At 38.8% G+C, this 123,431-nt stretch overlaps 3 protein-coding genes across 3 annotated transcripts; all 3 read right to left on the bottom strand.

The window, feature by feature from the left end:
* Positions 1-780: 780 nt before the first annotated feature.
* Positions 781-18,993, bottom strand: LOC139468807 (ionotropic receptor 25a-like). The gene is made up of 14 exons (XM_071250948.1): positions 18,918-18,993; positions 18,139-18,282; positions 16,690-16,932; positions 15,148-15,329; positions 14,399-14,554; positions 13,318-13,458; positions 12,298-12,399; positions 11,795-11,887; positions 8,945-9,136; positions 7,202-7,529; positions 5,659-5,796; positions 4,676-5,114; positions 3,444-3,657; positions 781-2,135 (listed from the first exon to the last, which is right to left on the bottom strand). The coding sequence occupies exons 1-14, from the start codon at positions 18,991-18,993 to the stop codon at positions 1,986-1,988; spliced, it is 2,598 nt and encodes an 865-aa protein (XP_071107049.1). The 3' UTR covers positions 781-1,985.
* Positions 18,994-30,557: 11,564 nt separating this feature from the next.
* On the bottom strand, positions 30,558-68,650 carry LOC139468770 (glutamate receptor-like). Its single transcript, XM_071250906.1, has 13 exons — positions 68,590-68,650; positions 53,239-53,385; positions 50,439-50,690; positions 45,942-46,132; positions 44,947-45,141; positions 40,696-40,869; positions 39,531-39,752; positions 38,489-38,589; positions 37,542-37,635; positions 36,464-36,806; positions 35,184-35,401; positions 33,744-33,994; positions 30,558-31,985 (listed from the first exon to the last, which is right to left on the bottom strand). Exons 1-13 carry the CDS (start codon positions 68,648-68,650, stop codon positions 31,691-31,693), a joined length of 2,544 nt encoding a protein of 847 aa, XP_071107007.1. The 3' UTR covers positions 30,558-31,690.
* Positions 68,651-83,972: 15,322 nt separating this feature from the next.
* Positions 83,973-115,980, bottom strand: LOC139469826 (uncharacterized). Its single transcript, XM_071252129.1, has 5 exons — positions 115,895-115,980; positions 100,662-101,729; positions 89,072-89,255; positions 86,649-86,715; positions 83,973-86,043 (listed from the first exon to the last, which is right to left on the bottom strand). The coding sequence occupies exons 2-4, from the start codon at positions 101,705-101,707 to the stop codon at positions 86,680-86,682; spliced, it is 1,266 nt and encodes a 421-aa protein (XP_071108230.1). The 5' UTR covers positions 101,708-101,729; positions 115,895-115,980; the 3' UTR covers positions 83,973-86,043; positions 86,649-86,679.
* Between the last annotated feature and the right edge of the window lie 7,451 nt (positions 115,981-123,431).

The raw sequence follows: 123,431 nt of genomic DNA, 5'->3' as shown, positions 1-123,431 counted from the left end.
AATGTCATATTCAAGGAAGCATACATAAAATATCAATATTGACACGTGTTTAAAATTGAGGTATGGTCAAAGGGAAGCAACTCTTATTCAATTTTAGAAGTTACAAATTGGAGTTATCGCCCTTTATTACGGAGCAGATCTCCCTTTATTACGGAGCAGACGACTTTTCCTGATATATGTCAGAAATGAGTGCAGAGGAGTAAAGAAGGTTGATTCTACATCTCCATGATAAAGGCATCACTGATGCTGCTACATTAGCAAAGAGCACAGATACTCCTCTTTCTACGGTGTTTAGAGTTAGGAAGAGTTTTAGTTTTTGGGGGGAAATTTTCATATTTACATTTTTAAAGATTTTTTTAATTCTCAATAATTATGACCCATACTGTATATGCATTGCATCAGTGCCACATTTCATCACATGATGTAATTCACTACAGCTATCACGGCTGCAAAGGGTAACACTGCCGACATTATTCGTATCAATTCCACTACATTACCATGAGATATCGTCCTCCCTGCACATATACAAGCACAACAAACATTTTTCAATACTCAAAGTGAACTTTATTAGATATAGTTATGTTTATTTACAGTGCGCAAAGTGTAGGTAAAATATACATTCTTCTTGGATTCCTGTAATGTATCACAAATGTGTGTAAGTGAGGGCATAAGCATCATAGCTTTACGTCGCTTTTAGCAATATTTCAGCAATATCGCGGCGGTGAACGCCAGAAATGGGCTTCACACATTGAACCCATGTTAGGAATCGAACCTGGGTCTTTGGCGTGACGTGCGAACGCTACTAGGCTACCATATCGCCCACAAATATGGACGACGATATAAAGGGAGCAAAGTGGTCACACATTTCTCCTTTCGTAATGTGGTAACAAATAGAATATTGCAATAGAAATAATGAAACAGCCTCAATGATTATGATTTGTTTGTTTGTTGTTGTTTAACGCCGCACTCAGCAATATTCCAGCTATATGACAGCTGTCTGTAAAATAATCGAATCTGGACCAGAAAACCCAGTGGTTGACATCATGAGCATCGATCCACGCAATTGGGATCGATGACATGTATCAACCAAGTAAGCGAGCCTGACCACCCGATCCCGTTAGTCGTCTCTCACGGCAAGTATGGGTTGCTGAAGACCTATTCTACCCCGGACTCTTCACGGGTCCAATGATTATGAAATTCTTGGATGTATATAAGCATAATACTAAGTAAATGGTGTCTGTTCAAGCACGTTTCTGTTATAAACCGCCACCTGAAGAAATGAAACTGCATGTACATAGTCTTTGAAAGGCATTTAGAAGTGATACACTTAAGGAAGAGAATTTATTTATGTCAACTACTTTATTATGAGGAACGCAACGTTTCGGAATATATACTTATACATTTCCCCCGATGAAGGCGTAAGCATATACTCCGAAACGTTGTTCCCCATAATAAAGAAGTTGACATTTCACCCGATGAAGGCGTAAGCATATACTCCGAAACGTTGGTCCTCATAATAAAGAAGTTGACATTTCACCCGATGAAGGAGTAAGCATATACTCCGAAACGTTGTGTTCCTCATTATAAAGAAGTTGACATTTCACCCGATGAAAGAATAAGCATATACTCCGAAACGTTGTGTTCCTCATTATAAAGAAGTTGACATTTCACCCGATGAAGGAATAAGCATATACTCCGAAACGTTGTTCCTCATAATAAAGAAGTTGACATTTCACCCGATGAAGGAGTAAGCATATATTCCAAAACGTTGTGTTCCTCATACTAAAAAAGTTGACATTTCACCCGATGAAGGTGTAAGCATATACCCCGAAACGTTGTGTTCCTCATTATAAAGAAGTTGACATTTCACCCGATGAAGGAGTAAGCATATATTCCGAAACGTTGTTCCTCATAATAAAGAAATTGACATCCATAAATTCTCTCTTTGGGCATTTACTTGGCTTGAAGTCATGGTGAAAATTCAACTAATACATTCGCGCCATCTCCAGTGTGATAGCGTCAATGTCGGCCGTGCCCTCCTCCTCACCGTAGAACTCCTTGGCAAGATAACTGATCCCCGGGTTGAAGTCAGCAGCAAGATTTGTTTGGCCATTCAGCGACGTGTTATGTTGCTCCTGTAATATATACGCAGCTTTAGACAAGGAACGAGAAGTGGTCATGATAAAGTGTCCTGTTACGTTCTTACTCACAACAGCTCTTAGACTGAATATAACTGCATTTACAGTTAGGTGGTAAATGGGGTTTAACGTCGCGTCCAAGATTATTGCACTTATATAGCGACGTGCATGCACGTGTATGTATGTGTGTGTGTGTGGCTGCTTGTACTAGTCCGGACTGATGCCGATTTATAGTGCTAGCCCACTGAGATACCATGTCGCAGTTTAACATGAATACCCCACTCAGACACAGTATACTGACTCCGAGCCCAACAGTCCTTGTTTTAGCCCCTTAATGCCGAGCGCCAGACAGGGTAACAACAAGAACCATCTTTTAACGTCTTTTGGTATGACACGGCTGGGGATCGAACCCCGGACCTTCCGCTCTCCGGGCGGACGCTCTACCATTAGACCACGGAGGCGGTCACTACATTTACAGTAGACATGCTTATGTAGAACATCATTGGTTATTACAAGAGTGGCTATCAACGTTTTACACCCGTGAAGATCCGGGTCCTCACACTAGCACTGTTTAGCACCTTGGTAATGTTCTTGAAAACACGTGACTGATAATGAATACTCAAATCAATAGTTTATGTAAGATAACTCAGCAAGACTTAACTGTAGGAAGATGAAACTTTGGAAATGTTATTGCAAGGGTAGGACATTGAAGTTGAAGTTTTGGGTGTCTTTCATTCTTGAAGTAGTTCTGAACCCATGAAGGTTAGAAAAGGTCTTCAGCAACCCGTACGTGTGGTGCGACAATGCTTGTCGTAAGAGGCGACTAACGGGATCGGGTGGTAAGACTCGCTGACTTGGTTAATGCATGTCATCGTGCCCAAATGCGTAGATCGATGCTCATGATGTCAATCACTGGATTGTCTGGTCCACACTCGATTATTTACAGACCTCAGTCATTTAGCTGGAATATTGCCGAGTGGAGCGTTAAACAACAAACAAACAATCAACGTTCTGGTTCAAAATTTGGCATTAACTGATTTATATGAGGGTGTGCTTTTGACAAACGCTAAACCAAGCGTAGCTGGAGTTTGCTGCGGTGTCACTGGAACGCATTACAAACAGAAATAATGTTGAAATCAGACCAATGTTGGATTAATAGACTCGGTGATGCTCTCTGAATATGTAAGTATACATTAAAATGCGCGAAGCCCATTTCTGCTGTACCCTGCCGTGATATGGCTGGAATATTGCTAAAACGGCGTAATACCATACTCACTCACTGATTATGCAAGTGACGCATCTTACTTTCGGCACCCTTGTCAATGATGCCCACAGACGCTCTAGACCAAGGGCAATTACTCCAAGTCCAATGCCGACACTAGCAACAACGAAGATGCCACCGACAGTGTGAAATGTGAGGCCGCCACTTTCATCAACCTGGGAACATGTCAAATTGCCGTTCTTCCACCATTTCGTCTTCATAGTTTCCAGAATAGTCTCGGACTGCAGTTGTAATATCCTGGAATGACAAGAGCTGATCAAGCTGGTTCGGTGGTTTTCCCGTCGTGTGCTTCATAAACGTGAAGATATATTTAGTGAACAGACTAACAATTTACTGATGTGTTGGTTGGTTGGTTGGTTTGTTGTTTGACGCCGCACTCAGCAATATTCCAGCTATATGACGGCGGTCTGTAAATAATCGAGTCTGGACCAGACAATCCAGTGATTGATATCACGAGCATCGATCCACGCAATTGGGATAAGATGACATGCATCAACCAAGTTAGCGAGCCTGACCACCCGATCCCGTTAGTCGCTTTTTACGACAAGCATAGTCACCTTTTACGGCAAGCATGGGTTGATGCAGACCTATTCTACATTTACTGATTGAAATGATGGTATATTAACATTGATATTAGCATAGAAATATCATATTTTCTTACTGTTACTCAACTTAGAACCAGCGGTTTTGTCAGTGAACTAACACGAGGCTGTGCTGCAGCGATGTAATAGCAGACATAAAATATATAAAAATGTTTTCAGCAACGCTGACATTTATGTATAGTCGATGTGCCATTTATGCATTGGCAATATATTTTATAATTAAACATTTCCTACTTATTCTAGATCATCATTTACAATACATTGAGTTTACCCTGAAATTAAATTATGAATCATCAGTGTTCACTCTCATACCGGTATACAGTTAAACCTAACTATACAAGTATTCATGACTGCTTTTAGACTAACATTTAGTCTCTGAAATGAAAATATTTCACAGCAAAAAAGACAGTTAGATTATGTTAATAAAATATGCCCCAGAGACTTGCACACAACTATAGACTTGGGTGGGCTCCATGTACAACATACTAGACTTGTTTCAAACTTCCATGGTTCTATATACACAATTTGATTACTGTGACATTGCCTGCTGTCACATTCATGCCAAATACTTAACAGAAGAGGTCGTCGATCTGGAAGTTAAATAATCACACGAATCAAAGTAAATAATTTTTTATAATGCTGCAAGTACTTACGTATATGAGATGATGCGGGTCAGTGGCGAGCCTTCTGCCAGAGCAAATGCGTACGATCTGCTGCTGAACTGTTTGCCAACAGCAAGCAAATCACAGTGTTTGGAGAGTTCGTATTGTATCATAGGCGATTCATGAATCAAGGCAAAATTACCTGCCAGTACTTTGGCAATGCCTTCACGAGTATTATTTATCAAGCCAGTCTTCTGGATGGATCTCCAGATCGTGAGGTACTTGTCCCCCAGTGGGTAGTCCCACACAGCATAGTTAGCGGGCACTGTACGAGAGGTGTCTATGTTCTTGGTGTAAAAACTCATGCTCTTCCATTCCTGGTAAAGATCTGATTCTATTTTCGCCATCCTTTGAAAGTATTCGTGTATAACCGTTCCTTGAACCACGGAATACTTGATTGTGTTCTGTTTTGCGAGGTCATCAAGCGACTCTGTGAAAATAGTGATCGTATCAAGAACGATATCCAGTGTAATAAATAAGTGAAAATTGTTCAATATCGACGATGTCATTTTTGATATACCAAGTGGTCAGAAAAGAAATCTATTGGTAAGTCATATCCGAAAATTGTCGACAAACCTTTTCTTATTAAATGAAATACATTATTGAATCAAAATATCAAAGAAACACCAGTCATTCGCTTAAAGAGGATGTTATTTTCTAAAACAAGTTCTTTGAGGTTTGGGGCGGTGGGGTAGCCTAGTGGTTAAAGCGTTAGCTCGTCACGCAAAAGATCGCGTTCGATTCCCCACATGGGTACAATGTGTAAAGCCGTCATATTGTTGAAACATTCTAAAAGTGGCGTAAACCCATACTCACTCACAAACCCATATACACTATTATGTTCACCACATGCACGATGCTGTAATTAGGTTAATATGTTCACAAAGGGATGTAATGTAACCAAATGGAACCTTTTTGTGATTAGACAGGATATTATTACTCGACCCTATCTCAGTCAGTGAATGGTGTTCTACCTATGGGCACGCTGAGCCTGGATGTGGTGAGGAAGGCTGCCAGGTTAGCCGTGTAGGTGGCCATCATGATGCTGCAGAAGAACCAGAATCCTCCAACCAGCATACGAGTCGAGAACGTTCGAGGAGTGCACTCCGGACCTGAGTCGCAAGTGAAAATGAATAGGTGAATAACCATCGCGGTTCGAGGAATTATCTGATCAGAATAAATGATTGTTTTCCCGAGCTTTGGTGCTTGTAAGGAGACATATAATATAAGACAATACAGCAATGTGACGTTATGCGGCTCTAACTGAACAATTGGCATTACGAAATTAAATCATGGCGAAACGCAAATATCGGTTATAAACCGTTATAAACCTCGATCTGTCTTGTCGTATGTGTAATTAAGATTGTTTTCTTGAAAACCAGCAAAGAGAGCAATATTCGATGTTCGTTGCAAAGTGTCAGAGGCAAAATACGCCGGACGGTCCTATATTATGACACATTTGTAAGTGGCATTCCTCACGCCTATTGCCTTTAGCCAAAACACGCAGAGGCGCGTTCGTGAAATATCATGGTTGATCATGATTATTGACAAGTCGTTCCCTTGCCATGCAATAGCAAGCTGGTCAAAGAACAACCAGTCGCTGTCATTGATAACCACAGACAAGGCGACTAATCACGGTCAGACAGAACAGGGCGTATAGCTAGTCGTGTTTATTACAGACAAACCAGTGAATGACATTGGAGCAACGGTTCACGCCATCGGGGTACGATGACACGCAACAAATCAAGTCACAGAGCCTGATCACCCGATTCATTAAGACCGGCATAGAATAATAATTCTAACCCGGAATCCCATGGGTAGACAAAACGTAGACCACACACAATATGCTGGACATTTTGTCAAATCCAGTTGCAAAATATTTCCAATGACATTGCTTAATGTGCAGTTGTTTATAGAACATATTTTGTTTTACAAAACCGATCGCTTTTAAGGTAGTCTGGGGTATCTTGATGCCGTGTTAATACCAAATGAGGGCACAAGAAAGCTAATGGGAAATGAAAACCATCTCAGGATCTAATTTTACCTGAAGTCCCCACCTGAAGACAAAAAACGTGAGGTAGGACATGAGTATTGAAATTACTTAACCTTAAGGGGTGGTAATGTAGCATAGTGGTTAAAGCGTTTGCTCGTCACGCCGAAGACCCGGGTTCGATTCCCGACATGGGTACAAAGTGTGAAGTCCATTTCGAGTGTATTGCTGGAATATTGCTAAAAGCGGCGTTACTTTGGTTTTCAGTGATCCATTCATAAAATATTCAACACCATTTACCAAGCCCATGTGAAGCCCATTTCCGGTGTCCGCCGCCGTGATATTGCTGGAATATTGCTAAAAGCGGCGTAAAACCATACTCACTCACTCACTTAACCTTGAAGTAATAGCTACACGTACATCTACCTTTAACAGTTATATTAAAACAATAACAGGTAAGAACTAATTATCGAAATGAGTTCACCTAATCCAAGTCAAGTGATATCCGTATTGATATAATCACCTACCTGCCATGGGAAAAGACGCCGTTACAAGCCACAGTCCCTCTTTCACAGTGAACTTCTTTCGTGCCTTGTGCTGATCCTTGTTGTAGGGACTGAAGGGACTCAAGCGTTCGAAGACACACACGAGGAGACCCGACAGGAGAAGGACGGACGCCCAACACGCCCACACCTCCCCGGAAAACACGTTAGCAAATGCCAGTAGAGATGTGCCCGGGTTATTGTTCTTGATGAGGATTTGAAAGCCCCCGAATTCGTAGTATGGAGTTGTGAAGTCGGCTACCATGTCTCTCTCAGTTGTCATGGACATGGACGCTACAGCTATGTCGGCATACTGGGTGGAGAAACGTTACATTTAGTCTGCAGACACCTGAGGGACGGTAGGTTGTATTGTCTTAAAGTAACCCAGGGCTATCGTCAGCAATATCTCATAATCTTCTGCCTGCATACACCTTACTTATTTTATATTATTCGAGGGCGACGTAACAATATGTATTTAACTTCTTACACAGACGTGATATGCATATTTTAGCGTCATCGAAACGATATACGTTTGTCCAAATAAATACCGGAAGACCACTTCAAAGTATCATTAAAGGCGTTCAGTGTAACATTTAAAATAATCTTAATTCAGTGGAAGCTGTTAAACCATTATTTTTTCAGCATTGGCCCAAGCCCACTCGACACGAAAACGCAAATATTTGGGTATCGATTAGACACAAGTATTAATTCTAATCGTAACACAGTTTGAACTAATTCTTTCCTATAGATTCATTGAAAACTTTTGTACATCTTTATTTGTCCGAGGTCGAAATAAAACTAAAACTACATTCTTATATCTTTTAACTATTAAATCAGTGTCTTCGACCGTATTTGGATTTTCTTTCTTTTTTTGGTAGTATTGTAAATCTGGCACTTTTTGTGACGGTAAAAATGTTTTAGCGTTCAGATGTAAACAAAGCCACACATTGTTTGGATATTTGGTGAAGCTTCAGCTTCTCGTCGTTACTGCATTTCGCCCTTCCGCCAAAGTAGATTCAGTATCAGAGATATCAGTAACGAATTATAATATTTGGCCTTTTTTTCAATTTCACCTCATGACTGTAAAGTCCGCGCGATCTGACACGCTTACAAGATCGACCGAAGTGTGATGTGTAGAATTCCGGATAAGTTGGTACCCATGACTCTGCCTCGTACACCGTCAGAGTGAGTGAGTACGGTTTTACGCCGCTTTTAGCAAAATTCCAGCAATATCACGGCGGGGGGACAACAGAAATGGGCTTCACACATTTTACCTATGTCGGGAATCGAACCCGGGTCTTCGGCGTGACGAGCAAACGCTTAAACTACTAGGCTACCCGACCGCCCCCGTACACCGACAGAAACCACAGTAAAACAATTTGGTGTTTCTCGCTATGAACATCGACACACATCTAAGGCTCTAGCTCAATAAACGTTACGAAACCGTACGAGTGGATGGACGGAAGGACGGACAAATGACGGACGATATACGCACATGCATGAATTGTTAAATTTAAAATGATCACGAAATGTCAACTGGGCTTTTCAAAACATATTCAATAATTTTATAGCATGTGTAAAAGGCCGGTGGACTTAAGACATGCTCATACATATATTGTTTAAAATATTGTTTCACAAAAAAAAATACCAACAAATCAACTTGGTAGTGCAAAACACATTCAGTTATGTCTGTGCACGTATAGAAGATGTATAATCAGAATGTTTTACCCCAGTCAGTATTTCACCCATCAGTCCTGTCCACGTTCCGTCAGGGTTCTGTTTGCCATACTGTCCATCCCTGGGTTCATACACCGTGAAGTCGAGGTCAAGGCGCCGTGAGATCTCCTTGAACACGTCCATGGAGAACCCCGTGTACTGTGTTCCGTTCTCGGTCTCTTCGCGTATCACAAACGGGGGTTCCTGGAATGGGATGCCCAGGATAATTATTTATTCCAGGCGTAAAGCTATGAAACGGGTTAGCGAGCAATGCATACACGTTTTCATGAAACCGAAATATGTCAATAGATGAGCAAGTGAGTAAGTGGGTGAGCTTTGAACAGAATTTCAGTCATGTCACGGCGTGTCAGCTTGACGTGAGAGGAAAGCCCGCTGTGACGCAGATCTTGGATGTTTCAAGGTTGATTAAACCAACAAGCACGGGAATGGTGCTGACAAATCTAAAAACGACATCAGAGCAAATCTGAGATTCCAACCAACGATCACAGCAAAGCTCAGTGTCGTAGACTTCTGGGGCACTCGAATCTCCGTCAGTACATAACCTATTCAGTTATCACCTGTGAAGATCCGGGTAAGAATTGGTCTTCAACTATCCTTGCGTGTGTGTATTTTTGTTTGTTGTTCAACGTCGCACTCAGCAATATTCAAGCTGTAAATTATCCAGTCTGGACCATACAACCTAGCAATTGACATCCTGAACATCGATCTACGGAATTTGCATATGATAACATGCATCAACCAAGTCAGCGCGATTGCCCCCCGATCTCGTGTGTCGCCTCTTACGTCAAGCATGGGTTGCTGTAGAACAACCCGGATCTTCATGGGCCATCAGGGGGCACGGGTGGCCCAGTCGTCTAAGGCGTCGCGATTCCATGTGCAGAGTTGCGTCCCTTGGACACGCCAGAAATCTATAATTGTGGGTTCGAATCCCGGTTCGCCCCGATTATGTTACTAGGTTTGTCAGCACCATACCCGTGCTCGTGGGTTTCACCGAAGTGGTAAACGTCTGAGACCTGCATCACTTCGGGCTTTCCTCCCACATCAAGCTGACACGCCGCGATATAACTGGAATACTGTTAAAAGCGGCGTTAAACCCAACTCACTCACTCACTCATGGGCCAGCATAATTATTTAAATGTATGATACGCTAGCCTAATACAATCACTTAATATAAAACAGTCTGGGCTGTAGGGTGAGTGATTTAACTGTACATCCCAGATTTAGCCCCCAGTCACTATTTCCTGTTCCGGCAAATGAAATCTGCCCTACGTGGAAGACGCTTCCAGGATGACGAGGACATAAAGGCTGCCACAGAGGCGTGGTCAGAGGGCCATCTATAAAAGTGGTATTAAAAGCATGAAGGACAAATGGAACAAGTGTATTGAGGTGAATGTAGATTATATTGAAAAATAAAAGTGAAAAAGATATTCTGCAACTTGGTCTTATAAGTTGTAAAACTTATTGAACGCTCCTCGTATAATGTGAATCGTGATTCACAACAGTTCACAACAGACAGTCTTCAAATACATTTATTCCTTGGTCCATACCGGTGTCCAATTGTAGTATCTCAAATTTACTATAAATGTGTTTCATGATATATTTTCCAATTTTCCAATATTCTTTGATTTGATTCATATGTATTTTGTCCAAAAGGAAAAGGATTGGGCAGAAGTTTACACAACTTAGGTAGCCCCCATTAGCGTTATATAATAACACAACTGAGGTATGAACAAAATACAGAGTACATACAAACAGAGAGAATGATCAGGAAACAGGGTTTTACATTTACATAAATCCATTAGCGTGAACCAACTGTACATTTGCGGTGTAGCTGAGACGTGAGCTCCCACTTGACAATATCGACAAATCAAGGACTAGGTTGTTTTTGCAATACAAAAACTTAAGTCGGTCCATTTCCTGTTGCATCCGGAGGGGTAACGTCTGTTTGCAATCACACAGCTGCCCTTTTTTCTCGCAGTGTGATAAGACCGGTGATAAACTTTTTTTTCATACGGAGGACTACAGAGACGGTTAGGACTGTCTAATAAACCAAGTATCTATTGGCGAGGTGAGGTGAGATGAAATGGTGTTTAACGTCGCGTTCAAGATTATTGCACATTATTTGTACTAGTCCAGACTAATTCGGATTTTATAGGGCATGTCCACTGAGATACCATGCTCTAGTGTAACATGAATACCCCACTCAGAGACAGTATACTAGCTCCAAGACGACCAGTACTTGTTTTACCTCCTTTGTGACGATCGCCAGGTAGGGTAACAACAAATAACTATTTTAACGTCGGCGGGGGATCGAACCCCTGACCTTCCGCTCTCTGGGCATTTGCTCTAACCACTAGGCCCTAGAGGCGGTTTCAATTCTGTATAAGTCATAAATGAACGGACTGGCTTTAAAAGAGCTTTAGAGTACTGGAGTCTCTAAATGACAGGGGTAAATAAGTTCCTAATTTTACAAAAGCCGGCATAAATGACTGACTTAACAGATGTGTCTTGCTTATGGTATTGATACGTTTCGTGCACTTATTGAACGTGTACACAGATATTGCATCAGCAGTATTTAGTTAAAGTGCACATAAGTATCAAGGGACTACAACATTGTTGATTTTGTTAAACTAGCAGAACTTACGACACGTTCTTCTTTCTGTTTGTGCATGCTTTGCTAATTAGCGTCTCATATATTGATTGACATTAAAGGATTGTGATGACGTACATAAGCGATCTATATGGTAAATGAGGGTTTACGTTAATGGTACTTATGATATGGATTGTACAAGGAACATTAAGTTTCATACAAAGAAAGCAGAGACCATGATTAATACTTACGTGTTTGGTTACGACAACTACATTGGGCCTCTTGTGACCTTGAGTTGAAGCATTATGGAGTTGTATACTGCTTTGTCTTGACCATGTCCCTATCTATGACAAAAACCAGACGAAGAGCGTGCAAGTGATTTTAATTCAAGTTATGCAGCCGTTGGACATACTTTTTTTTACCTGCAACCTGATCTTTCCGGAAGTCCATTGCTGGAGGACATCACTACAGTATAGTATTGGTTTGTACATTAGGACTCACAGTACAATAGGATATGTTTTATCATGATGTTCTCAGTTGTAGTGCAAATGCAATCATTCATACATCTCAGTAATGGAGGACGTTATCGCAATATGTAACCATAATCATTACCCACGGCGTTCGTAATACACAAGAAAATGTGCTTAATTCAGAGGTTCTCTTCATCAAGAAGGTAAGGCCTGCTAGTATAATTGTTATTCGAACTCAACAACATATCAGTCCATTTACTATAATGTGCCACATTAGTACTTACTTCTGTTGGTTTTGTCTTTAAATAATTGTGCTGTAATATTTCTAGCACCATAGTCTCAGTCCGCGAAGGAGTTGATGATATATTACCAATGACGCCGGGGTACTGAAATGTATAAGGATCAATGGATTTGTTACCAGCTATTGACACCTATGTACATGTACATGGAGGTTATAACGATAGTGTAGTGTGGGGTAGTTCTTATTTTGTAATAGTTATAAATTATTTATTTAGCAAGCCTTGGGGTGGTAAATACACAATGAATCGCATCGTGAAACAACAGATAGACTCGCTGGAGTTGATCGTGGATCAGATGGACACAATGACATTTGCCATCAAATCTAACTAAAGCTTGATGGTTACGTTTCCAGTTCCCTTCCACTGGTTAACCCACCAGAGAACAGTGAAACCGCCTTATCTGTTTCATTAGGTATATAATGCCTTAAGATTCAGAGTTACAAGGAAACATCCACAAGACTATATGACAAGAGGGGTATATTCAACTCTCCAGTCTACTTTCCCTTTACGTCGAGCAATATCCCAGCAGCCTTAATTATGGATGTCTACATTTTACAGCGTTTGAGGTATGATTTAACAAAGCGTCATAACAGTTTTTTGACTAGAATGTACACCATTCCAGGCCTCGGGAAAGCTTTCAGAAGCTTTATGTAGTCATTCTGAGAGAAATACATTTCCTAATATGACGCATCAATGACAAAAGTTATGTCTGATACAGTTCCTTATTTTGAGGCGTACCATATTTTTCCGAGTTTGTTCAGATGAACACTTGACTTGCATGTGTTGCTGACGGGTGCCACCTTTGGGGCAGGATACGCTTACCATTTATCTCACCTGGTATCTTCACTATTATATGATAATTCATAAACACATGCTTACTGTATAGTCGAAATCGTACACTGAACTCTGTTTTTATCAGAGACTTCTTGTGATTGTGGAAAGGGCTTGTTGCGTTTATTTCCACACATGTATACATGATGAGAAAATTAAGCCTTGTTATCTTACTTTGCCAGATTGCACTCCAGAAGTATTGTCTTCTTTTGAAAAGGATATCTCACTACATGGCTTAATCCAGTCATCGTCACCTTGGTTGCTTGCTAAAAGCATGGCTGTCGTCAAACCATCAATGAGAAATCCAGTATCTACCTGTAATCAACATATTCATTATAAACAATGCCTGTCCAGGTATTGATACAACAAATTCCATTACCTATTTTCCGCATCCGGAGAGGTAACGTCTGTTTGCAATCACACAGCTGCAGCAACTGTTTTTTTGTGCTCATATTCATAGCAAACATAATATAGCATTTTGTTATTAAGTGAGGTGAAATGGGGTTGAACGCTGCGTTCACATATATAGCGACGGACATGCAGTGTAGCTGTGACTGGACACCGGTTTTATAGTACTAGTCAACTGGAATAACATGCTGCTTTTTAACATTGATAGGTGAGGTGAGGTGAGGTGAGGTGAGATGAAATGGGGTTTAACGTCGCGTCCAAGATTATTGCACTTATATAGCGACGAGCAGTACGTGTGCGTGTGTGTGTGGCTGCTTGTACTAGTTCGGACTTATGCCGATTTATAGTGTTAGCTCACTGAGATACCATGCCGCAGATTAACATGAATACCCCACTCAGACACAGTATACTGACTCCGAGCCGACCAGTCCTTGTTTTAGTCCCTGAATGCCGAGCACCAGACAGGGTAACAACAAGTACCATCTTTTAACGTCTTTTGGTATGACGCGGCCGGGGTTCAAACCCGGACGCTCTACCACTTGACCACGGAGGCGGTCTTTAACATTGATACCCTACTCAGACACATAATACTGACTCCGAACCAGTGAGTCCTCAATTCATCCCTTAATACCATGGTACAGCAACAGCAAGTACCATCTTTAAACGTCGTTTAGTATGACGCAGCTAGCATATCGAACCACCGACCTTCCGCTTTTAATGCAGACATTCTACTCACTACAACACAGATTTGGTCATATATTTTTGTATTATTCAATAACATAAACATTTAGACTGGCATAATGATACATGTTAATGTGAATTATGTAATTCGGACGATTACACTTACGCTGCTATTGATCTCAACGCCTGGTACGTTGGTCCACGTGAGCCGGTGTCTAAAAATGACCAGGTGCTTGAAGGGACAGGCAGGCATGTTGAGCTGTAATGCGTCGGTAAGAACTACTACCCAGTGGAAGGTATCGGGGACACCATCTCTACAAGCCTGTAAACATTACACTCAGCTATGTCATAAAATTATGAACTTTGTTTGCATATGTCACCTATGTGGAGAGTATGATCTAGACTCTACTGGTTTGCCCAATAAGCTCAAGGGATAACGACGATGCGTTTACATGAATTAAACGATTGACGATTATAACGGATAACTTACCTTAGTATTATAGAGAATTTCAGAGCTACTACATATAATGTGGAAACTGGGACGATCCACAAGCTCCAAATGGGTGGCATCACTTGATCACCTTACCGCGGAATTTACGTCATGTTGCGCTGAGTTGCCGTCATATTACATTTGTTATTGTACATTTCTGCCACGCGATCATACGCTTTGCTGCATCATAGGTCTTAGCTCAACAGTAATGATGAATAATACTTGTAACAGTTGTTACAAGTTACATCTTAGAAGACAGTTTACATGGGAAAAGTTTGCAGTTTAATGCATTCGTTAACATATTTATAAACGTTAACAAAAGTAGTAACAAAAATAATAAATACAACTTCCTTCTGAAGAAATAAGTTATATTTTAACAAATCTCTAATCTATTCAGGTACACATTTAACTTCAGCAAATCCTACCATCTCGAACAGGGTTTGTAGAGATGACTTTGTTCCCACTGCCACAATATAACGCAATATTTTCTTGGATGCCAGCTGTGTTACCCATGCCTTCAAGCTTCTGGCCGATGTCATCACCATCATCTTTCGGATGAGGGCATTGGGTAGCTCATGATATAAAAGGTCCGGGATGCTGTCATTACCTGAACACAAGATTACCAACCGCGTTTATAATATATAATTTTATAACAATAATTTTAAGAATTTAATTGCTGAATTTCATTTTCAGTTTGTTTGACCAAATTACAACTATCTAAGAAATACAAATACAGAACTGTATTTTAATGTACATCCCACTCAACAACACGTTATATCGATTCTGTCAACAACTGATAATTCTACTCTGAACATATTATCAATGTTCATTTATCATGCTTGTGGTCTTGTGGAAAGAAACAATGAGTTATAAGGTGAGGTGAGGTGAAATGGGATTTAACGTCGCGTCCAAGATTATTACACTTATGTAGCGACGTGCATGTACGTGTGTTTGTTAGTGTGGCTGCTTGTACTAGACCGGACTTATGCCGATTTATAGTGCTAGCTCACTGAGATACCATGCCGCAATTTAACATGACTACCCCGCTCAGACACAGTATACTGACTCCGAGCCGACCAGTCCTTGTTTTGGCCCCTTAATGCCGATCGCCAGACAGGGTAACAACAAGTACCATCTTTTAACGTCTTTTGGTATGACGCGGCCGGGGATCGAACCCCGGACCTTCCGCTCTCCGGGCGGACGCTCTACCACTAGACCACGGAGGCGGTCCAGTGAGTTGTAAATGGTATTTGGCAGTTTGTAGATAGGTTCATGAATTCATGATGATGCAAACTGCGAATATATTCATTTGATGAAAGGGCAATAATTAGTCCCCACCTTGCGGAAAACAACTGAACATAAGGCATTAATATATTTTCATATTTTTCCAATTCCTTTTTGTGTTGACAAGTTTTCTGAGCCATCAGCTTGACATTTGTATATTGTTTTGTCACTGTCAAATGTCTTTATGGAAACACGCGTGTGAATTTGTTAAATATGTCGAAAACAAGTCACGAAATTATCATATTATTCATGATTGTTTTTGAAACTGTTATCAGCTTGGTTGGAGGAGCACACATATAAGTGGAGAGTAATGTTTCTTCTGAATAACGATATAGATATTAGCAATATAGACCTACATTGATACCCTCTTTTACACAAAACATGTAGCTATATTATTTATTCAAAATGTTTTCAGGCAAATATCGGCTGATGTTTTATATGAAAGTTTTACCGCACACAGTTCATCGAAACCTTTTTCGAAAGGGAAGTCGCGGTAGCCTGGTGGTTAAAGTTCTCTCGTCTCGCAAGTTTCGATTCCCCACATTGGTACAATATGTGAAGCCCATTTCTGTGTTCCCTGCCTCGATATTTCTGACATATTGCTTAAAACGGCGTGAAACACATATTCACTTATTCATATTTGAAGGGACAAAACATGTAGCATAATATAGGCTTTTACTCACCGAAGATGTCATCGTACAGGAAGACAGTCCTTGCTACAGTTGTTTTTCCTAGGTCAGTGAAACTTAATGCAGCCTCGCTGTAAAATGTCAAATCAGGACGTATGTTTATTACCTTCTGGCCGTTGCACTTTCTGTTGGATACCCGTACGTAATGTCTGAACAAGGTCGCAGCAACGTTGGCAAACGTGCACGAGGCAGTGGTGTCAAGTATTACAACAATATCCTCCCTGTATTTGCCACATACTGAAAAGAAAAATGTTATATCAATAAACATATTACTGAATTACAAAATATATAAACAGGCTCCGTCCGTCACGTTTCATAATCCATTTACCGTTCAATATGTCTGATTGAAACATTTGTATGCACATCAAACCTGTTCTGACCTTTTGCCTTTTGCTATTCAAGAATTTCTATTTCCTTTGCATTTCTACGCCAACAAGTTGGACTTCAAACGAAGGTAGGGTTTGAGTCCGTAGCATACTTCATAAATTGTTTAATAATTCTTCGTCAAACATTTTGTATAAACATCACGCAAGCACAGATCTGGTGCCTTCTTTTCTTTTACTATTCGGGAGCCTTTGAAAATGCGTTTTCAAGGCAATAATTTGGACTTGAGGTTAACTGAGGGTAGGGTTCGTTTCCGAAATAAAACTTGTAATGTTAGTGGGAATTCGGTGTTAGAACAAGACGTTCCCAACAACCTTTGTTTGTGAGAGGCGACTAAATGGATCGGGTTGTCAGGCGTGTTTGACTTCGTTCATCGCCAGCGGTGGACGTTGCTAATAATGTTATCATTAATACTGGTTTATCTGGTCCAAACCTTAATCTGTACAGGCCGCCTTCATATAGCTGGACTAGTGCTGAACGCGGTTTATTAACAAACAAAACACCATATACATGAGATTGTAGATTAGTTTAGTAATTGTTTAAATGTATTTTGTTGCGGAAATATCGTAATTTCGAGTTTGAATATATTATACAATGTGTCATAACTATCAAAAGCAAGATTCTGTCTGTTGGCAAGTAACATAACTACATGTAATTAATTTGATTGGCAGGTATAAAAGCATTTTAAGAATAGAAGGAATCATCTTAATAGCATTATCATTGTATTCTGCAAGGGTTCATCATAATATCATTGTATAAGCTTCAGGGCTAACCCCAGTTTTTAATGTTATAGGCAGATACTTGTACACGACATATCAATTAGTTTCATAAACATATTGAAAACATCAATGGCTTTGTCATATTGTTACTCATTGACTACAACTATCAAAGTAAGTTATTACCGCCAAACGACGTGGATTGAGATCCTTCTTAAGTAAGTTGTAGCAAGAGCAGTTCAATGAACAACTCCCTACTTTGCACATAAATTATTTACTCATAAGCTTAACAGTTTGCCTACAAACCAAAGACGATTTCGGTCCAGTAAACGATGATACTCACAGGAAGAGATATGAAGAGGAGTGTTTGTATTGTTCATCCGATAAGTCCGAATTTCTGATGACGATACATTGTATGCAACTGACAAAAGCGATGACAAATCGCGTGAGAAGAAGTCGGCATACAAGTCCCGGTCGACGAGGACGACTGTAAAATGAATTAAATGGATTACACCTAAAATTAAGATTTCATTTTAAAGAAATCGAATAGATGGGTGACCCTATCGACAGAGGCCTTGTGCGAGCCATGATGCGGAGATCCTGGATCGGAATAATAGATTCGCCCTGATTCTTAGTTTGCTTACCTGGTCAACGTATAGGTCCTGCATCAATTTAAGCTGTGTTAACTGAACAATATTCGAAAACACCACTTATTCACCCACATATTAAACAATAACATATAAACATAATATGAATATAATTAAATAACCAGAAATTGAATATGGAAATATATTATATCACTTCAGCCCTATATGAAACAAGACTTTATAAAAGTGTATTGTATTATCTTATTGACCATTTGGGTAGGAGGACAGTTATAACAAAATTTTAATACATAATATATATATGTTGTTTGTTTATACCAGCAAGCACATTATTGATCAAAGTTGATCAAATCAATTTTGAAGAATTATTACTGTTACCGACATGTGTTTGATCACCAATCTGTACTTTTCTCACATGGGTGTAGATGTAATATTGCCATGATGTACATTTCCCAAAGGCATAGATAAATACCAAATCCATAAGCGATGTAATAGGAATCCCATGACTCCCTCCTACCTATTTTCCTCGACAAAGCACGGCTTCCAGAATGCGCCAGTCCCACAAGTACGGTAGCAAGCAGTACCGAGAACATTCGGTCCAAATTCGTCTTCCAAAGTGTTTTTATTCCAGATCTGAATATTTGTTCTTGCCCGATATAAATCCGACATTTTCCTCCAAGCACCCGTGACCATTAGGGTGAGGAGGGAAGACTAGTTTTCAGTTGGCTTGTGTTTCCCCTCCACAGGTAGACAACACTCATCAACTGGCCTCGGGGGTTGATACTCGTAACTCGACCCAGTTCGAATAGGACTCGGGTAATCCTTTTCACAGGGATATTTCGTTCTTACAAGTTATTGAAACAGGGTTGGCGGGGGTGGGTAGGTGGTACGTTTATAGAAACAAAAACAGCAAACAAATAAGTAGTGTTGTTGACGTTGTTGATGACAGACATAAATGTAGATAACATTCCACCAAATGTCTAAAAATGCAATTTTGATTTTTAAAAATGTACCTTTAGGCAGGCTTTTGGAACTTTAATGTAGGTTATACGAATACATGGCGCTTATATTTAGTTATACATTTCTCACATTCGCACTGTACCCTTGTGGGAGCCGGACAGGAATAGGCCCCAAATCAACGCTGCTTGAGCCCGTACAGCGGCCTACAGGTCTGTCATGCTTTCTATTACTGGTTTATCTGGTCCAAACGGTTACAGACTGCCGTGAAAATAGTTGGAATATTGGCTTACTGATATTTGCTCACTCCGTCCACTGTCAATGACTACACCATGTACATTTTTATATACAGCTTACACGTTTAGGTACTTCATATCACAAAATAGTATGATATATACCCAAAACGTATATGTATTTTTTCCATGCAGTTTGCAGCTTTTAATATATTTCAGAGTGAGCAAATATTTTTAATATGCATTTATGATTTCGAAACTTAGAGGTAAATATGTGATTTCTTCGTTGCACAAGAAAGGTAACGCATTTGTAAAGGGGATAAATTTAAATAGTAGTAGAACTGATTTAATACTTCATTTAGTCAACTTGTAACTCAATAGGTATACATCATATATTAATTCATTCAAGAATTGTTTTCGAAATTCTACATTCCCGTGTTTCAATCAAACTGTGCCAAGAAGGCTGCGGTGTATTGATTGTCTCGACCGTGGATGGTTGTACAATGCTCAGTGCTCATAGCCGTCAACAGAGAGAACGAGAACACTGTCCACCTGTTCTATTAATATTGATAACAAGCGTTTGGTTTTGGACATCTCAACCATGACCACTTGGTCAGGATTCACATGATCTATCAGACTTGAAGTTCTCTTTTAATACACTTCAAAAGACGTAACAACAAATTTGTGCTTGCTGTTTGACAGTAATCACATCTGTCTCAATTTGGATCAAATATTAAATTTACGCGTTGACATCAATTGTGGAATGATATTTCATTTTTATTATGTAGTAATTTAATGGTTGGCAAGATAATATTAAACGTCAACGCCATTAGGCGTAAAATGAAAAATGGTGTTGAATATTTTATGAATGGATCACTGAAAACCAAAGCGAGTGAGTGAGGTTTTACGCCGCTTTTAGCAATATTCCTCTTTTGTGTACATGCCGCCGGCATAGCTGGCATATTGCTGAGTGCTGCGTTAAACAACAGACCAACAATCAAAACAACATCTATTATAAAGTATAAAGGAAAAGCATATTTGCACATCTGCGAAAAATATACAAGTATAAAACATATCATTAATAGCAGTCAGCATCCGCTTCTGTCCATGTACAAAACAATCTGCTTTGAACATATGGTGCCCTCCCGGAAACACACTATGTCAATGAGCTTTAAGCCTCCAAGGCAAAACAAACCCATATCGTTCTATATAACATTTAATTAACTCAAGAGGTTGTTACTCAATGAAAAGAAGCCCTTGATAATCCCAATGATATATATGTACTCAGACAGGAAGCAAACACTGCAACATATGCGTTCTAATATAAGCCTGCCAGTTCAATCTATAGAGACATGACAAGGAATTGGATATGATGAGAGTGTCTCCAATGGTCATCCTAATGTCTAAACCATCAAGACGTGTTTACTCTTATTGATTAGGAGAGTAATAATCATTGCAATATTTACCCACAACCTAATAATTGATGCGAATGCAGTGTCCACTTACTGTTCGTTTTATTGATTTGAAAGGGAGGTCTGTATTATCAGTGTTGAAATATGCAATTTAAACACTCGGAAAATATTCGTAAGATTTACCAAAGCGGTGTGTCCATTTACTATAGATTTCAACCAAATAATAAGGGCACTTAAAATACTTCATAGGCAGATGAGAACGGAAAACCAAATTGATATGGTTGATTTCACTGGGAATATTGCATCAATTAAACATACCTATGAATCACGAAACACAATCAGTTCACTTTCATTCGAATGGATCTAAATAGGGGGTGTCGAAATATATTACAATAATTAAAAAAAACCATGAAAACCGTTTGGCAATATATAAATGATATGAAACTGACAATGGAAGATATCCTCATGATTTACAAAGATACATGTAAATCGTTCACTGACCATGATGAATGTTCTGACCAATAACGTGTGCTGGGTCCCCAAGCAATTGTTCAGAGAAGGCTAATTGTAAAACTGACTGAAAATATACACTGTCTCAAACAAAACAAACAGGTCTGTCTCCCCTCTCATCAGACTATTATTATTTGGTCGATCCCTATCTGTGTCAGTACGAATAGGCAAGTCAGTACGTTGACTGTACTCCTTACTTTGAGAGCATTTGACTAATTTGCTTTCACATTTCTACATGTACATATTCATATAGTACTTGGGTTCGTTCCGTTCCTTCTTAAAGGAGATTTTGTCTGTTTGAAGTCTTTCTGCACCGACAAAGGTTAAACTGTAAAGAAGTACTTGGAAATCCAATCCCTTTGTATCTACTAACTAAAGATAAACCACAACAACCACATACAAAGCATGCACATATTCTTTTCCATAAGGTTAAAAAATATATGGTATAAAAATGGGTAAATGGAATACTTATTGTGAGAGAAAAACTACTTAACGGGTTCAAGGTGAGCACGACATAATAGGTCGAATACAAAAGTTCTGATCGAAGTCCTCAGCAGTAATTACTACATAACCAACCATGTGAGTCTCATCTGAAGATTGGAATAGGCAGTATCCGACTCCATCATCAACCAATATATATTTATCCTACTGAGCAGGTCATTAAATCTGCACTCATTGCACTATGCTTCATTTTCAAGCTCATTTAGTAACTCCCAATTACCCAGATGGCCGGAACCGCAGTCTACTCAAGGAGTCCATCTGATAGAGCATTTGATTGCAATATCTTTCATTACAAATGGGACAGCAGTTTAGGTGCGTGCTGCTGATCAGTGGGCAATTAACATACGCTTTAAGTACTAGTATCTTTCCTGTATATACATGCACATAATGAATAGCAGTTTTGGAAACTACTTTTCACCCAGATTACTTCGACATCGGTGCCACTGCAACTGGAACGATAACATTCAAGTGGTGTACACTTTGTTTCTAACGACAAAAAATGCTAGGTATGCATCGAGTTATGAATTACGCATGTATGCCCAATCCTCTATAATTATAACCAGTTAGTAAATTCAGTATTTCTTCACAATCCTTCTTACATATACATTTATCTGTCAGGCCAGATTTGAATTGGATTATTGTTTTCATTGTTGGTATCATGGCGTCTTTATAGAACTATTTGTAATTTGGAAATGTGTCTTAATTTCTATAGAAATACGTGGGACGATATTAGATTGAATTTAAGTCTGGATTAACATGTGCTTTGATTATCTCAAAACCGTACTATTTTGCAGGGAGCCTAGCATGCTGTTAACATAAATCATACATATTCATAAATGTTTTATATCGGTGTTAAGTTTTAAAGAAAGATTCGTAAACGGAGTTTTTGAAAGGCCTTTGGACAGCTAGCGTTAGTGCATGACATGCATGTTTCAAAGCACTTTCAAAGTATTGCATACTGCTGTGTACACAGTACTACATCATACATCACATACAACAAAATAGTTTCCAAAGCTGGTATATGGACACACATGATGTTCATTTTCAAACATGCTCTTCATTATTTTGCTCCAACATGGTAAATGAATTTGATTATTTTCATTTCATGTTATCCGTTGTAAATATTGACACTCATGACATTGTTTACCTCCCGCAGCTAAACAATATTCAAAGAAGTGAGATGTCTTGTTATTAAGCATTTAAAATCGAAATCAATTTGGTTCCCGTGTTATTCGATACTTCTTTCAATATATATTGTTGATTTAATTCGAGTCTAGTGGTGAGCACATATTTTCCTTTGTTTAAAGTTTTCAGTCGCTTCGGAAGAACTGTCATGGGTAATGAGCAGATTTCTTTGATAATATCCTCACCAAATACGTTCCTTCAAACACGTTTCTGTTGATAGTATATGTTTTAGAAAGAACTTATGATTTCCTAAAACATTCAATCATTTGTTGTTCTTTGAAGAAGATATGATTTCATATAAATGTTCTTATGAATTTGCTATGACTGTTAGCATCCAATGCAGCTTCATTAATAGGAATCCCCTAACAATACAAATATCTGTCATCAGCATCTTATTAAGAAACAATTATCTATAGTATGGCACTCGTTGCTCCTATAACAAAGAAGAGATACAAACAAAATGTCATTGAACACTCGCCGTTTTATTTGAATCTAAGAACATGAAGCTTTTCCTCATAATCACTACTGCTAGTAATGACAGTACTGAGAAAGGGTAATATTAATCAATTTCAGTAATAAAACATGACTGAAACATTTCCGTACGGATTGTTGTTGGGCAACTTTCATCTCACCATTCGAAACCCAACTTGAAACAGATTTGTGTGCAACATTACATTATTTGTCGTTTGTGGGTTGAATGAAGGTCTATGGACACATCCAAGAAACCATAACGGTCGGACCCATAACAAAATATTATTTAGACAAAGGCGTTTATACTAAGAAACGTAAAGTCCGTTACCTCAAATAGAAAATGTTTCAGAATTAGAATTGTATTTCCCATATAATCTCGTTCAATATATTTGGCCCAGCTTTGCGCCAGTTTTGATATCCCTGCCGTAGAAAAGTTTTCATCAAGGTGCCCCCAAAATACCTCGACGGCCGTAATTACATAGTCGTTACTGGCAATAAATTCAACCATGTAAAAATTATCTTCGTGCCTTTTCTGTGGTGACATGCCCGTTTTTGTACAGTTACGTAATAACAGATCATTTATCAGTTTTAACGTTTAATATTGCATTTTAGCAACTTTATATATTTTTATATTGGGTAATGCAATCTGTTTCGGCAGCTTATCGAGTCTGATTATTCTCTTGCGTTGACGTTTTATAGTTGTGAGGCCCATCCGGACAAAACACAGCCGTCGCAATGCAATATTATATTTCGCAAGGCAATGTGTTTTAAAGGTCGGCATATCTGACGTTCGTCAATCAGTCATGCTTTACGTGTTGGTCCTTCATATCTTTGACGAAATAGGATATTATTCATCGAGGATAAAGCAATAGACTTCCCAGGTCTTCCGGATAGTGTCACCTACAATGTACGCTCCACGTAGTTCGTGAACGTAATTTATTTGTGTTACCCTACGTGCTCATGATTCAGAGCAAAGCGTAAAAGCAAAACATACAATAAAACGAACATTTGCCATCTGGCTTAACCATTTATTATCAGGATGACTGCATGACGTCTCAGATTACTTCACAAATACGCATCTGAAACGCATTCATTGTTATTCCCCTTGATATTCTGTCGGGTTCAAAGCTTGTCATTGAGGTACGATTTCGCTTCAATGTCACGAATCCAAATAATATACATCAGCATTTTTTGCTATGGGCAAGTTAGTGATGGGTGAGTATGGTTTTACGCCGCTTTTGGCAATGTTCAACCAATATCACGGTGGAGGTCACCAGAAATGGGCTTCACTCATTGTACCCATGGATGGCACCCCGGCGTGACGAACGAACGCTTTGACCACTAGCGACCCCTTCCCACCTTGCAGTGGGTGAGTGAGTTGTGGTTTACACCGCTATAGGCTATATTCCAGCAATATGGGGCAGGTAGTTGCTGTGGGACAGGTTTCAGTGCGATGTTTTCTTATATATGCCAGTCTGTAAATGAACCGTCATATACGACCCTCGTGTGCGTGAGTGAGTTATGGTTTATTGTTGGAGACTAGTCTGAATCCATGCATGACAACTTGGACGTTAGTTACCACTTTGTTGAACCCAAGAATACGTGTCCGGTGCTGACAATCCAAGAACCTTAATTTGGAAGAATCGGTGATTCTAATTGACAATATTCACTTAAACCATATCTTGTCACATAAACACCGCTTGTACAGGAACAGCAATAAAACTTGCACAGAAACATCAAGGTCGGTATCGATCGTCAGCATTGTAGAGTTGTATTGTACCACAATAAGGGGTTGAAGTTTGTTATAAGCGTCATTTGATACAATCTAGTAATTGGAAATCAAACGAGATCCAGCAGAGCGAAATGTGCTCAAGCCAGAAGGTATTATATGTGCCTACAGTCCAACCTGTTGCTACCCATTGATGAACTACAAGGGGATTCTGTCAGCACTGTCAACTTCTGTAACCATATGTTAGAATATTGAACCAGTTACATAAGTGACGTTGTCGATGTGTAGTTATACATGCAGCGTACATGTTCAATGTGGTAGCAAGAGCAATGAGGAAACTGTACATGCATGCTAGCATGGTATGGCAAAGAAGGAGACGGGATTGAACTTGTTGATGTGCGTTGCCACTACTCTTTTCCGATCAACATGTCTCCAACTTGTCGCCATCGCAGTACTTTTTATCAAATTTGGAACAAGTTTGCTGCAGTGCATTAGCATGGGACGTTACGACTTCTATTCAGAACCACTTATAGACTTTATACGCCATAAAGTACGTCATGCAGCAAGCTATCTGCGTGGATGCCATGCTATAGCTAAAGTGAGTGAGTGAGTTTGGTTTAACGCCGCTTTAACATTATTCCAGTTATATCACGGCGTGTCAGCTTAATGTGGGAGGAAAGCCCGAAGTGATGCAGGTCTCAGACGTTTACCACTTCGGTGAAACCCACTAGCACGGGTATGGTGCTGACAAACCTAGAAACATAATTGGGGCGAACCGCGATTCGAACCCACAATCATAGGTTTCTGGCGTGCCCAAGGGACGCAACTCTGCACAGCGAATCGCGGCGCCTTAGACGAGTGGGCCACCCGTGCCCCCTATAGCTAAAACATTTGTCGTTTCCAAGTGCAACTGCAACCCCACAAGCAGTTTTCAGATACAGATTATGTCCAATGCCTCCACTTACGCCCCAGGGTTAAAGCGTTCTCTCGTCACGCCGACGACCAGGGTTCGATTCCCTTTGGGTACAATGTGTGAAACCCATTTCTGGCGTCCCCCGCTGTGATATTGCTGCAATATTGCTAAAAGCGGCGTAAAACCATACCCACTCTCTCACTCTACGTTCGCACTCTACTTACTTTACACTTTGAAAAATGTATTGCAGTCGGACTGTTCGAAACATGTTACAAATAAAAAAATACGTTTGATTTCCATAACTTTAACCGACCTAAAAACGAATAAATGACACTAAAATGTATCCGAAACGGAATCAGAAGAATTCAGGTAATTATTTTGGCGGAAACGTATTGGAAACCGACTGGAAATAGGTAACTGCAACCTTTTAACCTTAATGAGAAGAGTATATATTAATTCCTACCCAACAAAAATCTTGAACGCAACGTTAACCTCATTTCAACTCACCTTTGCCGAACAAATATTCCTAATTTTCTGTTTAGATTCAATTAGCTACATTACATGGTGGATTAATTCCGAAACCGCATATATCGAGGTCATAAAATAGTAGTCATAAAGAAGCAGGGTCGTGGTGACACAGTAGCGTCTGTGATATATGTATCAGGGCTGTTCATGACTATCATACTTAATTAGTCAAGATCAAACAGAGTGGATACCATCTATGACCTCCACCATCTGGCCAACCCCCTTTGTGGCCTAGTGGAGAAGGCCCGGGGTTCGATCCTCGGCCGTGTCATACCAAAAGCCTGACCACTGAGCTATGGCAGAAATACAGCGTTTAAAACACCGTCAAGCCTAAAATCACTCTCAGCGGCGTACCGTTTATAGCCTGTGAACACGTTGAACGTATACGTGTCGCGCATCCAAACCGATCCCTGCTTTTGGTCATACTTATACGTAACACCGCACCCCCCCCCCCCCCCCTCCCCCCACCCCCCCTCCTCCACCCCCCCAACACACACACACACACACGAAAAGGACCATTGTTTACTCAATGGTGAAGCAAAGGTCTCTGTCATCATATAAATTCACATTTTTGTGTTCGGTTGCACACAGACATTTAGAAGAGTTGCTGCTTAGAAGGCTACAAACCCATTTAAAAATAACTAGATATTTCCATTTCAGATTATCCTTAATTAGCTTTTAACATGTTGACAATTGCATTATGATTAACCGAAAGATACGACCCCATACTCATTTTCATACTTTTGTGAGCCACTGCATTGATTGGGTATAATTACACATGTCCAACTTCCACCGTGTAACACTTCTGGATTACGATCAAAGCAACAAGCCTCGCTACCTTGAACATGTTCCCACTAAACTTAGTGTTCGTAAACATTTTAATAACTGCCAATGTCAATCACATTGATCAAAAGACCATTTTTTCATGTGTATCTGTCGTGTTCTTGCAATAACATGATGTTCTGTACATGCTCTAATTACCCCTCATTGAAATTGTTGTGCAAGGTTGTTTGACTAGGACAAAAATATATACTAACCAAAGGACATGTTGTTGTGCAAAATTAACAGCACTGTTTCCGTAATGGCTGTTTGATTTTGATCACAAATAACCTTTTGACAGCATATTATCAAACATATTTTATTGTCCAAAAAGACAAAGGGATTAGGCACAAGTGCTACGCTTATTACCGCCTTCTCCCTATATACAGTTAAACATAATATTGCATAATGGAAATGAACAATTTACAACTGAAGCTTGACATTGTGGAAACATAGTGCGCAATATATATACAGTGCTCATATGAAGAATATGTACAATGTGCTGGAAAGTGAAGACAGTGTGCATCTCATACAAAAGCAAATATTATACATTTTGTGTTTATATATAAAACATTTAGGTTTGGGTCACCAAAAAGATTACTATGTAGAGTCTGTTGTCCTCCAAGATTAGCGATAGCTGTCAGTAATGTCTCCCTAAAATCATCATATAAGGTTTATTCGAAGAAGAAATGGAATGAAATTTGCTATTACTCAATCTATCTTGTTGAGAATTTTTTTAATGGGGTAATTAATGAGTTTATATATGAGCGGATAGTGGTATTAGTGGACAGTCGAGTTGTGATTCGTCATAATAACTTGTCATCGAATATCAAATGCCTTGAGCGACAAACCAAATCGGGATGTTGGGCGTAAAACGCTACAGTTGCATATTTGAATACAATCAAAACATATCACTCGATCGAAAGCCATCAGAACTTCGGTGAAGTGTTGACAGAACATGTTTTAAGGTCATTCTGGTTTGGTGGAGCGATATGTTGAATTCTACACTTAACACAATCATATTCGTGTATTAACACATGTTTTCATACTATTATTTTGCATGAATATGTTTAGATAACCATGTGAAGAAGATACGTTAACACGTGCATGGCATGCTTAACAAAAGCCAACGTTTGCCGTCAGGGCAAAACACAGCTGTTCTACATACACAGTGTCGCGTTTCACCTTCTCTATCGGGTACAATATTGAGGATATGTGGGCCAAACTCACAGCCCGATTTTAGTTCCAGGAATATCGTATGTACAGGGATTACAGTATCACCTCATTAGTATGGCCCTCGATAGTCTAGAATCCCTGCTTTCAGGACAGTCTTCTTGTTTGGAACGCCTACATACATTAGTTCCTTTGATTCGTTAATACTTACATATGTCGATTTGTTTTCAAACGGTATTTTCGGATTAATTTGGTTTAATTGTACTGAAATAATATAAGTTGTATATGACGTCCACAATTATGTTCTCTCATAGTTCCATAAAAATGGTTTACATAACCTTTACCCATTGTTATGTATACTACTCAAAAGAAGTTGAGGATCACCTGATTCTTCCATATTACAATAGTTTCTCATGCCATGACAGACTAACATTACCAATATGAAAGAATCGGGTGATCCTTAACTTCTTTTGAGTAGTATATTTTAGTGACTTGTACTGAGACTATGTAAGTTGTATGTAATGTCTACAATTATGGTAATTCCATAAGAAATGGTTTATATATATTAACCCATTTTTATGCATTTTAGTGACTTGTTTGTGTTGGACAAAAGGTGAGACTTGAAATAAATTGTTTGTCTGCATGTCTGTCGAAGCACTATGACAGGTTTGTATAACGGGGTCCGGCCGCAAGAGGTTGAATATCATGTGAAAAGTCAAAAGCTAGTTTCACATTTCACAGATAACGATCATATTCTAATTGTCATTATTTTGCCAAGAAGACCAAGGATGTCGACAATTCATGATACTTTCTTCCTGTGTGAACACACGTAAACCTCTAATTGAACCAGACCTGCAGTGCCCCACGACTATAAAAACCTGGCTTCCTATTCACAATGTTCATGTTGGACTTAAGTACGTGTATGACAGACTACCAGCCACGTACATAGAGGCAACTTCTGAAGACCGGCCTCACGCATTCCTGTCCCTCATCGACATATATATATATATACAATAAAAAAGTAACGGCTGTATATATATATGTGTATATAAATTTGTAAATCCTTCATGGTTTCAGAAGAATTCAAAATGTCGATGGGGGAATTTATATATATAATATAATATAATACTATTATGATTTTGTGGAAACAACAAATACAAGTTTGTTAAAGACTGTGCAGTTGAGGAAGTAAAACTTGTGACATTACTAGGTGGTATAACCCCTATTGTAGAGGATATGAGCCGTGACAGCTGGGCATGATTCAAATCTTATGTATCACGAGAAATAAACTCCTGGAACCTGCGATCAATGACCTATCAATAGACAGTATATCTCATACCAGGATCACGCCATGTAAATATTCAGTATTGTGAATCATTCAATTTCTCTGCATAATGTTCTTGTAAATATGTTGTATCAACATGATTACAAATAGAGATCACTCTCCGAAATTAATGGAGGAAATAAAGATCATTCATACACTCACTCGTTAACAGCTGATGGGAGTAGGTGCCCAAACAGAATGAGATATATAAAAATAATCCTACAAGTATCATTACAGACATTTATATATGTCAAGATACTGTAATGATTGTGTAAAAACAACAACGTCATTTTATCAAAATATGTATTTGAGAACAAAATCAATACCACTACAAAAACGAGAGTAGTATTACATGTACATTATACATAATCAATATGGACGACATATGTGACTAGCTGGGTGTACGGGACCTACAAGCTGCATGAGACCGGAGGGGTGTACAAGATCGTTCAGCTTGTAAAATCACCTTCACCCACCTAGTGACACATGCATATAAAACCGACAAAACCCTTTCCACAATCATAATAAATATCTGCTAAAAGCAGATGAATCCGATTCCGACTACATCTTAAGCACGTGTTTGTGGATCAATATCAAATAGTGGTGACACAAGGGTGAACGAATCCTGTCAGACCGGTGGCACCCGTCACACACATATGTACATGCAAGTGATCTGTTTACCTGAAGGAACACGGGAAAACTTGATACAACATAACGAAGTTATCGTTGCGTGTTCACAAGTACAGGTACACATATTAGGTAAAATATGGTTATGTAACGATATCAAAGAGTGTGAACTGTAAATATGAGCAGGGTCTGTTATGACAGATGCAGATGACGTCATATCAAACACTGTGACGTCATGCTGTCAGTGCAGCATGATGTGAAGAAGAGGACATTAGATATGATGAAATCTACAACATATTAGTTACATACCTTTTTCGACGTATTTAGCACCCCGCTCCAATAAGCACCCATGGCGATATTTGCTAATATATTGGCTAGTGAACAATCCCAATTCGCACCCCTTTCGATTGATCAATGTTCACAAAACTTTTTTGTTCGTGTATAATACGCAATCGTGTGTTTTATGAACACTTAATAATGGGCAATTAAATTCTGGAAAATATATATCTGTCGTATATAAACATTTCAGGCTGTCAGCAAAACCACGAAATTTATCTTTCAACTCTGTTTTTTTCCACCAAAATAATACTCTAAGAAGAACCCCCTATTTCTAGTTTTGAGAGCGCCCTGGGCGCTTATTACGTCGAATACGGTATATTTCATTTATACTGTTACCTCTTATGTTGCCCGGAATCAGTTAATCGTATACGTTTACATCTGTTACGTCATATATTTATTTGATAATACACAGGTTATCATTATGCGTTAGAGTCACCTGATCAAACACAAGGTGACCTTTTAATAACGCTGAAGAATCATTTAACCCCAGTCGTCAGACAAGGTTACACGCTCGAGTCAGTTGATTACAAAAAGAGATATCTGTTACACCACAGCGTTACTCCTAATTCCCGTTACGTCCTTGAATCGCTGCGGTGCAGAGATAAATCCTGTGTTCCTGATGACTGACATTGCTTTATCTTTTGACACAACATGTTCAGTTTAGTTACATGTAACCCAAGTTCAAAAATGAGACACAGTAAAGCCACTCCCACCACGGAAGCATATATAAGAAATGGTCCAGCCAAACTGTCAAGACCTAGTATTGTTGCCGAACTTGTCCTCTCTGAACCGCTACACTTGTCTGAACTCGGCCACCATTTTTGTTTCCATTTATCAATCAAGCCAGCTTCCTGCATTTTCATTATGCTGAAAAAATAAAAACCGTATTTCCTTAATATTATAAAGAAGCCACTGATATTTGCATGCAATTTGTAAAATAACAAGTTCTTAGATGTGAACCTATATTTCAACCTACCGTATATGAATGCCATGGTGATTATATGTAAAAGGATAGGAATTCTGCCATCCACATTAATGTTTAAGTTTAACTTTTTTAGAGATAAATTTAAACCTAAATGCCTTCAACGGTAACAACAGTTTCACTTTCCAGCAAATTATAAATTGTATAATGTTAACCACTATTAATGTTAGCATTCTACGAGAGTATTACCGCATTTAATTACTTGACTTTAATGTAAGATATTGAACAACATATATCCTTTCCCACAATTGACTTATTCTCAGAATACCATTAAGGGCAAACATGACGTTGCAATTTATAACAAAAACGACACAACTCTTTCTATGTTTTTAAGGAATATTATCGATAGTGGATTGTACAATTGTATAGTGCGATTGTACATATGACGAACATGCGTCCATGAATCACCATCAAATATTGATAATACCAGATGTTCCCAAAAAGGTATCACGTTTGAACAGACAGAAACATAAAAAAAGATTATACATGTGCCATATTCGGCTTTAGGGCATACCATTACAACTTTGATCATTTCAGTGATTCGCCCGATAGCCCCAGCCGTTTAACGTTCGAAGTAAAGTGTATAAAAGGTTTTGGATTTGTAAAAAAACACAACATTGGACCAGTGATTTCAAGTGCATTCCGTTTACAATGTATTCTTTATAATTGCAGTTAAAAAATAATGATGTTACGAAGTGCAAAGCCATTAAATTACCCGTGGTAAGTTACTTCCGAAAAGTGGATTCTTTTCAACATGTAGATGACGAGAGCATTAATGTGTATGTGTTGTGACGCCCTTGCGTGCAGCTTCAGAAGCTGCACGGGCGGATGGTATTAAGATAAATGGAAAACAATTAGTCTTTTATCTCAGTTTTACACAAACACATTTTGGCACCAGTCAATAAAATAAATGGAAGAAATTGGTACTTTAGAACTAAATCAATGTTGGTGATGGTATTAACACACACTAGGTATACACGCAATGTCTTGTTCTGGAATGAAGACCAAGTGATACAAACAAGTTGAATGTAGTGTATTGGATGAGAAGGTCTTCCCTGGGGCGTTTCCGCTATTTGCACAAACCTTCATTGTTGGGAATAACACTTTGGCTCCTAATTTGACTAGGATGAAGTCTTGGTGTCGTGCCGTGTGTACAAATACAAATTGTGTTTAGTCATTCGCGATTCGTTGGCAGTAAAACGTGTTCGTTACTTCATCTCGTAAAATATGTAAGATTTAAAGAGGATATTTCTCTTTAAGGGTGAAATAACAAATAAATACACTCGACAAAACCCTTTCAGCAATCATAAGAACTCTCTGCCAATTGTTTTACGTCACGAGATGTTATAAGACAATAAAGCAGAATATTTATTTTTTATTTTCGTTCTGCTTTTTGTCAATGATGTTATTGAGGTATGGTCTGTCTCAAAAATATGAAAAGTCTATATGTTCGGTGTTCAGTGTTTGAATCCAACCACGATGAGTGGAACATTTTTAGACATGTAATGCTATCAATATGTGTCTCTAGAAGACTGTCGTTTATTAAAAATATATTACTATACTAATTTAATCAGACTATCATCTTGGTCTTGGAAGAAAACACGCACTACATATATTCTTAGGAGAAGGAGTACCATGCTTACTTATAGTTAAATGCTTCTAAAAATGGGGAATTCTCTGGAACAACGAATCCGAGTCCTGCAGTGTTGAAGATTTCGTCCGCCAGGGAGTATTGTTCACAGTCATGCAACAGAATGTATTCTAACTGTGACCTGTCAGTCATGTAGGCCATTGTCCCATCTCTCACGTGTCGCAGGGCCTCATCGTTACTCTTGACGACAGGATAGCCTCTCATCTTTCCCCACACGTCTTTATATACTCCGTTGTCAGCGTCCTAAAAGAGGCAGGTGAGGTGAGGTGAGGTGAGGTGATGTGAAATGGTGTTTAACGTCGCGTTCAAAATTATTACACTTATACAGTGACGTCTGAAAGTTGTATAAATTACAACGCCCTTATTGTAGTAGTGGCGGAATGGGGTTTAACGTCGCGTCCAAGATTATTGCACGTATATAGTGACGTGCATGTACGTGTGTGTGTTTGTGCGGCTGCTTGTACTAGTTCGGACTGACGCCGATTTATAGTGCTAGCCCACTGAGATACCATGCCGCAGTTTAACATGAATACCCTACTCAGACACAGTATACTGACTCCGAGCCGACCAGTCCTTGTTTTGGCCCCGAGCGCCAGACAGGGTAACAACAAGTACCATCTTTTAACGTCTTTTGGTGTGACGCGACCTGAGATCGAACCCCGGACCTTCCGCTCTCCGGGCGGACGCTCTACCACTAGACCACGGAGGCGGTCCCTTATTGTAGTAATAGACAGACACAACTCATATATAATATACCTACAACCGGTCATTTGAAGCAACAAATGTATATATTCCATAAGCTTCCATATTGTATACGAATCATTGCACCCGAAATGTGGATATTTGACATTGATGAAGGTATTCTTCCACAATGGAACATTTGTAGAAGTTTGGTACTATGGTATCATTCCTGTTACTGTAAAGTGTAATGTTAGATTTACACAAGAGAAAATATGTAAATCTAAATCAATTGCTGTATGTCATGTTTATAACACTTATTACTTTATCAATAGTGGATACGGTTTAGGATATAGGTATGCGAATACCAGAAGTTACATATCTTGTGTATGTGAGTGTGTATGATAATCCTATCATATGGTTTTAAGACCAGCGTACCACCCCTGCAATGGTTTGTTTATTTTTAATCTTTTTTGTTTTTGTTTTGTTGTTTCACGCCTCTTCCAGCTATGAGACAACCACCTGTGTACAATCGAGTCTGGGCTTGACAAACCAGTGATATTTTTTGCAACAATTGTTTCCGTCGGGGTACGATGACATGTAATCAACAAAGTCAACAAGCCAGACCACCCAATCAATGACGTTACCTCGGACGACAAGAATAGATTGCCGGGGACCAACTCTAACCCGGGATTCCGACAGGGTCGCCTGCAACAGGATTACTTAAAGGCACATAAACAACTATTTGCTTTACCTTAAACAATGAATACAGGTTACTTCCAAATTTGACCAAAGGCTGCATTTCATCCTGTGCAGCCAGTTCTGCGAGACTATTGATGGGCTTCTCGGCGATGGTGACTGTAAGGAAGGCTGCCAGGTTGGCAGTGTACGTTGAGGCCATCAGGATGGTGAACAACCACCAAAACCCAAGAATACAACGGCCGGAAGTGCTGTTTGGATGGGGATCTCCACCTGCAAAGTTGAGGTTTAAGTGTTGGGTAGACATACGTTATATGAACACGGCAATGGAAACACCCGACTATTCAATGTAGAATTACATGAAACTATGTCTTGTTTAATATTTAAATCTAACCTTCTTATATCAGTACATTAAGTAGGCTATACTATTTGATTGCAATAATAACATAAATTAGAAGATTCACAATATGTGACCTTCGTTTTCGTCACACACGGTATATATATATATATATATATATATATATATATATATATATATATATATATATATATATATATATATATATATATATATATATATATATATATATATATAATACCAACCAAACCACCGAGTCTGACCACCCGATCAACTTAGTGACATCTGACGAGAATCATACGCCAAGCAGATGTGTACATGTTAAATGAAAAATAAATGTCCAAATTTGCTATGAAATGAACAAGTCAGTGATCGGTTAATTCCAATAACTGCATCAATACATTGTTCAATATAGGAACCATTTATTGGCATCTTACGAGAATCATACGCCAAGCAGAGGTTAAATGTTAAATGAAATATATGTACAAATTTGCTATGAGATGAACAAGTCAGTGATCGGTTAATTCCGATAAATGCATCAATACCTTGTTCAATACAGGAACCATTTATTGGCATCTTACGAGAATCATACGCCAAGCAGAGGTTAAATGTTAAATGAAATAAATGTACAAATTTGCTATGAAATGAACAAATCAGTGATCGGTTAATTCCAATAACTGCATCAATACATTGTTCAATATAGGAACCATTTATTGGCATCTTACGAGAATCATACGCCAAGCAGAGGTTAAATGTTAAATGAAATAAATGTACAAATTTGCTATGAGATGAACAAGTCAGTGATCGGTTAATTCCAATAACTGCATCAATACCTTGTTCAACATAGGAACCATTTATTGGCATCTTACGAGAATCATACGCCAAGCAGAGGTTAAATGTTAAATGAAATAAATGTACAAATTTGCTATGAAATGAACAAGTCAGTGATCGGTTAATTTCGATAACTGCATCAATACCTTGTTCCATATAGGAACCGTAGATGAGCCACAATGTCGTCTTCAAGCTCATCATTTCAGCGTGGGAACCTGCGTGTCCTGACTCTGGTAACACCTTATGGGCAGCAAAAGGGCTGTATCTGTTGACAAGGTAGAGTAAGACGCTCACTACAATAATCGCGATGACAATGCACCCCCACACAATGGGAGCAAACGGTGTGAACATCTTGAACATCTTCTGGGATTCTCCATCTGGTCTACGTGTAATAATCCCAGCGCCGTCTTCCATGAAGGGTTTTGTAAAGTCTATGACCGATTCCCGTATTGATGTAATGGTAAACGGACCTACCCCGAAATCCAGCTCCTGAAATATAGATAGATACATTTACATAAATTACGTGATGGAATAGAGATTTTATGATGGTAACTATGGGATACTTTATCCAGGTATTATTAAGGAACAATAAATACTTATGCGGGTATGTTATCGCAAATATATCAAATGCAAATATTTGAAAACATGCTGTCGGGGATTACGAGAAATGCAGAGCCACGAACAAGGCTGTATATGTTTATATGTTTATATGTTTATAAATATTTCAAACTATCTAACTGTTAGTTTTACAGTGTTGGGTCAAATATAGCCGTAGCCAAGATTGACTATTACACGTCCGCAGAGCATACGAGGCGGGTTCGAGACCCGCTGGGAATATGTTTTCCGACAAAATTTAAATTAATTCACTTGAGTGACAAAATAGTTCCGTCAATTCTATGTGTACATTAAGTGAAATGTTGTGGATTCAAGATAACATATACGTCAACCACTAATGGCCAAATTGTCCATTCGTACAAACATTAGAGTGACACAGATGTGTTTCAACTTGAAAGAAAGAACAACATAATGAAGCATAATGTTGTGATTATATGTAATAATGTAACACAACAGGCTGACTCAATCAAAAGCATAAAAGCTTCCAAGGGATAACATCGCTTCATCAAATGTTTCACATCCTTCTTTTATGAAGATGGACAGGTATCGCTGATATTCATTATGTTCAATTTTTATGCAAAGTTTAGCTTTACGATTTCCAAAACTAACCTTTCTTACGATCATTCCAACGATGCCATTCCAATCGCCTTTGTCATTTATTGGTGCACCCCATATCCTGTCTAAGGGTTCAACGATTGTGTAACTGAAAACAAGCATCGTCAAATAGCTTAATGTGTGAAATCGTCCATTCCAATACGATTACGTAAATATTTTCGGCAATCAAGTTTCAAATTGGTGCAAAAAATGATGTTCCAGGCGACTGTAGAAAATGTTGTATGGTTTCATTTTGAAACTGCCGTAAAAGTGAGTAATATATGATATAAATCACATGTTGTGAAGCTCATTTCATCATAAGAGTTTTATTGAAATCCAGATGGCTACATACAGTGCTACCATGCAATCAATCTGTGACTACTAGGTGTCTTGGGATTAATTATGCTTTATTGTACGGAAAACATCGAACCGGTCATGATCCCACAGGATAGAATGGTTCAGTAAGCACACCTGTCACTGAAACTCGCACGGGAGCAAGATACAGTCTGCTTTAGAAAGACCTAATAGCGTTACAATACAAAGTGCCTTCTTAAAAAAAAGTTGTACCTCCGAAAATATTTGAAATAATTTTTTGACTCCCAAAATGCCTCCCCCCGTACAAAACTGCATTGAAGAGATGGTATTATGATAGCCATAATCTCACCCTGGCATCAATAATATATCTTTATCTTTTCCTTTGTATACATCCCGTACAACAGATGGGGAGCATCAATTTATAAAACCATATGTCGCTAATAATTAGATGCTTGATATGATCTGGATATATTCTAAATCAGGTGGTATAGCCTAAGGATCTAGTGGTAGTTTTAAATCGCCCCATGTTGAAGCATTATATTAATAGTAAATGCTCATAGATGACATCGCCGGTGGCTCAACGTATGTACATGTACATTTACGGGGCATTAGAAATGGTGCAAAGGTGATGTGATGTGAAGGCTTACTTGAAATTAAATCTGAGCGCCAGTTCATCAAGTATGTCGATGCAGAAGCCAGTGAAAACGGTCCTATTATCAATGATATTCTTCACAACAAATGGGAGGGCCTGTGGAAATATATGACTAAACTTATTACACAGCTTTAGTACAGTTGAAACTAGTTATCTCGAATCTAGCAGGGCCGTTTTCGTTTGTTACTTCGAGATATCCGGACAAGTACGATTTTATACACGAGAAATTAAGAACACCACACGCGTATGCAATGACGTATTGCAATAGTGTGATAATGTTACGTGCGACGTTTTTTTAGTCCGTTCTATTATAGATACATTTAAATTCCACCACATGTGGAAATAAGAGTTATCACTTAATAATTTCATACTTTGAAGTTTACACTGTTTCTTTCATGCTGATTGGCTGAATGGGTAGTCACGTGATCTGACATTTGGAGTTCACACACTTGTGAACGGACAAAAAAAGTTCTCACGATGTGAACAATTTTTTGTGAAATTGATCGTGTGAACTTTTGCCGGAACTACTTTCCGGGGATTCCCCGAATTCTCGATCGGTGTTTACGATCAACTCGTTTTTTCTATTTTCTTTTTTATCCCTGCATTTATCAGCAATATAATTAATTTAGTATTTTTGCCTGGTCTTGCAAGCTCGGAGGTTCACACAGTTTAACCAGCGCCTTTAAATCGTTCACACTTCAATGAACCCATCCAAACTGACGTTCAATTCTTAAATGAATCATGTCTAAACATACAAAAGCCTAATGTTGCCATTTTGGTAGCAAATTCTATTGTTTTTTATTCGAAATTTTCGAGAATATTTCTCGTTATTTCAGTTATTTGATATTTCATTCTGATTACAAATGGCAACATTAGGCTTTCGTATAAACAAACCGCACAATTTATTAATATATATTATCTCTTCAAATCATACAAATCAATTTTGGTGATGAAAAATGAATATTCTCATCGCTAGAGTACATATTTCTGTTAGGGTACATTTCTCATCGTAATACAACATACAATCATATATCTACCTCTTGAGATCCGATTAATAATGTTGTATTTCCAAAATTTCTAAATGTATTTTCGAATATCTCTTCATCAAATACTTCTAGACGACTTTCCTCTGACCAAGTGCCGACATTATGGAACCATTGTGGACGTTTGTCAGATGTGCTGACGATATTGTAGCTCCGCGCTGTCACATATCCGGCGTCGTCAAATTTGTAATGTCTTGTTTTTCCGACAAAAGACGTCTGAAACAAAGTATAACATGTTATAATGTCCATCTAAATTAGGGAAAGGGACACCTGAGCTGGATAACTTTTACCCAATCCCATTGACCATATGTGTTAATAGATATGTTTAAATGTGTAATGCAAAACATTGCATTGTGTTCTACTTTATCTTTTCCAAGTACTTGTAAGCTTCGGAGAAGTAGCAAAGAACTTCAGGCATACATAGAGAATCTACCTGTCTTTTGATATCAATTGTATCAACACGAGTCAATAAAAGGTAAACACTCCGACACTTTTATCGCCTCGTGTTGATAAATTTTACGAGGGTCAGTTTGTATTAATCATCTATAATTCATCATCCATTCATGTCCTGTCAGGTTTACAGGAGAATCTTCAGTAACTAGTGACTTGGATTTTGTGTTTTTCATTTACTATGACGCCCTCTACATATTCTGGGTCGTACAATGGATGGGCCTCTGTGTCAAAATCACAAGCAGGACGAAGAATAAAAGGATCGAGCCATTCCATCATGTCACTTAAGATACTGTGCCAAAGATTGGCTTCAACTGACAATGTGTTGGAAATTATTGGTGGTGGTGTTATGATTATTATTACTTTTATTAAGTAAGTTCAACTAATTGTTACCTGGATACGATAAAGTACGGTTATAACGAACTCAAAGGGACTACTAATTTTAGTTCGTTATAACCGTAGTTTTTTATAAGCATATATACAGCATAACTACAGCAAATAGTCGGGACCAAAAAAGTAAGTTCGTTATATCCGTCAGTTCGTTATAAGTGTGTTTGTTATAACCGTAGTTTACTGTATTTGACTACATGGTGTAGCTGTAATAGAAGTGAAGTGTAAACAGGATTTAATGACTTAATTCGTCTTAAACGAGTTTATTTAAACATATAGTAATGTTGAAGTCCATGACAAATGTCTAAAAAGTACATACCTTTCTGATAATATTTACCAGTTCCCTTTTCCCTGATACAAGCTGGGGATCTTTCTCTGAAACAATTCCATCGGAGCACCCTGGACCCAGGTTGAGAAGCAGATCCGGGTGTGAGATCTGTTGCGTGGAATGCACAATAATATGGAATGCGTCGTGTATTTCCATGAGATATACCTAAACACACAATAAAAACAATAAACATAATTGTTTCAGCACTTGAATCAATGACTTGGCATGGCAAGAACGTATATTAAAAGCTAGCTGTTTTAACTTACACACGCCGACAGAACCCGTACTAAGCTTGGCAAACGTCCCAAAGTGAGTGAGGTGGATTTTACGCCGATTGGAGCATTTTTGCTGCGGGGTACACAAAAACTGGGTTTCATAAATTGTCCCTTCAGGGGGAATCGAATCGGGTCGTTGGTGTGACGAACCGAAGCTTTAACAACTTGCCTAATATCATCCTACCGCCTAATGTTCAGAATTGGCATCCACGTAAACATGATACGAGAGAGTGCTCTCTTTCAAGAACAACATGTGTCATAAACATAGCATCTAGAATATAACGCGAGTTCATATTTTCATATCTAATGATATGACAAACATTACTCATATTTTCATATATAACAAGAAAACAACGTTGTCATTATCCCAAGTCATGGGGCACATTAGCACTCTGTCCATATAGCAGTGAATATACTTGGAGAAAGGGAGCGTAACTCAAGAAAAAAAACATTATAGCATAAATTTTTCAACTCTGTCTTGACAAGTTGACTGGAACTTTTTGTCAATGGCCTAATTGCAAGCACTAAAATAGTTATTGAGCCCACTGCAAGAAGAGTAGGCTGGTTTGTGTTTTGCCACCATTCACCCTATACCTGAGGTACAAGTTCCTTTGACAAGTGTTATACATCTCAATTAGGTATTTACGGTAACTATTCTCAAACAACCCTGCGTAAATCTTTATGTGGAAAATCCAAAATAGCGTGCCAATTTAAGTTCTCTGTTAATATGGGTATAACGTTTCAAGGCTAATATACTTTATGGATATAGGATCCAGAAATTAACACTACAACCCATCTGGGTGGTTTTAAGTTACGCTCTGGTAATGAAAGTAAACTGCATTGGGGTTGAGTCCAACTTGTTGCCACGGAACAGCAAAAAGCACGGGTTCAGCAAGTGTTCGATACATATTCAAAGGTTCCAAATAAAATATTAAACGGCTTCCTCGTTATGCCCCGGAAACGAATGCTACGATTTTTTTAGTCGAGGCCCGGTTTGTTGCTCAGGAAACCAAAACATAAAAGGCACCAGTTCAGCACAAAAATGCAAAGTTTGATAATACAGTATAAATATTTTTCCGAGCAATGCTCCGGAAACCAAACATGACGGACTGACGGACACTTGGAGGAATGAACGGAAGGGCGGACGGATATCACCCAGACCTATATCCTACTCTCACTTCGTGGCGGGGGGATAATGATATACTTGCTGCTCATGAAAGGAACTGATGCTCTTGAAGGTATACTAATTTTAAGCTATCTTAACATGTGAATCCATGATGCAGTCTCAAGTAGAGTCCATGTTTTTATGACAATGATGTCATGGTAACTATGGCTGCACAGGTGGTCACGAGTGTATAAAAATATCCCTGAGTATGTGTGGAAGGATACAACCAGGCCTCTGTGCTGCCAATAGATAGTTTGTTCAAACAATTCTATTCAATACTGATCGAGTACAATGACAAGTTCAAATTAAGGTTAAAGCATCCAAGGTCTACATTCATTATGATACAAGACTATTGCGTTAAATTATTGTGAAAGATTCCTTACTTGAATATAACGGACGATCAGAGAACAATTAAACACCGTGTGATGTGAAAACCTGTATGATAAAGTCTCAGGTACAAAAATCACATTTCTTCCAGTTTCTTACACCTCTAGTGTCATGTTTTCACAACATGACTCTCAAGATACGATGTCCCTTAATGAACTATTTAATAACACATTGTTCATAATCACATTCAATTACATATATTCACATGTAAACCATAAATAAGCAAAATCAAAATTACACATTTTCAGTTTCAATGTTGATCATTTCTCTTTAATAACATACATATACTTCCTGTGTATCACTTTTCAAGGATAACCTCATTGTACTACATGACAGGGGAGTCTGTAACAAGTTAACAGCTACTTGGATATCAAAAGGATGAAAAGTAAGTTTCTATTTCAATCCATCGAGTGAGAGATATCACACCTTTCAATCAAAGTATATTGTCAAAGACATGCATCAAATGTCAAAGGTACAGAAGCTATCAATTTACGAAATGTCACTGAACCGAAAACAGGAAAGCACTATAAAAGTAGCTAATGCAAACATTTCGTGTTTGATTGCCTAGCGCGGGGATCAATGTCATTTCGTGACAACAAAATTGATGTTCGGTGTTTGAGATCATGTCATCGATACGTCGTTCTTACAGTTAGGTATCGAGATGGACTGTTTGACGGTGAGTGAGTGGACTGGGTTGTACGTTGGTTTTAGCAGAAACCATAAATATCTATTATATGGTCTCTGGTTTTAGCACTACTGAAGCTATATCACGCCACCAATAATCTTCACAAGTTATTCCGATGTATTCGCCATGAACGAGCTTTACGCTTTAACGGCTTGACTATCCCACAACCCCGGAGTGTTTCATATGCCTGGTGCAAAGCTATTTCAAAGTGAAATTCCCCCCGATCTCACGGGTGAAATCAGTAAATAAACAAACATAGCTGTGAGTGAGTGAGTGAGTTTGGTTTAACGCCGCTTTTAACAGTATTCCAGTTATATCACGGCATGTCAGCTTAATGTGGGAGGAAAGCCCGAAGTGATGCAGGTCTCAGACGTTTACCACTTCGGTGAAACCCACGAGTACGGGTATGGTGCTGACAAACCTAGAAACATAATCGGGACGAGCCGGGATTCGAACCCACAATCATAGGTTTCTGGCGTTCCCAAGGGACGCAACTCTGCACAGCGAATCGCGGCGCCCTAGACGACTGGGCCACCCGTGCCCACTACAAACATAGGTAATTGGTAATGAATAGTATACTACTGCAAAGTAAACATGTACCAATAAACATGTAAGAGAATGGAAATCAACCCATGAGTACAAAGACCAATACTTCTTCTGAATGAAAGTTTTAACAAGACAAAACAACAAAACTGCATCTTATTTGGTCCGCATTAGCATAAAGAACAATTCTTCTTCTGAATGAAATGTTGTAACAAGACAACAACAACAAAAAAATGCATCTTATTTGGATTGCATGAAAGTCCAATTCTTCTTCTGAATGAAATTCTGTAACAAAAATAAACAAAAAACTACCAAGTTTCTTGAACTGTCATGTATATCCATATTCATTTATGTACAAATCAGAAATATTCAGTCACATGCTACAATACTGGGATCCCTAACTACCTTGGTAAGGTTTTCTCCTTTTGTAACCAGGTGTTTTTGCATAATATAAATCTTAATTACAATACGATATAAGCAACTGTTGCCAAACTAGCATGTACCATACTAGCACGACAATAACATTCGCTCATTCACATTCATATCCCTTCTTGTCTGCCAGGTCTTGTTTCAAAAGTTTGTTTGAATATCCACTTAGCAGTCATATGCGTTTCGAGTATGATTTAATCATTTGGTTTGTATTTCCATAACAATGAATGTCTAAAAGAGTTTAAACTTATTCATTTTTCGTAACAAAATATTGTCCCTTTAAATAGGATATTACACATGAACGAGGAATTGTCGAACCAAACGTCAACGCATAATGTCGAATAACACTGTCTGTTTTGTTTACATTGATGTCTACTTTCGTTGGACATACATGGTTGGACATATTTGTTGTTTTCAAGGCCTCAGTAAAGCTTATAAAATGTTTTATGGTAGACATGTGGAGGACATGTCCACACTTGACGCATCACTGACAAAAATGATGTCTGATGCAGTTCCCTAGTTTGACTTGTAACATTTATTCCCATGTTATGTCGGGTGCACAATTGACTTGCCTTGGCATGTGTTTGTGACGGGTGCCACCGGTGGGTCAGGATACGCTCACCTTTTCGCGAACACCTGGTATCATCAATATTTGACAGTGATTCATAAACACATGCTCACGATATAGTAGTACAATCGACTCTGCCTTATGCGGAGATTTCTATTGGATATGGAAAGGGTTTTGTCGCTTTATTTACCTGGGATTGGTTGTACAAAGGGCACGATAACGGTACATGCTTATCACACTCATCCCATGGGCCTGGGGCGTCATCTGTCCTTATGATGACAACGTTACTGCGTTCCCTTAACATAGAGGTCAAGGTTGGGAATGTCAGGCTGTCCGATACAACTATCCAGAAGTACTTCTGTCCGAGTATCTTGTGTTGGTAGGCCTGCAAATGTAAGAAGCAATGTCGAAAATGCAATGGATTTCACTATCGGGTGGCCATTGGAAATATATCCAGAACAACTCCGCAACTCAGTGAATATTGATAATATTTTCAATTTTCGTATCAATTACTCTACCTCTAATTTCTACCTGTACATTGAAATAGTGAAGTTTATTAATATAGCAATTAAAACCTTCAATGATGTGTGGTGTGATTACACAAATTAAGGCATATTGTAAACGCCAGAGCGGAGGTCACCCACTCCAACTAGCAAGGGGATATTTGTCATTTCTGTAGTTCCAGGTAGCTTTCTTAAAACGAATTCTTCCTTCTGTCGCCTTTTTTTATTGCTTTGCTCGAAATAATTAAACTATATATGATCGGCAATATACGTTGTTATAAATATATTGTATATCATAAACCAAGTATTGTCCAGAAAATTAAACTGTTCAACACCATAACGTGTATCCCTTTGGGGCCTTCGAGTGTGGCGCATCCAATTAGTCAATCATGGGTTTAATTGACAGTTGACTGTACATTATTAGAAACGTATAGGATGACGTCAATCAATTTTTCACAAATTTATTATCAGTTTGGATTACGTGTCCTTATTCCCAAATTTTGCGATAGCGAGTACGGCCCACTGGATTACAAAATTGCCATAGATAGATTGGTCCCTTTATTCCAACCAATGATGAACAACGTCTTTGTGGCAACTGTCTGGTTATCACCGACCCTGTACTTTATTACCTAGTCTGCGTGGTACGGTAGGCCAGAGAACAGGTTTCATTATTGTTTCTTACCTGTTTTATTAATTCGTTCACTGTTGTGTCCGTAGCTACAATAACTATGTTCTTATATTGGACAGTTGAGACGCCTCTTATGCTCTCGGTCACTGTGGAGCTGATTGACCTTGCTTCAGACAGGTCAATCACTGTTGTTCCTACAAAACTGTCCGACAGTCTGTTCAAAAGGTCAGCCAGTTGGTTGTTTTCTGAAACACCATAGAACCACAGATTCGTCATAAACAAGAACTTCTCTAATTCGTTGTACAGTCGTTACATTGTGCATACATGAACAGAGTCGAACATCATTCATTATCATGCTATTGTTGGAGTGGCTAGCTATGCGCAAAGATTCAGAGTGACAAAAAGCTATCGAAGAGAGGGATGACTTTAACCTTCCAGCTGTCAACTTTCTTTTTATGTCGAGAAATTCCTGCTGCTCCGCTCTTTGATGCCGATATTTCACAATTGTTTAGGTACAGCCAGGCTGTACATACGGACTCCCTTGTATAAATCGTGCACGCTCTTTCTTTAGATATGTCAAAGATGGCGTAGTACTCGTATTCTAAAGCTTACAAAATGTTTTATGGTAGAAGACTTTTCCAAATTTGACACAGTGACAAAAATGATGTCCGATGCAATTCCTTATTTGTTCAGGTGTTATTCTCTGAAAAATGAATTTACCTTTGCATGTATGTATGTCGTGTGCCACCGATAGAGCAAGAGACGCTTACATTTTCGCGAAGGCTTGTTGATTCATAAACACATGTTTGTGACTCAGTCGAAATCGTTTAATGGAAAATTCGTATGATTATGGAAAGTTTTTTGTGTTTTTTATTTCACAACACAATGTCATTGATATTGGAAGAGGAAACTGTGATGCCATTCGCACGGGTATGCAATGGATAATTCGTGTATATACTCTTCAAAAAAAGAAACGCAATGCCAGATTTGTGTGAGGTAGGAACATACATTTATACGAGGAACTGTACAAGGTATTAAGCCAAAATGTTGAGGAGAGAACACTTAGTGATTGTAGTCATCTCAGTTATCGGTAAATAGGAAAAGTCCAAGGTGAAGGTCAGCTACCATCAATAACGCGTATGTCCCACGTTTGAATCGATAGCAGCCTGACATTTCCTGCCCATGGAAGAGACGAGTATGCGCATCTCATCCTGGGGAATGGTAGCCCACTCGGTCTGCAACGCAAAAGCCAACTGATCCAATTCATCTCACAGGTGCTCTTTCGGGTTCAAATGCGGGGATCTGGAGGGCCAGGGAAGAACATCAACGTTGTTGTTGTGTAGACGGAGGAGAAATCTTGATTCATCGCTGAACCAGACATCTCTCCATCGCAGTTGAGGCCATCCCCTGAGTTGACTACACCAATGCAGTCATTGTTGACGATGTTGTCGACTCATTAGACGCGTCGAAAAGGACGTCTTGCTCGTAGATCTGTTGCTCTTAAACGATTTCATACGGTCTGGCCGGAGATTCTGCGCAGTCCGGGTACTTGGGATGCGGTTGATGTGGCTGTGGCCGTCCTTTCACGTAGGTGGCGCAGGCGGATGTAGCGATCTTGGGCGGGGGTGGTTACTCTTGGTCGTCCCGACCTTGGCCGATCATGTGTTGACCCATGCTGTTGAAACCGATCCCATAGCCTTGTGATGGTGCTGGGCGCTACGTTGAAAACCCCGACTACAGCTGATCGGGATTCCCCTGCCTGCAAGCGGCCTATGACGTTGTTTCTTTGCACTTCTGTTAATCTTGGCATGTTGTTGAACTGTCACTGTTCAATGAACGTAGATACCAGGCAATCAAAAAACCGTTCATAGTGCTGCTGCAGTGCGTGCAGCTCCATGGCCGTTTTGTTGATGCACTGGATGCGTTCAAAATCTTACGTGTTTCCCGACTAATGGTCTGCATGTCCTTATTGTGATCATTTTGATCCGGGAAAGGCTATAATACATTAAACCTCTTCATTTTGCACCTTTTGGTCCGCTAATTTTGCTTTTATGGCCAAAAATATCCGTATTGCTTTTCTGTTTTTGAAGAGTATATTTGTAATATGATGCTTCTCACGTGATTTCGGGAGGTACATACTGCAGCTACGAGCCATGACAATACTCTTTACCCGTCGCGAATTCGGAGATTAAAATTGTCATGTCTGTATAATATTTACAACAATCAATCAAAACAAACTTTTCATTTCGTGACCACAAAATTGAAGTTGGAGTTTGGGTATTTAAGATCATATATGGATTATGGGTGTTTGATAGTGAGTGAGTGGGTTGGATTCTAAGCTGCTTTCAGCCTTATTCCAGCTATATAAAAGAGGTGTCAAAAATGGGCGTCATTGTAATATAACACCGTCAGTGTGACGAGCGAACGTTTTACCACGAGGCTACCTCACCGCCCCTTATTTGTTACAGTGAGTTTGGTTTAACGTTGCTTTAAACATTATGAGTGAGTGAGTAGGGTTTAACGCCGCTTTTAACAGTATTCCAGTTACATCGCGGCCTGTCAGCTTAATGTGGGAGGAAATCGTTTACCACTTCGGTGAAACCCGCGAGCACGGGTATGGTGCTGACAAACCTAGAAACATAATCTGGGCGAACCGGGATTCGAACCCACAATCATAGGTTTCTTTCGTGCCCAAGGGACGCAACTCTTCACAGCGAATCGTGGCGCCTTAGACGACTGGGCCACCCGTGCCCCCTTAAACATCATGTCAGCTATATCACGTAGTTCCAGCTTACTGGGGACGCCAGAATTCACGCATGCTCTGAAGCACGGGTGACGCAGATGTAACAGGCATCAGTATCAATTAGAATCTGGAATTTGAAGCCATGATCTACGGATCCTGACACATGACTAAGGGACGCATACTGCTCTGTGATTTACCGCTACTGAGAGCGAGATACGATTAATGCTCACTGACCGCAGCGGCATAGATGTTCCAGTCGTCTCAGGTGCCACAATTTGCCATGCGCCCTTGAGCACACACGAAATCTATGATCGTGGGTTCGAATCCCGGTTTGCCCTAGTTATGTTTCTAGGTATGTCAGTATCATACGTGTATTTCACCAAAGTGGTAAACGTTTAAGACCTGCATCACTTTGAGCGTTCCTCCTACATCAAGCTGTCAAGGGGACACGGGTGACCTAGTCGTCTAAGGCGCCGTGATTTTCTGTGCAGTGTTGCGTCCCTTGGGCACGTCAGAAACCTATGTGTTCGAATCCCGGTTCGCCCCGATTGTTTTTCTTGGTTTGTCAGCACCATACCCGTGCTCGTGGGTTTCACCGAAGTGGTAAACGTCTGAGATCTGCATCACTTCGGGCTCTCCTCCCATTTTAAGCTGACATGCCGTGATATAACTGGAATACTGTTAAAAGCGGCGTTAAACCAAACTCACTCACTTAAGCTGACAGGACGAGATATAACTGGAATACTGTTCGAAGCGGCGATAAACCTAATTCACTCACCGACTCACTTACACTTCGAATTTTGTTAACATGTCGTGTAATGTCATCTGAATTGTATATTGGTTAGGACTTTTGACCGGAAGCAACTAAAATGTTTGTTCAGCGACACTTCGCGCAAGGATGCGTGGTTTGAAATACCCGTTGCTCTTACGCCAGAAATGTACATGTACCAAACGTCTTATTTGGATTCCGAAGGGCGTGGAATAAGCGTTGGTTGGCTACCAAATACAGGTGTGTTGCATTGATACAAAAAAAAATCCAATACGATTTCCGTAAGAATATTGGTAACATTGATTTTAAGCAAGCAGGATGTTATCATTTTCTCCCTGAGTATGATATTGATTTTATCACATGTTGGACAATGGTTGAGTAAATGATAATAATTGACATCATGTCATTAATTCACAGATGTAGACGTGACATTCGGGCACAGTTCGCGTGGGTGTACGAGGTAACATTGCCATGAATACCACACCCGATATGTAACATTTAGTGAATATAAAACAAATTATATGAATTGATCACTACAAATCAGTGATGATACCATCATGACGCGAAATCCAGTCAACTTGAGTGAGTGAGTGAGTATTGTTTTACGCCGCTTTCAGCAATATTCCAGCAATATCACGGCGGGCTGACACACCAGAAATGAGCTTCACACATTGTACCCATGTCGGGAATCGAATCCGGGTCTTCGGTGTGACGGGCGAACACTTTAACCACTAGGCTACCCGGCCGCTCCCCTCGCCCTGTCAACTTCAAACCAGAGGACCACTGAATATGTTATCCGTTGTTCGTGACAAGCGGAGTGTCCCTATTGGTGCTGATTGTCTGGCATTTACAGACCGCCGCCATGAACCTGGAATATTGCTGAATGCGGCGTAAAAAACAACAACATATTGGTGCTGACGAGGATTCTGCCAAGACCATAAAACCACATCGTCTTAAACGATATATCGAGCCAACAACGTTAGTTAATGATGTCTGTATGTATTATATTACACGTTACATTGGGAGGGGAAATACCTACCTAGAAGAGAATCGTACATTATAACAACGTCAGACCATTCTTCTTGGACAACAATGTCAGATATCAACTTATTCTGCGTGGTAAAGTGTGGGATCATCTTGACTCCATGCGAGCTGACAAAGTCACATGCTCTGTTGGTGAACATCACGTGTGGTATGACGTGTTCTTCAGCCCAAAAGTCTATGAAAATGGCATGTGAGCAGTCAGCAAATGTGATAAGACCAGTGCAGGTCATGTTGAATATTGTACAGTCTGAAAATAATAAAATATATTCAAGATTAAAACCAATGTTTGCAACAGGCATACTCCTAAACCCGTCACTAAGTAGCACGCTTCTTCATATCAATAATGTGCAAGGCTTTCAATGTGTGTATGATACTCAAAACATTAATACTATATCATGTCTGATGAAAATTAACTAAACATGTAGTTATCATGGCAACATCACACTTTGTCATTTTAACCGAATGACCCTGTGTTTAGTCGTAGCAAAGGTCGATCGGAGGAAACCGCTTGATGTCAATATTGTTAAACCTGTTATGAATGACCTGTCATAACACTATCGACAAAATTACCAAGCAATGTCACAGCACGTCCGTAGTACGCTTAAAGCATGGCGCTAAAATTACATAATGGAACAGTGAGTGCAATATTGAAACAGCTGTTAGAATTGCATGCTTTCATATTATATCGTCAGTAATATCAAATATTTGCTTATTCTTCCATTTCGATCAGGGATTTGCATTAACTGACAAAAGGGGTTTCGATTCTTATTTCAAATATGTGGAGTAAACAGTTTCTTTTAGATGGCAATCGGGTATGAATAGAGGTAAATGAAGCGACAAAGGCAATGTGTCTCTTGTGTCGACGTGACTAAATGTACCCTTAGTGTAACGCGAGTGTATGGGCGGTGATGAGAGAGCAACGATTTACGCAATCGGGTGCAATGACATATGGATGATTCTACCAAATGTGGCAATATTGACACATGATTTCCTCACAAATTGGGTAATAAATGTATTTGTTTAGTTTAACGATTGTACACTATGCTAATTAATGTTTATAAAAATATACTTTGCAGCGAAGTTTGCACGATATTAATTCATAATAAAGGTGTGAAAAACAGAAAAATAATCACCTCAATTGTTATTACCACAACATATCTGACTATTACCATAAATCTGAAAAAGTTAGGATTAATCTCAGAATTATTTCTACTGTAAGTTGCGGTCGGGTTATTTTAGGTTTACTGATATAGCACTTGATTATATACCCAATACCAACACGCCCACTGATGTGAACAAATAACAAATTATATGATTTACAGATTTGGAAAGTGATTTCATATAAAATAGATAAAGAAATGTATTTAAAGAAAAATTAACTTTGCACTAACAACAACCAAAATGAGAATCAGGATAGACAGTGAAATGAATATGAACTTATTCCTTCATAAAAGTACAACAAAGTGTGTTAGATTCCATTTTAAAACACACAATCATGCTGTAAGTACTGTTGTAATGACTGTTCTGGTAATGACAGTTCAGAAGAAAATGCCCCAAATAAATGTCAATGTACATTTAGGATGTAGCCTGAACATTATCACTGGTTTCAGGTAACCCAAAATTGTATCATTATGTATGCATGATTAATAAAATCCCTCTCATTTTCAGTACTAGTTTTTTTTAATCGAACTGTGACAAAACCCTTCATGTATGGCATATGTTTCCTTCGCGCCATTCATTATTCCCTCCGCCAGAACATTCTGGTCATGTGACCCTGTTCAAATAATAACCTTCCTTGGACTGTAAGCCCCAAAAGAAAGTTTTGTAGTGGCGGGTTAAATATATATAAATGTAAAAAACTTCATGGATAGATCTTCTTGTCCTAAAAAAGGTCACTCTTGGTGGTATTTTTTTATTTTGATAAAAAAAATAACAATTCGAGTTATAATTTCAAATTGCACTCAGGGACATGAACAAAAATTTCAAATGTCATGTCTGGTCTTATATACACTTGAACACAATAAAATAGTGTTTGTATATTTTGATATATCCTATTGAAACACAGAAGTGAAAACAATATTCTCATAAAAAACAAGACGAGAATAACATGCTTTAGTCAGGAACATCATTTTGCCATTTTCTGTAGAAAGACCAAATATAGATATAGTGTATATGAGAGGCATTTAGAAGGTTGAAGAACATGAAGACGAACCACCTTTTTGGACGGAACTTCTTTATTGTTATTCTCAGTACTCAGTACTTTTGATACTTTAAAGAAGTTGTTATCCATGAAAGTGTAATTAAAGTGGAGATCAGCCAGGTCACACATTGCAACGGCTTGATTCCCAAAGGAGTAGACAACTACAATCATGTTGAAGTTGTCATCAACTTGTACGTTTTGGTAATTTGTATACGGTTGGTAACGTGACATTTACTTCTAGTTACATATTGATGTTTTCCACACGATGTGTCACAATGTCGGATTGTATATTGTGTATATCAATATTTATAGATATATTGACAAAATGTTATTGTCACATTTTTGGTCGATGTATTTAGATCTGAACATGATGGGCGAATGCATTGTGCATAATTATAAAAAAAAACAAAAAACATTTTCCTGGAAGTTGAGCTGAATAATATCTATCACTTAGGGCTATTTTGACTGGCTAATCACATTGTTGCTCCACAGATGGCTATATAGGTTAATTATTGGAAAATCTAAAGCCCTGTGCTACCCGGAAGTGCGATGTGCATGTTTTAACCAATACGAACAACGTGAGCCTACAACGTACCTGGTTCCGCGATAGATGAAAATGATACTGGATTGAGCGTTGCTATAGATACGGATAAACTGACATTTGCTTGATCAGAAAATGTCATCGCAGCCAGGTGTATGGCGTCGTCAGTGATGTCACCATATCCAGGCAGCTTCACAACACCTGCAGGGACATTGGTACAACAGTCAACACAAAGCTGTTTATCATGGACGTTCGCGTCCTACATACAATGCACAGGCAACATACAATAGTTCAGTATAACAGGCTAACGTGAACGCCAGAGATTAATCAGGTTAGGTTAGGTTATTTGTTGTTTAACGCCGCAATCAGCAATATTCCAGCTATATAACGACGGTCTGTAAATAATAGCGTCTGGACCAGACAATCCAGTGATTGACATCATGATCATCGATCCACGCAATTAAGATACGATGACTATTTCATAAACGAAGGTCTGTGTGTGTGTGTGTGTGTGTGTGTGTGTGTGTGTGTGTGTGTGTGTGTGTGTGTGTGTGTGAGAGAGAGAGAGAGAGAGGGTCTTAAACAGATAAATACGTGTAACATCTCTTTTCGCTCATAGTGAGTGAGTATGGTTTTACGCCGCTTTTAGCAATATTCCAGCAACATCACGGCGGGGGACTCAAGAAATGGGTTTCACACATTGTACCCATGTCGGGAATCGGACCCGAGTCTTGGGTTTGACGAGCGAACGCTTTAACCACTAGGCTACCCGACCGCCCCTATTCGCTCATAAATCGCCAAGCGGTAACAAAGTAGAGGTTTACAGTGACAAGCGGAATTTGTGAAAATGTTGTGTTTTGTGAACAGAATACATTATTGATTATCTCAATGAACATAGAAAGCACATTTAACACTGATGACAATTAAATAGTTGACAAAATGGGATGGTGTTTGGTCTAATGAATCTGCTGCAGATGTACAACTCTAGTTCCTTTTTACAGAAATCACAATTAAAAAGGTAATTCGTCTCCAATCTAAATTGCAAAGAGGACAGTCTTCTCTTATGATTATATGCTGTTTATTTATAATAATGATAAAAAAAATGATTCGTCTTGGGGCTCTGGTATACTAATACCACCGCAGCCTCCTCCTCCCCCGACATACATTCCTTTTACAAAACTGTAAGAAAGCAAAGGTCACAAACTACAGATATAACAAAAACTCGACTATGAGGGAGAGAGTGTCACAACACCCTCGGACATTTGTAGATTGTGGGGAAAATATTACTCTGATCTAGCTCAGCCATATTGCTTAGACACTTTTGATGAAAATTTTCGAAAAGAAATATCATCTTCCCTAGAACGTATTCACGAAGAGATAGGGGCACATGATGAGGAACTAGAAAGACAATTTTCTACTGTAGAAATAAACGAAACTGTGAAAACACTGAGTAGAAACAAGTCCCCTGGGCCTGATAAAGTCACAAACGAGCATATAATTCACGGGGGTGAATCCTTGATAAGATATCTGTGTGCCCTGTTTAATGCTATGTTAAGACTACAATACATTCCTTTTAATTATAGACTAGGAATGGTCATTCCTATATACAAGGGTAAGAATGACAAATCGGATCCCCGAAACTATAGAGGTATAACCTTAACTTCATGCATTGGAAAGCTGTTTGAAAAACGTATTGCTAAGTGCCTTGAACTAAAAATGATAAACACAAATCCTGATTTCCCTGATATGCTCCAGTTCGGCTTTAGGAAAGAACATGGGGTAATAATGTCCGTTTTTACCCTTATTGAAAGTATTCAATTTTACATACAGCGAAATTCTACAGTATTATATGCTGCTTTCTTAGACAATGAAAAGGCTTTCGACAGAATATGGCAGGACGGCCTTTTTTTTACAAATTACACCAAATGGGTATCAGAGTAAATGCATGGAAGTTATTACACCATAGCTATACAAATAGACATGCTTTTGTTACTTATCAGGGTGAACAGTCAGATATATACCATGTAAGGCAAGGTGTCGGACAAGGAAGAGTTCTCTCTGCTTGGTTCTTCTTAGTCTTTATTAATTACCTTACAACAGCTCTTAGACAAGCAAATAGTGGTATTTGTGTATTTGGTCTAGATATTCCAACTGTTTTGCTTGCAGACGACACAACGCTTGTTAGCACCTCACCACAAGGGCTAAAAAAAACACTTGATACAGTACATTCATATGCCTCAAAGTGGCGACTAACGTATAACCCTTTTCTAAGACAAAAGGGGTTAGATATTAACTGCAAACTTGGTGATATAAATATAACAACCTCTGACTCTGTCATGTATTGTGGCATACTACTAACACATAACCTGTCATGTAAAAATCTATGGGACTCAACAGCTTAAGGGTCAAAACATCAATGTCATTGAAGATACTCAACGCTATTTCGCACGAACCGTACAAAGACTTGATAAAAGATCTCCATCAGAATACACTATTGCTAATCTTGGGCTTTGGACAAGTGTAAACTTCAGCTGCTTGGCCGCTTATGTAACTTAACTTGTAACAATTTTGCTAAACATATTTTTTGTGCATATATTGCAAATCCAACTAATCCTAAATCTGTATGTGGAGATTTGTTATCAGTTCTTAACAAGTATAACCTACGAAACAACCTTTGTACATATGTTAGCTGTTGTGAATTTCCTACAAAGAGAAACTGGAAGCAACTGGTTAATAAAACCATTCATGAATATGAAGAAAATATGTGGAGCAGAAAAGTTTCGGTCAATACAGGTCTTTCACGCTTCATGCTAATACACACAAAACTTACTCACCATATATTATAGCAACTAGCATATCTGTACCCAGAACAGAGGTCAAGTTTAAAATTTTGTGTTAGAGTTTCATCACGAAACAAAACTTCAAGGGACTGTTTAGTGTGTAACAAGCATGCCGTTGATTATGATAATCACATCATATTACATTGTGAAGCTCTACTGCAGGAAAGAAATGAACTGTTTTCAACTTTTATTGATCTGCTTGATGTTGAAACCTATGTCCAGTTGGAATTACAAGATGAAGAAGATATGTCGTCATTTTTCTTTGGTGCTGATACTCACTTCTCACAATGTATTGATATATAGTTACATGGAAATCTGTTATACTGATATTTTCTGCTTATGTACTTACACTGAAGCCTTACCTTGATTATGTCATCTGATCTATCCTTTTGTACTGTGTGAATGGCATGACACTGGTGCTACTGTCTTGTATTGTATATATGTACACGTAATATGAGTTTGTGTGAATACGTTTGATTAATTATGTATAATCTTCGGATTAACTTCTGGAGGAAATAAAGTGAGTGAGTGAGTGAGTGAGTAGGGTTTTACGCCGCTTACAGTATTCCAGTTATACCACGGCGTGGAGGAAATAAAGAATCTCTCTCTCTCTCTCTCTCTCTCTCTCTCTCTCTCTCTCTCTCTCTCTCTCTCTCTCTCTCTCTTCGGTGAAACCCACGAGCACGGATATTGTGCTGACAAACCTAGAAACACAATCGGGGCGAAGCGCGATTCGAACCCACAATCATAGGTTTCTGGCATGCCCAAGGGACGCAACTCTGCACAGCGAATCGCGGCGCCTAAGACGACTGGGCAACCCGTGCGTGTATGTGGATATATGTGTTTGTGTATAATACTGTATATATGTACGTGTGTACGTATGTATGAGTGTATTATTCACATTACTTGTATATAATTTCTATGCACTGTACATTTATACTGCAATATCATTATTCATATATTACAATGTAATAAAAATCTGTGTTGGAGAAGGCCTCTTAAGTGTGTCACTTATCCATTTGATTTTTTTCTGCAATAACATTTTCAAATCAAATACTGGACGGTTTTCCAAAAGGTGATTATTTGCTTTATAAGAAGAGAGGAAGTCGGCATTGCAAAGTCCAAATCGAGTCTGGAGCGAACTCATACCCATACAGCTATGACAAGATATCAGTAATGACCCTGCCAGCATCAATGACTACCCCAAGTACCTTCCACGCCATGCGGACTCCTAGCTACCAGGTATTCTCGTTAGGGGCTCTGTTTATCACAAGCCAGCAATCAATGCCTGCTCTCCCAAGTGTTTTGTATACAACATAATACAAACATGATTGGGCAACATCATTTCGGACGTAAATGAATTTATTGAGATAAGAGAAACCGACAACAGACATTCCCGACATGTCCATTTGTAAACTTGTAAACTCGCGATCAAAGCTACATGGTAAAAAGTATTATTTATCATGAATATTATTAACGTGCATCATATAGCGTTGAAGTGAGATTCTATACCCTTATACTTAAAACCACCAAAAGCATCTAATTGTGGATGAGTTACGATTAAGTCAACATTTCTTCTGAGGATCGGACGATCCCTTGCAATATTCAACACCATAATGACGCATGCAACTCAATATATGACAAATATGTGTTCTTTATTTCAGTGTCTTAGCAATCTATATATCCCGCATTCAATTAATGCTGCGGTACTAAACAAAATACATGTAAAATAAGGCTTTTAATATACATGTAATATTGAATAAATTATTAATTCTTTGAAGCGTATCAAGCGCTGTTAAGAAACGGTTTGGCAAATCAAAATGGGGTTTGTTGCTCTCGTGATGGCATTCCCCGTGTGTCAGAGTCGCAACCTGCAATGGTTTCGGGCCCGTATCTCCACACTTTGAGATACAGGGAGCGCGACCAAGGGTCACATGGACACGCCGAACAGTAGAAACAAATTTACTGTTATATACTTGTAAGCGACTTAAGAATAAAGCAATAAACGCACACACAAACACACACACACGCACATATGCACGCACGTACGCACTCAAAAAATACACACACACCTCTATCCTGACATTTGAGGAAAATATGTGAAACACGAATAATATTTCAATTGGCCTTATGCCTTATGCTATGGAAACATCGGTCAGTCTTACTTCTCGTGGTGACTAGAATATGTCATGGGCGTCTACGACATTGGTATGTAAAACATGAACCGGGATTTCTTTAAAAACAGCAAACATCTTACTTCGTCTTCAGTTTTTATCACGTAGCAGGAAGTCTACAATTATTGATTATGAACATATCGTTATGTTACAAGGTTGTTTAAAAGCCACTAAAACGGATATATGTTTTGAGTGTATTTGTCCATATTGATTAATGCACTTTATGCCTCGCCATAAGCACAGATATTGAAGGCACGAAGTTTCTTAAAATCGAAAACATTTTATACCACTCACGCTTGTCTAGGCCTGACTAAAAATAAACCTTATACCCATATTACCCAGGCAACAAATAACAAAAAGAACTGAGAAAAAACCGCAACCTCTAATGCATCACAGAAAGTAAGGGCAAACATTTGCCAATGAGCACATATGCATTTATATATTTCATTGATTGTTGAAATAACCTTCATTTTCTTTCTTTGGTTTTGTGCGGAAATCATGTCAGGAACACAATGTCAGTGCTAACTAAACATAATGCATAGTTTATGTATATATGCAAGGAGCAAATATTTTGACAGAAACCATAAATTCCATAGCTTATAAATAAACCTGTCGGGTTCGGACACATTCAACACATTAAAGTAACATTTCCCACTGGAATTTGGTAACTCAATGAATTTGTCGAACTGGTTGTCCTATTCTGTTATTCACATGCTGACATCACCAATTACTATCACGACAGTTCTGTAAACTGGGCTACCCGTACGAATTAGTACATTTCACAACATATGGTATATATATATATATTGTCGTGATAGTAATTGGGGATGTTAGCATATGGATATTCTATCAGAATAGGACAACCAGTTCGACAAATTCATTGAGTATATTCATATACCATATATTGTGAAATGTCCAGAATCCCAGATTTGTCAAGTGTGCAAACCGAAATAATCACCTTGATTAAAGAGTTTCCGGCCAAGCAAGAAGCTGCGTCAAGTACCTCAATAAGTGTTGTCAGCTAGCAGCACTGGGCCATGGGGAATATTGCATTAATGGAAATTGCATAGTGGCAAGTTATTGCTGTCCCATTTGTCGTACATAATTGTCTATTATCTTGATATCCATTAATAATGTATGAGAAGGGAGAAACATGTATCGATGCACTGATTAATAAATGTGGGTTCTGTGAGTGAGTTTGTAGCGATTAATGGCAGAAGCATCAAAGCTATAGCTGTTGTGAGGCTTGTTAACCTATAAACACTGAAACAATATGGGTGGAAAACGGGAAAATTACATTAAGGTGAAAACCTCGATTACTGGAGACCATCTTATAGTTACCGCGTTACCAGGGATCGATAAAAGGGGTGGGGCCTACAAACAAATGGTTGATATTATGAGCAACATACCACGTCGTCGGGCTATATTTACATGTAATCTTCCACATCACTAGTCAAACTACTCGATCTAATGTATTCTCCTCGTACTACCAACAATAGAGATCTGGAGCTCTATCATGACCAAAGATCCAACGGGCTGTGTTACATACGTACACACGTACATATATACAGTATTATACACAAACAAATATATCCACATACACGCACGGGTGGCCCAGTCGTCTTAGGCGCCGCGATTCGCTGTGCAGAGTTGCGTCCCTTGGGCATGCCAGTGGGTTCGAATCGCGGTTCGCCCCAATTATGTTTCTAGGTTTGTCGTCTGACACGCCGTGATATAACTGGAATAATGTTAAATGCGGCGTTAAACCCAACTCACTCACACACTGTTACCAAGATATGACAGAATATAAACTATGCTTATAACCAAGATATAACATTTCATATATAAATATCAAGCATTACTCCGCTTCTGAAACCAGCTAAGGCCTAATAGTACAGTAAAGTACGGTTATAACGAACTCAAAGGGACCACTAATTTTAGTTCGTTATAACCGTAGTTCGTTATAAGCAACTACAGAAAATACTCGGGACCAAAAGAGTAAGTTCGTTATATCCGTCAGTTCGTTATAAGCATGTTCGTTATAACCGCAGTTTAGATATTGTCGGTCTCACATATGTTTCAGATGTTTTAGATTGATGAGATGCATGACGAAACATTCTGTCAAATATTCAGCATGCGTTCCATTATCAGGCCTCGTGCTAATCACAGTCTAGATACTTTTACTGCATATATAGAATGTCAGTAAGTGCAAACATATTGACACGTGGTACTCCCGTGTTCTGGTCATTTGATCGTTGGGTAGATGTTAATTGGATGTCATTGTATGCAGTAAAGCACTTCTATGAACCGAGCGGTAGATTGTGGCATTAGATTCCATGAATGACGGGTGCATATTTATACATTTATTACATCGAACTTACGAACCGGATGATACAGTGGCTTTTGATCATGGTAGCTGAACATTTGTTTGATCTTAGTCATGACACCTACGGGCTCTATGCATTATTCATTACATGTCATCATGGAGACCCGTCCCCAATGACATTCCTGACACTTTACACATTGTATCATGAGATAAATTAGTATGTATTGACAAGAGGACATTTGCTGATTACAATGCACTAGTTTATCGTGTGTTACCGATCACATCGACATCGTTGCGTGTGTCACATTATAATCATCGTTCATTGACATACAATTCAAATATAAACATGTTGTACTTCTTTGTTATGAGATAAATGTCGATGTGTTATCCCTATTATTGTCTGAAGTGATAACATATTAATTTGTGGACTTAATTAAATTCCTTATTTTTTTACAAGAGGTCAGGTGGACTTATATGTTAGTAACCATTCTATACAAAGCAGGTTATAAGTTAAATTTCATATACTGTTATTATTATTTAATATATTTTATTGTCCTAAAAAACAAAAGGATTGGGCAAAAGTGCAAAACTTATTACCGCCTTCTCCCTATAGACTGTTAAACATAATATTGCATAATGGAAATGAACAATTTACAATTGAAGCTCGACATTGTGGAAACAGAGTGCGCAATATATATATATATATGAGTGCTCATATGGAGGAACAAATTTGAACAAGAATGGCAAGCCGCGAATACTCAATTAGGTTATCAGTTCCATCAAACTGTTTCATTAGGGATATAGGCCACCATACACGAACTCATCCACATGTTTCCCGCGTGTCTGTTGTGACGCCCCATCACCACGGCTCATATTACTCTGTATTTCCCCAGCTGTGCAACTTGAACCAGTTACCTCAGGTTCATCTGACATGACAGAACCTTTCAAGAACACCTGTTGAGCCAGCGATGAAGATCGTGCTGGAGATGCACCGAGCGAATATGCTATGTTTTATGAACATATACCATAATATCATATCGGTATAATGATGTTCTAAGTGAAATTAAATATAACAAATTAAATATCATTATTGATCTTGTTACCGTCATTGCAGAAATTCAGAACAAGGTTATAACAGTGGGATTAAAAGGGTGAAAGTTTCAAGAGTTCGGTTAGGAATAATCTGTATGAAGTTTTGTTAATACAGCCTGAATTCTCTTACAAAATCGTAACCCCTTTGGGATTCCTGGTTAGAATTTGTCCATCGCAGTGAATGCTGGTCGTAGGAGGCGACAAGAGGATCTGGTGGTCAGGGTCGGTGTCTTGGTTGATTACGTGTCATCGTACCCCGACGACGTGGATTGTTAATATCAATTACTGGATTGTCTAATTCAGGCGCTTATATTTACAGAAATATTGCTGGAATATTGCTGAGCGCGGCGTTAAGCTACAAACCTTGATATGGGTGACACGTTAGATAGGGTTGGTACTCCTTCCTATCAAATCGGATTAAGAATCATTGTTGGTTTGGTTTCCTCTGTACATATGCAGAGCTTCAAAAAGTAATCGACAAACTAAAACCATGATCAGAGCGAATATGGGATTTGGACCCACTATCACAGGATTCTGGCACGCCTAAGGGACGCAACTCTACACGGCGGATAGCGGCACTTAGATAAATGGGCAATCTGGTGTCCCTGGGCGCTTATTAGATAAAATATATTTTGATATAGAACATGTATACAGTGTTTGTAGAAGGAAAGATAGCATTTGGCGCTATTGATTTCCGATTTGGCTGCTACATGCAACCATTAACGAAGTTTACAGTTTTAATATATATTTATATATAACCGAGAAAAACATCAAGTGCTAAAATATGTTGGCGGTTGTGTAAACAATGATTAAAATTATCACATGATAAGTCTGTTTTGTGTTGGGATATCATCCGAATCGCGCGCTGCGTCTTCACAGCCTACATGCACGTACAGAACATATTGATCCTGTTGAAAGATCACTATTATAAAACTTTATACATACATATTATCGTTTCACACCTGCGTCTGTGAGCGGGGGATGCTGACAGTTTCGTTACGACCTATATTCTCTTGTTAAAATATACTGAACAACAAAAGTTCCTGTGACATTGACCCAAGATTTAATGCAAAGTTATGTTTTTTTACCAAATCTGAAACAATTTCGGTTTGCAACAGATAAAAGACTCCTGTAAGTGTTCAAATGGTTTAATTTGCCATACTGTCTTCAGAAAATGCGTGATTTCATAAAAAAACATGAACATGCCAAAATGTCAATTTACAAGTCAATAGCGTGTGTGTCCACCTCTGGTTGCGATGCAAGCAACACATCTTCTTCTCATGGAATGGACCAGGCGTCGCACAAAGTCCTGTGGGATATCTGCCCATATCTGCTGGAGCATGTTTCGAAGTTCCTGGAGTGTCTGTGGAACACGTGGTTGACGTCGAAGGCGCCGATCCATCTCCTCCCACATGTGCTCGAAACGGCCAGGGGATGACATTCATGTTGTTTTGTTGAAGAGAGTCCTGAACAAGTCGAGCAATATGAGGCCGGGCGTTGTCATGTTGGAAGGTAATGTCTGGGCCATGACGACGCAAAAACGGTAGAAAAACAGGGCCGATAATCTCGTCGCGGTAGCGCTGTCCATTGAGATTTCCCTCTACCACTATCAAACGGGTCCTTTGTCTTGCTGTAATCCCACCCCATACCATAACGCTGCCGCCCCCGAACCGATCTTCTTCCATGACACAATGATTGACGTAACGTTCACCTCGACGTCGGTACACTCGAATCCGTCCATCGCTGTGGCTGAAGTGAAAACGAGACTCGTCAGTGAATAGAACTTGTCCCCACTGCATGACCGTCCAGCGTAGACGCTGTCTGCACCACTGTAGATGTGCTTGACGGTGGTTTCCTGTAAAAATGGGATGTCTGGCGGGTCTTCTAGCGACATTCCCTGCACATCTGAGGCGACGACGTACGGTTTGTGAAGATATTCGTCGGAGGCCAGGGATGCTTCTTGCAGTCACTATTGCTGGCTGGAATCGATTTCGGAGGTGTGTTGTTCGAATCTCTGACTGCATACGTCTGTTGCCAACATTGCCATAAACACCAAATGGTGTTTCTGTGGACGTTAAATTGTCTTGCAACATCACGTTGACTCAATCCTGCTTCAAGCATACCAATGGCTCACAGACACTCATTTTCGGACAGGCGTGGCATTTCGTAATGTTGAATAATTGCGTAATTTTGCTGTTTTTCTGAGTGGTTGTTGACAGCACGATGCTAAACAATGCATATGGAATCCCGTTTAAGCACATGTTTTTATACCCATTCTTGGGTAGTGAAATGCATGGGGCTTGCATAAAAGTCAACTTTTGCATGGAATCATGCTTTTCTGTAGCAGTTGCGTTTTTTGTGACTTGATTCCATACATGTACTACAATATTGAAAACCAAACTTTACTTGTTTGAAAAATACACTAAAATATTGGTGTCACAGGAACTTTTGTTGTTGAGTATATGTTTGTACTGCGGTACTGCGGTACATCTACTTAAAGAAGTAACTATGACCTCATGTTTCCCTGACATTCTACGACAGATTTGTGACTTAGGTGCCTAGTACAAGAACTCGACACTCATTGGCACAATGACCCAAGACTCAACGACACAATAACCCAAGACGCAGTGACACAATAACCCCAGACACAATGACACAAAGACAGAGTTACACAATAACCCAAAACTCACTGACACAATGACCCAAGACTCACGGCACAATAACCAAAGACGCAGTGACACAATAACCCCAGACACAATGACACAAAGACAGAGTTACACAATAACCCAAAACTCACTGACACAATGACCCAAGACACAACGGCACAATAACCCAAGACGCAGTGACACAATGACCATAGATACAATGACACAAAGACACAATAACCCTAGACACAATGACCCGAGACACAATTACACAATAACCCTAAACACAATGACACAATAACCCAAGACACAATGACACAAAGACACAATTACACAATAATCCTAAACGCAATGACACAAAGACACAATTACATAATAACCCTAAACGCAATTACACAAAGACACAATTACACAATAAACCTTAACACAATGACACAATAATCCTTGACACAATGACAGACACAATTACACAATAACCCTTGACACAATTACACAATAACCCTAAACGCAATGACACAAAGACACAATTACATAATAAACCTTAACAGAATGACACAATAATCCTTGACACAATGACTCAAAGACACAATTACACAATAACCACAGTGTTTGCGATGACACCATAAACAGCTTTCTGCACAAGTTATCAAATTATAACCCCATTTCATTATTACTATGTGCTCTAACTGAAACAATTAATCAATTAAATGCATTTAATGTACAGAGGAACATGACATTTGCATTTTTACAGTGTGCCAGTTTACAGTACCACGTCGGAACTATTGTTGCGCGTTAAAATTAAAATATTTAACATTTGTGAAGGTCATGAGAAACCATTATGGCAAATTATCTGTGATTAAGGTAAGATCTATTATATTGAGAAGTGCTTGAAGTGTTTGAAGCACACAACTCAATCACCTCTTCTTCTTTGGACGATTTAAAGCATACCAGCGTTTAATCAAGCTGAATATTGACCCGAAGGATTTGTAATAAAATTTCCATTATTTCAAATACATCGTTACATGATAGTGTTCATATCATGCTGAATATTTAGCTATTTTCCCCCCGTTCCTGTTCAAAGAAACAGACATTTTTACTTATGACTTGCTTTTTTTATCCATATTCGCATTCAAACGGCATCTAACGATCCTGGTCAGTCTTGACAATTATGTTGTTTACGCGGAAGTGTGGTTAAGCCATATAGCACATACATGTCAACCATCATAACAGTATAAGCACGTCATCGATTGTCAGTTCGTATCAATTAATTCTTATGATCACTATTGAGCAGACTTGCGATGAAGTGCTATCAAATGCTCGCTTTAAGGAAATCTTTAATTCGCTTTTCAAGAAATATATCAATATATATTTAGTTTCCCTCCAATTGTTTAAAATATCAGCATTATGTAGGTCGGGTATCCAAATGGGGGATAACGTACATTTGGGGTTTAAGGTAGTCTAAATGTATAATAGATACCTCTAATTTGAATTACAGTAAACTACGGTAATAACGAACTCAAAGGGACTACTATTTTTAGTTCGTTATAACCGTAGTTCGTTATAAGCATATATACAGCATAACTACAGCAAATAGTCGGGACTAAAAAGTGAGTTCGTTATATCCGCCAGTTCGTTATAAGCGTGTTCGTTATAACCGTAGTTTACTGTACGAAACAGTAGCAGGAGTACTTTGAAATAGATGCTCTCGTGAACAAGTGCTTACCCATGGGCAAATATACCGGCTATCTTAATACATACCGAAAATAAAACGATATTACTCAAGTTCAAGATTAATTACGTATATTCAAAATAATGCACCATTTGTAACTCCCCAGTAACAGTAATACATAATTCGGAATGGCTATCTTTCCACTTCGAACTTCAACATGGCTGAACTTGACCTTCCTCCTTCATTGCCCATGGCAGCCAAAAGAGTAGCTCACGATGGCAGTACTCTTTCCACAGTGTCCCGGAGCATTCTCTAATTATGTTCACCATTACCGTGATGACTTACTGGTTAAAATTATCCTGCCGGCACAACCTCAATACCAACGGAACCACCCTGAAGTATGGCTGAATACCGCCCTTTTGACATGAAGACGATTCAGCATTGTACGCCATGAGTCTGAGAGACTGAAATGATTGTGTGGCTCTGACACAGTTTCTAAAGTGTGTCTGACTTAATTGTGTGTTCTGAAATAGATTTCATCATGTTTGATAAGCTGTTGCTCTGATATTGCACATATACAATCCTAATGAGTTATCGGCAGCTATTGTTAAATGCATCGATGCGGCCATTGATAAATCGATGTTTTCATACGCAATGTCTTAACCAATTGAATTAGATACCTGATTGTGATCTTAGTTTGACCAGTCATAATCAATCATTCCTCATGGTAGAATATGATTTAGTCCTTAAAAAGATAAATTCAAATAAGCCCAAATTTTGATAAACTTCATATCTGCATCATGTATATACACATGGTATCATCACTATTTGATACATATTTATGAACAGATGCTTATGATCTATGACAATGGACTCTAATTCAAGCAGAATTTTCTTCTGATTGCGGACCGGAATTTGTGGCTTTTATTTACGTGAACCAAGTCTATTTGTCTGCTGGTGATCATGTTGCATTTAACGTAGCATTTTACTAAAATACTAAAAGACAAAACCGCCCCACTACGCTGCAGACGGGATGCTGCAACACGAATATAGTTCAGATTGCAGTCCTCGGGATTGGAATAAACCCATTCTACTCCAGCAAGCTGTCATTGTTTGGCTGCATGAAAAGTTGGTAGTCTCACTGACGAAGTCTCAAATAATATAGCCATTATTTGTAAAGATCATCACATTAGTTGTATAATCAATGAAGTTGGAATAAGTCAAGTAATGTCAAACATAATGCCAATATGTTACCCCAGGAAGAAATCTGCTAACACTATGCATCAGTACCATTGAGTTGGCTTGACTCAAAAACCTGAAAACATGTCCATTCCTATTGTGTACTGGATTCAAAAATTATGATTTTTGTTGTAATCTCAGAAATTAAACAAGTTCAATTATATCAAAACATTTGATTGTTCAACTTTGAACAACACTTTCCCACCCGGCAAACGTAATGACAAAATTCATTCCTTGATCCATGGGACATTTTTCTTTTAACGTGGTCACCATAGATATAGTTACTTCTCTATCTTCACAGAATCAGGGTACCTTGTCAAAAATTAAAGCAAATGTCATCTCAAGTTAACTGAGAAAACAAAATGTGCAAATTGCTGGACTTCCTGACAGATAACATCAATGTGGAATTTGGAGATGGGACATTTTGGCAAGACGTAGGCATCCCAATTGTCGCCACTTGTGCTGCCTTCCCTGCTGGTTGGGATTTCTGTTAGGAATGGCAAAATCAAAACAGGAGAATTTGGTCAAGACGTTGACCTTAAGCTTCAGGTATGTGATGATCTGATATCGTTCAATAATGTCCAAACGGACAATTCCTTTTTACTGATTTACCCACCTGAGCTAGAAATATAAGACATCATAAGATTCACATTTAGATCTATGCATAAAGATTCAGGTGACAAAAAATACCCTCGAGACTTGACGACAGGAGTGATGACTTAATTTTTCCACAAGGGAAATTTCCTTTCATGTCGAACAATATTCAAACCTTTGGTGTTCACATTTCACAACTTTTCGAGGCACAATTGAGAATGCTGTTTTTCAAAGTTTTCTAGAGTGTCATACGACTCTTTCCCAAATGTTACTTAATCAGGGTTACAACAGTTAGAGCAGTCAAGGCCTTAGTCAAATTTTGGGGTGTTTTTTTTAAACAAATGATCTGAACTTCAATATGTCCTAGATATCACATTTCGTAACACTACATGTGTGACTTAAGAAGAGCTGTGTCCTTTAAGAACTAACTAGAGAACTATCCAAAGCTAAAGTAGCTGCAATATGGCATAGCGTTATTAACTTTTTTTAATCCTGAAGGTGCGACTAATTTGGAAAATATATCATTCTATACATGCCTATTTCCAGTCTATGTTTTGACTTTGTATTTAGGGGGAAGGTGTAGTAGCCTAGTGGTACACGCGTTCGTTCGTTACGACAAAGAACCGAGTTCGATTCCCCACATGGGTATAATGTGTGAAACATATTCCTGGTGGTATTGCTGGAATATTGCCCAAAGCGTCATAAAACCATTTCCACTCACTCACATTGTATTTAGTGCCCCATGTTCATCTTTCAGCAAATTTCAAGCTTTGAGATTATGGCTGTGTATGCAGCGTAACGATAAACACATAAAAATAGTACTCACATAAATTCAAACCGACTGCAAATGCCATAGATACTTTTAAAACTGTTACCCAGAGAAGCATCGTTCCGGAGGACCTATTTCTGAAAAAAAGGAAGATTTAAGAAGTGTATTTCTTTCATGTACAAATAAGGTTAATGTCGTAATAGGAATCTTTTTTCTTGAAAGATTATGGAAACACTCGAACCTGCAACTATGTCCGTTCAAACAAATGGCATGCGAAAAATATACATGTATCAAGTATTAAGAAAAACAAATTGTCATTTGCAAACTTTCTGAAGACTTTAATCGATAGATTTCGGATAGAAAAATCAATTGCACTCAACAACAATACAATAAGACAGTTTGGCATAAATGGAAAAAAATGGCAAATGAATTGTCTACTTAATATGTCTCTATTTTGAACACGAACAATTTCCACTAATGTGCTGTAAGTATTCAGCTTCACACTTAGTTAATGACGACCCCAATAACATGGAAAATATAGCCTGCTCGTTTCACTACTTGTAAACATTGTTGTACACATATAGCCAAATAAGATTTGCTGTCTGCTGTACAGGTATCCAACTACGCCTAATAAGTATATTACATGTCATATTACTCTATGCAAAACTATGTAACATCATATACTGATTGACCGCCTCCGTGGTCTAATGGTAGAGAGTCCGCCCGGAGAGCGGAAGGTCCGGAGTTCGATCCCCAGCCGCGTCATACCAAAAGACGTTAAAAGATGTTACTTCTTGTTACCCAGTCTGGCGCTCGGCATTAAGGGGCTAAAACAAGGACTGGTCGGCTCGGAGTCCGTATACTGTGTGTGTGTATTCATGTTAAACTGCGGCATGGTATCTCAGTGAGCTAGCACTATAAATCGACATCAGTCCGGACTAGTACAAGCAGCCACACACACACATCTGCATGCGCGTCGCTATACAAGTGCAATAATCTTGGACGCGACGTTAAACCCCATTTCACCTCACCTCATATACTGATTTGAATAAAAAATATTATAAAAACAACAACTGTATGATACCATACACAATAACAACTAAAGGGGGCAGGCGCGCCGGTGACCTGGACTCCTTTCACCACATGGGTACCTATTGTGTGAAACCTATTTTTGGTGACCCTTGCAGTGATATTGTTGGAATATTGCCAAAAGCGGCGTAAAACAATATCCACTACCTCACAATAATAAAAAAATCATGTAAGAATTACATATGTGCACATCTGAGTTATTAAGGAATAGTAAAGACATAACGGTTCGCGATGGTAAAAATACTATAATCTCAGCGCAAGTACCATGAAAGTACAGTTTAGAGAGATGGAAGTAGGCCTTCACCTTTATTTTCGCATGAAGGCACATTGCTGAACGAAGAATTTTATATAAACCTGATATATGTATCTATAAAAAGGTATTTCAAATGTGCCTTGTGAGAGCAAATATGATAGATTTTATGGAACAAGTAGTAGATGGATAGAGTTTATGGATCAAGTGATGATCAAGTATACTGCAGGATTTAGTGTGCACATCCATGCTTGCAACACAATAGGCTTTGAGCGTAAGGCGTAATTCTACCATCCTGGGTGCCGTTGTACAAAACAACCTTAGCGCTACGACTGTCGTAAGTCTATGTTAAGTATGGGAGTTACGATCACCTTAGCTCTAAGATCGCTTTGTACAACGGCACCCTGACTTTTAAGGAACAGGCGTTCTGATTGCTCCGGCAGTGATATAAACGATATGTTAGACCATGATGTTGTTTATGGCCTCAAACCCACCAGGCAGGATTTTCAAGATACTGATCTTACTTAATAAGCGTTTCTAAAAAAACGTGTTGTGGTTCCTAGATTATTCAAAGCAAGTGGGGCAATATTTTTATGCGGCATAGTTTTCAAACAATTATTGAGCGAGTGTAGGTAGAAAGACCGCCTCCGTGGTCTAGTGGTAGAGCATCCGCCCGGAGAGCCGGGGTTCGATCCCCGACCGCGTCATACCAAAAGACGTTAAAAGATGGAACCTGTTGTTTCCCAGTCTGGCGCTCGGCATTAAGGGGCTAAAACAAGGACTGGTCGGCTCGGAGTCAGTATACTGTGTCTGAGTGGGTTATTCATGTTAAACTGCGGCATGGTATCTCAGTGAGCTAGCACTATAAATCGGCATCAGTCCGGACTAGTACAAGCAGCCACACAAACACACACACACGTACATGCACGTCGCTATATAAGTGGAATAATCTTGGACGCGACGTTAAACCCCATTTCACCTCAATTTAGAAAGCCATTGAGTTTAACGCCGCTTTAAACAGTATTCCAATCATATCACCTCGTGTCGGAGGAGGAAAGCCCGAAATGACACAGGTCTCAGACGTGAACCACTTTGGTGAAACCCATGGGTTCAAGTTAGAGACTTGGAAATATAACAACAATTACTGCAAAGCATGTAACATAAGGTATAGGTGGTGAGACGTCCGGCCATATTGTCATATCTCATAACGCTACAGATGAGACTTAAGAAGACCTGTGCAATTGAAGAACCAATCAATGGATCAGTTAATTGCAAATTCATATATGGTTATTAACGTGTGCCAGTAATTGGGGCTAAAAGGTTCGACTGAAATCAAAAGCATTGTAAATATTACCATGCTCAACAATCCATTGCGTTTTTCCTGTGTACGTTTTGACGTTGTAGTCGTTTCCTTGTGTAAAAACCTTCTCTGTATGTTTAGCGAAATCAATAATACGAGACAGATGTACAAAGAGTGTACGATGGATGTTCAAAGAGTGTACGAATGTGTATTTCCTCCTTGTTAACTGTGGCTTACATTATCTTGTAAATCCGTATTTTCTAACAAACATAGTGCCATTTATTGCACACTTTCTTTTAAAAAGTTGACAATATTCGTGTCATAAATAATGTTGATATTAATTCCAACAGTTGCAGCTGAACCATGCTTCTGGTAGGGCAGGACATGTTCACCCTTTTTGCGAACGCCTGGTGTTGTCACTGAGTTTCAGTGATCTATTTATGTAATTTTCACCGCTCTTTTGCCTTGTACGCCAAATGGAAACTGTTTCGTTTCATAATCAAGATGGTTATTTTCTTGAGTTGACGGTTAGGATGTCAATGTTTGTCAGCACCATTCTCATGGTCATTGGTTTCGCCAAGGTGGTGAAGGTCAAATAAAGCCTGATGACCCCACGGGTATATCTAAGGTGTCTTTTTGGGGTTAATCAATAGTACACAATATTACTTTTAAATGGCAACGGCCTGATCGGTAATTTATTCTAACGTTTCTTGATTAGACCAGAAAATCAAAACACAATGGAAAAGAGACGAATGTTTAAAAGAAATTATAATTAAAATGTTTGGGGTCAAGTCAGCTAACTCACTAAAGAGTAATAGTTTAGCACGGGTCGCATAATGGATTTAGACTGAAATACGCTGGAACTGCAATCAAACGCATTTCTGATCCGTTACATGTGTTGTGAGATATGATCAATCTGATAACGGGCCATTAACACAATGTATGGTTGTGCGCTGTGACAGTGTCATGAAAAAGTTCCCAAATGAGATCTGGCCATTGTGATTAAAGCTGAAATGGGGGTAATTTCTAACAGGGGTTAGTCGCTTTTATTATACAAATGTCTGAGCTATTCAAATCTGATATATTCTATTTTTTTTGTACAATATTTAAAAGGTAATATTAGTAGGTTTAACGCAATACATGATACAGTTTTCTGGTGCAAACATAAAATATAATATATGTAATATATACTTACCACACAATACAATAACATTGATACAAGTGTTACTAATTATGACATTTGAAAATCTACCAAAACGTGATTTATAAAAATAATACTTTCAGTACGTTGTAGATGCTATTAAAGGAAAAGATGTCATCTTTATTGTGAGGAACACAACGTTTCGGAGTATATATGCTCACTCCTTCATCAGGTGAATGAATGCCATGAGGCAGAGAGCATATGTACGGACAAAATAATAAGATAACAAAAGGAAAGCAATAGACAGTGAAAGCCAGAACTTAAGTACTGGCATCCATACCCTCAGCGCTAATTACTGTAATGTTTTGGCTTCCATTGTCTATTGCTAATCACCTATCAGCGCCAACCATCTGTTGGCTTTCCTTGTTATTTTCTACCCTTTGTTATTTTCTACCTTTTGTTATCTAATTATTTCGTTGTCCTTACATGTACATATATATACTCTCTGCCTCATGGCATTCATTCACCTGATGAAGGAGTAAGCATGTACTCCGAAACGTTGTGTTCCTCATAATAAAGAAGTTGACATCCATATATTCTCTTCCTTATGTGTATCACTTCTAAATGCCTTTCAAAGAGCTAACACAGTTTTGTCAAGACGAATAATAATGTAATACTTACCATCAAGGAGGTGACAATGACGATGATGTTTTACCTTAGGTAATCGTCACAATGGCAGAACTATAATTGTTCAATAAAATATGGAATATACATACAGCGACAGGGGAAGACACAGATAAATCCTCGGCCACATTATACCAAGGAAATCCAATATTAGTCAGTAATGCAGTTGTCGACATCACGATCGATGCCACCGACCCAGCAGACCGCTAGGTGGCAGTAGTGATGCTTATGTAAATAATGCCAAAATAAATACCTTGGGTGGTGAAGACCTCGCAGGATGATAAGAAGCGATAATGCCTCTGGTAAAAGCACAATCTATAAATCTATAGTTTTTCATCGTGGGGGAAATACTGAAATATTGATCGAAGACTCAGTGTGAGAGTTAACATTGCGCCGTCGGTAAAGCTGTTCTAATCAAGTGTTTGAAAGGGATGGTCCTTGATAATCATTAAAGTGAATCTTTCCAACCACTTGTAGGAATCATCTGGAAGAATTCACACGTATTGATGTCACAGCAAATATCACTTATTTATATTCCTCGAATGACATGTATTTTAGGTAATAAATATTGTATTTTTGCCAATGATGGGTTTTTCCAATGTATAACAAATATAAATACGAAGGTGCATTTCGGACAATGCATATTGAAGTTTTCTTACACAACATGTACACGACTGTGTAATTATCTGTTGTTTCAAGTTTTGAGACATGTGAAAAAACGTCGTGGCTGCGATGCGATCACGTGAGAGTCACGTGTTCTCAATTACAATTATCAGTTTAATTTATGTAACAGTGATTATACTGAATATTATATGTATTTGATTTATTTTAAAATGTGGCGATGTATTAATGAGATCATTTTGTGGTAAGTCGATAATGCGGGAAGGGTGGGTATCGGTATAACAGGGTTGTTATACGGTAATCGACGATGATAAAAATGTCAATATAACACGTCCATTTGGTTACAGGCCGACAAAGCCACCTTTCGAAAATAGATAGCCCAAATTGATGTGGCTCTCGCGGCAATGGTTATGGTTGCGTGATTGTATAATGTGGCTCTCGCGGCTATGCTGTCAAAATTGTGATTCTAACAGGTTACCGTATATAACAAAACAAGTCTTGTTTTCTCATTTTCTATTCAACAAGGATAACATATTCATCAGCAGGAGAGTCAGCAGGAGAGGCATCAAGCCACACATCATCCACTTTGTCACGAGGTACTAGAGGGAGGGCAGCAGCTCTTGTCACCAGAAAGAAACACCCTCTAACTAATGTCCAAGGAAATACCTCAGTCACGGCATTGTGAGCTGCACGTTCAAAGTCCAACTGAATTGTAAGTAGGGCAAACTCTAGACCTCCTCTACTAGCAAAATCGCATAGGCACTGAAACATGTTGACATAACTTTTGTTCGATTGGACAACAAACAGTAAACTAATGGAAACATATGGCCAAACACCTCAGCATGTAAACAATAAATCTGATCAAACAACTTGGGACAGGCATAAAATGTACCATCACAAAATACAATGTCTGCAGTACACAAATGTTCAATGTTCTTGTCTGTAGTGAAGATGATGATGTCGTCACTAACACGGTGTAGGAACTGGTCGCCTCGCTCAGTCTGGGAGTACCGCGCTTAGTAATTTAAATGTGGGACACTCATATAAAGGTATCGGTAATCGGATTAATTAATTACCCGCTAGAATAGGCAAAATGCACTCAGCTGAAAATGTGGCTTTACCGGCAATAGCCATTTCTGAAATGTGGCTCTCCCGGCTAGACACCGTCCATTTACACTACAGAGGAACAATAGGCGTGATCTATAGCTAGCCAATCAGCGTGCAGCAAAATTTATAATTGGCATGGGGATTGAAAATAGTTTCCTCGATAGCTCTTAGAGTAAAATGTGTCCATGTCTTTGGGACGAAAAAGACTACTCGGCCTTCAGTCAAGCTACATAAACACTCACGGGTAACTGTCAAAAGCCTCTATCCGAACTTATCGTGAACATTCTACAGCAGGTAATCAGGCATAACAGTTCCTGTTAGGTTATCTTATTTGGCTGTTTATCGGATTGTGATATCATGTTTACAAGATTGGGTTATCGCATCGATAATATTATCCATTATTTGGTAATGTGCAAGATATGTATCAGTCAATCACATATTCAACAAAGAATTAAAAAAAAATCTTTTATTGATTCATTTTTATTATTTCATTGTTATCTCCCTGGGGAGTATACAACCCTTATGAGGCGCTAGAACATTAACAACTACATTGCCATTTCATCTTACCGGGTACGCATGCAATGACAGAGGCGTATTTCGAAAACAACTCTCTTGCACCTGTAAATGTGCTTCGTTGTGATGCAGGGCCGAAGCCCTACAAACTCTCAGACGTCAAGTTTTCCCAACACCTCACCCATCCAACGATTCTCCGCAACAACGCTGCTTAACTGCGCCTAACTTTGTATCATATATTGTCAGTCCCAATGTTATGTTCAAATCCAGAATTTTGTTGTTGAAAAAATAGAACAGTCTCATTTTTGTTACACACACACGCACGCGCGCACACACACACACACACACACACACACGTGCGCTCACACGCACACACACACACATTAGTCAAATTGTGCATGCTTAACTTCCCATGGTGTGAAACGGGAGTCTTAAATAACGCATGGTCTATGTTGTTATTATGTTCTTCCAGCAACCCATTCAAATCAATGAATTGAAGCCCTCTGTCCTTGGCGTGACGTTCAAGATCCATATTTGTGGATGTGTGGGAAACCGGAGCAGCTGACAAATCTATTTTATTGATCCAGATATTGATAAGTGATATCCGGAAACGTAGATTAATGTAAAGTAATGATTGTGTCAACGCAGACTGATTTCATTTGAAACTGAACCAACCAGATTAAAAAAAGACTGCACTTGCTGTATGAAGTGAACGTAAAGATCACGATTTGGGGGTGGGGTGGGGGGGGGGGGGGGGGGGGTGGGGGGGGGGTGGGGGAGAGTTTCTGGGGCTTCGGTCCTTCCCCCCAATGAAGCAAATGTAACACAGGTGGTGTCTCATCGGGCAAGTAACGCGGACATATTAATCCATGATGTCACTGAAACCGTTCAAAACGGCGTTAAACGCTACTCACTCATCTGTTTTAACGGTTAGGCTGTCAGGTGCGGAGTGGGGTGTGGTCACTGGCTACTCGTTCACTGTTTTTGTTTGTTTGATGTTTAACGACGCACTCAGCAATATGCCAGCTATATGACGGTGGTTTGTAAATAATCGAGTCTGGACCAGCAATCCAGTGATTGATATCATGAGCATCGATCCACGCAATTTGGGATCGATGACATGTATCAACCAAATCAGCGAGCCTGACCACCCGATCCCGTTAGTCGCCTTTTACGACAAGTATAGTCACCTTTTACGGCAAGCATGGGTTGCTGAAGACCTATTCTACCCCGGAATCTTCACAGATCCCATGCAATTAGGATACCAAGTCAGCGAGCCTGACCACCCGATCCCGTTGGTCGCCTCTTACGACAAGAATAGTCACCTTTTACGGCAAGCATGGGTTGAGGAAGACCTATTGTACCCCGGATCTTCACGGATCTCATTCACTTTAAGCCAGATAAGACTAGAATGTCCTTCGCGCGACAATTTCAAATTTATTCTCTCGCGCTTTTGTGTGAATCAGTTTGTAAGTAATAATAAGCCAAAAGCTACCGTAAATGGGTATGCCTGTATACATTATGAAAGCTAACTGCAGATGTTTACGTGCACTTTCAATTCCTTTTATGTCAAACGTTCACAGAAGATGGACTGAAATACAGCTTTTCGTAAGTCGACCATTTTCAGCGGAAATGGCCGATCGTGTTAAAAGTGGTCCATTCCATTCGTGACCAACTCGTGTTATTCCGGGACAGGCTACGGAAAGGGGCACAGTTTAATGTATTCAATCATACTGTATAATTCTGCACGTCCCGATGTGCTTTAAATTGCATCTAAAATATAAATAATATATGGGGAAAATGCGTGAACCATTATGCAACAAGTTGACAATTATTTTAGGTATGCCCGTTTGCGCTAAGACGGAACCCGGTCGCAAAAATGGCCACGAGATGGGCACGAGTCGCTATTCGGCTTGTCCCGGAATAACACGAGTTGGTCACGAATGGAATGGAAAGTGGTGTTTGTGCAACAACGTCGAGTTTCGTGCATTAACCAACATGACGCCAAAGCGTAATTCGCCCACCAAAAAGGTTCACATTGTCCAGGAAGCTGTCAATGTGTAAGGTACCTCTGATTATTGTCTGATATTAGAGACCCGTGAAGATCCGGGTTAGCATAGGTCTGCCGTAAAAAGAGACTATGCTTGTCGTAAGAGGCGACTAACGGCGACATCGTATCCCAATTGCGTCGATCGATGCTTATGAAATCGATCACTGGATTGTCTGGTCCAAACTCGATTATTTACAGACCGCCGCCATATAGCTGGAATATTGCTGAGTACGGTGTTAAACAACAAACAAAATCTGACATTAGATTATTTACGTTTTCTAAATGGATAGACAAGTGTCTCGAAGCAGAGTCTATTTTGGATGTAAACGAATTGAAAAGTTAATTATAAACAGTATGTATCTTTCTTGTTTTGCGTCTATGGATACTGTGGATAAATTGACAGTTGGACATGCACAAATGAACATACCTTTTATGAGAGCTTCACTTCTCGAGGATATGATCTGCAATGTTTACAATTTTCAGTTCAACTCCTCTGGGTATATTTGCTTGATGAAATGTCATGAGTATCTTGCGATATTCACACATATAGTCTTGGGCATCAAAGACCTAATCTCATTAACATATCTGTGTTAAGATAATTTTGCCTTGGAGACAAATTCCATCTTTTCTAAAATGACAAATGATAACTAGTTGGGCAGATTAAGCGCAAACTGTGGGGGATGATATAAGCACTTTACAAGCATTCGGCAGTTTTAATTTGGACATAAGTGTTCTCGCTGATGCATGACGCCTTTAACCGTATTGGTCATCATAATGAGGCGGCCATTTGGACGGGGTGGTCAAGCTTGGTGACATGGTTGATAGGGTGTCATCGCATGTCTCTTTGGCAAGTGTATCTTTCACAGGCCTCCATCAGCTGGACTGGTGTTAAATGTTGCGAAAAACAACAAACAAACGCATACATGTCGGATCGACACTCGGCTTCATACAAAACTTTCACGTCGCATTTCATCGAAACGATATTCCAACAAGAAAAGTCACGTTTTGTTCCGTCTTTTAAACCCTCCGCTTTTAAAGGCTATCACCAGCGATAAGGCAACCTCAGTCAAGTGTCGAAAATGTGCACGGCTTACAGGGGGGAGATATTCTAGAGTCATGTTAGTATTTAGGCGAATTGTAAACGTAATTGAACAGACAATTTGTCTGCAATTATTTTGTTTTTGAAACGGTACAGAAAAATATAGCGTTAATTATTGACTCTCCTCACTTCAATCACTATATATATGAAAATATACCTGCAAGTTACACAAACCGTGTTTACCTCCCTTACCTCACAGCCACGATAGCAACAACATGTACTCATTAATTTTATTATTTTTTGTGGTCTTTAAATAATCGAGTCTGGACCAGACAATCCATTGATTGACATAAGTATCGATCCACACAACTGGGATACGAAGTCAACATGCATCAACCAAGTCAGCGAGCATAGTCACCATTTACGTCAAGCATGGGTTGCTGAAGACCGATTCTACCCCGCTTGGGTTTGTCAATCTTTGATCCCAGGTGTGTCGGCACCCACTCATGGGGTAACATCAGAACCTGCAGAGGTATGCCAGGAAGAAAACACATGACAGTATTTATTGTTGTAAACATTGTTTATTGTGAAAAAATATATTATCCGAGTCTTCTGTGTTTTCTCCTATTGTCAAACAAGTTGATACAACATGGGCCATGAATGAATGGAGTGATGGATTGACAAGACATGGAACAATATGTACTATCAACATCGACTGGTGGCTACAGTCACTGGATATGCACAGATCACAAGACAGCAGCCCAGTCATACAAAATTGTGTGACAAGGGTATGGCATCATCCCTTTATAACAATCTTTGATATTACTGAGAAACATATCAACATAAAGTTCATTAAATCTTCTCTAAATTATATTAACAAAAGGCAAAGGAGAACTGAAACTAGCTGATAAATGTTTGCATCAAGTCACGAGAAAATACCAAAATAATCACCAAGAAACCTTGATGACAATTGAGCAAATATCGTTCAAGGATAATGTTACATCCGTTGTTGGACAACATTAGACTGATCACCCAATAGATAAGGCCACCCGTATTGGGATAGTGAGTGAGTGAGTTGGGTTTAACATCGCTTTTAACAGTATTCCAGTTATATCGCGGCGTGTCAGCTTAATGTGGGAGGAAAGCCCGAAGTGATGCATGTCTCAGATGTTTACCAATTCGGTGAAACCCATGAGCATGGTGTTAACAAACCTAGAAACATAATCGGGGCGATCTTGGATTTGAACCCACAATCATAGGTTTCTGACGTAACCAAGGGACGCAGTTCTGCACAGCGAATCATGGTGCCTTAGACGACTGGGCCACCTGTGTTGTGCCCCCCATATTGGGATAATAGTACACGACCAGTACTATCAGTACTGGGAAGTAACTAGTACTGTGACAGTATTCTGTACACCTCTAGTACTATGACAGTAACCAGTACAGTCATTCCTTGTTCACTTGTGGAGAAACTCAGTTCGAACGTATATCATATTACAATTTGTCTCACAACTTTTGGTCAAACAGGAATTTCATAATTTTCAACATGGACAAATCCAAAGCACAGCACATCAGCTAAAGAGCCCCAGTGCACATCAGTCTGTAGATAACTCGTTCAGATTACCAAACAGAACCAACTTTTGTTATAATTTTTGGATTTGTAATGAGAAATGATGGTACATGGACAACAGTATTGCCCATTAATCCCTAACTAAGAAGAATGAGGGATACATAACTGCCCTACTGAGTGAGTGAGTGAGTATGGTTTTACGTCGCTTTTAGCAATATTCCAGCAATATCACGGCGGGGGACACCAGAAATGGGCTTCACACATTGTACCCATGTCGGGAATCGAACCTGGGTCTTGGGTGTGACGAGCTAATGCTTTAACACTAGGCTACCCGACCGCCCCTCTGCCCTACTGAACACTGTTTGCTGTACTTGGCATTTCAAACACATCTTGAGTATTAACTGACATTAAAAATAATAACAGAGAATACTTAAAATAACTAGTTGTACCGGTTGTCATGTTCCACATAACTCTCAATGTTTGTTATGGGACTTCAACTTTCTCTTTGTACATAAAATGGTAACAAAGTGTAAATGAGAAAATAACACTCACATTGCACACAAGCCAGACAGCTACGCAAGGAGCAAACACACGTCATCTCTAAAGTCCCACTGAATTCTTATCACCATATTGCCAACACAAGCAAACTCACAACAGGGCAACTTTCAATGTGTGTTCGAAGGACTGGGCGCCCACTATATTCACTGAATCAAAATTTTCAAAGTCGGGTAAAGAATTTCAAGACGGAGCCGCAGTGAGATTATATACAATTGATGGTGCTAAGTTGTGTAGTAAATAGTTAGTCATCCAGTCGTAAGAGAGCATAACTTATGAAAATATGGTGATAAATATTTCTTGTGATTTCAGGATGAAAAACAACATGATAAAAATATGTACAATATGGCCCCAAATCAAAAAGCCTTAAAACTTTGTTCATGATATGGCTGAAAAGTCAGGCAAAGAGTGCTGATTATGCATACAAAAGTATCAAAATTAGATCGTGAATAAATAAATAATTCTATGTGAAAACCTGCTAATGCGTCATGACTAGAACATATGGACATACAGTTGCATTGGTAAATAGAAATGGCTACCACACAAAGAATCTTTTGTATCACTTACTAAAGTAGTTTTCACAATCAAAGAGATCCAAGCAAAGTGATTGTCTCAGCTCCATACTTTCAGAGGGGCCCACAACAGTTGCTAAGTTGAGATTGTTGGAAGGAACATGACAGCTTTGGGAATCTGCCAATCCTTTAGAAGTTCTATTTAATTCATTGAAATGGCTAGAAAGCTGATAATATTTCTGAAAATAACCTTGCCCATGATTTCAAATTGTGTCAAATTTTGCTATTCCTCTGAACAATAACATTATTTTCCACTGCTGTGTATAAGAAAGGTTCACAGGCACAAATTACTCCACTTCCATGAATAAATTACATAAGATTATTTTTCACCAAATGTAAAAAGTTGAACATGCACTTACATCTGGACTCAGTTCCCAAAAGCGATCTTAGTGCCAAGACGATTGTAATCCTGCTTCAGCATAGATTTCAGTAAGTCATGGTGCCAAGAGCACTTTGTGGAACACGACCCTGTTTAATCTACAAGCTAACAGAATGGAACCTATTGCAAAGCATTTATTCAACATTGTCAAACAAAAACAATAAATACTACAAGAAGTGCGCAAAGGCTTAAAACGGAAATAAAAGTTAAAAACTTGTGCTTGCTTGAAAGCATCAAAAACTATTGGACACAAAGTTTAGCTTGTTTTTTAATTAAAAATGGAATACTTTTCCGATGAACAGTGTTGGTTGTAGCTATTAAGTAATCAAATTTACATTGGCGACGGATGGATATTTTTCTATTACATAGTGAAATCCTGTTTGTCCAGTCAGGTGCTTTCCCTGTGAAATTGTCCTGGTTACTGAGTGTCCAGATTAACAATAACCATCACGGATTCACGTCTCATTGTACACATGGAAGCATTCCCAGCAGAAAGCATCCAGATAAACAGGTTTCGGACAAATGAGGTCTCACTTTTAGGACTGTTCTTATTGTAGCCGTATTCAATAGCCCCAACAAAAAAAGAATATGTCAGTGCTTCTTTCTTTGTATTAAGAACACTGTGGAAAAACAAGCTAGAAGTTGTGGCTATAGTGTTTGGGGAAGTTTGGTTATGATTGTAGAATACTGTTGTTTCACCATAAATAAATACCGTATATCATTTGTATTCACACTGAAGAAGAAAATAGTCTATAATGTAAGACACTATTTTAACATGTTTAACAGAAACCAACTGTTTTCTGAAAAACTACAAGACTAGGATCATCATAATAGAAAAAGCAGTAAAACGATCAACGGCTCATTTATATATACATCTACTGATATATTACAAAATAGATAGAAAGCTCCATAGATAGAGATTTCTTATACGTGAACTACCACCAAATATATGACAAGATGCCTTACCAGGTCGAGATATAATAGTCATTAATATAGCCGCCTACAAACAATACATGACAAAATTTGATCACAAAATCTGCATAGCCTGTTCTCTTGTTCTGATTAGAAATATAATTTTTTTTTTAAAAATTACATTTACCTTTAACAGATAATACCTGGTACATTAATTAATTATAGTCAGCTTTTGTTACATTTTGCAGAAGCACACATTGTACTGTACTAGTCTTGATGTGAGGTTCCACTGGTACAAGTGAGATAGAATAAATAGCTGGATAAAACCAACAATGTATTTGGAAGCCCTCACCAAACTCTAGCTGTCTCCACTTCTGTAGCAGACTCTATGGAGTATTATTGTGTAACATATCTTTGGTGAAACTGCATTGTTCTTGATGCCCATATCTTTAATTGTTTTTTATGGATTGATAATACTGATAAATCTGTCCAGCCACGTTATCATGTTGTCTGTAAAAAGTATGTGTTACAGATATTTGTGTAATGACACAATAATAAACACACATCAAGAAACCTTTTTGAAAACCTAGTAGAAGTAGCAGTTGTGGTAGTGGTAGTAGTAGTAGTAGCTATGGTCCAGTAGTAGTAGTGGTGGTGAGGTGAGGTGAGGTTAAATGGGGTTTAACGTCGTGTCCAAGATTATTGCACTTAGATAGTGATGTGTATGCACGTGTGTGTGTGGCTGCTTGTCCAGACTGAAGCCGATTTTATAGAGCTACTCCACTGAGATACCATGCTGCAGTTTAACATGAATATCCCACTAAGACACAGTATAGTGACTCCAAGCCGATCAGTCCTTGTTTTTGCCCCTTAAGGCTGAGCGCCAGGGAAGGTAACAAAAACATATTTTGGTATGACGCGGCCGGGGATCAAACCTCAGACCTTCCCCTCTCCGGGTGGATGCTCTTCCACCACACCAAGAAGGCAGTCATTACAAGTGGTGGTAGTAGTAGTAGTAGTTGTGGTAGAAGTTGCAGTAGTAGTTGTGGTAGTGGTAGTAGTTTTGGTCCAGTTGTAGTATTAGTAGGAGTTTTGGTCCAGTAGTAGTAGTAGAAATAGTAGTAGTAGTAGTAGTCGAGGGGGTAGTCGTAGTAGTAGTAGTAGAAGTTGCGGTAGTGGTAGTAGTTTTGGTCCAGTTGTAGTATTAGTAGTAGTTTTGGTCCAGTAGTAGTAGTAGTAGTCGAGGGGGAAGTCGTCGTGGTAGAATTAGTAGGAGTAGTAGTAGTAGTAGTAGTTTGGGTCCAGTAGTAGTGGCGGTGGTAGTCCACATATGGCCTGTATAGGTATTTCATGAGTTATCTCCCTTACATTATATACCTCTCAACTTTCATAATTGATCTTTGAGTATGAAATACTGATACATATACATAATAAGCGATTCCAAGGATTGCAGTCTAATAATTATCAAGAAAGTGATCTTGCCAATTGGTCATATCTGTATTCCTTGAGTTGGGAAGAATATTCATGACATAATTATTTTAATGTGAAATATATAATACCTTAACATACAATATTCCTTGTGATAATCAGGTTATTACCTGTACTCTACCTAGGCCAGTGTTAAAGCAATAAACATGTGCTTGATGCAGGGCCTATTGTGTATAAATGTTGCTCAAAATAGTCATGGCGAGAAGATGTATCACAATGTCACAGGATCACAAAATCTATTGCTTCAGACTAATAATTCACACTGGTATAGATCAAACTTGTGTCATAAAAATATATTCAACAATTTGATGGCGTTAGTAAAAGTGTAAAGTCATCTTCACAGTATAGAAACAAGAACATTTTAAAAAAGAATGAATTATTTGTGCATACTGTTTTGTGTCATGAGCTTCAATAAGATATTGATACACCGTTAAAAAAATTGTAACAATTTTGTGAAAAATAAATTCTCTTTACACAGACCAACAATCCATTACATCACCAATAGTTTGTTTTTTGTTATCTAACAAACATTTCACCAATTGAATCATAGATGTCAAGTTACACGCGATCATAACACGTAGATACATGTTGCCAAATTTTAATGTTGAAGTCTTATCAATAACTTGTATGGTGCCACTATCAACATTGAATTATTTTCAAAATGTTTGTATCTAAATTACACAGAGAATAAAATTCCTGTCTAGATGAACTGTACAAGCGTTTCAACTAGACAAATAATTTCTATTCAAATTGATAAAACAAGTCTAACAGAACAGACAAAACATCCAACTGCTGACATAAACTGGTCCCATAACTTTCATACAAATCACAACTGACATTTTAGTCTGTGATCTTGGTCCAAAAGACAGTTGCATGCAGTTATGTGCAGTAAGAGTTAATGCCAAGTGAATGTTTGTAAGTAAGTAATAATACCTCAATTCTTGCTAGTTCTTCACGAAATAAATGTAAATGGTAGCATGCAAAAGGATAAACATAGTGTGATTTTTAACAATGATATATCCTACTTGTTGAAGAATGAAGTAATCAAATCCTGATCAATTTTATTTTGAGGCTATTTCGTGTCACATTCCATACTTTGTATTTGATTTCCATTTTTAGTATGCACCGGCCATAAGAGGACATTACTGTAGTTTGTACCTCATATCACCGAGAAAAGTTACAATGGACTTTTGAAATGAACTTAGTTCTTCAAACACTAGTAACTATACAATAGTAAACTGCAATATCTTCGATACCCTCAGCCAAGCAATGAAATAACTAGGATGAAAGTTTACATGTCACTACAAAGAGAGAACAACGTAGTTATAACCATGCCTTTCTAGTATTGAAGTTACACTCACAACCGTGTCCTAGGTTAATATAATAAGCACTTTCACATTGGTCTCTGGATATGTTAAACATGGTCTGATAAGGATTGAGCTGCACAATTTTCACATAACTCACAATGCTTTGTGTTTAGAGGGGAAACACGTGAGAACAACATTTGGATTGCTCAAGATCTTCATGAAACAATCAAAATGAAAGTGTTCTGTCACAGTGCACATACAGTAGAAGATGGTTATCTCAAACACGGAAGTGGACTAACAGTCATGATGAACTATTTCAAAAGTCTGACAGATACATTATCATTTAAGGAAGTCTCATGATGACTTTACAGCAAGCTGATTTTTCTGATTAGAATAATGTTTTACCAATGTGGGAATCATACTGTCAACAGTGTCAGTCACCATGAGGGAAACAATGTACAACTAATTATCCTGTTACTGTACACTAAAGTTATTTACAGGTTGTTTTCAATATAACAAGGAATATAGAATCTATCAAACTTTTCAGATTATCGACTTTGAATGATAAGAATGGCTGTTGAAATCAAAATGGCAGACGTGGTTCCACAAGAAGTGAACAAGGTCTACACCAATCCAATTTCACCAGTCCTTTGGAATTCATTCCAACCATGTTTTACTGTATACACTTTACTGTGAACCCCGGACATTCACAAAGCAGAGAGAAGTAGTGGTACAACTCAATAAAACTTGCACAAGTTGAGATTCTGACAGAGATAGCAGACGGTCAGAATTCAAAACTATGTACAAGACGTTTGGGTCTTTTTGTGCTGTCTCCCATGATGATGAAGGATAACTTCCTTGTTGTGATTTCATTCAAGTGGTAGTTGTTCATGGGAAATACTCTTGTTATCCCAGTTCACAGCAGATGCAAGACCTGAAAATAGTCATTGTGAAGTAATTATAAAATTAATAAAAAATATAAGGTTTGTTTGTTTGTTTGTTTAATGCCGTACTTAGCAAAATTCCAGCTATATGACGGTGCTTTGTAAATAATCGAGTCTGGATCAGACAATCCAGTGATTGACACCATGAGCATCCAAACCACACAATTCGTATACAATGACACACATCAACCAAGTCAGCGAGTCTGACCACATGATCCCATTAGTCGCCTCTTAACGACATGCATAGTCACCTTTGCAGGAAGCATGGATTGCTGAAGACCTATGCTAATCCGGATCTTCATGGGTACAAAAACATAAGGATTTGAATCTCAGGGATGTGAAATAATTTAAGAACAGTACATCCACTAACGTACATAAAAGATAAAAGATAGAAAACCCTTTCCACATGTAAGATTTCACAAGAAAAGCAGAGCTGATTGTACAATTCTGACAAAATCATTTGCATATGTTTATCAATCACTATATTTGCGAAAAGGTGAAGACGTCTTTAAGAGACATAACCGTCGGAGATCGATATGAACAAACATGACAAAGGTGTGATGTGATGTGCAGATGAAAAGATCTTCACACTAACCTGTTTAGCCTAATGAAGGGTGCTGTACATGTCAATCTACTTCATCCGAAAGGTTATCGTCATTGTCCTGAAAAATCAAACAAGAACATAAACCTTGAACATAGTAATAAACAGAGGGCACCTAATGCTTGGACTGATTCTGCTACACTGAGATCCATGAGGTCAACCTCTGCCACAGTCCATTCAACAACTTGCACATGTCTTTCATCTATTTCATTAATAAAATCAACTCAATTAGATAAACAAATCTTTACGTCATGAAATGTTCAACTTTCACTGAAAAAACATAAAATTGTGAAAAACTATTTCAGTTTTCGTATTTGTCCTTTGTTTGCAATGGTTGTACTGTTCCACGGGTAGACGGCGGTCTGTAAATAATCGAGTCTGGACCAGACATTCCAGTTACGACAAGCATAGTTGCCTTTTACGGCAAGCATGGGTTGCTGAAGACCTATTCTGATGTAAATGGTTATATGTGGACATGAGTGAAGGATGTAAATGGCTATACGTGAACATGAGTGAAGGATGTAAATGGCTATACGTGGGCATGAGTGAAGGAATTGTAAATGGCTACATGTGGACATGAGTGAAGGAATTGTAAATGGTTATATGTGGACATGAGTGAAGGAATTGTAAATGGCTATATGTGGACATGAGTGAAGGATGTAAATGGTTATATGTGGACATGAGTGAAGGATGTAAAAGGCTATATGTGGACATGAGTGAAGGATGTAAATGGCTATATGTGGACATGAGTGAAGGATGTAAATGGCTACATGTGGACATGAGTGAAGGAATTGTAAATGGCTATGTGGACATGAGTGAAGGATGTAAATGGCTATATGTGGACATGAGTGAAGGAATTGTAAATGGCTATATGTTGACATGAGTGAAGGAATTGTAAATGGTTATATGTGGACATGAGTGAAGGATGTAAATGGTTATATGTGGACATGAGTGAAGGATGTAAGTGGCTATATGTGGACATGAGTGAAGTGTTGTAAATGGCTGTATGTTGACATGAGTGAAGTGTTGTAAATGGCTATATGTGGACATGAGTGAAGTGTTGTAAATGGCTATATGTGGACATGAGTGAAGTGTTGTTAAGGGCTACATGTGGACATGGGTGAAGTGAGGGATGTAAGGGGCTATATGAGGGTTATTTTGGGTGTTAGCTGACCTAGCACACGCCATACACCACCTGCCCCTCTTCCAAGCCAGCAGACAGCCAGCTATTATCAGATTAACTCATTATCACATGTACTAGGAGCGCTGGCTTACTCTCTACAGGTCATTTTCCTTTGCATGTTTACTGACTATGCTACTGCAATCACAGACAGATCCTGTTCATCTTATATCAAGCCAGATGAAACCAAGAAAACAAATCAGGCTACTTTTGATGAATGTGATCTCAATGCCCTTATATCACTGCAGGTTGTCAAAGCAGATGCAAGGTTGTTCATCGTTACTAGATTATATGTCTTAATATACAAGATGAGCAATCATTATAACAGAATTATCCCTGAGAATATGATCACTGACTTAGGTTAATTTAGTAATCTAGAACACTGTTACATTTAATGACTTGTCAAACTATTGCCAGTTTGTTTGTTTTTTAAGCCACACTCAGCAATATTCCAGTTATATGATGGCGGTTTGTAAATAATCAAGGATAATCCAGTGATCGACATCATGAGCATCGATCCACGCAATTGCGATATGATGACATGCCATTAGAAGCGACTAAATGGATCCGTTGGTCAGGCCCAGTGACATGGTTGATTGCATATCATCATAACTCAACTGCATGGATTGATGCTCATGATATCAATCATTTTATTGCCTGGTACATCCGATTATTACAGACCACCATGATATAGATGCAATATTGCTTGATTGTTTTATAGTGTAGCCCACAGCATTATCATGTTAACATGTAGTTTGAAATATAGTATTAAGCTTTAAATTTTGAAAACATAATGTAACAATGTGTCAACAAGCAAGATGAAGGGGACATATTTTCATCCAAATCTCCATACACTTAAGGTTGCTGGAGTGAGTGAGTGAGTTGGGTCCAACGCCACTTTTAACATTATTCTAGTTACATCACTGCGTGTCAGCTTAATGTGGGAGGAAAGCCCGAAGTGATGCAGGTCTCATAAGTTTACCACTTCGGTGAAACCCAGGAGCACAGGTATATTTTCTGGCATGCCCAAGGGACACAACTCTGCACAGCGAATCACGGTGTCTTAGACGACTGGGCCACCCGTGCCCCCTGAAGGTAGCTTGAAGGCATCAAAGGTTTGACATAATCTCATTCAACAGAGTTTGCCATCATGTTGTTGCAGTTTTGGAGAGTTAAGTCAAACATTACCTTTGTACAACTCAACATTGTATTAAACACTGGTAATGAGCAGTGTTACCTGAAGTACAGAGGACAGCCTGGCCAGCTGAGACTTGAGCAGATGGAGTTCGTCCAGGAGCTGACAGTAGGCCGACATGTTCATCATCACCATCTCCTGGCCGTTCACCATGGAGACGGTTACGTCCTGGGGCAGCGTCACACCCGACAACACAAAGCTGTCCTCAGACTCACTCATGCTGTGCCTGGAAAACATAAAAACAAATCAATGACCTTTACCTATAAATTCTATCGATTGTGACAATGCCAACACTGTCCATTTCCTGTGACAAAAGAACACAGGATTTCGCAGGACTCCGGTATCCTGCGTTTTCATCTACATTTACCATGTTTACTCCTAATCAGATTCATGATGAGTCAGACTAGATGCAATACATTTATCAGTTGATACTAGTTCATATACATCCAAGGAACAGAAACAGCGTTTGATAATATTTTTCCATCATGACATGTTTCAATCAACATTATGTTCAGGAATGTTACCATATATGACCGTAGATAAGCCATCCCATATATATCATATAAAGCCGAGGTATTAACTTGGTCCTTGAAATCTGTATCAACATGTCATGTGCGTTAAGTAAGCCAGGCCCATAACCTTAAACTACGTCTTGTTATGATGTGTGATCGAAAAAAGAATATCAAGAAGTCCATATTGAATTAAGCAAGTTAATCATGTAGTTACATATACAATATAATATAAAAAAGTGTTTTATTGTATATCTGGACTCATGTTTGTAATCCACGTAATTAGAGTATAAATTTTATTCACCTGAAGCAATACAATGTAGATTTTTCACCAACAACGAAAAAAGAGTTTGATGAAAGTGTAACCCATACATAAGCCGACCCCTTTCTACAGAATCTTTTTTCTGGTCCTACAGTAATTGTTACATTGGACCCGTGAAGATTCCGGGGTACAATAGGTCTTCAGCAACCCATGCTTGCCATAGACGGCGACTACGCTTGTCGTAAAAGGCGACTTACGGGATCGGGTGGTCAGGCTCACTGACTTGGTTGATACATGTCATCAATCCCAATTGCGTGGATCGATGCTCATGATATTAATCACTGGATTGTCTGGTCCAGACTTGATTATTTACAGACCGCCGTCATATAGCTGGAATATTGCTGAGTGCGGCGTTAAACAACAAACAAACATATGTTTATCAATATCTTTTTGGCTGAATGTTACATTCATGTAAGACAGAGTCTCTAAATGATGCTCATGACTCTCCATAGAATATGCAGTGAGTCATGTGACATGGGCCTGCAGATAGGCTACAAAATTTCCTGTGGCCTTGAGAATTCAACCTTACATGCATATTTACTAGTGAAATATATTTTTACATGCAATCCAGTGGCGTATGTCCAGACACTAGGTCTCATAACCAGGTTGCCAACAACAGAAGCATCAGTGCTTCTGTAGGGCGACTGACACAGATGTACATGATGTAGGTCAAGAGTACAGTCTCCATACTTTTGGTCCAATGGTTGTGATGTTTTGATACTTTCTAATGACATTTTCAAAGACATCACCTATGATTTGGGAAAAAAAATTTAAAACAGAAAGTCCCTTGCTTCTAGCTACTTCCATTGAAAAGCATGTGGGTCACTGTAACATAGTATTGTTATCGAAACATTGTCATTACTTGTCACTCTTCATGCTCAAGTGTATTAAATCATGTTACCATGGCAATTATCTGCCTACAAAACAGCAGCAGGAAAAAGGCTGTTCAGTGAAAATGGCAAACCCACTTTATGCCACAACTGTCCCCTTTTCTGTGACCCAGATCTTATACCATGTACATAAAAGTCCTTCACAACCTCCTTCTGAATGCCCTTTTCCAAAAGATAACAGGCACTAAAGACCTAGAGGGTGACCTTGAGGATGACCATGACAATTGACAAGGCGGATCAGCGTAAAAAGTAATCCAAAGGACACAAAACATGGTGATAACTGAAATAATGATACTTGACAAGTTATCTTTGACATGTCCACACTTATCAGCACCGCATGGTCGAAAACATTCTGACAAAACCATAACATGCTTAAAGAATTCACATTTACATGCAGCTGCTTATTTATCAGGATTATCATTGATTATACTCCCATCAGCGAACATCTGATCAACAATGAACTTCAATCCTATGTACAGAAGCACCCTGACTATTCTGTAAAGCAACTGAATTACTGATTGTTGCTTGAAATAAAAGAATATAAATTTGTGATCATCTATCGTTCTCTGATGATTCACACACACTATTACCAGAATGTGTGATATACATGACCAAGGTCTAGCATTACCTTAGTGCAAATACACAGCAACATGATGAGATCTGAGAGAAACAGCCGGCCCATGGATCTGTATACAAGTTGCTTCATAGTTCTTTAGTCATCAATCATTGTGTCACACCATGTTTCACTGAACAGGGTTGCGGATTGCATAGATGCCTTCGTAAGATTCAGACAGTGGGAATTGATTGCGATACTGTAAACTAAACCATTTTGGCAGAGAGTCAATATATTGACAAGTTAGAGGTGACATGTTTAACATGCCCTTTCAACACATGGTAATGACTACATGTCAACAGAGTTGGATTGGTTGGATTGTTGTTGAATGCCGCACCCCGCAATATTCCAACTATATGACAGCGGTCTGTAAATAATCGAGTCTGGACCAGACAATCCAGTTGTTGACATCATGTGCATCGATGCATGTATTTGGGATTGATGTCATGCTTAAAAAAAGTCAGCGAGCTTGACCACCCAATCCCATTAGTCGCCCCTTACGACAAGCATGGGTTGCTAAAGACCTATTCTACCCCGGATTTTCACGGGTTTGTCAACGGATAGGCCTGATTGGGGAGGGGTCTATGGTGTGAGGAGTGAACGCTTTAACCACTGGGCTACACCACTGCCCCGGCAAACTTTAGACCCATATCATGCTTACAACATGTACAATAACGCTTTCTTATTTAAATCAGCATGGTCAGCAAGTTACATCCATCCACACTGAAACACATCACTGATATCAGTGAACGAAGAACCACATTACGATGTTGACAATCAAAGAAATTTAACCTACCCGGGTACATACAGGATATATCCTGAAAAATGTTGATCAATATGTCTAATGACTTGTACACCATGTACATTGATCAATGTACACTTGTTTCAGTGGGCCAACTACGTGAGAGTCCACTAGCCTGAACTGATGTTATTGACTATCACCTATTTGTTGAGCTTACAATTGAAAAGTAGTTTACTATACTCTGGCTTCAGATGAGTGGACGATGCAGCCCACTGTTTTCATTCATCATTAATGGTCTAGAATCGGACAAAAGAATCATCCATCCCCTTCTCTCATAATGACAACTAGAATATGCAATGCTTAACTTAACAATCTGGGAAGCTTGCCGAACAACATGAGGTCTTACAGGTTAAAGCGCTATCTAAGAAAGTTTTAATACATCATCTTTGATAGTGGTGTTACTGCTGTTTGATGAGGGGCAGCATTCTTTGGGCCTGGACCAGTATAGACTTGCTGACTATTGGGCTGTTTTGAAGGGAGTGAGTGAGTGAGTGAGTGTTAATGCCGCTTTTAACAGTATTCCAGTTATATCACCATGGAAACATTTATGTTTTCTGTTGCTAGGGATTTTCAGATATTTAAGCAGAGGTAACACTGAACTGGTGTAACAAATCTGACATTAATAGTATTCATTATCCATTCTTTTTGTTTGTTGTTTAACCCTGCACTCAGTTTGAATAAGTTTGAATAAGTTGCATGGTATGAAACTGCTACCTTCTGATTGTAGTGTATGGTACTGGTAGTTCTAAGTGAAAAAACAAACAATTTCATATCTGCATTCCTCTCAACTCTCACACATCACAGGGTCACCATGCTGATGTCGATGTGCAAGGATTCTCAAGTTTAAGAATACATGTTTTTTCAAACATGGTGTTGTCATTGCTGCATGTCCGTGGGAACCTATCTGTTTATCTTTTTATACAGAAAACGATCAGAATCAGACTGTTTGGCTAGCCCATATCTGTCAAGACAATTTATTAAAAGACATCAACCAGGAAGTTTCAAGTACACAAAGCTTAGATAATATGCTTTGTCAGCATAATCATTGCTCATACTGATCTGATATGACTCTTAACAAAAAAAACACTAAAAATAAGCATGATAGCAATATAGTTAGTACTTGTAACACTTGAATTATCTTTTTGTATCATGCAGGGTTTTACGTGATGCACAAATGAGCATCCAGTACGCACAAATGCAAAGAATGCAGAAAATAAATATACTGCCTCCCAAAGGACGCACAATGATATTCTTTGTAGCTAAAGCATAAAAAGAGCAGCAATGGGTGTCTCTTATTTCATCCATCAATTAATGACCACTGTTCACATGATCATCAGATTCATTATAAGGCTCTAAAGTGAATATCAAGATGTACAGTACACTACACCATATCATTACTGTACAGGACCCTCATATTGCCTGCAAGGACCCTTAAAAGAAATTATTGGGGGACCTGGACCCCAAGTTTTGTAAGCCAAAGTTAAAACCCTGATCATGCTTATTAAATAGTAATTGTTTTAAAATGTTCATAATTTGTATTCCACTTCAAAGTACTTAGTTGGGAACATTAAATAGCCATGATAGAATATTTTTATTTTCAGACCTAGCTGAATTTCATTCATATTTTTTAAAAGTTGTTATTCACCATCTGTGGTTGTGAAAATCATGAGCCATGACTGCATGAATTGATCCTTGAGATAACATGGACTGCCATGTCTTCATGCTATCTCCATCCTCTTCCCAGCTGGCTCCCCTCCCTGGTGAATCACTCCCAACAACTCCTGGGTATTTATAGATCTATATATCAGATGTTACCTAATGCAGTCGGAGCTGACTCATGGCATATGAAGTTTTTCTTTTTTTTCTGAAATGCTTATTATGTATTCGGTTCGATGAATGCAGAGATAATATATATGTGCTAACTTGTGGTAATTGCAACCCGCAGGAAATGTTTCTAATATACACGAACCTTGCCTATTGATTTGAAATGTAGGTATCTTAAATTGTCAAGGGCCCGTTCCTCAAACGATCTTAACACTATTGGGGAAGTCAAAGTATAGGACTTTCTTAGCACAAGGATCACTTTGGGGAATAGGGCCCATGATGAGATGACATTCGAGAATAATCATCAGATCATAACAGCATATGCATACTTGTTATTAATACTTTCATTAAAAGATATACTAAAGTAGCTATGGTAACACATTCTCCACAATAACATTAGAAAAGTAGAATGAAATTGTCAACATGGTAAAGATTATAATAGCATAAACTATCAAACATACATAAAATATGTATTGCAGGTTAAAATGTATACTATATTTCTACCAGACACAGGGACTCATAGCCCTTGCATTTAATGGACCATGCCCTATTTTACCAGACAATATCCAATTTATTCCAGGGAGTGGAAACATGCATGGGTTTAGCACCTAGAGACCAAGGATTATGATCACACTCCAGCTCAGAGGCTGGGTCTAGGAAGTGCTCAGTCATCTGTAATCCCTGCTAAGCCACCCAGTATGAACGTAATAATCGACACAAGTACATGTCACCGAGGAGGATATATATATATATATCAATCAATACCATATCCAGGGGGTTGTGTCGGTGTGTTGATGGCTGAACACACACCTGACTATACTGCCAGTGTCGGAGTTGGTTGGTTGGTTTGTTGTTTTAACGCCGCATTCAGCAATATTCCAGCTATATGACGTCGGTCTGTAAATAATTGAGTCTGGACCAGACAATCCAGTGATTGATATCATGAGCATCGATCCACGCAATTGGGATCGATGACAGCCAGTGTCGGAGATGTACTGGTGAAACCCACCACAGAATACCTCTACACCTGTAGTATGTCATCTGCACAAGATCACCAATGGCTTGTCACTGACCACACAAACCTGAGCATAGTTTGTTTTTTGTTTAATGCTGCACTCAGCAAAGTTCCATCTATATGATGTCATGATTGACATCATGAACATCGATCCATACGATCGCATGCATCAACCAAGTCAGCGAGTCTGACCACCCGATCCTGTTAGTCGCCTCTTACGACAAGCATGGGTTGCTGAAGACCTATTCTAACCTGGATCTTATGGGTTCCTGAGCATAGTGCCTGTGTCAGTGATATACTGGTGAAACTCCACGTCTACACCATGCACAATGTACTTGCATAAACACAAAGTCAGTGACTCGGATGGTTCACGTGTCATGGGTTCACTCATCTCCCCGAAAGCCTGAGTTCAATTCCCACATGGGTACAATGTGTGAAGCCCATTTCTGGTGTGCACCACCATGATATTTGAAGGAATACTGCTAAAAGCAACACAAGACCACTCACTCACTCGGACAACACAAACCTCATCACAGAACAAGCAAAAATAATGTCAGGGTGTAAGCCACACAAGAATACGTCTACACCCTGCACAGCACAATCATGTACACAAAGTCACCCATGGCCTATAACTGATCAATAATGGATTCCTACAACATTGCCCATCTGGAAAGTGTCTTAAACTAAATGGACCATTTCCCGGTTTGGATTAAGGTCTGAAATGGGCTGACCTTTGTTTGAGGATGTAACATCATGACCTGTGAGTGAAGAGTTGATGTTGCTGCAGCTGATACCAGGAAGTAATGAAGGCTGATGCACCTAATATCAGCAGGTCCTGAAAGATCAGGTTTTAATGTCTGTTGTCTACTGTTACCGACACCAACCTATCATGTTACCTCAGTACTCAGCCCACACTGACACAATCCCTATCTATATCTCTATGTAACAAATGTTATGTTTGGGATAACACTTTCTTGTCAGCAATGTAACCCACTCAGCCACCGAGGCTTCCATGTGTGTTAGATTGCTGACTTTGTGTGCTGGCGATTAGGGGCCTCACCCCCAAAAGAACTTGAATCTGTATTTTACTAAGAAAGTGTTATCCCAAATATAACATTTGTTACATTTGACCACTTTCTAAATGGCATTGTGTGTTTATTTCTGTATGCTTGTCAACTGTTTTTAAAAAATCCCATATGGAGGTTTATAATGCTTCCATTTATCATGATTATGTATAATGATTTGAGAAACATGTTTACAAAAGAAGAACATAGTTTTGAATCTATCTCAATCTGCTGCCATGGCAACAGCTAACAAAAATCACTCAATCATCATTACTTCAGTGGCATGTGTACATGGTGGAGGTGACAACAATGTTACTACACCTGAGGCACCTTCAGTCAACAGCTGATGGGGATGCAAATTAACCTGAAACCTTTACAAGCCCAAATAGTGATGACATATCAAACACCCCAAAATGCCTTACATTTTAATAGGCCTAAGGACACTTATAAACACTAGACTAACTGACTTGGTTAGCAGGCTAATTACCGCCTTATACACAGCGATATACGGTATGTCTAAGTTCCCACAAGCGAGATGTTATCCTGACATTTCATCAGTAAATGAAGAAGATCAGGGTGCCATTGTACAAAATCCTCAGAGCTACAACTGTTGTAAGTCTATGTTAAGGTATGGCTGTTATGATCACCTTTGCGCTAAGATCGCTTTGTACAACAGCACCCAGAAACTAAACACCTTACGAAAAATGAAAAGTTTATGTTGGTTTTTTAATTCTACAGTATATTATCTTTATAACAAACATGTTCATTGTTCATAACAAACTGATGGACATAACAAACTTATCTATTGTGTCCCGGCCATTTGCTTCATATATGCTGTATATGTGCTTATAAAGAAATATGGTTATCACAAACTAAAATAAGTAGTCCCTTGAGTTAGTTAAAACCATAGATTTCTGTGCTAGTGTTTTTTAAATATTTTCATGCATACTTGTACACATGGATCTTAAAATTGGGTTATTGTGTTTTTTGCATAAATTACGTAGATAAGCATCTTGTCTGGAGCTCTGGCATGCTCTGGAAACAGGAGGGTGGGGACACAACATACAAGCATTCCCTCCTCAACTTCATCAATCTGATGTTGGGGTCTCCACCGGCTCCCTGGTGATGGATGGGTATGTGTGAGTGCTACACTGTGCTGACAGCTGACAGTGGACATGATGGTGACATTGCTAATGGATAAATGATGGAAACCTATCTGCCCAGCCCCATGATTAAATTACACACACGGCCATGATGACTGGTGACCACAAGAGTGACCTTAAAGTATTAGGTCACATTAGCTTCATCGACCATCACAATGGTTCAGACTTCGTATTACCACACTGTACACATAACATCTGTCAAGGAATTACTTCATGAGCAAGATGAACCAATTACCTGATGGGGGCCATCAGTCACTGATACTGACAGTACAGCAAGTGAGTGATCTGATATACAATATGTACTTGATTGATGTCAGGTCACTTTTCCACACAGCTTGCTAATACTGAACAGTTCATCATAACTCATAATTTGGATTTATTTGGCAAAATATTAGAATCTGTTAATGGTGTTATTACCCTTAGTCAAAATGCTTTGTAAAAGGCAATATGATATCACTTTTATAGTACAGTTAGATACATGTAATGTTGGACTCTTTAATCACAGGGTGTTGTGAATTGTTTATGGCTGAACTTTTTGTTCCAAAGGGCAATAAATCTCCTTTTGAAATGACTTAAGGGTCAGTCCAACTTGTCACTACTAGTCTGTTTCCCAGAAGAATGTGCGGTGCAACAACTATTGACATGTAGAGACGAAGCCAGGCTAAAAAGTAACCCTGTTGCACCTTAATCCCAAAACGGATGTTTACTACTGAATATTTTTAACTAGCACATATTTTGAAGTGATTATTAGTTTAGAATATCGACATTTGTTCAGTATTCAACTAAAACGCGAATTGACAGGATGGAAGATAGCAGGAAAAGTGCAATGAAAAACGGTATATTGCCACTGCATTTTCTATGTAAAAAAACAGTGAGGCATTCTGTCAGTCTGGGGTAACATCACATCAGTGAAATAATGCAAACACGTTCTATTTATCAGCCTTTGAGTTTTTACCCATGGCAAGTCCTTAACTACTGCAGCATTCAAACATAACAAATACTTTTCTTACTTGTAACCATGGATTTCAATGTAATAAAATTGGGAGAAACACCTTCATTTACAGCACACGAACATCGGATATATAATTATTATACATCTGTGCATTTATTAATAATTGAAGAATAAATAATGTTCAGAATAAAATAATTGATCTTAAATGTTACTTTGATATCAACATGTCCTCTTACATCTGATTTCATGGCTTTTTTATTCTGACAATATATTCTAGATATATACTGAATGAAAATCTACCATGCATCCAGCATCCAGCAACAAATCAGTTACCCAGTTGCCATGGTTGCAATATACCTGTCATCATAGTTTGAACAGTTGAAATAAAAGATTTATCCAGATTATTCTTGCCCTTGTAAAATGTGTCCCATCATTTATATTCAGTGCTTTGAGTCATCACTGGTGTTAATTCACTGATATATCATTTCTTACATAATTCTGATACTCTTAAAATAGTAGTAAATTACATATATTTGTCCCAACCAATAACAAGTCATACAGACTACCCCATAAGATGTGTATGATACATAAATAGATGTAAACGATAGTTACAGCTTCTTGTTTTGGTAACATATTGTGTTGACAAGTTATTTCCCTTACAACCCATTCACTATCCTTCTATGGCTATATATCCTGATTTTCATTCCAAAGTGCTTCTAGACACTTGTAGCATTTAGTCTATTTATTAGATATTATGATATAGCAAATGTGATTTTAGAAAGTAATATCTAATATTTTTACCATGACACAAATGCAAGTTTAAACCCACAATCATTTGATGTAGGTATGTCTACCATGTTAGGCCTCTTTTTTTTACGGTTTTAAATGCGGTTTCAGCTTGACATAGAGTTAAATTGAGTAAAGGTACTTAAACTTCAAAGCATACAGTGTTTTCACAATAAGTTGGCTGCACCTCCCAATCAGAGTCGGCTAGTAAATTGGAGTAGGGGGCTAATTTCTAAGGTAAACTTGTTTAAACATTTCGCAATTATTTGTGTTTGTAAGTGACAATGTGAGTTTAATTTCATTTATTTTACTTTAAAGCATGTTATGTTTTTACAATAAGGTGAGTTGCATATAGGCTAAGTTGGAATATAGTTGGAGTAGAGGCTAATTTCTAATGTAAACTTGTTTTAACATTTTACAATTATTGGTGTTTGCAAGTTACCATGTAAGTTTAATTCCATTTATTTGACCAAGGTAAAAAACAAATAAGGTGTCGTTTTCGGCAGGCAATAGTAGCCGTTTTTGCTCGAAGCGAGGTGCCGTATTCGCCAATCAGTGATGTTTTGCTGAGGTTCCGTTTTAGCTATAACCCCGACCAACCCTTTGTGTAATTTGTAAAGCAAAAGCTCTGATGAAGCAAGTCTAGGTTTTCTAATCTCACATCTCACTGGGGCTCCTTTTCAGTGTAAATGGGGTTATTTGTTTCTATCAAATATATATATATTTTCAGAGAGTTAGCATTAATCATAGGAAGCAAGTTAAGGAACAAAGATTTGTTATATTTCAGAGGATTCAATCGACAAATCCCATCAGTGTTTGATCATATGAATGCTAAGACATTATCTAAAATATGTATTAAGATTCCTTGTTTCTTTTCAGCAATAGTAAAGAGTCAATATCAGCATCCATGGTTGAGTGTCTAGATGGTTTTTATGATGTAACGTTAAACGACTCAAGTACGGCATCATGAGCATGACATCAATATTCTTTTAAAAAAAAGACACAAATGACGAAATACTGCTTAACATAAATTAGAACTTGCTGCTTATTGCAACAAAGAAGACAAACAAAATGTCACCTAGACTTGATCTAGGTCCCACTAAGTATTTTCAATAATAACCTTCGATGGTGGTCGGTTCAAAGACAACTATAACGAAAAACAATCTTAGGCATAATGACGTAAACATTACCCTGTTACACCCTTCTGATACAAAATAAGATGTCAAAGCTCATTTGCATTGAGTTTACTGACACAGGGAAATAACAGTCCCAAATCTTACTGCCTGCTCGTTCATGACCACCTCATCAGGGCTCCCATGATATCTGCAAGCATTGAGGCTAAATTATACATTACCTTCTTCCATAAACTCTGATATCCTCAGTGTTCCACACTCATTAGCTGAGCATAATTACCAACTCTGAATATCATATGATACACCTTCCTGTCAATAAACTGCCTGTCTGCTTTGCTTTTATGGTCAATCTAGTTAAATTCTGCAAGTGTTTACCAATAATGCACCGTTCTCCTAATATTTACAAACCTTCCTGGCACTTTTATTGCTTGACTTAAGCAATGGCGCCAAGCTTTGAAATCTAGCAACATCAACATTAACGACTGAATCATGACAACAAAGCACTATTCACAGAAGTACATGAACAGTATTGTTAGCTGTGATATCGTCAAGTACCTACCTGAAAGAATTAGGTCTTGAGATCCTATCCTTCAAAGAAACTGTTGTGAGAGATGCTGACAATTCTTCCTTGCCATTGCGCGCATAAACTTGACTTCTAGAAATGTCTCCATTCTTCTGTGCATCTCTACTCAGAAACAAAGGTCTAGCCATATCCTTCTTGGAAAATGAACTCCTCAAAACATCCTCGGTAAATCCATTTATGCAACTTTCACTTCGTTCGGGTGAGATCCGTGAATGTTGATCATTATTGTCCTGGTTGTCCTTATCAGTATGTCCAGTTTCACTTGGTCTGTTCGAATGTACTCCACACTGACATATGCGAATGGTCAAATCTTCAATCTGACTGAGTGTCCTCTCTCTGCGGGATGCATCCTCTGAATCAAGCTGACAATCAACTGAATCAAATGCCGCAAGCGGTGCCCTCAAACTCACATCATCACCAAATATTTCGGACACAACGCTCTGGGCATTGTCCATGCTGGTCATCATTGCACCAGCATAGTCTAAACTGTCAGAGGATTTGCATGAGAACTGGGACCTTCTTTCTGGTATCCTTCTCCTTCCCCTTTTTGAACTAGATTTTACTTCGATGACATCGGAATGACGGTAAAATTTAGGGCTATGGGGATGTGTCTTGCATATAAGGTTCTTCTGCCACGTGTGTAATCGGGCGTTTCTTGGTCCACAAGAACAATAGGTATCTGGTTCCGATTTACTTGGCGAACATTTCAGCTGGATTTGCCCACAGTGTTGGCATGATGTCTGACTCTGCTTCGGATACCGGTGGTTGCACTTCTTGCATGTGTCATCTTGACTTTCATCTGTAGAAGGTCCCAGACTCTCAATCCCGCTGTCTGATGGGACAACACCCTTATCGGCTGCCTGGTCCTCTGTCCTCATCAACTTCTCTCTCTCCTCTTCCTCATCCTTGTCCAGGCTACTGTGGGTTCCATATGCACATGTGTCCTCATCTCTAGTCTTAAAGCTACGGCCTCGTTTCCGTATAAAAGAACCCCTCCGATCCGCGGAGGAGCAGTTCCCCATGATCTTCACTCAGCTGTTACTTCTGAAAAAGGAATCATAATTCATGAAGGATTTGTTTGTTTGTTGTTTAATGCCGTACTCGGCAATATTCCAGCTATATGACGGTATTTCATGAAGGATATAAATATGATAAATGCATTTATTGATATGGGGCACAAGGATATAATGACATTAATACAAATATAATAATTTACATAATTGAATTAACATGATTAACGTAATGGTAACAATATATATTAGAATCTATCTAACACAACTCATGACATTAATAAAAACAATAACAAACTTAATAATATCATCAATCACAAACATATCCAAAGACATTAAAACAAACATGGAAAGCATAAAATGTGGCAAACAAGAATTCAAAACAAACTCCTAACAATGCTTAATGCACACAAAAGCAGACTTTCTGGAACAAAAGCCTCTACAGCCTCAAAAACGAACCTCTTCAGCTGTTGGCAAACCCAGACATACCATCAGTAAACAATAAAGCAAATAATATCCTCCCAAATGATAACCCAAAGCATCAAATATGACAAGAACAAACAAATGTAACAAAGAGCCGATGAGCCTGAACAATGTCCAGGGCTCACATCCACCTGTAATCAGCTCATCAACATTACCAGGTGTGTGGCAAGAACTGGCAGCTGCTGACCGGCCGACATGTATTCCCCCACCTCCCACACCTGGACGTGACAAGTGAACAGCTTTCTCCCAGGATGTGGGAACCTCCACAAGACGGGGACTGTTCTCTGATTGATCCACAGCCCAGTCTACATCACCTTACACACCAGTCATTGTTAGTATGTGATGTTTAGTGTGCAAACAACCAACCAACCCTGAGCACATACCTACTGACCTACATACACATAGAACAGTCACCTAACTTGTTGAAATCAAGCTATAAGATGGTTTTGTTGCAGAAGCCTCAAGTTCCTGAGTCTAATCACTGTAAAAACTTTACATTAACAACAGCTCCTTTGTTTGGAACCAGGGATTAACTAACTCAATTGTTGGCCAAACATAACTTGGAAAAGACAACCTTTTTATCACTGACTTGATGGTAGACAATTTGCTGTAAAAAATATGTCGCCACCTGGATTGAACCTATGAAGTCCACACAAAAGGCTAAGGAATGTAGTCTTTTGCCACTGTGATATAGAAGTTCTGTGGATTTAACAACTAAATATTTACTAACATCAATTTGTCAACCTCTTTATCATAATCTGGAACCTCGGGCTAAAGTGCTCGTTTCAAAATTATAATGAAGGTATCTATTCTACAGTGGGACTACCTCAAATTTCAAAACACAGCAGGTTTATCTCCTAATTGGAAAGAAATATTTAAGTTATTGATGAATGTGTTTGAGTAGATCCCATATAAATTGTATACTAGCCCTGAAACTGCATTTCGTCACCCGTCAGTAGCCAGTCTTAGGTGAAAGACTCTGAGAATAACATTTCAGGTGCAGGAATAATTCAGTGTTCTCACAGTTATTTTGATTTTTACAGTCGTCAAATCAATGTTGTTTCACCATTTAGATAGTTAGGTTCTTTCAACAGTGTTCTCACAGTTAACATGGTTAAGCACAGATTTCGTGAATATGCAGTCTTCAAAACAATGTTGTTTCAGGATTTTAGACAGCTAGATTCTTTCAAATTGGTCAATAAAAGCAGTATAGGAAATAGGTTACACCACTCGGAGCCCTAGCATCTAATCATTAAAATGGTTCACACCAGGTCCTCCACTTTTAATAGATAATCAATCGTAGAAATAGCACTAAAGCATTCAGTTCTTGTGTCCTGACGTTTACATTCATAGTGTTGAATAAATAGCTTACCAGCTTTAGAAGCCACAATATATTGACTGTTCAAGCAACAAATACCAGCTATGTTGTGAACAGGCAACCATTCTCAACTTCTGTGTAAGGACACTTCTTTAGATGTTACTACACATCCCTCTTTGAATTGATAAGGTCTGACAACACAAAGGCCTCCTGCACATACAACAAACATTTGTGATGTTGGTTTCTGCTGCAGACACTGAGCTAATATGTACAATCACATTGTTGAAATAGCATGAAACCTATGTTCCAGTTATTGTTGTTTATCCTTACACAATGTTAACAAGCAGCACCTGTTCCCTCCATCACGCTGAGTGAATAACTATTTGTGTGTGCAAAAACAAGTAACAGAGCTGCTGTCAAGACACAACCTTGTCGCAGCACAAGGTTAATGACATAAAATGCCTGTGTGGACAAATGTTCTCACCTGAACTAATATAGATTAGGTTGTCTTCCAAATTAAAACTTGTGTGTTGACAATTTCAATTCCTGAGCTATACTTCTTATGTGTTCTGCTGTGGAAGTTTGCTGTGAATACATGATATTTAGTTGACTCACTGGCGTATCTCAGGGTCTATTTGCACCGTGTGTGACATGCACCACCACACAAAGCTTCACTTAAGTCTTATTTCATCTTTCTATTATTCTGAACTCAACTTTCTGGAGTATATCTGGTCAAAGAAACAAAACATCAGCAATATTTTCCAGCTCTGTCAGCTACAGCTGCAAAAACACACATATTTTTTTTTATTAAAAGCTACGAGTCGAAATATTTTCTTTCAAAAGATATCTTGCAAACAATGTATTTTTTGTTGCTCAGTCTCAACAGTTTGAAGCATTAATATATTTGGAAGCATTGTCGGGAATAATTTATTTTTTTAAAGATAAAATTCCAGCTTTCCCCAGCATATTGATTGGCCAGCCTCTAAATTGTTGAATTTGTTCAGGAGTTAATTATATTGTATACTCCTATTCAAAATTGATATCTTTAATATATCTTACAATTACTTAAGTAAATTGTTCCATTCGAGCTATAAGTTCTCAGCCTTCATATTTACAGCAAAAGAAGAAACTAGAAATATTTATACATGTATTAATAAAACTATTTCTTTCTCATGAAACGATAATAAAGTTAATTTCCAGTAAGTTTCACATTTTACTGCTACCCAATCTTTTCTTCTCCTGCTCAAGTTGGATGGACCATTAAATGATTTGGGGAGGCAGATTTATAAAAGATCTCCAAGAAACCATGTTAATAGCCATGGCTATCTGTTGCTGTAATGAGGCATGGCAAATTGGTGGGAATAACCATCTTTCAGATCTTTGAGAGGCGTTTAGAAGATGGAAAAGAAAGGATAAGATATGTGGATGAACAACTTCCTTAATACAATTAGGAGTGATGGTTTGGTGTAGGTTCTAATACTGTTGCAGCGTAATACAGAGTATATTATTCAGTCTATCATCACATAAACTGCAGTTAATGTTCATGCTTAGACGCACTTGAGTGATTTGTGCCTGTCAGTAGCCACATAAACAGCCTCACCTTACTCTCAACACCTTGCCACAGACAAACAGCATCCAGTAGTACACACCTGTCTTTCACACTGGCATAAATACTTATCAATAATCAACACCCTTATTACGAAGTCTTCAATGATTCATCAGTCCATTTCAATAAACCTGGTGATATGATACACAATATTTTTTTGCTTTGATTTAGAAATCTTCTTCCAGTTTGAAGTTTGTTTTACAGAAATATTTAAATTATGAGTTAATTCTGACAGTTTAAGTTTGCTGTAACAAAATAAAAGTCCATATCCCAATCTGTTCATTAACTAATCTTAATTAAAAAGCGTGTCTATTAACCTTCTATAGATACTCACTGCCAAAAGAAACGCGAACCATAGAAACATATAGAGAAGTATGTACATTAAGAACAGATGTTTTCATTGTGTACCACTTACTGATCCAACTAACAACCAGTCAAGTGTTTAACCACAGAGTGTCTTTATTCTAATCATGATATGCTGCACATGATTTCCAAACTTAATATGCTCTATATGCTATACACTCACATGAAAGGATTTCAAAAATGGTAGGCATGTATTATACACAAGAATACATGGTACAATGAAAAAATATATTCAAACATTTGATGTTTTTATCTTCCTGTCTATCAATAGACAGGATATTAATACATGTCTATAGATATTAACATCCAAAAAAATAATTATATTGGGATGGTCTTAAATCAAAATGAAAAGATTAATATGTACAACTTAAGTGTATGTATCATTTCAGTCCTAGTGTGCCTATTATTACAAGCATAATTAAAGATGAATCAAAGTATCTAAATGTATTAAAATGGTCTCAGTCACCATGTTAGAAATTACTACAATTGAAAATACTTAGCTACAAATCTGTTATGTGTCTGGAACCATATGTTCATTTGTCACCAATGTAAGAAATCTAAATAATTCCGGCAAAAATGTCATTCATAAATATGAGTGTATGATCCTTTAAGATATCATATATTTCAACAATACATATAATATGATCATGCTCAACATCCAGGACTTTAGAGGAAAAAATTAAATCACAAAAGATTTCATTGTTATTCAAACACATTACAAGTTGACATAACACTGTATACAAAAACACAGTTCTTGGTTATGCATGGTCAGCTGGTCAAGTGTCTTTGTTAACAAGCTCTTAATAGTCCTCTAATTGCCTTCCTTCACATGTGTGTCTGCTGCAAGACAATACCAGTTGACTGACATAACTTCTCACGCCTTCCCTACACTAATTGACTTGGCACCTGGTCAAGTGTAATTAACCATGTCCTGCTGTCATTTAGTAATTAGCACTTGTGTATAGCTGTCATGCAGTGATGTTTGTACACACTTGTCATGCTTGGTATACACATTACTTATTATTACTTTCCAGACTTGTCTCAGGGTGATTTCATTATGGGTTTGTTTTTGTTTCTTTGTTGTTTAACGCCTCACTCAGCAATATTCCAGCGATATGGTGGCCGCCTGTAAATAATCCAGTCTGGACCAGACAATCCAGGAACTGACATCATGAGCATCGATCCACACAATCAGAGCTATTGAACTGTTAAGTGTTGGCTTCCAATTGTCCATTGCTAATCACCTATCAGCGCAAATTAACTGTTGGCTTCCTGTTAAAGTTTCCACCTTTGTTATCTTATTACTTTTGTTGTTATTACAGGTACATATTTATTCACCTGATGAAGGAGTAGAAAGTGGACATCTGGAAATTCTCTTCTTTATAATATAATATATATTTTTTAACAATTGTGTGTAAATATATTTACAAAAATGTATGTACTGTTGAAATACTTTGAACTTGTAAGTCCTAAGTCCTAAGTGATCTGCAAGCCAAATGATGCCACTCAGTAGTCACTTCCTAGTGAATCAACAAATCAGATATGCAGCAGGTTCTGAGCAAACAGCTGTTTGTCATTGATTCTGCATCAGTGAGTGAGGTAGGACTTAATACTGAGCTTAATGTAGAAGAAAAGCCCTTAGTGATGCAGGTGTTAGATCATATTACCACTTTAGTGACATTCTCGAGTAAAGGTATGGTGCTGAATAACTAAATAAATAATCAGAGCAATTCAGGAACTTGAACATTTCATGATACGGTTCTGTCGTTTATAAGGACTAAACTCTTCACAGCTAATTCAAAATCAAGGATATATCCATCCGACTTCATCATCGCCATTTCCATGCTCTCCCATTACCACAAAATGCCAAGAAGCTTGACAGATCAGTAGAAGAAACCAGGACAGTGGACTATGTCAACACCTGAACTAACAGCCCTGATTCAGAAGTATTACAGGAACAACATGCTTAGCGCTTGAACTGTTTGCCTCCTACCCACTGATGCCATTGTCCACTAACTCTGGCAATAGACATGAACAGCTGGAAATTGAAGTCATCAAATCAGGAGGTTAAACTTCACTTATTTCTTAAATAGACTACACACAAAGAAGGTTCATTTCATTGTTAAGATCTAGGTAGAATAGGTCGCCAGCAACCCATGCTGCCGATGATAAGGAGCCCAAGTAAAAACATAAAGCCAACAGACAGACAGACAGACTCCCAAGGATGTCTTAAAAAAGTGTGCACAAAACTCATGACACTAGAGAAAATATGGTACTGAAAGTACTATTCTCCTTGCCAGCTATGGAACCTGTGAAGATCTGGGTTAGAATGGTTCTTCAGCAACCCACCAAGTCATAAGGACGCGACTAACGGTATCGGGTGGTGAGGCTCATGGACTTGGTTGATACATGTTATTGTATCCCAATTGCGATGCTCATGATATGAATCACCGGATTGTCTGGTCCAGACTCGATTATTTACAGACTGCCACCATACAGCTGGAATATTGCTGAGTGCGGCGTTAAACAAACAAAACAAATATCAGCCATTGATGTCCAATGTCTACATAAGAATAATCGATTTATTGAATGTTGTTTTGTTCTGCTATCGTCACCATATATCCTTTCAACAATAGCCCGAAACAGGTATATACCATAGCAGGGGAGATAATCAATACTATTCATTATTACCACCGACAATTGGTCAGTCAGATCACGCACTGCAACCATCTGATCCTATATTTAGTGAACTCATAATCCCAGAATTCTCACACAATTTAACTATGGATAAATCATTGACCAGAAAGGCCCAATGATACCGCCTAAAATATCAGTTAATTATTTCAAAACCGTGCAAGGACTGAGATGGGTGTTGTCATAACAGTGGGTATTGATCAGTTATGAGTATGAAAATCACTACTTATTATACTATCACATCAATGTACCAGAAATAATTTAATAATGCTTTAACCACTAGGCTACCCGACCGCCCCTCAAAATTAGAGAACTAAATGTCTAGACCAGACTTGATTACCTACAGGCCATCAGGACCTGCTGGAATAACTGACTGCCACATTTAACAACTAACAGCATGACAGATATGTATGTCAACAAACACAGATGGTGCTCCCTCTCAACATTTTATCAGGAAGGCAAGCATTAACAAAGAATTTTTTTTCTAATATTTCTAGACAAACAGTACGGGTGAAAAAGCAAGTCCCAGTATCTGAGCATGTCGCTGTGGTCATGTAATAGTAGTGACAAGTATGAGTATGGTCAGTAGGTGGATCAGAGGTTATCTATTAGCTATCTTTCACCCATACTGCAATGCCTAGTGAGCTGGTTTAATGATTACTGATATAGATTAGAAGATCTTGACTACAGCCAGTAATCTTTCATCCATATCCAAGATTGAGCATGAAAGTGAAGGAATCCTTGTTGGTTGGTTGGTTTGTTGTTTAACGCCGCACTCAGCAATATTCCAGCTATATGACGGCGGTCTTTAAATAATCGAGTCTGGATCAGACAATGCAGTGATTAATATCATGGACATCGATCCACGCAATTGGGATTGATGACATGTATCAACCAAGTCAGTGAGCCTGACCACCCGATCCCGTTAGTCACCTTTTACGACAAGTATGGGTTGCTGAAGACCTATTCTACCCTGGAATCTTCACGGGTCAGGAATCCTTGTCATAACCCTAATATTAAAAGGTAAAATGTAGAGGTCAAGTATGATAGGAACAAACCACAAGGGCCCGTACTACTTTCAGACTTTTCCTATCCTACTCCCCGGTATTAAGGCCATCATGGCAGGTATAGTATAGTTAGGATCATACAGGAAATGCACGTGCCCAGGGTGCCGTTGTACAAGGCGACCTTAACGCTAAAGTGATCGTAACTCCCACACTTTAACATTATGAGACTTACGACAGTCGTAGTGCTACGGTTGTTTTGTACAACGGCACCCTGGCATATAAATCAGTCAACACAGACTGCTATCCTAAGTAATTCATTCTAACACAAAACAGGCTTTGTACATGTTCCAGTTTTTAACTTTTTAATGTATGTCACTGCAATAAATCTACTTTATTTATAATTCTTGTCAGAATAATTGCTAAATACAGCTCCTAAAGCTAAAATAATCTGATAAAAGTCATTTCATATGTGTTAAATGTTCCACAAAGTATCTTCTTCCTTGAAACAAATCCTTTCCTTTTTCATGTTCAGCAGATATGGTTAAACTGCGACCTAGTCAAACAGAACAAAGATCTTACCTCTCTCACTGTATGTACCAATCTCACAGAAAGATACCAATCTTTCAGCCTGAATCAACTTTCACCACATACACACAAAAAAAACCGGTAGAAGTCCTACCTTTATCACAAAAGCTGATAACAGCACTATGTCCTGCCGTGAACAGTACTCCTACCATGGAGTGTTGCGTGACACCAACCCAGTGCACCAGGTACCAAGGCAAATGCAACTTTCAAACTGTACACAAAGCAAGGCGGCAAACACAGGCTGCCTAGTCAGCCCTACACGTGCTAAATGTTAGCCAGTCATCCCATTATCTCATAAGACATGGGCTCAACATCTGGGCAAGTCCTGAGCCAGGAAAGTCAGTTCAGGAGCTGACAGCTGTATGCTCCTGTAATTCGATCCATTACTACAGCATCTCTATCAATGAGCTTGCCTGCATGACCCTGTTGAGTTGAGGCCTGTTGAGTTTCAAGCTGACATGGGCTAGTGTTGTACCTCCTGGGATCTTGTTTACATTCTCCACTTCAAAGTGTCCCTTCCCCTGTTAACTTGGAACTTTTGATTGGTAATGGGTGATGGCATAAGATAGAAGGTTCTTTCAAGTTTAAAATAACTCTTTATCGTTACTTCAAGTTGGCTGTTCTTTGTCAGAACATCATTTTGCTCTCTGTTTTCTTAATAATAATAACAACATCAATAACAATAATAACAACAGTTGTAGAAGAAGAAGAAGAAGAAGAAGTAGTATCATAATCAGTGTTAGAAATTAAGGAGGGAGGGGGTCTCAGGTTCCTTGATATGTGACGCCATTGTATATAATTGCAGCAATGCAACACGATCCGTGAAGATCTAAGGCAGAATAAGTCTCCAGCAACCCATGCTTGCCGTAACAGGCGACTATGCTTGTCGCTGACTTGGTTGATGAATGTCATCGTATCCTGATTGTGTGGATCTATGCTCATGATGTCAGTCACTGGATTGTCTGGTCCAGAGTGGACTATTTACAGACAGACATCATATAGCTGGAATAGTGCGACGTTAAACATCAAACAAACAAATAAATGCAGCACCCCTCCCTAAATCTATACTTTTAACATAAGTATTATGACCTCTTGACATTCACTTTTAATTAAACTAACGATTACACAGTTCTGTAAACATAAGTTGCTAGAAATTCAAAATGGTATCAAATTGTACAAACAATAACCAAAATGTATACACGTTACTATGTTCATATTCATTAACAGAATATACATTGGGTATACACTTGTTAATACTTGTATTTCACTTGGAATTTTAGATTGCATGTATTTAAAAGAATTGACAAAGGAAGAGTTAGCATGAGTACTGATACACATAATATCCAAAATATCTTTTTTCACCAACTACATTTACTCGATTCAAGATCCCCTACCGTCTTATCCATCACCTCGCTTGGGTGAATTTGTACCCATACTGGACAAGTGCTGGAAGACCCCTATTAAACCACCAGGCACACTAGACAACGGCCCTATCGTTGTAATTGTGAAGCGCTTCAAACACTGGTAACCTCAGTGGAGGAATTTTTTATTTGGAGGATGATTTTGCTTGTCATTTTTTATCTTCCGTTTTACAGTATTTCTCTTTTTCAAATTTAATTTCTTTTTTGAATTTGAGATTTGGTATTCCCTAAAGTATTAAATTCTGCAAACTTGCTATGTTGACTTAACTTGCACCTTAAGAATAGGTCCATAATAAGGACATCTTGACCAGTTGACTTCATGCTTAATCTAAAACACTGTAAAATAGACCCTGATAGATGTATATGTCAGCGAAGATGTGACATGTAATTTCAAATAGGGCTGGGCTTATAATAGATTAGTAGTATTATATTCAGCAAGTAAGTGTTAAGTGAAGTTGGTTAGAGTACAGTTGCAGAACAACTTCCTGGTGTGACAACACCTAAACATCCCTGCTGAACACATTGTACCCATCTCGGGAATCGAACCCGTGTCTTCGGTGTGATGAGCGAACGCTTTAACTATAGGCTACCCAACCGCCCCTTTTCTGTAAATAAATGCCTCCTATAACATGGAGAAAATGACACACAGTCAGAGATATGGTAGGCGGTTTCAAAATTGTGTCTGCTTCAGGGGATTGCAGTGTAACACTATTCTATGTCCTGGAGCAGTTCTACAGTTCATCAGCAATCATATCAAAAGGCAAAGTCAAAGTCTAACCAAGGTTAAATTTTGGGCTGAGGCCAAAAGCAAAATACAGTACCCAAAAGAAGTAAAAAAACCACTTGATTCTTTCATATTACTATGGTTAATCTCTCATGTCAATAAATGGTTATTAGTCAAAATATTCGAAACAATTTCCTGAATATCATTTCAAAGAGATTCAACATGTTCATCAAAGGTCATTGAATTCAGATCCCCAGATATATCCACTAGTCAGTGACTACATAAAGTCACTATGGTTTATTACATCTAAAATAAAAACATTCAAGCATGTACATGATCTGGGTTGTATACTCCCCAGGGAGCTGAGAATGCAAATCGAGTGCACCTTGATCAACTGACCAGGGTTATAGTAATGCTTTGAGCATGCTTTAGGATGTGGATTTGGTGCATTTAAAATATGGACTTTATTATCATGATCATATCAAGAAAACAGCACTCTTTTGAAATACTGTAAATCGTGAAATTAATGCGCCTCAAAAAGAATGCGAACGCTGGTCCCAAGCCAAAAATGTGACTCAATATGAATGTGCCACCCCTCTCTCAAGAATCAGTGTATTTATATCTTAAGAAAATGTCCTCTGCGAGGTTTACAGGAGAATCCTCACCTTAATCCAACCTTACATTAATCCAATCACACACCAAATAGCACCGCTATTAGCGCTGAGTAGTGTACTTCCCCTAAAACAATACATGCACGCTTGCTCGTGTCGGCCTTTGATGCAGTCGCAAACAACAAAGACACTGTGTTGCGTGGGTGGCGTCTGTCTGGACTTGCAGGTGTGTTCAGTGATGACAAAAGTAAGTAGAACTTGTCTTGACCCAAGCAGTGACAATTCAGAGGATGTAATCAACATTTGAATGACATTGTTTATTTATTTGTTACAAGTGCTGCTCAATAAACAGTGATGTGGAATACATAGTTGTTTGTTTTCAGCAAATGTCTAAGTTGGTATTTCTGCTTTCCAAAATGTCTTATTGTCAATATAAATGTGATGTTGAATGATGCGAGCAAAGAGCACTCAAATTTTTCGCATTTAATTCACGTTCGCGTTAATTTCAAGATTTACAGTAATTCCCACACCCAACATCCCTACTAGACAGGGCTATCTGACACATATAGAATTCTATCTTGGCGTAATGATACCATGTCAAAGTATAACAAGGTATACAAATAGAGCACGATGAGTCACAGCACTAAGCTGACTGTGTGAAATGGGACAAGTCATACGAGGCGTCCCTTTCTTATCACTACACCTGCTCTAAACTAATTTCAAGTGGGAAAAGATATCAACCTTTCTCTTAGTGCTTTCCACTGAGTATACACTCGGAATATGTTTAGTGAAAAATATCACCATTCTATCAAATGTGTAGAGATTAGATCGTCAGCAACCCATGCTTGTGGTAAGAGGCAGCTAGAGGGATTGGGTGGTCTGGCTCTCTGACTTGGTTGATGCGTGTCTTCGTATCCCAATGACGTAGATCAATGTACATGATATCAATTACTGGTTTTTCTGGTCCATACTCAATTATTTAGAGACTGCCGTTATATAGATTGAATAATGCTGGGTGTGGCATTAATTAACAAACAAACATTAAATGTATTATAATGAGACAAAAAAAAACATTCTGGAGTATTGTGTATCCACTACAGCTAGCCTTCAAGCTGAATTATAAATTATTAAACATTACTTCCAAGAGTTTTCGTCAGAGCAAACTGAAATGGGGATTGGATGATTAAAATGTGTGGCCGGGCTGATTCTATGTCATTGTATCCCAGATATTGTGGAGTAGGGCTTGGGCGGGAAAATTGTGTACCCGAGTCAGATGGATCTGGAGTAGGACCTGGGTACCCACAGGATTTCCTGAACCCATAGTTAGTCACATGATATGTAGTATAATGGCAGCGAAAATACTATAAAATCATTCGTGGTTACAATAATAGTCACAAAATAAGGCTGCATGCGTCATTTCTTTCTGATCAGGCACACATCTGGTCTAGATGCATTTATTTAGAACCTGCCATACTTTAGGTGAATTATTGCTGAAAAATAACAAAGGATGAAATATTTATGACTTCTGTATATAAAAATGAAAAGGCTCAGTCAATGTCAGCATGAGAAAGATAAGAGTGTAAAATTTCCGTCATTTCACCAATCATCCCTGTATGACTCATTTGTAAACATGGAGAAATTAACACTTTATAGTAATTCACTGAATTTGTTCTTCCAAAATGATAAGTCACTCACATGTCTCAAATATACATGTACATACCTGGGACATAACAAACATTTGTAGACATGGAGAAATTTACACTTTATAGGCATTTACTGAAGGTGTTGTTCCGAAATGATAAGCCACTCGCTTGGCTCATATATACATGGCAGCTTGTACCTACCTAGGATATAACAGGTACCCAATATAACTTCAAAGAATTTTAATGCAACAGTTGGAAGAAATTTAATCTGAAACCATAACTGAACCCAAAATTAATATATTCTAACGTAATGTCATTTTAGTAGCTGTTTTTATTATATATAATTAAAACAAAAAATAATTATACTCTTGTTATACGGGTTATTTTCTACATATGAAACAGTTTCGGACAGTCACCATATTAGATCTACCAATCAGCAATCGCAACAACAGGGTCTCCCGATATTGTCATGAAATAACAAATCAGTGAGTGTGAGTGAGTTTGATTTTACGCCGCTTTTAGCAACATTCCAGCAATATCATGGCGGGGGACACCAGAATCTGGTGACTTGTTTTCAGTTAAAGGATGGCATTTATGACGTATGTGTCCATTCTCTTGCTACCAGGGTTTGTTTCAAGGCATCAATAGTAATAGTCTGAATGGGGTTGCTGTAAATAAAGGCATGATGGTGAAATCTGACGATGAGTTTACAAACTATTTCACCGAAACCAAAGACAATAGTACTGAATGGAATGTTGAACAAAATAAAATAAAAATAGAAGCCAGATATATAATTAACTCTTTTTTCAGACAGTGTAATAACAGGACTTACTTAAGTACTTAAGTGCATATTTGTTGACAAGATATTTTGGCCGTTACGTGCCAGGGGTAAAGTTGATTATGGCTTTGAAGGGAAAAATCAAAGCTTATTGTCCGCATGTAAAATGCACACACCCACTAAATAGTTGTAATTAAAATATGTGCATTACACACCAAAATACAGTATTTATTAAAGATCTGAATATGAATGAACCTCGTGTCTACGATGTGACTATGTACAGCCGGTACCCGGGTTGTAAATTTTGACGCATCCAAGCCCTATAGTGGAGCACTGCTGATGCAAGCAACCACTGTATTTTCTGGGACTAGCATCACAAAATGACCTATAAACAAGTTAAGCTAAGCGCTACAAATGTCATTACTCACATAATCTAACAAAGACTTAGGATCGTCGCAATGCTAAAGTCCCTTTGTATAACTGACCCCTAGACTTGATTATTTACAGGTAGATGTTCCATTGGCATAAAGTTAACTAAATTTGGTTACTGCTGTTTTTGTTCCAACTCTCAACACTGTATTGACATGAAGATGACAGAGTAAGATGTTCACTATATCCTGATCAGCTGATTCTGCAGATTGAAAACATTTATTTGAATGAAAAAAATCCATGATACCCGTAAGCATGCTCAAATAGGGTCAAATAGGAATAATGTCAAACAACATGAAGCATACATTAACACATATTTCTTAGTAATAAGAGATTACGGAAACTCCTAATCACGAATCCTACAATGCAATGCAATCGTCATCACCTAAACTATCCATTCAAACTATCATCACATTTTCCGCCCAAAACGTATTCGCTACAAACTGGTACAGTGAAGTATTACATGTGCTACAATGTTGTCGACTGTTCCACACGTTACTACGAATCAATGAGTGTGTAGACTGTGCTGTAACTTACGTCTGATCGTGTCACTGTTGAGGGGAGATCGGCGAAATAGTTGACACCTAAAACAAACGCCCGAAAGGTAAAATAGAAGAACCACGGTCACGTTGACACGAGCGGACCCTGAGTCAGCGCCCTCTCGCTCGCGTGCAGATTCCAACAAGAGTTACCTGCCCTTCGCTCGAAAAAATATGACCATTTGGACAATTGTAGCTCGTGAGGAGACCTACGAGGCACCGTTTTACTTGTTTTTTTTGTTTTATTATCCCCTAATTATTTTTTTCACAGCACAAATTCGATTATTGGTATCAGCATAATTTGAATATCATTGGGATTTGTCCTAAAATATAACAAATCGACGCCGCAACCGCGAATATCTGATGTGTTCTATAAATAATTCAGGAAATCATTAGATCTACATACTGTTGAGTACCTTATACATACTTTACGAATAAAGCAAATCTCAAGTCAATGTCTGGTGTATGGATACAGGGGCGAAATTACCACTGTAGCAGAAAAGCAATTGCTTACACCTGAAAAAAGCACAATTTTTGTTTACACCTAAAACATCACATTTTTTTATAAGTAAACCTCAAATTACCATCTATGCGGTACATTATTCATTCAAACTCTACACGGTCGAAAGTAAAATATTTATCGTCTAACTTAAAAATCGGAATCTTTACGCACTTTAGGATTTTAGTGGTAGATGGTTTTGTGATGAAAGCAAACCGCGTTCACACAATAAGTTTCATTATAATGATAAATCGGCTCGCTTTAAAATATGAAAAAATAAATAACCATCACATTCTACGAATGAACATATAAAAACATATCAAAGTAATATTATCGTTTTAATGTTAAAATTTCATTTGTCATCAAAGATGTTTCTTGCATAAAAAGTTGAAAATACTTTGGTCAAACGCGTAGATCTATATCTATATAAACCATATATATAATTTTATATATAGCGTCTAATTTTAAAAAGATTCTAGCGGAGCATGCTCCTAAACCCCCATAGCGGGTCCGCGTAACATTTAATTTGCTTGTACACCTAAACTTAGCCCTCTTGCACCCCTGGATATGCTTGTGTAACTTTTCAAAATCTATATGCTATTACTCTTTATTGTTTGTTTTTTGTTGCACTTGTGTATTGACCAGACAATCCAGTGATCGATATTATGACCATTGATCCAGTGTCGATCATCGTCAGGGTACGATGACACCAGAGACCATGAAATAATTATTTTGTGGTCTCGGATGACACGCAATCAACCAAGTCACAGAGATTGTCAATGCGATCCACGTTGTCGTCTCTTACCACCAGCATTTCCGCACAACCGCAATTCGTATGAATTAATTATTATAGTTTTACTTTAATTTATAATTCCGAGACAATAGATTCATTTGTATCATCAATTTATCAAGTACAGTAGTGGTAGTTGGAAGTCCTCGTGGAGAGCTCTAGCCGTAGTACCCTGATACAAATATGTATATCAAATACAGCCCATGCAAGTCTATAATGTTTGGCAAGTCTAGATTACTGCAGTATCAGGCGCTGAAAGGTCCATTGGCGCTCAGAATTACGTCCCTTTAATATGTCGCCATAATGAATGATGCACACATAAAATATATATTCCCCATACGTGTAGTCGTGTACGTGCATTGCAGGTGGACTTCCTGTCGATTGAAAAGAGTGACAAACAAGGAACAGCGTTTATGTTTTAGATGGTTTAAAAACTGCCTGTCTGTCTAACAATCTGTCTGTCTGTCTGTCTGTCTCTATGAATAATCGATTTATTGATATTGTGAGCCGTCGGGATACACTGACACGCATTCAACCCTGTCACCGAGTCTGACCACCCGGTCCATCTAGTCGGGCCGAGTTCTATCCCCGAACCCCATACGGGTCCACTAAGTCTCCCCTTTCTTCCAGCATGGATTGCTGGTAGTCTGTCTCCCTAGAGAATTAAGAAGTTGTTGTTGCATTTAGTGTTAAGAGGTCGGCTTCTGCCCAAGCAATTTCGGCTGACCTGTCCCTCTTGTGTGAGTAGGGTACACATATCTATTGTGAGGTTGGTATTCACATAATTTCTGTTTTTGTATTGATATGATTTCTATTTTCTTATATTGATATGATTTCATTTTTATCTTTGGTTGCTCCGTTTATATACGTTCGAGTAGCTGTCCAATAGAGTTAGTTTGGCCTTCGCTGTTGCATCTCTTGGCTTTAGGAGATCTATGACAGATAGCGGATCTAACTGCAATTCTTGTTTTAACCTAGCCCGGGCTGGGGCATGGCCTTGACATTGTAGTAATACGTGAGCAATGGTTTCAGCCTGATTGCAAGATGAACAAACCTTGTCATAGTGCTTTTTGTGACCGAATCTGAGGCGTGAGATGGCATTTTCAATTTTCCTTTCATTTGAGTATGAGTTTGGCTTTGTTGGACCTTGGGTTGAATTTTGTATAGCCATATGCCGATCTTACTTGCGTCCCATTGGGCTTGCCATCTTTCTGCTATAGAGGCTTTGATTTTGATTTTTATCGTTAGTTTACTGAAGGGAATAGGCTGTATATCCGCATTGTCTAGAGCTAGCTTCGCCAGTGATTCTGCTTTTTCATTTCCATGAATATCTATGTGAGAGGGGATCCAACACAGCTCCACCTGTTGCCCTTGGTCCGATAGTTTTGTATATTCGTATAGAATATTGTTGACTGTGTTTGGCCTGGAGTTTGAGTTTCTGGCACTGATGGCTTGAAGTGCACTTAGCGAGTCTGATAGGACGACCGCCTTTGCTTCCGGAAGGTCCGGTATGAGTTTGAGTGCATGATGAATTGCCTGAAATTGAGCCGTGAATACTGACTGACCATCAGGCAAGCCAACTGAATGTGCTTGGGGTTTGGAGCTGTGGATATGGATCCCGTAACCAGCACTGTTGTTGATAGGATTCTTGGATCCATCAGTGTATAAAAGGGCCCAGCTGTCCCAGGTAGTTTGAATTTTAGTGATAGCTACTGATCGTAGTAGGGTTGGGTTTTCTTTTTTAGTGACTTCTGATGTTAAAGCAGTGTGGGAGTTTTTAAAGTCCAGGGAGGGTGTAACCCTTTGTAGTGACTTTCTGGAGGCTGAATGTCATCACAATTGTGACTTCGGATGAGTTCACCTACTAATATCCCAGATGGCTTTAGTGAGGGATTTTTTCGAGTTAGGGCTTCATCTCGAGTGTTTTTGTCTTGCCATATCTTTTTAACCAAAGGGTGTGATGTTCGTCCCCAGAACGATACTATTGCATCCTCTCTTCTTAGTTTCAGTGGGAGTTCTCCAATTTCTACTTGTAGTGCTTCTAGTGAGGTGCCTTTTGGTGCGCCCGTGGCCAGCATTAGAGCTTTGTATTGTATCCTGTCGAGGCAGCTCAAGACAGTATTGGATGCTGAGTGAAAGGCCTAAAAACCATAGTCAATTTTTGATCTGATAAGAGATTTGTAGAGGTCCAGCTGAGTGTCCCTTGATGTGCCCCAAGATGTGCCTGAAATTGCCCGTAATACGTTCAGGTCTTTTTGACATCTGTTTTCCACATATTCTATAAGTTTGCGCTAAGTGGGGCGTTGATCAAGGATCACCCCAAGAAATATTTTTCAAATTTGATTGGTTTGCTCTTATGGAGACACGAGGTATCATAGCATCTTTCCCCCGACGTTTGAATAGAACTCAAACAGTTTTTTCACTTGAAAGGGTGAATCCTCATTTGTTGCACTATTGATCTACTCCGTCCAGGGCTGACTTGAGGGTTTTTTTTCTGATTTGTGAAATATCTCTGTGCTTTACCCATATTGCTCCGTCATCAGCGAATTTAGAAGTTTGGGTAGGAGAGTTGACATGGTCCAAAAGATTATTGATCATGATGTTATACAGGGTTGGGCTTATAATGCTGCCTTTTGGCGTGCCATTGTCCATTGCCATGGGATCAGATCGATTGTTCCCTATTTTACCTGATAGCAACCTGTCTTGCAGGAAGCTGTCTATGAAGTTTGCCATGTTCCCTTCTACTCCATTTTGTGCTAGTTTTGTGAGGAGTCCATCATGCCATACCATGTCAGAAGGCTTTGCTAGGCGGCTAGGTATTGTCTGTTTAAATGAGCTTTTTTTATTTCATTTCCAGTCTTAGAATATGATCTAGACACGAGTGTCCCTTCCTGAAGCCACTTTGGTCATGTTTGATGTGGTTGCCAGTTTCAAGGTGATGCATGAGCCTTTTCGTAACCATGGCTTCCATAGCTTTGCACATGTTTGAGGTGAGTGAGATCGGTGGATAAGAGTTTGGTAGGGCTTCGTCTTTCCCTTGCTTTAGAAGCGGACTAACTGCAGCATGTTTCCACGCTTTTGGGACTTCTCCTTTGGACCATATCGTCTTATACAAGTCAGTGAGTATGCTTTTGGTTTGACCGGGTAGGTTTTTCAATATCTCGTAACTGGTTCTGTCAAAACCAGGTGCTGTGTCTGTTAAATTGATTTGTCTGAATTATCAATGCCACTCCATTCATTAAATAAAGATTAAAAGCCATTTGTTATAAGAGAATATGCGTTTCGTTTGCTGTGACTGACATAATGAGCTGAACATGTCAAATAACACAGATTGTAGTTTTTGTTTTGTGTCCGGGCACACTAATATTAATAGAAAATTATAATCAGTTGAGACAGATGAAAAAATGGGGAAATGCCATACTAATTGTCAATATCGTTCTCTTAATAGGTCTTCAGCAACCCATGCTTGCCGTAAGAGGCGACTACCGGGATCGGGTGGTCAGGCTTCGCTGACTTGGTTGATGCATGTCATCGATCCCAATTGCGTGGATCGATGCTCATGATATCAATGACTGGATTGTCTGGTCCAGACTCGATTATTTACAGACCGCCGTCATACAGCTGCAATATTGCTGAGTGCGGCGTGAAACAACAAACCAACCAATGTTAGTTTTCATTACATTGTTGGTTGGTTATGTAAGTGTTTAAAGCTTCCAGTGTTCTTTTTAACATCTAATGTTCTAATAAATATATAAATGACGAATACAATAAAACACTGCAGGGAGACTCAACCAGTGTTTTATTGTACGATAACAACGATCACTCGTCGTTAATATATCTAGTAGATCATTGGATGTTAAACAGAATACTGGAAGCTTTAAACAAACCCACGGATCCATGAAGTTGCCTCTAACGACCAACATAGATTGCTGGGGACCAGTTCTATCCCAGAATCCCCAATTCGCCCCTAACGACCGACATAGGTTGCTGGGGACCAGTTCTATCACAGAATCCTCACTGATCCATCAATTCGCCCCTAACGACTGACATAGATTGCTGGGGACCAGTTCTATCCCAGAATCCCCACTGATCCATCAATTCGCCCCTTAACGACCGACATAGATTGCTGGGGACCAGTTCTATCTCAGAATCCTCACTGATCCATCAATTCGCCCCAAACGACCGACACAGGTTGCTGGGAACCAGTTCTATCCCAGAATCCCCACTGATCCATCAATTCGCCTCTAACGACCAACATAGATTGCTGGGGACCAGTTCTATCCCAGAATCCCCACTGATCCATCAATTCCCCCCTTAACGACCGACATAGGTTGCTGGGGACCAGTTCTATCCCAGAATCCTCACTGATCCATCAATTCCCCCCTTAACGACCGACATAGGTTGCTGGGGACCAGTTCTATCCCAGAATCCTCACTGATCCATCAATTCGCCCCTAACGACTGACATAGATTGCTGGGGACCAGTTCTATCCCAGAATCCTCACTGATCCATCAATTCGCCCCTAACGACTGACATAGATTGCTGGGGACCAGTTCTATCCCAGAATCCTCACTGATCCATCAATTCCCCCCTTAACGACCGACATAGGTTGCTGGGGACCAGTTCTATCCCAGAATCCTCACTGATCCATCAATTCGCCCCTAACGACTGACATAGATTGCTGGGGACCAGTTCTATCCCAGAATCCTCACTGATCCATCAATTCCCCCCTTAACGACCGACATAGGTTGCTGGGGACCAGTTCTATCACAGAATCCTCACTGATCCATCAATTCGCCCCTAACGACTGACATAGATTGCTGGGGACCAGTTCTATCCCAGAATCCTCACTGATCCATCGATTCACCTTCAACGACCGACATAGGTTGCTGGGAACCAATTCTGCATTGAGATTCACGATTGTGTTCAGGCTTATTTTCAGATAATAGTCCATCAAAATTCTTAGATTAATTCCCTTTTTGACATAGATCCGTTTCAGTACTGACTGATTGGTATACACCACACAATATATTTAATTATCAACCGGGTGTGACCCAACGTACAAAGGCTTGATACACCCACATACAGACATGGTCCACTGAAGTGAAGTCAGATGAGTTAAACAGTAAGACACATTTTGCTTGAAAAAATACCCCTTACATCCAGTCACAAAGTGGCTTACGAGGCACTAATGCATTTGATCTAAACAGTAAATACTAAAATACAACATGACAACACATTTACACGATAACGGACCCATGTGATGCAGAACACGTCTTGTTTGACAGCATAGAGGTTAACACTTTAGCAGACATGAATCCAATCTCATTAAAACCAGACCTTAGTTCTCGCCACCGCTAAACAAAGATCTCAGGACATCCCATTAGGGAACGACCTTTCATCCGACTAATCAGAGCGTCGCTAACCAGATCATGAAAGTGACAGTCGGAATGTGATTTCTAATCATGCAACCTCGAAAGCCTTAACACGGGGTATGGGGCTTAACGACTGAATCCACACAATCTATATTAGCCATTCCAGAATATTCTTTTGTTCAGGTTAAAAATTTTAATCGAGAATTTGTCAAAATTTGTTTCGAAGCGTAGTCGCCTATTTGAAATTAGTGCCGTAAAGCACGAGAAAGCTGCCTCGAATGTCGACATTTTGTCAGTCATTCCATTGGTCGGTCAAAGTTCGCGGCCGGTTTGACGTGACCCGTAATGGGATGTCCTCAGATCTTTGTTTAGCGGTAGCGAGACATAAGATCTGATTTTAATGAGATTGACATGCATCTGCCTCTCTAACCAGGGTTGCTGGTAGAGAGTGAGGAAGTTGGGTGGTGTTGAACCAAGCTTTGAGCAGCGCCCTTTTCAGTTATTAATACACCAGGCAGTTGGCAGATTTACATCATAGCCTTAATATTAGGTAACTAACACATTCTACAGGAGGCCTGAGTCCCTATATATACGGAGCCCAGTGGCAGATACTTCATTCTGCCACGAATATAGACTCAAATGGTCTCAGCAGCCTTCTCTTTGTTTAAAGGTAAGATAACATTTATTTTCTTGTTAAATTCTCCTTGCCTTCAACTTATATGATATCGTGTGCAAGCAACTGTATATTTACCATGGTTTGTAATATTTAAGAATAAGTTATATGTCATTTATTATGCCGCAGAGCAACATGAACGTTAATTGTATGTTTGTGGTTTACAGATATTAGTAGATTATTTCACTTGTACATTAA

This window comes from Haliotis cracherodii, unplaced genomic scaffold (assembly GCF_022045235.1).
Source record: "Haliotis cracherodii isolate W230 unplaced genomic scaffold, xgHalCrac1.p SCAF_2, whole genome shotgun sequence".
Taxonomy (NCBI): Eukaryota; Metazoa; Mollusca; class Gastropoda; order Lepetellida; family Haliotidae; genus Haliotis; species Haliotis cracherodii.
The sequence above is the reverse complement of the archived record's forward strand: the minus strand, read 5'-3'. Positions and strand labels throughout refer to the sequence as shown.

What these genes read in the sequence shown, in the direction of transcription:
- LOC139468807 (XM_071250948.1), bottom strand. Translation starts at nt 18,993, where the DNA reads ATGTTCTCGGTACTGCTTGCTACCGTACTTGTGGGACTGGCGCATTCT. An exon ending in CCTGTACGATGACATCTTCG is followed by an intron (nt 15,330 to 16,689) that starts GTGAGTAAAAGC and finishes TCTTGTGTTCAG; the next exon opens with GTAATGACAGCATCCCGGAC. An exon ending in CATTGACAAGGGTGCCGAAA is followed by an intron (nt 2,136 to 3,443) that starts GTAAGATGCGTC and finishes TATATATTACAG; the next exon opens with GAGCAACATAACACGTCGCT.
- LOC139468770 (XM_071250906.1), bottom strand. Translation starts at nt 68,650, where the DNA reads ATGCTTCTCTGGGTAACAGTTTTAAAAGTATCTATGGCATTTGCAGTC. An exon ending in TGCAGTCGGTTTGAATTTAT is followed by an intron (nt 53,386 to 68,589) that starts GTGAGTACTATT and finishes ATGTCCCTGCAG; the next exon opens with GTGTTGTGAAGCTGCCTGGA. An exon ending in AATGTACGATTCTCTTCTAG is followed by an intron (nt 46,133 to 50,438) that starts GTAGGTATTTCC and finishes ATGGTGTTTCAG; the next exon opens with AAAACAACCAACTGGCTGAC.
- LOC139469826 (XM_071252129.1), bottom strand. Translation starts at nt 101,707, where the DNA reads ATGGGGAACTGCTCCTCCGCGGATCGGAGGGGTTCTTTTATACGGAAA. An exon ending in TCAAGACCTAATTCTTTCAG is followed by an intron (nt 89,256 to 100,661) that starts GTAGGTACTTGA and finishes TATGTTTTCCAG; the next exon opens with GCACAGCATGAGTGAGTCTG. An exon ending in GGCTGTCCTCTGTACTTCAG is followed by an intron (nt 86,716 to 89,071) that starts GTAACACTGCTC and finishes TTGATTTTTCAG; the next exon opens with GACAATGACGATAACCTTTC.